The sequence below is a fragment of the Arachis ipaensis genome, chromosome B4 (genome assembly GCF_059453495.1).
Source record: "Arachis ipaensis isolate K30076 ecotype BB chromosome B4, ASM5945349v1, whole genome shotgun sequence".
Taxonomy (NCBI): Eukaryota; Viridiplantae; Streptophyta; class Magnoliopsida; order Fabales; family Fabaceae; genus Arachis; species Arachis ipaensis.
This window is the reverse complement of record NC_142439.1, coordinates 129,193,321-129,336,238: the sequence shown is the minus strand read 5'-3', so window position 1 is coordinate 129,336,238 and position 142,918 is coordinate 129,193,321. Positions and strand designations below refer to the sequence as shown.

Genomic DNA, 142,918 nt, shown 5'->3' with positions numbered 1-142,918 from the left:
CTCCTTCATCGTTCCTAGTTTATTCGCACCATCCCTTTAGCAGTAGCTCGTATAGCAGCAACCATATTCTCCAAAACAATTTTAAAATTAACCGTATAACCTTGCTCGCATCTATGAGACGTCCTTTGGGTCTTGTCCACACCGAACAATTGATATTAAAGTGATCAGTCTTAATATCTCAAGTTTAGTGTTTCGAATTTCCAAAAGTATGCTCATGAAAATTTATGTAACGTGTAAAGCATTCAATGTAATTAAATCAAATTGAATTTTCACTTTCAGTTACCAAGGTATGAATTCAATTGAGTTGCAATTTGAAATCCATTAGTCCATGGGAATAGGTAACCGAAGCATGCTTGAAGACTTGGGTCAATTGCTTCTTTCTTTAATTTATGATGGGCCTGAATAGTTTTGGACCAGTTTGGTTTTTCTTCTAGCCACTTGAATTGAACATGTAATGAGCTTATACTTGTTTGGAAACCAAAAACGGGCTTCTACTTGCTAGCTCATTAGGAAATTAATTTTATTCTTTTCTACACACTAACAAAAACATCAAACAAACCATTGGAAATAATTTAAACACTTAAACATATTTAATAATTTCCTAATTTATATTTTAATAATATTTTATCATCGTTTCAATTTGATATAAGTTTTTCAAACTCAACAATGTTTTCAAACTTACTAAAGCCTTGTATGGTTTGAGACAAGCTCCTAAAACTTGGTGTGAGAGGCTTAGTTCATTTTTGTTGAAAAATAATTTTCAAAGAGAAACCACTGACACCACTCTATTTATTAGAAATTTCAATGATCATTTCATTCTTATGCAAGTTTATGTTGATGATATCATTTTTAGTTCTGTTAATGAAGAATTGTGTACAGATTTTGTTAAGCTTATGACTAATAAATTTGATATGAGTACGATGGGAGAGCTCACTTTATTTTAGGCTTGCAAATTAAGCAAATAGTAGGTACCATCTTTGTTTATCAAGAAAAGTATGCTAAGGAATTTGTCAAAAAGTTTGGGTTGGACTATGCTAAACCAATGAGAACGCCTATGCATCTAAACATCAAGCTAGACAAAGATGAATATGCTAGAGATGTGTATGAAACAAGTTATAGAGGGATGATTGGTTTCTTAATGTATCTTATATCCTCAAGGCCTGATATCATTCAAAGTGTTGGAGTGTGCTCAAGATTCCAATCAAAATTCAAAGGAATCTCATCTCTTAGCAGAAAGAGAATCATCCGTATGTGCTTGGTACCACTATTTATAGTTTATGATATCCGAAAATTGATTCATTTCAATTAGTGGGTTACGGTGATACAGATTTTGTTGGGAATCGAGTTGATAGAAGAAGCACAGGTGACATCTGTTGTTTTTTTTTTTTTTTTTTTGGCAAATCTCTCAATATTGTGGTCAAGCAAAAAATAAACAATTGTTGCCTTGTCCACTGCTGAAATTGAGTACATTGCAACCTCTTTTTGTTACTCTCAATTATTATGGTTAAAAACATATTTTACCGGTTATAAGTTGAATACATTTAATATTTTATTATTTTGCGACAATATAAGTACTATAAACATTTTTAAAAATCTTATTTTACACTCTAAAATTAAACACATTAAAATTAAGTTTTACTCTACTAAAAAACATGTGCAAAATAAAAATTTAGATAAACATTCAATTTTTGACTTTCATATTAGGATTATGTTCAATGATATAATCTATTCCACATATATAAATACACCCACCCACCAAGTATATGAATTTTATTCTAACAAACACAATCTATCATTTATATTATATAAAAGTTGATATTAATTTTTTATATAATAAATTTAAGTCATGTATTTTTCTTTTAATGATGTCACATCAGTAATTTTAATAATTTGACAAAATTTAAAAATCAACCAATCATCTTTTTTAGCAAAATTTTTTAGAAAAATTAAAAAAAAAAATTCTTATTTATTATTATTCATTAAAACATAAAATACTAATTAAATATAATAAATATACATTAAAATATCATAATAATAATAATTATAAACATTTCAGTTACAAATATTAAAATTTTATAACTTATATATGTTAATAGTATATCTATCTTACACTTTCAAGTAAATTTAAATTTAACACATTTTCTTATTAAATATATTTAAATATATCATAATTATTAAATTAATTCATAATTTTATATTATATTTTTGGTATTTTATTCTCATTTATTTTTCTAAACTAAAATAAATTCAAATTTGATACATCTCTTTATTAAGTACATTTAAATATATCATAATTATAAAACTAATATATTATATTTTTGATATTTTTTATTTTTATTAATTTTTTAATTTATTTTTTAATTATTTACAAGGCAAAAAACACCATATAAAAAAAAAATATAACAACTAAAACAAATAGAAGCAACAAATAAATATGTCTCTCTGTTCCATGGATAGCAAGTTCGTTTCTTGTCAGGACCAGAAGAAGTCCAGCATGGTCCAGATTGGTGTATATCCCGAAGACAATCGTTCCCTTCACATGTATCTGCATCTCTTCTTTGATCGAATATATCAAACCAATAACAAGCTCCTTCCTAATCCAACGAGTACCAAAACTAAACTGATAGACTTCGTTATGATGGATAAGGTGCAATGCAAGATCATTATCTTTAGATTTGCAGTGAATATTGAAGTCCAAATATAGATTAGCTTCAATTTATATGTGTATTTTTTAGATCAGCTGGATAATGTATAAATTTAGATTATATCACTGGTTTTTTTTATTGTATTTTGGATGTTTTAATATGAAATTAGATTGGCATTGGTTGTAACGTTTTAGATTTGTTTTGCTCTTTTTCTAGATGTTGTTGTGCTAATGTGTGGGTTTTTCTGTTATTTTTTAATTTGCTGGATGTGTCTTTTTTTAGTTGTGGATTTTTTAATTTTTAAGATTTCATGTGTTATTTTACTCGCATTTTAGATGTTTTTTTATGTTGTATAATGTTTGTGTAGTCTGAATTTGAATAGCTATTGGATGTTAGATTGTAGATATTTTTTTTAAGATTCTCGCTAAGGAGCCAATGGAATATTTGTATAATGTGTACAATGAGCTATTTATTTAGCCCAATATGAGTTAAAAATAAAAATTATCCACGAAATAATAAATTTAAAAACATCAAATTTCAAATTTTTTAAAAAATTCCGTTAGTTATTTCAAAAAAATAACCATCTGAAATTCTCCAATATTCTCTTCCTTTTCAACCGGTAGTCACCCCATCTTCGTCAATAATCATCCCATTTCACCGTCGCTACTTGGCTTGCCACACGGCACTCACCCTTAATAAAAATAACCATCTACTTAAGGATAAAAATAATCATCCGCATACCTAATGAATTGAACATCTAACATATTTTAATTATATATAACTAAACTCAATCCAATCAAAATAATCATCTACATAAAAATAAAATAACCATCTGCATACCTACTAAAACGATCATCCTAAATTGACCATTAAAATAGAAGAAGATGAATAAACAGAAGAAACTATTATTGTGGTAAAACATAATTTTCAAGGACTAGTCATGACAAAAGCAGCACTGTTGTGAAGCATAGGGTTTAAATCATGAAAGAAGCTAACCATGCTTGGATTCGAAGAAGAAGAGCATGGTGGTATCATCGGTGAGAAGAGACTTGAAGGAATGGGAGAAAGCGAAAGCGCATCAGAGGAGGTGAGGATGGTGTCGGGAAGAAGGCACACACCAGCTGCGACGGAGGCGCTGGACTTCCGGGTTGCTGTGGTGCCGTTAGTTCGACCCACACAATATTGTGTGTCCTCCCTTGGCGGTGGCCTGTGCGGCAACGGCGCCAGTCAGAACAGTGTCGGTGCGATTTCTGTTGGCGGCTGGTGACCGTGGTGTTAGTGTACCCGCGAGACTTCATAAGAAAGGCATAGAACGCTGATAAACCGTATTGAAAGAGAGAAGTGAGAGAGGGGGTAGTTTATTTGTTTCCAAAACCGATGATAATCCTAATATTTGATTTAAATTTCAAATTGAAAACTATTCAAAATTAATTAGTTGTCTATAATTTAAAATTAATTAATTACCTATCAAATATTTTAAATTTTAGATTAATCTCATTATATATATTGTACAATCTCTCTATTGTCTCTTTATACTTTTCCTTTTTGCAAATCACTTTGGATGGTCTTTTTTAAATGTTTTAGTAGTTTGATTTATTTTTTTATTAAACTTATTTTATAGTCTATATACTAATTGGTTGGTTGCAGTTGGCTAATACTCTAATTAGCCTAACAAAGTTGTAATTTAAAAAGTTAGTTTCATTTTGTAAAATGCGTTCATAGCTTCAATGGGTACTAATAAGCCATGAATATAAATACAGATTATGGTTTGATTTCTAAAATTTATGACACACTTCATTAGAATTGGACAATTGAAGAAAGAATAATTTGTTTAAAATTGACAAAAAAAAAATTGGGCTAATAATTTTTAATATTTTTTATTATTATTTAATTAATATAAATATTAAATTATTTTTAATAAATAAATTTTATTAGTTTATATATATAAATTTTAAAAAAATAATGTAAATTGTATTAATTTATTTATACAAATTTTGATAATATAAGTATAAATTATATATTTTTTGTGTATAAAATTTGTATAAATATAAGTATAAATTTTTAAATTTTTACTAATTAAGTGGTGATCACAATTAATAATATTTACTAAATGTGTAGTATTATTGTGTATTGACAAATTCAGCCGTCGACACTATGGCAAAGTATTCTCTACTTAACAAATAGTCTATTATATTGAGTGGTTGGAGAAACTTTTTGTAGTTTTTAAAAAGGACTTATATAATCTTTAATATTATTAGTACTTTTTGTTTTAATGTTATTAGTCTTATGTAACCATTATTTTATAAAGCGTCTCACATGGGAAGGTTAATATTTAAAAGAAGTAGAGTCTTAAAAAGTTTTAAATTTTTTATCATATAAGTTAATATTTATCATGATGATTCTTTCAAAATTTTGTAGCTCATTATATATTTTTTTTAATGTATTCTTTAGAAAAAAAAACATTCATGTAAAATATTGTTTTTTTAACGTGATTAAACTTAAACCAAGATAGAACTCTTTCAGCAGTGAAATCATAATACTTGTAACATTAAGCAACAAAGTAGATGATAGGTATTAAAGGTTAAAAGAAGGAAAAAAATAATAATAGTGACTGATTATTAAAAATTAATTATATTCTTTTCCATTTACTAATGTAGCGGTCGAATCAGTCACCAAAAAAAAATGTAGCGGTCGAATCAAGTGACCCAAATCTTTCAATGCATCCCTTCCGTCATTTCTTCCATTCAAATATAAAAAGTACAATCCATGCATGACTTTCAGAGCATGCTATCTTGAACAAGAGACCTTATCCTCTGTCTTTCTCAAACTGAAATGGCTCATCTAACATCACAATCGATCACTACACTTTTCTTTTTGTCCTTGACGAATCTTTATGTTATTTTTTTTACCCAGTGTGATAATTAGGACCGTAAAAAGTTGACAAAGTTGAAATTGAAGGGAGTTATTTCTCCTGCATTTACTGATTTAGGGTGTGTTTGGCAAACCTATTTGAGAAGATTAAAGTGTGTTGGAGTTCTTTAAACACTATTTTAATTGATTTGAACTACTTGTATCTTGGTGACAACAATTTAAGACTCAGCTTAAGGTTCTAGATGTTTCCAATAACAATTTGTCAGGAAAGGTTCCAACATTTTCACCTGAAGTCTTGTTCGTTGGAAATGGTAATTCTTTGCTTGATGATCACCTTTCTCAAACAAATGGAACAACTTCAACTACTTCATCTTCACCACCATGGCTCGCATGGCTTGTAGGTACTCTACATTTAAATTTCTACTAAGTTCTTTATATTTATTTTTAAGGGTAAAGTATTATTTTGGTCTTTATCTTTTGGATTAAATTTTAATTTAGTTTCTAACGTTTTGAACGTCACTCCTAAAAACTTTTATACATTTTATTTTAATCACAAAAAAATTTTGAACAAATTTAATATTGTCTTACTATTAAATTTGGTACAAATAATTTATATATTAAAGAGTCATTCAATAACATTCAATTTTAGCATATAAATAAAATTGATTCGCCAATAATCACTAATATAAAAAAAAATTGCTTTTGAAGCGTTAATAATTGACGCTTCTTAATTTTAATATTGGATTTATATATAGTAGTGTTTTTAACAATGTATAAAATTTGGTGTATTTTTTTTATATGGAAATCACAAATTTGACCCTTCAATTTGTAATGTTTAATTTTTTTTAATTTTTAAAATACAAAATCGACTCTTCAGTTTGTGAACTTACACAAATCTCTCCGATTTGTGAATTTTAATTTTCTTTTATTTTTAAAACAAAACTGACCCTCTGAATTGTGAACTTACACAAAATAGACCCTTTAATTTGTGAACTTACACAAATCTAACCTTCCAATTTGGGAACTTTAATTTTTTAAAATTTTTAAAACACAAATAGGATCCTCCTATTGGTGATTACCTCCATACAAAATTAAAATATACCATTTTTTTCATAACTAAGTATAATACAACAATAATTTCTATATAAAAAAATCAGTCTAATAATTGATTGTTATGACTTGGAATTTTGTAAAAAAGAAAATTGAAGAGAAAAAATATTACAAAAAATTTTGGTTATATTTTTCTAACACATGTGATAGTAATACGGCTAGAACTTAAAAAGGGGTTGAATTCAGAAGAGAAATTCCTGTAGCAGTTTTTTGTGGAAGCAAATTATGCAGAAAATTTTTTGCATTTTGTCTCTAACACGAGAACAGAACAAAGAAGGAAAAAAGATAATCAAGCCAGCATGTATCCTGGTTCTTCTTGTGCCATGAAATCTATATCCAGTCTTCACCATAATCATGGTAAAATTTTTACTATAATCAAATTGATTACATACACCAATACCAATAAATTACAACCTAATTCATCTAGTATTAATCACTAAACTTCTATCCAAACCTAGCCATCACCAAGTGTTATCCCAACTGAGGAAGGAAAATTAATCCTAGTTCAACAAAATCAATTACATAAAAACTTTCTTTGATTTTTTTAATGCATCTCTCTTATCTCTTTTCTCTCGTAACTTTTTCATTTTTTTAACTCACTAAAATATGCAGTTTTTCGTTATAAAAAGATAAACATTAGATAGTCATAACACTGAAATTTTAAATAAAGCACAAAGTTAAAAGAAATATTTCAGCTCAAGTGTATGAGATGATGTTAAGTATTACTCTATTTTTCTTGCTTTCAATTGATGTTATGAGGTCGGCTTTATAGTGTAAAGCTTATTTTGCAAATTCCATCGCTATCTCTTTAATTTTCTTGTTAATTTTGCCCTTTGTAGTTGTCATTCTTGACATGCACTTTTTCATTTTTTTTCACTATTTTTGTTGTCCTTGGAGTTACTCCACTGTCTGTGCTGTTGTTGGAGCTGCTGCCTTTTTTGGCATGCATATCCTTTCTATTTTGCGCCATTACAACTACTACCTATAGCTTTGCAATTTTATTTTGCTCTACCCATCTTTGCTAATGATCTTTGGCATTTTGATTTTGTGTTGTTCTTATGTCTTTGTTGTCTCTTTTTTTTTTTTTTTTCTAACTTTGCCAACTATTCTATTTTCTTTTTCTTTCTTTTGCAAATGCAGAACCTTCTTTTTCTTTTATCTTGGTTCTAATTCTTGTTCTTTAAATGTAATGGAGCTGATATTCATGACTTTTGGCATTGTGTAAGTTTGCTGAAGCAACATGTATTGGGCTGAGAGATGAAGTGTTGGCCTTGCACCACTAACACTAACACACACATAAAATTAAATTTGGATTTTTAATCTAATAAATATTTGTCATCATATTTATATACCCAAAATCAATTCTGATAATCGTAAGAGGTGTTTTAGTTTACTACAGAAGATGACATGGAAGAAAACAAGCACCTTTCCTGACCACAATGTGGAACATTTCATAAAAAGTTATCGTTCCATGACTCTAAAGCGCTATAGTTATGGCGAACTAAAAGGAATAATAAATTCATTTAATGAGAAATTAAGACAAGAGAGAGAGGAATATGGTATTGTGTATAAAGCAAGATTGGTTGATGATCGTCACGTGATAGTGAAGGTACTAAAAGAATTGAAAGGAAGAGAAGTGAAGTTGTAAATGAAGTTATCACTATTGGTAGAACGACTCGTGTGAATATTGTTTTATTTTTAGAATTTTGTTATGAAACACTCAGTTACAAATTTATGTTTAATGGCTCTTTGGATAAATCCATTTATAAAAAAATATCTTCTGCTGATGTGTGTGATTTGGATTATTGGAGTACATTGTATAGAATCACAATTAGTATTGTTTAAGGATTAAAATATTTACATCGAAAATGTAATACAAGAATTTTACATCTTGATATCAAACTTCAAGATATCTTTTTAGATAAAAAATTTGTTCAAAAAATTATTGACTTTGGACTGGTCAAAATATGTAAAAAAAAAAATGAAAGTGTCATATATATCTATGTTGGGAGCAAAAGAAATTCCAGAATTTATTGCACTAGAAGTATTTAGTAGAAGATATGGTGGAGTTTTTCACAAATTAGATGTATATAATTGTGATATGTTAATTTTAGAAGTAGTTAGTAGAAGAAAAAACTATGATAGTATAAAACATTGCATACTAGTGAAATGTATTTTTCAGATTGGATCTATAAGAACATAGAGCAACGTAATATTCTTGAAAGATGTTTGTCCAGCACAGAGGAAAAAAATGACATGATAATGAAGATTACTTTGGTAAGTTTATAGTGTATTTAAATAGATCCAAAGAATCGACCATCTAAAAATAAAGTAGTAATAGAGATGTTAGAAAGACCACTTGAATAAATACCATCCATATTCTCCAAAACCTATCTTGTATTCTCCTAAAAGGCTTCCCATACGGTTTGAAGATATGTCTAGTAGTTCAGAGGAATCAAATTCACTAGCCGCAAAGAATAATGGTTCCATTAAATAAAACATACTGAGTTCACTTGAGATACAATGCAAAGTGAATGTGATTCTCATGTAAATTATATCTTCTTGTTGAGCAATGAACACTACTTAATTAGAATGTGTTATGTTTTTGTAAATTCTGAGAAAGTATATGCGATAATAGATCTTTAGTATTGTTAGTAACTTTGGATTGAAGAAATTAGCCGTTACCTTAGATATAATTTTATGATCTCTAAGCTAAAAAAAATTGTTACAAAAGAGCTTCCAATTCTGTTTTGCCATGATGCATTCCATTTCATAAAAGTAATAGACCTAAATGCTAAATAACATCTTTTGCAAAAAAATTATTGTATTTAATCCTTGGATTATATAAGAAATTATGAGGGTAAAAACTTATCTAGAATTATGTAGTGAAGAAATAATGCTAAGTTATAGATTGTGATAGTTTCAATAATTGTGATAAGCTGATCTGACAATACACAAATACTGAAATAAAGAAATGAAAATTATGTTTTTTTCTCTCATTTAGAATAATTGAAAATATAAAAAAATTTGTATCTTTGATCATATTCTATCATGAATTATATTATGTATATACAAAAAATTAGACACTAATCAATCATATTAGAATATAAAATATATATTAAAAATATATAAAATAAGACATATAAATATACACAAATACAGAATGTATTTTTTTTTTTTTAAACATATAATAGTTTTGTTCTACCATATATACCTATCTCAAAATCTAAATAAATATATTTCTGTGATTGTATTTGTGTCATATTTCAACTATCAAACACAACTTTATGGACTATAAATGACAATAGGACTTCTAACATAGTAAACTGAGTTTTTCCATATAAGGGACCCAGAGATAATTTTCATACTTGCCATAGATTTAGCTTTCACCATTAATATGAAGTTCTTCTTCTGCATGGTATGAGAAAACATGAGGCTGGTTGGTTTCACTGTAATTTCAACTCCCTTTGGTGACTTGATAGTGGCATTATAGATTGTTGGACCAAGACCTACATTTGTCACTGTTCTTTTGAAAACTCCAATTGTCGTGTCTTTATTTGATTTCAAGATGAGTTGCATGGTGGGGTAGTTGATGGCATCATGGCCAATAGCACCAGGAAGCAAATAAGAAGAGCAATTCACAGGAGAACCAAGTAACACTGATAATGTGGCACCACTGTAACCTTCATGGCACAGGAATTGGATGTAACCAAAGTGATCCATGTCATAGATTAAACCAGGTGTTAGAGCTCTTGTCGGGTTTAGTTGGCCAGAACCATAAGCAAATTCTGCTTCATTGTTCATTTTCTTGCTCATTGGTTTGGCTTTAGACAAAGATTATGAAAATGTTAGTCATGTCAAAAGATATGATGTTATGATTTATGGATTTTAATTTGTGCTAATTTTTCATGTTAAGCAAATGGTTAAAACAACTATGCTAGTGCACACAAGCTTGTTTAGTTTTCTTTTTCCTTATCTAGAAACACTGGAAATGGATACAGAAAGTAAAAATGGAGAACTAAACAAACATTAACGGGGTACGTTTGATTTGTATTTGTATTTTTAGTATTTTTTTTTAGAATTTTACAAAAAAAAATAATAAAATTCTGTTTTCTGTTTTTACATCCTATTTTTCCTTATTTCTTCACAAAATTTTAAAAACAAAGAGCACTAAAAATGAAAACAAAAAATGAAAACTCAAACTAAACTCTCAGTGAATTTTCATTTTCATGTTTCGTATTGTTAAGGATCAAGATCAAGAAGCTACAGAATTTGGTTAATTATGTGTAGCTGAGTCAATAACTAAAATTCTGTTACAAAATTCAGTTACACAATATGTCTCTATGCATCTATAAATAGCAATGTCTTGTACATAAAGAAGTTAGTTCAATACATGATAGTTAATTATGATTTCCTCTCAATTCACTTCTCCTTTCTGCATTCTACAATTTTATTTTCTGCATCATCAACCTTACTACTTATCAGAAATCTTTTCACCTATTGTAAAGATTTTTTGAAGGAAATAATAAAAACAATAGAAAGGAGTGTTCTCATTTTTTGCTTTCACTTCCTTTTTCCACAAAATTCTAAAACTATGAAGCCTAGAAATGAAAACTGAGACAAAAAACCTCACCTGTGGTAATAATGGCAGATCTAATTGCAGCAGGAGTCCAATCTGGATGAAATGACTTCACATATGCTGCTACTCCAGCAACATGAGGACAAGCCATGGAAGTTCCTGACAATAGATTAAATTTTGAAAATTGTGTGTCCCCTTTCAACCCAGTGATTGACCTCCTAAGTGTATAAGATGCCAAGATGTTAATGCCAGGTGCTGCAATATCAGGCTGCACAAATGTATTATAAAAATAAAAAACAAAACAAAAAACTCAGTTAATTAGGTACCAAAGTTAAGGTTAAATTAGATATACAACTAACTGTGTAAGGTTGAAAACTTGCATCCATTTTGTACCTTAAGAATATGTTGAGACCCTGGATTTGGACCTCTAGATGAGAATGAAGCAGCAAATGGAGCTGGCTTTCTAATTTCATGGGTCTTGTATATCACTGCTGATGGTGATCTTAGTTGAACATGAAATTCAGGTCAACTTGAATCTTTTAGATAACTTGGTTGAAAATTTTATAGTGAACTACACTTTCTTTAATATTTGGTAATATAATATACAGCGCATGCACTCTTTGATTTATCATATTTATATTAGCCTCTTCTTTGATTCAGTATTACATTTTACAAAATACGAGGGTGTGAAGAGATTATACTATCATATTTTAGAAGGAGAATTCTCTGGTGCCTAAAATAGGTAAAGAGTGGTTATTAAAAATTTAAACAGGGTTTGTTTTATACCTTGTGGAATGTATATAACTAGTGATAGTATCACCTAAGCTCATATTCACAATGGTAGCAGGAGCCATGAAAACTTGAGCAACATCAAGATATCTTTGTCTTTCAATTATGGCACCAATGCCCCCAATTTCTTTCACAATTGCTTCAGTGCCATATGTTCCTAATTTGCAATAAACAAGCTTTCCCTTCACCTTATTTGGATCTAAGGAACCTCCAAAGCAGTATCTATATCAATGCATTAATTAAAATCTTCTTTGCTATCATATCATTGAACAAACATAATTGATAAGAACAAAAGCAAAAGCTACCTAGCATATTCCTTGGCTTCAGAGTTCAGAGCAGCATCGCCGCCATTGATGAGAGGATATTGTTTCTGTTTTGGATTGAAACTGCTCACTCCTATTCCCTGCATAACCTCCATGATTGGGGTTTCACACATGATGAATTCATGACCAAATCTTCTCAAGATTCAATAACAGAATGCATGTCATATTGTTTATTATTTACCATTTGATCATACAAATTGGTTTGTAAAGTAAAATAGTAATATTCACATAACACATGATTTAGTCTTTCATTTAACTAAACCCTGATCAAATTAGAGGTGAACTTAGGTGAATCATTCTATCATGCTATAAGTTGCATACATGCCACAAGTTATGTGCAGCATCCAAGCCACATTGAAATTTTTAAAAACTAGATAAAAAATTCTAAAATACTGATCAGAAAATAATATATACAATTAATAACCAAAATACTCTTCTTTTTCTTTTTCTTTTTCTTATTTCAAGAATATTTAGAAGGCATAAGAAATAAACTTACAGAAACATTCTTTCCACTCCCCAATATCACAGTGCTCCTAAAAGCCCTGTCAATGCCACTAGCTGCAACTGTAACAATCCACGGTGCAGTATTCGTCACGGTGGCCATATCCGGGCCATCATTTCCAGCGGAGGCCACTGTGAGTATCCCTTTACTAACGGCGAAAAACGAGCCAATGGATATAACATCAACCACATAGCTAGGATCACCTCCACCAATGGAAATTGAAATGATATCCACACCATCATGTATGGCAGCATCAAATGCAGCAAGTATGTCCATGTCTGCACATCCACTGGATGTCCAGCAGACCTTGTAAATGGCCAGCCGGGCCGAGGGGACTGCGCCGCGGGCTGTCCCGTTAGCCAGGCCGAAGAGGCTTGCCTCTGGGACCAGGGTGCCTGCTGCTGTTGATGCAGTGTGAGTGCCATGGCCAAGAACATCTACGGGAGATAGTATGTCTGATGGATCAGAGGTTCCATCCGCTTTGAAGTATTTTGCTCCTATGATCTTGCTTCATGTTTTGCCAACCATGAAAGGAATACAAAAGTTAGAACTTTAACTCCATAACATGGAAAAGAAGGACTCATTTTTTTCTTGTACCAATGCTGCGTTTGTTTACAGGAAGTATAGAGACACAAAATAGTGTTTAATAGATGAGACATGGACAAAAATATTGTATTAAAAAATATTGAATTAATATATTTTGTGTTTATCCTAACAGAAAGGATAAGACATATAATTTTTTTTTTGTCGTTATTCTTGTTAATTTTTTATAATTATATTTTTTATTATTATATTTTTTTTCAAATTTTTTGATAAACAAATAAAAATAAAAATAAATTAAATTTTTATAGTTTGTTCTAATTTATTATTAAACAGAATACAAAAACATAAAATTATGTGTCTCTATCTTTTTGTATTGTGTTCTCAATTTTTTATTTTATTCTGATCTTAGAAACAAACACAACTCTCATGACTCTGACTTTGTGTCCATAAGATGAACTTTTGATTTTTTTTTTCTTTTTTGATAAAACCATAAGTATTTTATTAAAGTGATAACTCACACCAAGATGAATAGAGTTTTATTCATATAAAGATGCAGCCTTAGAGATTGACACCTCTCATGTTAAGGTTTAACTAAAAACCGGTTTATTTCTAAGGAATAATTCAGTTATATAATATATATAAAAAAAAAAACAATTGGTTTGGTTTCATTTAGATAATACATGTGAATTTGCATTTTTATGTAAAAATAATTTTTAACTATCTTCATGTGAGTTTTTACTATTTTTTATTAGATGTAATTTTATTCGAGTATTTAAAATTTTATAGGATGACTCTTAACTCTTTTTTAGTATATATATGAGGAGATGAGATGAGATGATTGCACTTTTATTTAGGCTGAGTTTGGATAACTAATTTAATTAAGTTTCTTTTTGATAAAATAATTTAAACAATAAATGATTCTATTAAAAGTAACTTATAAATAAGTTATTTTGTGTTTGAATTTTTAACTTTAAAAGTGCTTATTTTATAAAAATATGATAAAAAGTAGAAGTATTATGAGAGATGTCATTTTTTTTAACTTCTCTATAAGCTCCTAAATAGCTTCTTAGAAAGTTGCAATTTGATTTTAAAAATTACACCAGACATTAATACTATTACTTTTCATAAGTCAAAAGTTAAAAAAAATTACTTCTAGAGTTTTTCAAAGGGACCCTTAGTCTAGTTCAATGTATAACTTAGAAACTGATATTATTATGGCTTAGTTATGTGTTATAACAAAAGGGCAGGATCCGACTATGATGTATGAAGTATAATGTATACCTATACTTGACAATAGTTGTTTATCACTTGACAATCGTAATACAAATTTGTAGGATAATCCCTTTAGCCCTTTACCCCTTCTTCAAGGAAATAGTTTTCATGTCAATCATCACGTATTAATAACAGTGTCTTGTGTATAGTAGGCAACACATTTATAGTAATAATTATTTGAAACAAATGTTACCCCAATATGAAAAATGTTTTGGTGCACCACATTTATCTATGCCTTACCGTACAACTACACCGGATTACATTTTTAATTGAAAATTAAAAAAATTGTTTAAGGAAAAACAATATGATAATTAGCTGATATGACAAGCTTTAATCTTTTATGAACTTTGCATGTTGTATAACTATTGCTGCATATTATTGTTTTATTCTCTGATTGTATTAATACTCTATGAATTTTATTAGAAAATTAATTTTTTTAGATAATATCAATCAATTTTTTTTTAATTTTTTTATTTTAAATTTTAGATCATAAATTTTAAAATTTCAATACTAAATTCTAAATTTTAAATTCTAAATATTAAAATCTATAAAAAAAATTGAGTTTTTCAATTGAAAAAATTACTAATATTGACTAATTAAAAGTTTATTTTCCATAATTATTCATTTGGTTGATGAGAGTGAATAAATTCAATGTAAAAAAATACAATAACACAGAAATGAAATTTACTTATTGCATCCTGAGAAATTAGCAAAAGGGCCACAACTCCCTTTCCATTTTGCTGGTGGAGGACCTAATCCATCATCCTTGAAGCTTTGAGACTCAGGAGTGATCCCTACCTCACCAATATGCAGACACATTATAATTTCCATTTAAATTATAAAGTAGCATTTTACATCAGATAAAATCTCACATTAAGTACATAAAAGAAAAAATGTAAAGAAAATATAAATAGGAAGAGAGCTAGTAGGATGCACCTGTGTCCAAAACACCAACAACAATGTCACTCTCAAATTGCAATCTTCTCTTGGAAGCTATTGGAAAACCAATGAAGTTCCATGATCTTGTTGTGTGTAGCTTGCGGTACTGATTTCGAAATACCAACAAAACTTCATCCATTTCTACATGAAACATTTTATGAAAAAAAGGGGTTAAAATTTCGAAAATTTCGAGTTCGAGCCTCTCCTGATGTACTAAAAGAAAGTAACAGGATACATATTTAATAAACCAAAGAAATTAAAAAGGGATGAGCTAGTGTAAATTGTTCTATACCAGATAACTTCTTGGCTTCATTCTCTGATAGTTTTGCAGCAAATGCATTGAAGCTATTTGTGTAGCTATAAACCATGGATTCTTGGGCTTCAAGATAGCTAAATAAACACAAATCAAAATCACAATGACTATTTACTCAAAGTGAAATAATAAATAAAAAGAAAGAAGTTGGTTTGGGAAGATGGATGCAATAGAGAAATGATTTTTTGAACATTCATATTCTTATACTCTGTTGATATCCATTCTATTATCCTTTGCTTTTAGTATGGCTCTATTTTTGTCACTCAAATTTGGTAAAAATTTTAAAATTATTCCTAAATTTTATTTTATTTTAATTTTGTCTCAAAAGTTTTCAATTTGCATCAAATATACTCCTAGCGGCTAATTTTTCAAAAAGTTTAGGACCAATTCAACGACAATTTCATAAGAATAACCTTCGACACAAGCAAATCAAGCATAATTTTCATATATTTTTGTTGGATTAGTCTTAAGTTTTTTGAAAATTTAGCTGTCGAAAGTATATTTGATGCTAATCGAAAATTTTTGGAATGAAATTTAAACAAAATAAAACATAGGAGTATTTTTTGTGATGATGAGCTTTCAGTATTTTACCTTCCCTTCACAGAAGTTAGAACATTTAAATGTGTCTCAAGTATAATGTCACTATTCAAAGTATGATGAGCTCCCAAGAAAACAATGTAAAAGTCCTGCATACAAGTTCAATGGTGATGATCAAGATTAAACTAACATGTTGTAACCTATGCTCAAACATGAAACTAAAGAAGTATATCTTGCAAACAGTAAGTAGAAATGCAGAAGAAATCCAATGCCTTTCTCTCGACGCCATTCACCGAAGCGCTGCTAAGCAGTATCAGCACCAGTTGAAGCCTCCGGAGAAGATTAAAGGATCCAGTATGTCTCTGTAAAATCATATTTGGAAGTGAAACTAAAATGGCTTGAGAAGGTATAGAGTCTCTAAGCAGAAGCCTATATATAGCATAGAAATTTAGCAAAAGAAAGGTTTGGATCACTCAATAATTAATTAAAAGTTTTATAAGCTTAAGCTTGTGAGAAAAACTATTGCATAATTGCTTCTTCAGGCTGAATTTCTTTTAACGTTTCTCATTTTGTTTTGTGTAAGTTGCTATCCCTATTTCCCTATTTCTTTCTCAATAAAAACTCAATTGATGTTATGATATCTACAGGGGGCTCATGGTGGCTTTGTGGTACATGAAGATTAATTACCCATCATGTTATTTATTGATTTCTGCTATTTTTGCTTTGAAGTTGGAAAATGTCATTAGCTGTTATTGTTAAGAAGGAAATTCATGCAGAAATATCTTAGTTCTCTGTCTTTAGGGCTTGAGAGTTAAGACTAGTGGGAAAAATTGATATTAGTCATTTTGATGCTAATTTCTTATATATTTATTATTGAATTTATCATTTATTTTAGAATAAATGACCATTTCTATCTATAAAAGATGAAAATACTAACATATGTACTCACATTAGATCGAAACTAAACTTGTGCCCACGCAAGATGCCCTCCGTGTGACAAAAGTATCCTACCTAGCACTCCAACCCTCTAAAGATAAGGTACTTTTGAGCATCTTTCGTGGGTACAAATTTAGTTTCAATTTAATGTGAGTACCAGCGTTTTCATCTTTCATTGGTACAAATGGTCATTTATTCTTTATTTTATAAATAAAAAAAAAAACTATTTAGTAACTTTCTCTTTATTAAGATTCATTCACAAAAAAGTTTAATGGGAAAAGCAATTTTTTTTCTTTTTAATTTCAAAGAATAAAATAAATTTTTTTTATAATTCATTTATCAAACGACTAATTTAACGGAAATTAAACTAGTCTGAAAAAATTTAATAAAATTTAATATGAAAAAATCATGCGTTTATATGTCCAAAAATAATCTTTTCAATAAGGCAAAAAGCATTTTTCAGTGAGGATCGAAAAGCACGAGTTAGCAATAATAGGATTAACAAGTTTTTGTTTTTTTTTTTTTTTGGTGTAAGGATTAAAAAGTTTTCCGTTTTCATCGAAATTGATTTTCGCCCCGAACAAATTTTTGCTGCCGTTCATATCTTCGTATAACACCATTTTGATGGGCTTTTTGTAAGACACCATTTTGCATCCATTTAAAAAATTAAAGGCGATCAAATAAATCAAATTAATTAGCATGTGAAAGTTAAAATAAAATAAAAACTACGACCAAATTGATAGTTATTATCTTGAGAAAACAATATTTAAATAGGTTTAATCATTCTATTAATTCTTATAATTTTATTAAATTAAATTTATATTTTTTACTTTTAATTGAATTTTTAAATTAGAGTAAAGTATCATTTTTGTCCTCAACGTTTGGAGTAAGTCCTATTTGTGACCCTAACGTTTAAATCGTCCTATTTGTATCCTTAACGTTTATAAAAGTGATTCAATGTTATTCTACTATCAATTATACTAACAAATCATATTATATTTTTCAATTATTCTCACTTGAATGTATTTATTCACAATTAGGTCTCACTTGGATGTGGTCGATTTTAATATTATACCCACTATTTGTGTTTAGATTCAATTATGTCCCTAAAAAAGTGAATTATGTAAATGTTGTAGGAATTAGTTTCAACATTTGATGAGCTATTTTTCGGAGTAGATCATCGATTCTATCCCAAATATTTGTATTCTAACTTCAAGAATAGATTTTTAAAACTCAAACTAAAGCGCTCATGATGTATTATTGACGGCAGGATAACATTGAATCACTTTTACAAACGTTAGGGATACAAATAGGACAATTTAAATGTTAGGGACACAAATAAGATTTACCCCAAACGTTGGGGACAAAAACGATACTTTACTCTTTTAAATTATTTTAAACTTTTTAATTATGTTTTAATTATAACAAAAATATTTAAGTTAATAAAATATTTTGTTTTTAAATTGAAGATACCATCAATAATTGTTAAATTCTTAAATATGACTCTTTATTTTTTTTAGAATAATAAAATAATTTTTTTGTTTATTTTTCTCTCTCTTTCACACACATTCTACTTCTTACTACACTCTCTTTTTCGATCACCCTTTCAAGTTTCAACACTCTTACACTACTCTATCTATCTTGATTGCGTCATTCCAAAAGACATGGCATATTATGTACTTTGTAAGGAAAAATTTAAAACTATTCATCGTTTCTTTTTTTTCTTGTAAATTGGCATGGCAGATAGGGAGATCAATTTTGAAGCAGTGAAACTTGTAGTAGGTATGACTAGGTCAAGTTGATTATTTATAAATTCGACTCTCTAGATGTAGTTTTTAGCTGTTTAAAATTTTACTATTGCAAGCTCAAGTGAAGATGGTAATCTAATTTTGAATATTCAAAAAATGTTCTTTTTGGTACAAAAGAAATGGATTTTTTTACATTTCAACTGCCAATAGTTTCGATTACAAGAAGGCAATACAGGTAAGATAGTACAAGGATAGTCGAAAGACAGTTACTTCCTTTTCTTAAGCATCAAGGCTAATATTCGACCTTTAGGATGAATAGAGAACATGAGTGCTAATTTAAGGAGTAAGCTAAAGAAAACGTTGAACTTGAAAACCAAAGAAAACGTAGGTGTCAAAACTTGAGAGACATGATTCTTCATGGTTAAGGCAAGGTCATGACTGAGAAAAAGGAAGAAATAAGATTGTAACACCCTACCACATTGAGCTTTACGCTTAAGTCGTAAAACAGAGGTGGTGGTATTACGACCTCTAAAATAAAATATGTACATGTAATAGCAGAAAGATTGTAATATACTAGGAGTCTTGAAGAATATGGGAAATAAAAATCGCGAAATAAAAGCACAACGCTCAAGAAATGAGTTAACTTGCGTGCTAAGAACGCTATAATCATCAAACATAAGATTATAAAAGTACGAATAGAGTGCCAAAGATACAAAATAACAAGCTCCTAACTCAGCCCGCGAAGTCAAGACTGGCCGGAGAATATTTACACATATAATATATATATATATATCCAAAACTCAAATGTACATAAACAAAATCCTGCCTCTCCATAAACCTCTAAGAGGATCAAAAAGAATAATTTATGCGGAGAGAAAGCTAAGTACATATATATACATCACTGCACAACAAAATAACCCAATAACCACTTCGCCTCAGGGGTCCAGACACCTAATGAGATGCCTCTCGACCTGTATCTGAAAAATAACAACATAGTATGAAATGAGAACCAGAGGTTCTCAGTCCACACACATAAGATATAAGGTCCTGGGAATGCCAGAGGCAATCCTAGAACGCCGACACTCAGATTATAGAGCTTAAAGTATTAAACAGAAGCCATAACATGTGGTTTTCTAAGAGTATCTAAGTCTAAATTAACTTAACCTTAAATCTAAGTCACATACTACCATTCCTCCATACCTCCATCCCGTCAGCAGTTCACAGACAGATAAACAGATAAAGGCAAGTACAAGAAGGTTACAAATATAGCAGGTAACAATTATACATTTAGCATGGCAAATACATTTGGGGACACCCAGTTAATGCACAAGCAAGAAATTCAAGTAATATGCATATGATGCATGCCTGTCCTATGGCTAATGAGACTCATTTGTCGGTTATCCAGCCAACCCGACAAGTCCGGAAACCTTAGAGTGTCCCTCGACGTGCATCCCCAAGAGTCTATGCATAGTTTTTTTTTTCTCAAATAATCAATATTGCTCAATGGGGTTAACATTCCCGAAAATTTATAAGTTCCCGGTCACCCTTATGTCGTAGGGTCAACAGAGTATCGAGTTTTCAACCTGGTACACGTGGTGGCAAGCCACGGTACTTTACCCAGGGAATCTCGTATCTCAGATCATTTAATCATTCAAGCCAAGTATCATACATAATTATTCATTTGATTATCAAGTCAAGTATCATACATGATCATCCGTAACATCTCATAGCCATTTCATCACTTTTCAGCTTTACTTCATCTCCAAGTTAACCCAATTTCCTAACTCCATCCGAATATCAGGTTAAATACTATTATCAATGATTAAGGAATGAAAATAGAGGTTTAGAAGTTTGAAATACAGTTTAAAATGTTGAAAATCATGTTCCCTGAAATAGGGGCCACGTGTATCCGTGGCTCACGCATACGCGTGGGATTATACAAATGCAGCTCGCGCGCGTGCGTCCCCTTGTCACGCGTACGCGTAGGTGGGTACCTCATGTCACGCGTACGCGTGGACGTACGTTTTTTCAAAAACAACAGCAGTTCAACCAGAGAGTTGCAAATCACTTATATTTCATCCAAACTTCCGACGTGCATAACTCAGTCATTTTAAATCGTTTTCCTTCCGTTCTTCGAATGGCATAAACTTCATGAACCCAATATTTATTTAAAACAGGTTGAAATCAATTTGGGATTCCGGAAGCTAAGTTATAGCCGGCCTAAGTTCAGCCCAAAATCAAAATTTTGCAAACTCTTTAAACCTTACTCTCATCCAAAGTTTCCATTCCATTCACTATCAACCAGTCAGTACCAGCACAATTTCCAGCAACAACACTCAACCATGATTCTTTCCAAATTAACATAATAATAATCACCATCCACAATCAATCACTAATTATCCAACAAACACCAACCAAATATATTCATCAACAAATTGCTAAACATTAAACATACACCTGCATTTTAACTTATCATATGGTCATCTAGCCTAAGTTTTAACAGAACATTATATATTAAATGCAAGAAACCTAAACCATACCTTAGCCGATTTCCATGTAACGATCAAGGAAATTTAATTAAAATCAAACATAGCCCCAAAACCTCAACTACACAGCTTCCTCCAAGTTCCGGTATTTACAATTTCAAGCTCCAATTATTTATTCACAACCTAATACACATTCATAGCACATACATACCCAATTTAATACTCAAAGCTCAAATTCAATGAAATTAAAATAGAATTATCGTATCCTCACTTTACCCAAGCTTCACATAAGCAAGAGTGAACGTTTTCCTCAAGCTAATTGGATCCTAAAACATCAAAAAGCAAAGAAATTCAATACACGTACCATATTTTCAAGAATTGGGGGAAAGGAGTGGCTGGGAGTGATTAGTGGATTACCAATAAAATTATTCCGGTAGCAACGTAGAGCTCGACGCGATGGTCGCGTGGCCACAAACGGTGCAGCGATCAGAGCTCGAACGGAGAAGTTACGGCGGGTTGAAATTCACCGTAGGGTTCGGCGTTTCTTTCTTTCCTCTCCCCTGTTGTTCTTAAACACTGCCAAAATGGGGAGAAGAAGGACGTGGGCTTACTTAAAGGGCTGGCCTGGTTGGGACCACGGCTCGGTTTGGGCCCGGTTCAACCGGTTTGGCCTGTTCGGTCCAATCTTGGACCAATTTCTTCGAAATTAGTGTCAAAATTCTTGTTTCGATGAGCTCTATCCTAATTAAATATTATAGTCACATTTCTAATATTCCTTATTAAAAACTAATTTATTGACTAATTATTTACTAATTTAATGGGGTTTACACCCTATCACTTAGCAAAGAATTTTGCCCTCAAAATTCAAATTCAGTTACCTGAAAAAAGATGTGGGTAGTCCTTCCGCATATCTGATTCGAGTTTCCAAGTGTGTTCTTTGATACCAGATCGACTCCAAGCTACCATTACCAGTGATACTTCTTTTTTGCATAATCGTTTAGCGCTAGTGTCATCAACTCTCACCGGAATTACTGGGAGTGTTAGATCTTCTCTCACTTGGATTGGTTCCGGTTCCAGAACATGACTCGTGTCATGAGTATACTTCCAAAGTTGTGATACATGAAACACGTCGTGCAAGTTCGAAAGATACGGCGGTAAAGCAATTCTATAGGCTACCGGCCCAATTCTTTTCAAGATTTCAAACAGTCCAATATAACAGGGATTCAGTTTTTTAGTCTTAATAGCTCTTCCCACTCCAGTGGTTGGTGTAACCTTCAAAAAGACATGCTCTCCTTCTTCAAATTCTAAAGGCTTTCGCCTTTGATCAACATAGCTCTTCTGACAGCTTTAGGCTATAAGCATTCAGTTACGAATCTTCTTTATCTGCTCAGTAGTTTCAACTATCATCTCAGGTCCTAATAAACTTCTTTCTCCAGATTTATACCAACATAGCGAAGATTGATATTTCCTGCCATATAAAGCCTCATACGGAGCTATTTCGATACTTGCATGGTAGCTATTATTATAAGCAAACTCCACTAATGGCATATATCGATCCCAGCTCGCCGGCTGGTCCAAAACATAAGCCCTTAGCATATCCTCCAAGGTCTGGATGGTTCTCTCTGACTGACCATCTGTCTGAGGGTGATATGCAGTACTCAAACTCAACTGAGTCCCAAATGTGCACTGAAAGGCTCCTCAGAACCTTGATGTGAAACGAGGATATCTGTCAGATATAATAGTAGAAGGCACGCCGTGCAACCTGACAATTTCTTTGATGTACATTCGAGCCAATTCTTCCATTGTGCAACTTATTCGAATAGGAAAAAAGTGAGCTGATTTTGTCAGTCGATCCACAACTACCCAAATAGCATCACAAGCAGACCGGGTTCTAGGCAAACTTATCACAAAATACATTGCGATACTCTCCCATTTCCATTGTGGAATCTCTAAAGGCTGAAGGGTTCCTGATGGTTTTTAATGCTCAATCTTAACCTTCTGACACATTAAACATTTAGATACATGCAATGCCACATCATTCTTCATCCCTGGCCACCAGAACATCGCTTTCAGATCCTGATACATTTTGATGCTTCCTAGATGAATTGAAAACCCGCTCTTATGAGCTTCCTTCAAGATACTTTGTCGCAGGTCTCCGATATCTGGCACAACGATCCGATTCTTGAACCTCCACAAACCATCCTGACCTTCTGACACTCTCCACTATTTTTCCTGTTCAACTGCTGGTAATACCTTACGTAACGCTTCACCATCTTGATGAGCCTTCAGAAGTTCTGATTTAAAATCACTTGAGATCTACAACTGACTCAAACACAGAATTCCAGATTCTTCTCTAACTCCCAGGTTCAAACCTTGAAATGCCTTTAGTAACCCTTCTTCTCGCAACATCATCCAAGCTGCATATAAAGACTTCTGACTCAAGGCATCCGTCACAACATTTGCTTTTCCAGGATGGTAATTCAATTCGAAATCATAATCTTTTAGAAGCTCCATCCACCTCCTTTGATGCATATTCAACTCTTTCTGCTCAAAAGATACTTTAAACTCTTATGGTATGAGAAAACATGAAACTTAACGCCATAGAGATAGTGCCTCCAGATCTTTAGAGCAAACACAACAACAGCAAGTTCCAAATCATGTGTCGGATAGTTCATCTAATGCGGCCTTAATTGCCGTGAGGCGTATGCTACAACATTCCGGTGCAGCATCAGAACGTACCCTAAACCCTTTAATGATGCATCACAGTATACTTCAAACGGTTCACTTGGTTCAGGCAATACCAACACGGGCGCAGTAGTCAACCTGTGCTTCAATGCTTGAAAGCTCTCTTCGCATCCCGGAGTCCAGACAAAAGGCGTATCCTTCCTAGTCAACTTAGTTAAAGGTAAGGCGAGGTGTGAAAATCCCTTAATGAATCTGCGATAATACCCTGCCAGACCTAGAAAACTCCTGATCTCTATCACTGAAGTTGGTTGCTCCCAATTCATCATTGCTTCCACCTTAGCAGGATCCACAGCTATTCCCTGCTTACTCACCACGTGACCAAGAAACTTCACCTCACTCTTCCAAAACTCGCATTTAGATAACTTAGCATATAACTTTCTGTCCCTCAGAATTTGCAGCACAATTCGCAAGTGATAAGCATGCTCCTTTTCAGTCTTAGAGTAAACAAGAATATCATCAATGAAGACAATAACAAACTTGTCCAAGTACGGCCAGAAGATTCTGTTCATATAATCCATGAATACTGCCAGAGCATTAGTTAACCCGAAAGACATCAGCGTATACTCATAATGACCATAACGTGTCTTGAAAGTAGTTTTCGGAATATCTTCATCTCTAACCCTTATCTGATGATATCCGGATCGCAAATCAATCTTAGAAAACACACCTGCACCCTGTAACTGATCCATTAGGTCGTTGATTCTAGGAAACGGATATTTATTCTTCACAGTGATCTTATTCAATTGACGATAATTGACACACAAGCGCATACTTCCGTCCTTCTTCTTTACCAGTAACACTGGCACTCCCCACGGAGAAACACTTGGTCGAATAAAATGCTTACCTAACAGATCTTCCAGCTGAGCTTTCAGTTCAGCCATCTCTAAAGGTGACATCCTGTAAGGATTAATTGAAATCGGACGGGCTCAAGGAACCAACTCAATTGCAAATTCAATTTCTCGGTTAGGTAGAAATTCATTAATATCATCCGGAAATACATCTGGAAATTCACATACAACCAGAATTTGCTCTAAACTCTTATCATCACCTGATGCTCCCGCAGTTAATAACATAATACCCTAACATTCAGTTCCAAAACAATTTACTATCATAGAGTTCAAATAGTAATTATTCACTACAACCGGCGCTTCTGACCCTTCCGGCATAAACTGTACTAATTTCTTAGAACAATCAAGCAAAACATGATTCTTGGATAACCAATCCAATCCCAAAATGAGATCAAGACCAGTCATCAATAAACAAATCAAATCATGCACAAACTCACGCTGTTGTATTCGAAATGGAACTTGTGGACATCCTAACCTAGTCACTATAGCTTCATGAGCAGCATTATGCACTTTCAAATCATAACCTAAGACCACCATTCTCAATCCTAACTCATTAGCCTTTTCAAATGCAATAAATGAATGAGTTTCTCCTGAGTCAAATAAAGCATTTAAGATTTTACTAGCTATTTCACAATTACCTCTAATCAGTGTCTCAGATTCCTCAGCACCTAATGCAGAAGTGGTGTACACTCTCCTCGGCTACTGTACCCTACCAGTCTCATACTTCTTCTTCTCTAGACAATTATTGGCCATATGCCCGGGCTGTCCACAAAAATAGCATACGCCAAGTCCTAATCTGCACGGAACTCCAGGATGATACTTTTCGCACCTCTGACAGTTCAAATCCTGCTGTGGCTACTTTCCAAACCTTCTTCCCTGATTAACATTTGTATTCGGCCATTTGTAATTACCCTGGTGCTGAGTCTGCTGCGGAACAAAGCCTCTACGCTTGAAATTCCAACCTCTCGGAGCAAAGTTCCTCCCTGAAGGCCTCTGAAAAGGCACCCTCAAACTTCCTTTCTCTACTGCTGCCTTTCTCACACATTCCTCAACCACCCTACTCTTATTCACCAATTCAAAAAATACTCTGATCTCCATTGGGGCAACGAAGCTCAAAATATCGCTCCGAAGACCTCCCTCATATTTAATACACTTCCATTCAACAAAATCTTTAGGCGCACCTTGACAGATACGAGAAAAGCAACATAACTCCTCAAACCTGCTAGTATACGCAGTAACAGTCATCTGTCCCTGCTTTAACTGCATCAATTCAAGTTTCTTGGCATTTATGGCTAAGTTAGGAAAGTATTTCTTATAGAATTCTATCCGAAAAACCTCCCAAGGAATCGTAGTGCCATCTGGCTGCAGGATACATCGTGTTCCCTGCCACCAATACTGAGCCTCACCTTGCAATTAATAATTTTCAAATTCAACCCATTGCTCTTCAGGAACCTGTTGGGCCTGTAATGCCCGTTCCATAGCCTGAATCCAGTTATCTGCATCGATGGGATTTGAGGTTCTCCTAAAGGTCGGAGGGTGAACTTTCAGAAATGTAGCAAGTGTCATAGGACCGTCCTCATCATTATTGTTTCGGTGATTACCCTGGTTTATCTGATTACCCAGTGCCTCGGCTGTCGCCTGCATAGCTGCAGTCATATTTTCCAAGGTAGCTATAAAGTCTACTGGATCATTTCCTGTCGGGTCAGAAGTAACGGTGCCTATCCTACCTCTACCTCGCCCGCGACTGCGTCCGCGAGTCGACATCTGGTCCCTATACACACCAAACAAGTGATATTAAGTTAATCAATCTCAATATCACAGGTCTAATACTTTAAGTTCCAAATGCATGCTCACAAACGTTTATGCCATATATATCAGTCAGATATCCTAATAGCACATAAACACATATACAGAGAATGCACAGAAGCACAATCAGTCCGTCTTTCAGACACTATAGGAACGAACTGCTCTGATACCATAATGTAACACCCTACCACAATGAGCTTTACGCTTAAGTCGTAAAACAGAGGTGGTGTGGTATTAAGACCTCTAAAATAAAATGTGTACATGTAATAGCAGAAAGATTGTAATAGGAGCCTTGAAGAATAGGGAAAATAAAAATTGCGAAATAAAAGTGTAACGCTCAAGAAACGAGTTAACTTGTGTTCATACCTTGGGTCGAGCTATCCGACCTGGGATGATCAACGATAAAGCGACCGACCTCTTCAGGTCAAGCAGACCGACTTCTTCTTAAAGAACTCGGCCGAGTCAACAAGAGAGCCCAATAAAGGGCCCAGGTAGAGGAACACGACTCAAATCCTAAGGCAGCCCAAGCCTATAGAGATAAAGGCGGTTCCGTTGAAGATATGCTGACCTCAACTCAAAAGATAAAGATAAGATAAGATAACTAACTTATCTTATCCAAAAGGTCACACCTCACCATTATAAATACACTGTAGCACCCAGGTATAACTCATACTCTGATTCTACAAAAACCTGCTTAATACTCGTGCTAACTTAAGCATCGGAGTCTCTTGCAGGTACCCCCCACCCTTCGGTGATAGAGGATCAGCAGCACATTCAATCCAAACAAGTCGGACGCACCAGCTCCGGCCGCCATTCACCAGCCAGACACATCGGTTCCGACCAGCACAGAAGATCTCGTCCGAGATCGACCTACAGTTTCAGGTAACCCTCGGAACATTGGCGCCGTTGCCAGGGAACCAGGAAGTCATCCTATCACCATGGCGGACAACCATGACAACGACCATGATTCAGATCTAGAAAATAGAACGCCACACAAAAATGCGGACACCCCACCAAAAGACACCCCGGAATCCAACGGGGACAAAAATTCAGCAAATCCGGGAGCAATAGAAGCACTTCAATATCGCTTGAAGCAACTTGAAAAAGAAACCCAACAACAACGAGAGATCGGAAAGGATCTACAAAGAGAGGTACGGCGACGTCAAGAATTGGAAGAAAAATTACTGCAATTAGAAGCCGATCTCAAATTAAAAACCCCTCAAATCACTCCCGAGGAAAGCTCACGCAAAGAACAGGATCCATTCACCAGGGAGATCATGAAAACCAAGATTCCAAAGGACTTCAAACTACCGGATATGACTTTATATGACGGCACCACAGATCCTAGCCATCATCTCAGCAATTTCAGAAGCAGAATGTACCTTACCACCGCCTCAGATGCCATTCGCTGTAAAGCTTTTCCAACAACCCTCACGAAGACGGCAATCAGATGGTTCGACAACTTACCTCCAAAGTCCATCTCGAACTTCGACGACCTGGCCAAAAAGTTCCTAGCCAGATTCTCCATCCAGAAAGATAAGGCCAAGCACTCCCCCAGTCTACTAGGGATCAAGCAAGGAGATCGGGAGAGCCTCCGCAACTACATGGAAAGATTCAATAAAACATGCATAGACATACAAAGTTTACCCACAGAGGCCGCCATCGTGGGACTCATCAACGGCCTACGAGAAGGACTTTTCAGCCAATCTATATCAAAAAAGTACCCGACCTCCTTGGATGAAGTACAGGAACGAGCAGAAAAATACATCAATATAGAAAAAAACGCCCGGTTGGGAGAAACCTCAAAATCTGGAACCTTCTACCGGGATAAAGACTAAGAATCCAGAAATAAAGAAGATCGACAAGGGGAGAAAATAAAAAAATACCATAATTACACTCCTCTCAGGGTATCCTTGGTCGACGTATACAAAGAAGTCTGCCATACAGAGAAAATTCCCCCGGCGCGACCGCTCAAAGGCAAAAGGGGAGGGGGAAACCGGAAGGAATATTGTGAATACCATCGAGTCCGAGGGCACTCCACCAACGAGTGCTTTGACTTAAAGAATATCATAGAAAAATTGGTGAGAGAAGGAAAATTAGATCGATTTCTGGCCACCCGAGATGATGACCAAAGAAAGAAGCGAAGGGACGAAGATGACGGACGAACTGAACGATCACCTCGGACACCAGAAAGACACGTCCACATGATACACGGTGGGTTCGCAGGAGGTGGGATCTCCAAATCATCTCGCAAAAGATATCTCAAAGAAGTATATCATGTCGAAGAAAAGGAGGAAACACTCGACATCCCAGCGATAACATTCACTAAAGAGGATGCATCCGGCATCATCTCGGGACACGATGATCCCATGGTCATCACTGTCATACTGGCAAACGCCAATCTACATCGCACATTAGTGGACCAAGGGAGTTCTGCCGACATCTTATTCAAAACAGCCTTCGACAAACTCGGCTTAGACGAAAAGGAGCTTAGGGAATACCCGAACAGCCTGTTCGGATTAGGAGATACCCCAGTACAACCACTGGGATACGTATCGCTACACACAACCTTTGGAAAGGGGAACCAATCTCGGACCCTTAAAATAGACTACATTATGGTCGACGTAAGTTTAGCCTACAATGCACTAATAGGTCGGACAACACTCAATCAACTCGGCGCAATAGTCTCAACCCCATATCTATGCATGAAATTCCCAACCACAGAAGGGATAGCCACGATAAAAGCAGATCAAAAGATGGCACGCCGCTGTTATAACGAAAGTCTAAACCTTAGAGGAAGGGGAGAGGAGTTTCATACAATTGAACTAGGCGGAGTCCAGCAACGAGAAGAACTCCGTCCGCAGCCAGAAGGCGAGATAGAGAAGATTCAAATCGGAGACACCTCGGACAAAACAACCAATATTGGCACGACCCTAAGAGGAGACTCAAAAGAATTATTGGTACAATTCTTATGAGATAATGTCGATCTCTTCGCATTGAAAGCCGCAGACATGCCAGGCATAGACCCTAAGCTAATGTGCCACAAGTTGGCGGTCTACCCAGGATCTCGGCCAGTTCAGCAAAGACAAAGGAAACTCGGGCCAGAACGATCCAAAGCTGTGGAAGAACAAGTACAGGCACTACTAGAGGCAGGATTCATAAGAGAAGTCAAGTACCCACTATGGCTAGCCAACGTTGTCTTGGTGAAAAAATCAAATGGGAAGTGGCGAATGTGCACCGATTACACAGATCTCAACAAAGCTTGCCCAAAAGATCCATACCCACTCTCAAGCATCGACGCTCTGGTAGATGCTTCCTCCGGATACAGATACCTCTCGTTTATGGACGCATACTCGGGATACAACCAAATCCCCATGTATCCGCTAGATCAAGAAAAGACCTCGTTCTTAACACCAAAGGCAAACTACTGCTATATCGTGATGCCTTTCGGTCTCAAGAACGCAGGAGCTACTTATCAAAGGCTAATGAATAAAGTCTTCTCAGGTCACATCGGAAAAATTATGGAAGTTTATGTGGACGACATGTTGATAAAGACACAAAGCGAAGATACATTATTATCCGACCTGGCTCAAGTGTTTGACACCATAAGGAAGCACAACATGCGACTCAATCCCGCAAAATGCACCTTCGCAGTAGAAGCAGGCAAATTTTTAGGTTTCATGCTCACACAAAGGGGAATTGAAGTAAATCCAAACAAATGTCAAGCCATACTCAAAATGAAGAGCCCAACCTGCGTCAAAGAAGTACAACAACTCAACGGGAGATTGGCCGCCTTATCCCGATTCTTAGCAGGAGCTGCGATAAGATCTCTCCCCTTCTATGCTACTTTAAGAAAGGAAAAACAGTTCGAATGGATGACAGAATGCGAGCAAGCCTTCCAAGACTTCAAGGAGTTCTTAGGACGGCCACCTATCCTATCTCGACCACGAAAAGGAGAGCCGCTCATACTATATCTCGCAGTAGGGAGCCGGGCAATAGCCTCAACACTAGTCAGAGAAGACAAACATGGGCAACAACCCGTCTACTTCATTAGCAAGGCACTACAGGGATCCGAGCTGAACTACCAGAAAATAGAAAAATTTGCCTATACTCTTATCCTAACATCTCGATGACTCCGCCCGTACTTCCAGGCTCACACCATTAAGGTTCGAACTAATCAGCCCATAAAAGGAATATTGCAAAAAACAGATCTAGCAGGAAAAATTCTACAATGGGCAGTCGAGTTATCAGAGTTCGACCTCCAATATGAAGCTCGGACGGCCATCAAATCACAGTATCTGGCCGACTTTATCGCAGAATTCATAGACGCCTTAGAAACTCCCACAGAATGGAATCTTTGCGTGGACGGTTCTTCAAATAAAACTGGAAGCGGCGCAGGCGTGATAATAGAAAGCAACCAAGGAACCCAAGTTGAGCTCTCCCTCAAGTTCGGGTTCCCGGCCTCAAACAACCAGGCAGAATATGAAGCATTATTAGCTGGTTTGAAGCTGGCTAAAGAGGTCGGAGCTCAAAAACTCAACATTTACAGCGATTCACAAGTGGTCACATCACAAATAACAGGGAGCTACCAAGCCAAAGATCCCACCATGAAAAGGTATTTGGGTAAAACCAAGGAACAGCTCGGACAAATTGGGAAGTACAAGATCTGCCACATACCCCGCGAACAAAATGCCCGAGCTGATGCACTCTCAAAACTAGCCAGCACCAAACCAGGGGGCAACAATAGAAGCCTCATCCAAGAAATGTTGTAGAACCCGTCAATCTCGGAAGAGGAAAAAGTCCTGACTATAACAAGTCAGGACCAAGGATGGATAACCCCCATAATCAACTACCTCAAAACAGGAACGCTCCCCACAGAAGAAAAGGAGGCAAAGAGGTTAAAAAGGGAGGCACAGTACTACACCATCATAAACAACATCCTGTACAAAAGAGGAATCTCAACACCTTTACTAAAATGCGTACCGACCTCCAACATAAGGGAAGTGCTAGAAGAAATACACGGCGGCATTTGTGGGAATCATCTCGGAGCACGAGCTCTCGCCAAAAAGGTACTCCGGGCGGGATTTTATTGGCCAACTCTACAGAAAGAAGCTACAGAATTTGTAAAGACATGTCCACCATGTCAGAAACATGCCAACTTCCACATCGCCCCGCCAGAAGAGCTCATCAGCGTGACCTCGCCTTGGCCATTTGCAAAATGGGGACTTGATCTTCTCGGCCCCTTCCCGCAGGGATCAGGACAAGTTAAATTCCTCATAGTAGGGGTAGATTACTTTACAAAGTGGATCGAGGCAGAGCCCCTAGCCAATGCCACCGCTCAAAGAAGCCAGAAATTCTTATATAGAAACATTGTCACGAGGTTCGGGGTTCCATATTCAATAACAACAGACAATGGCACTCAATTCACAGATACAGGCTTCAGAAAACTAGTAGCCGACTTGAATATAAAGCACCAGTACACCTCCGTTGAACACCCACAAGCCAATGGACAGGCCGAAGCCGCTAACAAAGTTATACTAGCCGGATTAAAACGGAGATTACAAGATGCAAAGGGAGCCTGGGCAGAAGAGCTTCCACAGGTCCTATGGGCATATCGAACAACGCCACATTCCACCACGAAGGAATCTCCCTTCCGATTAGCATACGGAATAGAGGCGATGATCCCAGTAGAGATTGAGGAAGGGTCGCCTAGAGTAATTCACTACAATGAGGAAGCAAACTCCCAACTTCAGAGAGAAGAGCTCGACTTGTTACCCGAAATCCAGGAAAGAGCTCGGATCAGGGAAGAAGCTCTAAAGCGCCGAATGGCTTCTAGATATAATCAAAAGGTAGTGCCGAGAAGTTTTGCAGAGAATGATCTCATCCTAATCCGAAATGATATCGGAACAACTTGACCAGGAGAAGGAAAGCTGGCAGCAAACTGGAAAAGACCCTACCGAGTTGTAGAAGTACTTGGAAAGGGCTACTACAGACTGTCTGAACTCGATGGACGAGAGCTTCCCAGGTCATGGCACGCCTGCAACCTAAGAAGGTACTACAGTTAAAAGAGATAAAAGACCTCATCATTTGATGCACTCTTTTTCCTGAAAAGGTTTTTTAATGAGGCACCAAGTTGAGACTCAGACAATCCCATATGTATATATTTGCACTTTTCCTTTAAATAAAATATATTTTAGATATTCTACAAAGATCTTAAGACGCATTAATCTGAAGCATTCATCGTCTGATTATAAAGCAACAGATCGGCAGAAAGTGAAAAACAATTTCACTGCACGATCATGATAAAGACAACCGTCCGACAAAGGTGAAAACGCGATTCACCCAAAGGACGATCTAGAGATGACAACCACTTTCTACAAATCGGCAAAGATGAACACAGAATAATGTAAGAAGTTATCGAAAGTGATCTAAAAAAGAACCTGACGAGGTCTTACGGATCGCTAAAATAATAACTTAAAGACTGATCGAACATTAAGAAGTCGAACCAAGTCAAACCAAGTTATAAGTAAACCCTGGAAAGAGGTCTGGCCAACCCTATTAAAGAGGATTACTTTAACTTAGAAGGGCCCGACATAACAAAGTCAGCCCAAAACAAAAAGTTATAAAAGTAGTCCCTGAAAGAGATCTGACAAAGATCCAAGAAAGAAGACTACAAAAAATAACTTAAAGGAGACCGACATAACCAAGTCGGACTCCTACCACTAAAAAGTTATAAAAGTAGTCCCTGAAAGAGATCTGACAAAGATCCAAGAAAGAGGACTACAAAAAATAACTTAAAGGAGACCGACATAACCAAGTCGGACTCCTACCACTAAAAAGTTATCAAAGTAGTCCCTGAAAGAGATCTGACAAAGATCCAAGAAAGAGGACTACAAAAAATAACTTAAAGGAGACCGACATAACCAAGTCGGACTCCTACCACTAAAAAGTTATCAAAGTAGTCCCTGAAAGAGATCTGATAAAGATCCAAGAAAGAGGACTACAAAAAATAACTTAAAGGAGACCGACATAACCAAGTCGGACTCCTACCACTAAAAAGTTATCAAAGTAGTCCCTGAAAGAGATCTGACAAAGATCCAAGAAAGAGGACTACAAAAAATAACTTAAAGGAGACTGACATAACCAATTCGGACTCCTACCACTAAAAAGTTATCAAAGTAGTCCCTGAAAGAGATCTGACAAAGATCCAAGAAAGAGGACTACAAAAAATAACTTAAAGGAGACCGACATAACCAAGTCGGACTCCTACCACTAAAAAGTTATCAAAGTAGTCCCTGAAAGAGATCTGACAAAGATCCAAGAAAGAGGACTACAAAAAATAACTTAAAGGAGACCGACATAACCAAGTCGGACTCCTACTACTAAAAGGTTATAAAAGCAATCCCTGAAAGAGACCTGACAAAGGTCCAAGAAAGAGGATTACAAAAATAACCTAGAAAGAGATCGACCTAACGAAGTCGACCTCCTACAAACAAGTTATAAAAATAATTCCCGAAAGAGACCGGACAAAAGTCCAAAAAGGAGGATTACAGAAATAACTTAAAAGGGGACCAGCGCAAAAGAACCACCGAAAAACAAGTTGGACCCATAAGTCACAACCTCAAAGGATCCAAGCTACAAACAATAAAACAATCTGAGGAGGTCGAGATGCAAGATTTCAAACATCAGTAGAAAAAATGCCAAGTCAAAAAGCTACTTCTTTTTACTCTACAAAAAGAAGTTATAAGGCCCGGAAGGCCACCAAAACCTGCCATAAAGAGATAGCGAGCTACCTTTTGTTCGTCAAAATTAAAAGTTGCTAAACAAGCAACTTGAAAATGTCAGCACTTAAATAAAAAGTTTTAAAAGCCCACAAGCCGGGCCAACTACACATCTAGAAAGAGATCAGCAAACATCAGGAGCCTTCTTGGCAGCATCAGGACAAGGAGAAGGAGGACGAGTCTGGATCGGCACAGCGTCCACAGTTTCATCCTCCCGATTCAGAATCTGGCAATCCGAGTCAGGCGCAGTAGGAGGAACTGAAGAGGTCGACACTTTGGCAGAGGACGCAGGGGGAACAACCTCATCATCACCATCCTCATCATCAGAAACAATCTTGCCATCCCTGACAACGTTGTCCAGGCTAAAAGAGATGAGATCGGCCTCGGGAGCAATGACCTGAACTTGCTCCCTCAAGTTCTCATAAGCAGCAGTCACGCTGCCAACGAGATGACTTTGGAGTTCAGAATAATCTTCCCGGACACTGTCAAGCTCCCCCTCAGGCGTATCACCTCCCGATAAGATGCAACGTAACTCTCCTTATGCATCATGGCTGCGTCCTCAGCCAACCTCAAAGAAGCCGCCAGTGATTGAGAACTTGCCTCCTCGTTCTTCAAGTCCTTCTCCAGCTTGGCTACCTTTGTCTCAAGTTCCTCCTTCAACTCCTTCATCCGATCAAACTCTTGTTTCGCCTCCTCCATAAACGCTTTAGTGGCGTGGAGAGGGAGATTCTGAGCAGTCCGATATATGGCAGCCGCCATATACGCCATCTTCACGTGATTTCGAGCCATAAATTCCAAGTGACGGAGGATGGACACATCGTCCATAGAGAGAGCACCATAGGGACCGATTTGCTTATCCACAAATTCAATGGCATTAAAATCAGGAGCATCGAGGTCAAAGGGCTCAGCAGTCTTTTGTTTTTTATTGGGAGGAGCAACAGAGGGAGCAGCAGAAGTAGGGTGAGGATTCACCAAACGGACTCGGGGTGTAGGGATCACCTTCTTCACCCCGGGAGAACTCGGCACTGATGGCTTCTCGCGCACTTAGGAGGACCCCTCCCCAGCCGCTTTGGCCGCAACATTTCTGGCAGCAGTCGCCCTCTGCGCCCTCTTAAAAGCTTTCATGGATTCACTATTCTTCATTGCCTCTGCAAATAAAATAGAAAATTCAGCTACAAGTCGGAAAGACAGCTACAAGCAACATAAACAAGACAATAAAAGAAACACAAGATACCGAGTTCAGTTTGAAGAAGAGAAGGATTGGTTAGAAATTTCTTTGTATCAAGATGGGGAGATTGACCCCAGCGTTCTTCCAAAATAGTCACAAAGGCTCGCTCAGCCTCATCCAACATTTCCCACGAATACCTGGAGACCCTCACGTCTTTTTGCCATTCCAAGGAAAAAGCAGGTTCGTCATTCTCATCCAGAAAAATGGCCGAGCTCCTTCAACAGCTCGGACCTTGAAAAAGTAGTTTTTAAAATCACGGAATGACTCGTCAAACATGGAAAAAACCTTCTTTCCCTGGGTAGAACGAAAGGAGACCCAAGCTGACTTCTTTTTTATCACACCGGGCTTAGTCAAGACAAACAGATAGAAAAAGAGAGATTGGGAAGCAGGAATACCAAAACCATTGCACAACAATTGGAAAATTTTAATAAAACCCCAGGAATTGGGGTGAAGTTGAGAAGGGGCAACATTACAAGACCATAATAGGTCGGTTTCAAATTGGATAAAAGGAAGGGTGATACCCAGTTGACCAAAGAAAAAATCATAAGCATAAAAGAAGGGGCGACCATCAACAACCCGAGTTGAAAAGCAGACTCTCTCGTCAGAAGAGGGAGGGACAAGTTCATAGTTCTTCTCATCACCAGAATTACTACAAACACTATGAAACTGCCTAAGCTGAGCACAAAATTCAGAATCAACCAGCGAGACACACATGAGAACCATGGAGTCCACCCAATCGGCCATACCCGCGGGAACCTGGGAAGGCATCTCTACAACGTTATTTCGGGAAGACATAAGGTCAACTAAATCCTACAAAAAGAAAAGAAGAATGGATTACTTAAAAACATCTCGGACATTGGGCAAAACATCTCGACGGGCGGATAAATAAAAAAGGGAAAACCCCAAGACTCAAGACAAAAAGTCTTGGGGCATCCCTTGGAGGCAGTAAACAAGCAAGGTCTTTAAGTTATTTCTACAGCCTACATCCCGGCACTCATCAAAATAAAATCCAGAAAGAAAATAAAGGAAGCAAAAATGCAAAAGGTCCACCCCTCTACAGTTTATCAGGAAAAGCATTGCTCCTACAGTTTATCAGCGGAAAGCACTATTTCTACAGTTTATCAGAAATTCCAAAAAGGGCCAAGCGAAAAAACAGCAAAGACGCAACCTTTTTTTAGAATCAAACAAAGTCATCATTTCAAAGCTTCAAATACAAAAGCATTCACAAACATGCAAAGTTCTAAAAATATCAAGCAACAGATGGAGAAACTACAAGACACACAGTGATCAACAAAAAAGACAGAAAGATCCAAACTTTCTCAAAACAGACACAAAAATGGTGTAGAGGAAGGAAGGAAGAAGAGTCAAACCTGCGAAATGAGAGAAAACTGCGAAGAAAAGCAGGGAAGCAGAAGGTAAAAGCCAGAATCACCCCTTCTCCCACGAAAAAGCAAAGTGACAAAGCAACGTCGCTAGGCTAAAACGCGCAACTGCAAACTCCTGGTAGAAGCTTCAGAAAAATAAAAAAAGTTGAAAGCGAGAGAGTGAAAGAAGAAATATGAAGAAGTTACGAAAAGGGTGAAGGAGAGAAACCGTTTCTTGAGTACAAAATTCAAAAATAGAGAAGTTAGGGAAACGGGGCAATTAAATGTCAATTAAATGCGGATATTAAAACCGCTTGCATTCCCAAAAAAGCACTAATACAAAAGCGCGCGCTTGTAGAGGAAAACGTTCTACATTCAAAAGCTGCTACAAAAAGAAGTCGACAAGATGCTTGAGTTCGGCTTCACTACGAGAAGGACCAAGGATTCGACCTCGACAGAGAAGACCGAGCTCAAGCAGGGGCAGTATTCATACCTTGGGTCGAGCTATCCGACCTGGGATGATCAACGATAAAGCGACCGACCTCTTCAGGTCAAGCGGACCGACTTCTTCTTAAAGAACTCGACCGAGTCAACAAGAGAGCCCAATAAAGGGCCCAGGTAGAGGAACACGACTCAAATCCTAAGGCAGCCCAAGCCTATAGAGATAAAGGCGGTTTCGTTGAAGATATGCTGACCTCAACTCAAAAGATAAAGATAAGATAAGATAACTAACTTATCTTATCCAAAAGGTCACACCTCACCATTATAAATACACTGGAGCACCCAGGTATAACTCATACTCTGATTCTACAAAAACCTGCTTAATACCCGTGCTAACTTAAGCATCGGAGTCTCTTGCAGGTACCCCCCACCCTTCGGTGATAGAGGATCAGCAGCACGTTCAATCCAAACAAGTCGGACGCACCAGCTCCGGCCGCCATTCACCAGCCGGATACATCGGTTCCGAACAGCACAGAAGATCTCGTCCGAGATCGACCTACAGTTTCAGGTAACCCTCGGAACAACTTGCGTGCTAAGAATATAAAAGTAGGAATAGAGTGCCAAAGATACAAAATAATAAGCTCCTAACTCAGCACGCGAAGTCAAGACTGGCCAAAGAATATTTACACATATATATATACATATCCAAAACTCAAATGTACATAAACAAAATCCTGCCTTTCCATAAACCTCTAAGAGGATAAAAAAGAATAAGTTATCCGGAGAAAAAGCTAAGTACATATATATACATCACTGCACAACAAAATAACCCAATAACCACTTCGCCTCAGGGGTCCAAATGCCTAACGAGATGCCTCTCGACCTGCATCTGAAAAGTAACAACATAGTATGGAATGAGAACCGGAGGTTCTCAGTATGGTAAAGGTGCCACACACATAAGATATAAGGTCCTGGGAATGTCAGAGGCAATCCTAGAACGCCGACACTCAGATTATAGAGCTTAAAATATTAAACAGAAGCCATAACAGGTGGTTTTCTAAGAGTATCTAAGTCTAACTCAACTTAACCTTAAATCTAAGTCCCATACTATCATTCCTCCATACCTCCATCTCCGTCAGCAGTTCACAGACAGATAAACAGATAAAGGCAAGCACAAGAAGGTTACAAATACAGCAGATAACAATTATACATTTAGCATGGCAAATACACTTAGGCACACCCAGTTAATGCACAAGCAAGCAATTCAAGTAATATGCATATGATGCATGCCTATCCTATAGCTGATGAGACTCATATGTCGATTATCCAGCCAACCCAAAAAGTCTGAAAACCTTAGATTGTCCCTCGACGTGCATCCCCAAGAGTCTATGCATAGCTTTTTTTCTCAAATAATCAATATTGCTCAACGGGGTTAACATTTTCGGAAATTTATAAGTGCCCGGTCACCCTTACGTCGTAGGGTCAACAGAGTATCGAGTTTTCAACCTGGTACATGTGGTGGCAAGCCACGGTACTTTACCCAGGAAATCTCGTATCTCAGATCATTTAATCATTCAAGCCAAGTATCATACATAATCATTCATCTGATTATCAAGTTAAGTATCATACATGATCATCCGTAACATTTCATAGCCATTTCATCACTTTTCAGCTTTACTTCATCTCCAAGTTAACCCCATTTCCTAACTCCATCCGAATATTAGGTTAAATACTGTTATTAATGACTAAAGGAATGAAAATAGAGGTTTAAAAGTTTGAAATACAGTTTAAAACATTGAAAATTATGTTTGCTGAAATAGGGGCCACGCGTACGCGTAGGTGGGTACCTCATGTCATGCGTACGCATAGGGCTACTCGCGTCGCGCAACCAAAATTTTCGTTCCACGCGTACGCGTTTGCCATGTGTACGAGTAGAGGTACGTTTTTTCAAAAACAACAATAGTTCAACCAGAGAGCTGCAACCCATGAAAATTCAGCTGCATAATCACTTATATTTCATCCAAACTTCCAACGGGCATAACTCAGTCGTTTTAAATCGTTTTCCTTCCGTTCTTCGAATGGAATAAACTTCATGAACCGAATTTTCATTTAAAACATGTTGAAATCAATTTGGGATTCCGGAAGCCAATTTATAGCCAGCCGAATTTCAGCCCAAAACCAAAATTTTGCAAACTCTTTAAACCTTACTCTCATCCAAAGTTTCCATTTCATTCACTATCAACCTATCAGTACTAGCACAATTTCCAGCAATAACACTCAACCATGATTCTTTCCAAATTAACATAATAGCAATCACCATCCATAATCAATCACTAATTATCCAACAAACACCAACCAAATATATTCATCAACAAATTGCTAAACATTAAACATACACCTGCATTCTAACTTATCATATGGTCATCTAGCCTAAGTTTTCACAAAACATTATATATTAAATGCAAGAAACCTAAACCATACCGTAGCCGATTTTCACGTAACGATCAAGGTAATTTAATTAAAATCAAACACAGCCCTAAAACCTCAACTACACAGCTTCCTTCAAGTTCCGGTATTCACAATTTCAAGCTCTAATTATTTATTCACAACCTAATACACATTCATAGCACATACATACCCAATTTAATACTCAAAGCTCAAATTCAATGAAATTAAAATAGAATTATCGTATCCTCACCTTACCCAAGCTTCACATAAGCAAGAGTGAACGTTTTTCTTAAGCTAATTGGATCCTAAAACATCAAAAAGCAAAGAAATTCAATACCCGTACCATACTTTCAAGAATTGGGGGAAAGGAGTGGCTGGGAATGATTAGTGGCTTAACAATGAAATTGTTTTAGTAGAAACGTAGAGCTCGACGCGATGGTCGCGTGGCCACAAACGGTGTGGCGATCGGAGCTCGGACGGAGAAGTTACGGCGGGTTGAAATTCACCGTAGGGTTCGGCGTTTCTTTCTTTCCTCTCCCCTGTTGTTCTTCAACGCTGCCAAAATGGGGAGAAGAAGGATGTGGGTTTACTTAAAGGGCTGGCCCGGTTGGGCCCACGACCCGGTTTGGATCCGGTTCAACCGGTTCGGCCTGTTCGGTCTAATTTTGGAACGATTTCTTCGAAATTAGTGTCAAAATTCTCGTTTCGATGAGCTCTATCCTAATTTAATATTATATTTTCATTTCTAATCTTCCTTATTAAAAACTAATTTATTGACTAATTATTTACTAATTTAACGGGGTTTACAAAGATAGTTGACAAACATGCTCCATTTGCATCTATAGTCTATAAATAGTAGAAATTCAGAAGAAATGAGAAACTTCAATTACTAGATCACCACATAAGATCACAAAATTTACGGTAGAAAGGAGTGGCTGGGAGTGATTAGTGGTTTACCAATGAAATTGTTCCGGTAGAAACGTAGAGCTCGACGCGATGGTTGCGTGGCGGCATACGGTGTGGCGATCGGAGCTCGGACGGAGAAGTTACAGCGAGTTGAAATTCACCGTAGGGTTCAGCGTTTCTTTCTTTCCTCTCCCCTGTTGTTCTTCAACACTGCCAAAATGGGGAGAAGAAGGACGTGGGTTTACTTAAAGGGCTGGCCCGGTTTGGACCCGGTTCAACCGGTTCGGCATGTTCGGTCTAATTTTGTACCGATTTCTTCGAAATTAGTGTCAAAATTCTCGTTTCGATGAGCTCTATCCTAATTTAATATTATATTCACATTTTTAATCTTCCTTATTAAAAACTAATTTATTGACTAGTTATTTACTAATTTAACGGGGTTTACAAAGATAGTTGACAAACATGCTCCATTTGCGTCTATGGTCTATAAATAGTAGAAATTCAGAAGAAATGAGAAACTTCAATTACTAGATCACCACATAAGCTCACAAAATTTACGGCAGAAAGGAGTGGCTGGGAGTGATTAGTGGTTTACCAAAGAAATTGTTCCGGTAGAAACGTAGAACTCGACGCGATGGTCGCGTGGCCGCATACGGTGTGGCGATCGGAGCTCGGACGGAGAAGTTACAGCGAGTTGAAATTCACCGTAGGGTTCGGCGTTTCTTTCTTTCCTCTCCCCTGTTGTTCTTCAACGCTGCCAAAATGGGGAGAAGAAGGACGTGGATTTACTTAAAGGGCTAGCCCGGTTGGGCCCACGGTCCGGTTTGGACCCGGTTCAACTGGTTCGGCCCGTTCGGTCTAATTTTGGACCGATTTTTTTGAAATTAGTGCTAAAATTCTCGTTTCGATGAACTCTATCCTAATTTAATATTATATTCGCATTTCTAATTTTCCTTATTAAAAACTAATTTATTGACTAATTATTTATTAATTTAACGGGGTTTACAAAGATAGTTGACAAACATGCTCCATTTGCGTCTATGGTCTATAAATAGTAGAAATTTAGAAGAAATGAGGAACTTGAATTAACAATACTAGATCGCCACATAAGCTCACAAAATTTCTAGTCCCAACGACACAACGAAAAAATGGAGTGTAAGTGCATGTGAGTATTATAAATCAACATTTAATTTGCTTCCTTTTGTTTATTTTTTTTGGTGTCTTTCCTTTTGTTTATTTGATTCATTTTCTTGTATTTTTTTTATTTTGCTTTGATCAATATTTTTACACTTTTATTGTCGTCTTCATTTATTTTTTTCTCTAATGTTTGTTTTCATAAATTTACCACTAGTAATTTTGACGTAAATTGCTTTGACATCATAATTAAGTAATTTTTGGATCGAACTCACTCTTTTTTCAGAGGAGTCGTATTTGCTCCCTGATACTTGAGATCTTGATACAAATTCGATTCGACATACTGTCGAAATATACCAAAAATCGAGTGAAATAGTTCTTATTTGATTGGCTGGTTAAGTTTCATCTGATTTTGTGGGAAGTAAATGTAATTGTTGATAGAAAGCATTAGTGTTTTAGATAACCATGAATATGTAGAATGAGATCACAGAGGTCTTTAGATTATTAGACGATATTTGCTAGCTCTTTGAGCTGTATTTTGTTTTTGGCTTTTACTCTGCAATTATACTAAAATCAATCCAACAAAAAGATTAAAAAAATTCAGATAAAAAATATATATTTTTTTGCGTGTATTTCTTTAGTATTTATAAGACATGATTTTTCAGAGTTAATAAAAATGTTAATTTTACTGAAATCATTGCTTTTTTATATAAATGTTCACAATTTACTGAATTTAGAGGTAATGTGGATCGAAAAAAATAACTTATTATTTAGCATATTTAAATACGTATATAAAGTTATGGTTGATTTTTCTTTTTCTTATTGGACAATTTTTAGATTCTAAGCAATTAAACACCAATTGAAAAATATGGGTTTAATTATTTTTCATGAAGATGATACTTATGGTATATTTATGCATTGCATCCATGCCAAAGACATTTATTGTAGTTATATTGTTAGAATTGGCTAAAAAAAAGGTCATATAATGACTATTTGGAAGAGAAATAAGTTAGACAAAATAATTATTAGAGTATAAATGTATGATTAAGGGTCCTGATTGAAAAAGTGGAACTGCTTGGCGTTGCATATTTAAATTCATTAAAGCTCGATTCGCATCATTATGCTCGATAAAAAGAATGAACGAAGCTCTAATAGAAAAATATTGAAAGGAAAAATACTTCGGAGATGAATTTCTTCCCATGCAATAGTCAGAAATTATTGACAATATTGTGCTAGGACAATTTGTTCCTCCCAAATACTTCAATTCAGTACTAAAGAATTTTTTGTAGCTACCATATAGTATTTAAAAATTATTTTTTTTGAATTTTTGACTTGTGAAAAGTAATAATATTAATATCTGATGTAATTTTTAAAATTAAATCGTAATTTTTTAAAAAACTATTTAAGTATTTACAGAGAAATTAAAAAAAATAATTTCTCTCATAAATTATAATAAAAAAAATTTTTTCACATTTTTTAAAATTAAAAAATTAAATACAAAATAATTTATTTATAAATTATTTTTAATATAAGTATTTATTATTTAAGTTATTTTTTAAAAAAAATTAATTAAACTATTTATTCATTGAATCTAAAAATACCATCTGTTTTTTGTTATTACCGTAAAAAAAATATTAGAATGAAAAAAAAATACAGAATAAGTATAATAATAAATTTAATATTTTATAAATATTTTTTAATATTTATTAATAATAAAGCTCTATTTAAAAAATTAAAATAATTTAAAATTTAATTTAAAAAATTATAAAAATATAATTATAAATTTAATAAAATTATAGGTTAATTAAACCATCCATGAGTCACAAATGTATAATGAAGTTTCTAAAATTCCCATAAACCACACAGGACAGGAGACATCTAAATGCACCTTAAACCCTAATGTCCTTCCTTACACCCTTCCTCGCCCGCCAAAAAAATTTCCCCATTGCCACGCTCCTCACGCGCCACCTCTCTTCCGCCACCACCAGAACCACCACCTCCAAACTCCACGAGCGCTACACATTCACTCCACCACCTTCTCTCTCCCCCGAATCCCAAAACGATGATATTCCAACGAAACCAAACAAGAAAAAACCAAAACCAAGGTACCGTCCGCCTTCGTCTCTGGACCGAAACGGACGCAAACCGGTTCGTTCTGACCTGCCGTTCGATTTCCGGTTCAGCTACACGGAGAGCAGTGCGAAGGTGAGGCCTATCGGGCTTAGGGGGCCCAAGTACTCGCCATTTGGGCCTGGAAGGGTGGACCGGGCCTGGACCGGGGTTTGTGCGCCTGCGGTGGACCCGAAGGTAGAGTTGTTGGAGGCAAAAGAAGAGCCGAAGATGGAGCACCAGAGGAAGAAGAGGAGAGGTTGGGTTCAAGGGGAACCTCTCTCCACTGCTGAGAGGAAAGCGCTGGTTTTGCAGGGTGAAAGGGGAAAAACCAAGAGGCAAATCAATCTAGGTATGAAAAATTAGGGTTTTCTTAGTTGTAGAAAATTGGTTCCCTTTGCCTGTATGTTCTAAGATTATGAAATTAGGATACTTTGTTGGCTTTTTCCTTCCAAAATAAATAATGCTGAGGATGACTTATTTTGATGATATTTTCTATGAAAATTTGTCTAAGTGTTGGATACTTTGAGGACTACCTTTATGTTACATTGAAAATTTATCCTACATTTTGTATCCTCAATTTGAATTTTGAATTTTGAGGCGGTAGCTGAGTTAGTATACAGGTCATATTAACTTATGAAGGATGATGGTATTTATGTGTTGACTGCTTTTGTGGTAATGGTTTAAAACTATATAATTGGGATACTTTGAAGTCTGTCTTACAACTATTACTATATGAGGATGAATTTTTTACTGAGATTTTGGTGAAATCGTATGAGAATTGGAAAATGTAAGGGCTAACTTATGTTATATAGAATAGAGGGAAGGTTAATGTTAAATTGTTGAATGGTTTGTCTGGTGATTATAAAATTTTTAAAGTTTTGCTTAACAAAACAGGATGTCTGGTGGTCCTTCTGTTACTAGCTTCTTTGGAAGTTTTTGGTGGTATTGAGAATTTGATAATTGAATAAGCCCATGGATATAGAGAGCAATTTACTTTCCAATTATTGTGGAAATGTATTACACATATTGCCAAACTAGTAATCTGAGGAGGTAAATTTTTACATCTGCTAACATATATATTATATTGCAAATGTACTAAACTCTGTGAAATGCTTCTTTCTAACATATATTTAAATTGAAACTCTAATCCAGCTTTTGGGATATTTGACCTTGCCTGTGACCTAATGCTCTTAGAGAACTGCTACATAAATTTAGAAAACAATTTTTTTTTTAAATTTACTATATGTTCTTTAATGATTACTCTTTATATATTTATTTTTATTGACCATGAACTCTGTTTTGGTCACAGGTAGGGATGGCTTAACCCACAACATGCTGGATGTTATTCATAAGCATTGGAAATATTCTGAAGTGGTTAGGATCAAATGCATGGGCGTTCCAACTGTTGACATGAAAAATGTTTGCACCCAGCTTGAGGTTCGTACCTTTCTATACCCTTCTGTGTTCATAAAACTACCTAGCCTTCTGAAGTGAATTTTTCTATTATGGTCTGTTTAATATGTGTGGACCTATGCTGGTTGAACCATAGTTGAATACTTGGATTATGTGTCACTCTATGTTTAAAAGCTACTTGGTTATGCAAGCATAAGCAATTCTCTTGCACTTGTCACAGGACAAAACATATGGAAAGGTCATTTCCAGGCATGGGGGTACAATTATATTATACAGAGGCAGGAACTATAATCCCAATCACAGGCCAGTAATTCCTCTCATGCTGTGGAAACCCCAAGAACCTGTCTATCCTAGACTGATTAAGACAACAATTGAGGGTCTTAGTATTGAGGAAACTAAAGAAATGAGGAAGAGAGGACTAGCCGTTCCCGTGTTAACAAAACTTGGTATGCTTGCTATATTTTCTAATTCCAGTTTTATTTATGCTTTCTGCAAAGGTTATTGACTCTGAATTGAATTGCAGCCAAAAATGGTTATTATGCATATTTGGTGCCAATGGTCAGAGATGCTTTCCTCTCAAGTGAATTGGTTCGGATAGACTGCACGGGTCTTGAGAGGAGTGATTACAAGAAAATCGGCTGCAAACTCCGGGTAAAGATGATTTTGTTATTTTATTCTTTCTTTTCTAATTAGATTATTGTTGTAATTAGCTTTACAGTGCTTTATCTGTGTTCTAGTTATTATCATAGGTTGCATAGCTTAAAAGTGGACCCTAACAGATGAACTTAAATGTTCATTGCGTTTGTTTGGGTTTTGAAAAGCAGAACCAACGTTCAAATATGATTGTGTACAGGGATGAATTCGGGATTTGAGTAACACGGGTATTGTATTAATTTAGTAAGATCACACGGGTTGAACTCTTGAAATATTTTTATTTTGTTCAGTTGGTTCAATTCAAAAGGGAAACATGTTCTCTTAGGCCCATGATACTTTTAAGCATTTTTTGTGTGTGGATTAGCCCACATCTTTAAAAGCAATGTAAATATTAAAACACTTCCTCAATTAGACAATATATCTGTGACATAATTTATAACATTTTTCTAAAAATATTATACCATATACATGTATATATCAGTGCTTATAAAAATTCTAGGGGGACCTTGCCCCCCTGGGCCACCCTTTGTATTCGTCTGTGATTTTGTCCCTGTAGTAAAAATTTATTTGTTCCTTAAAATTTATTAATGCAGGACCTGGTCCCTTGTATTCTGGTGACTTTTGATAAAGAACAGATTGTAGTTTGGAGGGGGAAGGATTATAAGCCCCCAGAGGATGGATACTTCTTTAAAGATAAAGAGTCGTTCGATGATTATGATGATCATTTGGATGCTGGTGTAGGGTAACGTGTTGAGCTTCATTACAGCAGCTTAGGAGACTAAACACACCATGGTTGGCTGTGTGATAATGAGGTATAATCTTGCATGGTATAAGTTGCAGCCATGAATCAGAAGTTCCTTTAAGATTGGATTATTTCTTTTTTGTTTTATTGCAGTAAAAGAGAGAGGGACACTTTTAAGAATGATGTACTTACTGCCAAGGTTGATGCTGCTCTTTGGATATGAACAATTCATCCCCAAAAACTGTTCTTTAACCATGTCTCATTTTGTGGCCTTAAAAGTGGAGAAGAAGCATTCTGAAAGATGTAAATCTGTTAAATTATATATACAAGCTAATTCCTGAACTGGAGATGGTGTAGATAGGATTCTCACATTTTTTTTGATATTCAAACTGTACCCTCAGTATTTCTAGAAAAAACCGATTGAATTTTGATGTCTTCAGTGTATCTTTTCACAAAATCAAGTTTCTCCATTAGCATAGCCAAAGCTTGTTACGGTTTCAGAGCTGTCTTTTGTGATGTTCTAAAGAACAAGATCAGCCTCATACAGAGGTCAGGTGGAAACTGACTTTGTAGTCAGAATAGTCCAATACAAAGATTAGTCACCAAATTAGGGATTTGATAAAATATGTTAGCGGTATAGTTTAGATTAAGGTAAAAAATATTGGTGATAGTACACCATGGTTCTCTTATGGATATCTTTTCTTTGTTTATCAGAAGCTATTATGATGTGCTAACATGTGTTCAATCGGTGACCGTTGGCTTGGTGTTACGTATAAATACTATTGGATTGGATATCATGGCTTATGTCATTGAATTATTAATGTAAAGTAGGTTATGTTTATGCATTTCATCTGAAGTTTACCCCTTGAGTCTTGTGAATAGATAATTGAACAGCTATTCTTTTCTAGTTTCTAGAGTAATCTTACTTTAGACAACATGATGCTGTTAGTGACTTCACCGGCAAATGAATGAGATTTCGGGACTTCGTAGTCAAAACTCAAAACGCCCAACACAACTTGAGCCAACAGTTAAACGTGACACATGGTTAGGTTACATTACATGCGTTTTAATTTTTTTATCCTACTATGGTGGGAGATTTGTATGGAAGGCATTGGTCCACATAACCCATATCCTCTCGGAAATCAAGCAATTAAATATTCGATTGAATGTGAAATGTCCCCACTGTCATGCTCTGACTTCGACTGGTCCCAGTTTCAGATTACATTCTCTTATTTTTGTAGTTACTAGTCTATTTATTCCATTTAACTAATTTCATAAGATATATTTTATTTTGTCAAAAGATTTATTAAGAATCAAATTTATAAGTAGTAAAGGAGGATATTTAAAAGTAGTAAAGGAGGATATTTTCATGTTACTTGTAAAGATAATTATCAGCTTAATTACTATTTTGGTTTTTATAATTTGGGTCGAAAATTTTATTTATGAATAAAGCTCGCAAAATATTTTATCAAGTCTAACCAAATTGTTATAACAACTTTCAAATTATCCGCTCCTTTTTTGTTTTCTTTTCCTTCTTCTCTTCATCTTTTTTCTTCTTTTTTTTCCAAATTCGTGCAGGTTTTTCTTCTTCCCTTCTTCTCTTCCTTCTTCTCCTCTTCTTTTTTTTTCTTCTTCCAAATTCGCATACGCAGATTCTTCTTCTTTGTTATCGTCATCACCAATAATATCAATATTTTGGGAACGTCTTTATTAGTTCTGATTTTTTCTGCTGTCATCATTAAAAAATTTTGGTTCATTTCTTAATTTATTTCGGTTCATTTGTATGTTACTTGATGCTGCTAATAAGTATTGACCAAATTTTTTATTCCTTAAGTAATTTTGATGTATTTTTGTTAATGATTGAGTATATTTTTAGCAAAAAAGAATGAAATTATTTATTATCATTTTATTCAATTGTATTAGATTTCATTCTATTCCATTCAATTTGTCTTGAAAGCCATTCCAACAATTGGGACAAATTATTCATCGACAATACACCTGGACTACAAATGAACCGAAAATATTATTAAAGTGAAATCATTGAATAATACCAAATGAACCGAACATTTGTCCATTAAATAAATTCGAATTCAAAAATACCTGCGTCTAGAATGAACCGAAAATATTATCAAAGCGAAACCATTGTATAATACTACATGAACTGAATATTGCCCATTATATAAATTCAAATTCAATTCAAAATATTGGTTTTTGTTAGCAAAATGTTGATGTTATTGGTGATTACAATAACGAAAGAAAAAGAAACAAGAAGAAAAAATTTCTCAAAATTTCTTATCAAGTTCTTTTCTTGTCTTGTTCATCTAATCAAATAAAGAAGAAGAAACACATAATGCTGTAAAATCACTTGATGGATTTGGATGTGTTTTTGTCTGTGCTTGTTTTGAAACGAGTTTACATTTTGAATTTAATTTTCGGTTCATTTTTAATATAATTTCGGTTCATTCCTGTTCTACACAATTCAAAATTCTTCCTCCTCACCTTCTACTGCTTTTTCACTAGGAAGAGAAGGAGAAAAAGAAAAAAAAAATACAGCAGCAACAACAACAAAAGAATAACAATAAGGAGAAAACACGTGAAGAAGAAGGAACGCGAAAAAGAATGAGGAGGAGGAGAAGGAGGAACGCGAAGAAGAAGAAGACGCTCCGTGCATAAACGAGCGTAGAAAAGAAGCGCGTGTAATCACGCTCTTTTAATGAAAGTGGTTGGGCTTATTTGGATGAACTTGGATTAAAAAATACTTAGATGTGTAGCACTCTTGTTTATATATTTCCAACCTTTTTTTGTATTCGAACTCGTCTTTAAAATTCAACTTGATTTTAAAATCATCATTTTTACCTAAATATTAAAAATTTAAAAAAAAATAAGAGAAGCATATTCTGGAAAGAGAGAGAGAAGCACGGTAAAGAGGAAGGTGGCGACGATGCCGGCTAGGGAGATATCGCGCACTGTCATTGCCGTTTTGACTCCTGCACCAGCATATCCATGAGCTTTGTCGTGTTGCGCCTTGCGCTTCTGTTTCTGTTTCCGAGAGCCACGTCGCAGTTTCTGTTTCTCAACAAACTTTGTTGCCCTGCTCCTTGCTCGCTTGCCGTTGCTCATCTCTGCTCGCCGCTGTTCATCACTGTTCACCCCTACTCCTCGCATGTTCGCTGCTGCTATTCCATAGGGTTCCAATGATATTTTTTAAATTTTGTTGATTTTTTTATATTTGAAATACAGATTTGTTGATTCTTTGATATTGGTTTTTACTTCTATTACTTGTTTATTATATCGTGTTTTCTTGCTGCCTTGATACTATGTCTTGTTGCTACTGCTGGTGTTTCTTATTTATTCATTCTGCTTCTGTTTTAAAACTTTTATTACTACTGCTGGTATTTCTTGTTGGATGGAGAAAAAGAAAAAGAAGAAAAGAAACGGAATATTTTGGTGAAAAAAGATTGTTAGAGAATGGTATTCTAGTTCGAGAGACCATTTTAAAACCAAGTTGAATCTTATGTACAAATTTAAATGCAGAAAAAGATTAGGAACGAATAAAAGTTTTCGTCTAAACCATAAGGACCAAAATCATATTTAACCTTAATTATCATAGTATGAAAAAATTGGATAATAATAATAATAATAATAATAATAATAATAATAATAATAATAATAAATAGAAGGGACACCATTGAGAAACCAAAACAACTACTTTATTAAATAGATAAATCAACCATAATCAAAATTTTCAGAAAAATGGTAACATATTTAGCTAAATATAAAAAATAATTAAATTACTATTTTAAGTTAGTAATTAAATCTTATAACCAAAAGTGATTCTCCTTTTGGAGTCGTGTTAAAGAATTTTATGTGTTTTGTTGAATCATCGAGAACAAAAAAATAATCTTCAAGAAGTTTTTTATTTATTTGACATCATTTTTAGTTTTTTACATATTAGCATGATACACACTACGTATTTGGGAAAAAAAAAATTGTGGTTTTAGTCTTCTACATATTCTTTTGCAAAAATATTTGAAGTCCATTTGTAAAAACAAAATTATTCCACGTGTACACCAAATCTTCAAACCGGTAAGTACTAACAGCGTTACAGTACATATTTGCATATTCCATAAAAAAAAAACAGCTTCTTCTTCTTCTTCCGTCTCCTCAACACACCAAACCTTCAAAGCGTACTCTCATAATGGCGGAAAACGGCATCACCGACCCTCTACTCCCTCCATCTTCCTCCTCTGACCACATAATCCTCAACCTCTCCGAATCCCAACGGCCTAGCGATTCCCCCAACCCCTTTCAGTTCATCGGATGCTCCGAACCCCCAAGCGTTCCTCCTGCTTCAACCGTAGACCCCTTCCGAAACGGCACACAGAACGTGGAGGGAGTGTACGAGTGGGTGAAAATCGTTGCATGCTTGCCTTTGGCGCTGGTTCGAGTGGTTGTGTTCGGAGCGTGCTTGATGGTAGGGTACTTGGCAACGAAGTTTGCGCTTTGGGGGTGGAAGGACAAGGAGAACCCTATGCCCACGTGGCGCTCTAGGGTTATGTGGGTTACCAGAGTCTGCGCTCGCCTCATTCTCTTCTCTTTCGGGTAACACAAACAGTAACAACTCTCTATCTCTCTCTCTCTCTCTCTCTCTCTCTCTCTTTCTTTTCAATTTCAAGTAGTATTTATAGGACTCTTTGGCTGTACCTGTATGCGTTCTGGTTATATTTTATTTATTTTTCAAATATTATATTTATTTTATTTTTCGTGTTTTTTGTTTTGTTTTGTTTTTATTGTTTTTGGTGGAAATGTCAAACTGCGAAGCTAAGTTCAGATAGAATCCGGTGCAATAGAGATGATATGTTCGCAACTTATTTTTATTTTTGTTTTTTAGTTATCCAATATACTAATATTATATTTTAGTCCTGATATCGACTATCGAGGGTTCGAGGCTGAATTTGGATCCATCTAGATTGAGAAAGTTGGTAAAGTGATAAATCGAGAATCACTGTTGAATTTGTAACTTCCATCGTATACGAGCCCAAAATCTTAATTCAATGGTAATTAAATATTTACTTTCTCACCTTACAAATATCCTCACTTTAGAGGATGTTGAATTGTTAATCCTATTAGTCTAGTGAGCATTGTGGAATTTCGGGGCATTTCATTTCTTTTCTTTTTTTTTTTTAAATTTGTGTGATCTGGTTTTTGTCTCATTTTGTTTGTTTTTTTCTTTTTTTATTTATTTATAATTTTTTATGATTTTGTGAAGATGTTAAACTATATTTTTGCTGGTTCTGAAATCAGAATACAAAATGAGGGGGGAAAAGGAAAGAAAGAAAGAAAAAACTGATAGGCTTTAACTAATTGACCAATATAAATTAAATAATAATGTGTGTGTGTGTGTGTGTGTTTTGGGGTTTCTCTAATTTATAATATTGGATGCCTTTTAAATATGTATTGCTATTGTATCATGTGCATTTCTGGTTATATGTATCTCTTAAGTGAGAGAATTATCAACATGATAAACTTCTGCCATGCTTTTTAGTGTTTGCTTGATTAAGTTAGTTTGTGTTTGAAATAATAACCTGTAATAAAAAAAATTTAAGACATAGCTCTTGAAAATGGTTTTCCCCCCTAAAATTTAAGGTGAAAAAAAAACGTACTTAGGGTGTTCGAACTAAGCTAGTGTATATATGATTGTAGATGATCTCATAATAACTGTTGAACCAATTTGATCATAGTCTCAGTGAAACCACTACTGGAGACCTTGCTTATGCTGTGTTGACTTTTAGTTTAAAGGAGATGGTAATTTATTGGTAGGGTTTGTCCATTTTGGCCTTAAGCTTAATTTGGTGCTGAAGTGGTGGCTTTCTTTGTGTTTGTTGTCTCCTTCGGTTTATTGCAGGTATCAATGGATAAAACGAAGGGGAAAACCTGCTCCAAGGGAAATTGCTCCGATAATTGTATCTAATCATGTATCTTATATTGAACCTATTTTCTACTTCTATGAATTATTTCCCACCATTGTGGCATCTGAGTCTCATGACTCCATACCTTGTGTTGGCACCATTATTAGAGCAATGCAGGTAGTTTGGCTTCTGCTTTACATCTTAATTAGCATGCTCAGTTAAGAAAATAATAAAATACATACATACATTACCATTTTCTTTCTCTTTGACTCATTATTTGGTTAGGTCATATATGTCAACAGATTCTCACCATCATCAAGGAGGGAGGCTGTCAATGAAATTAAGGTAAAAAATGTTTCTGTTAGTTTTCCCATCATTATTTGATTATTTTGTCTTAAGCTGTCTTTGTTCTTTCATTGTTGATATGGTTGTCAAGGAGTTTTGGGTTTACCTACCATTCCATACCCTGTTCCTTCTATGTTTTAGACAATTTTTTTTGCATTATTTTTGTTCAGGTGTTTCACAACATTTGTTGTCATGTGTGTCATGCCCCTAACTTTTCACCAGACCTCTGCAAAAGTTTCTTGAAAAATGTTTGATTTAAGTTTGAGAATCATATGATTTAGCAGGAGACTGATAAGACCTACTTACAGAGATTTATGTAAACATGATCCATGACAGTATACTACAGCATTGAATCCATGTAGCTAACTCCTCCTAACGGGATAATACTTCGTTGTTGTTATTGTAGCAATAAGAGTATAAGACTTACAGATTCATTTTTCTTTTGAGTATTGGCCTCTATTAGGATTGATATAAGCAATATAGTTTAAGTTTTAACATGCAACACAAATAATGCTTGAGAATGTAAATAATATGTGAAAATTGAGCAATAATTGGCCATAACCTTGGAACCTGAGTTTCTTGGAAATCACTCATGATTAAGATTGTGCAACAGAGTAGAAAGATTAAGCTGGCATATCATATGGATGGATAAGACTGAATAGTCGTTATTTGTTGCACTTGCACACGAGTTTTGTTCATGTAATTTATGATGTTATCAATCTATAAGCTATTTGATACAGAAATCTGCTTTCGAGGATCTGAATAACAGAGAAGGGCTTCCTGCAATGGATATCCCCGAGTACTATTATTTCCTGAGGGAACCACGACAAATGGCAGGTGCCTTATTTCCTTCCAGCTTGGTGCTTTTATCCCCGGCTACCCAATTCAGCCTATAATTGTTCGATATCCCCATGTGCACTTCGATCAATCTTGGTAAGCAATTACTTTTTGAAGATGCTGGCATTTCTGTGATTTTGAAAAAATCTCTTCTTCTCTTATATATTGTGACCTGCATATTTACTTTCATAGGGGTAGTATCTCTTTGGGAAAGCTCATGTTCAGGATGTTCACTCAGTTTCACAATTTCTTTGAGGTAACAATCTCCATATGTATTATCTTGACAGGGTTAGTGCCTAGCTTCGTATGGAAACTTATTGTTCCCAGAGTAATTTACAACTTTAGCCTTGAATTGAACAGGTAGAATATCTTCCTGTCGTTTATCCCCGGGACGATAAATTGGAAAGTGCTGCACATTATGCTGAAAGGGTGAGTCTTCTAATTTTTTATTTCTGCTATCGAATATTTTCAGAAGGTTTTCACACTTTTATCATTCTATGTTTTATCTTGATCATCCTAGTAATTGTGACAATTAAGATGTGAATAAATGCAGACTGGCCATGCTATGGCAAGTGCACTGAATGTTGTCAACACCGGACATTCGTATGGAGACCTAATGCTTCATGTGAAAGCTCAAGAAGCAAAACAGGCATGCATTCTTCATTCCTGGTTAAACTTATATCTTCAACCTAAATGCTTACCTGCTTTAAGGATTTTAGAATTTGATGCAGGGATCAAGCATTTGATAGGTCTGCATTTATCTATTATTTTCACTCGGAAATAACATTAATTCTGGTTTAGCATAGCTTGTTATTTTCCCATTTATTACACTTGATTTTTTTTCTTGTCAATAATCAACTCTTCTACAAATATGACTATAGACAGCAAATGAACTAATATCTGAACAATTCGTGACTAAGGAAGAGTGTTCTGCATTCAGTCTTCAATCATACTGTACAATCAATACAACTATACATGATAAAGAAATAATGTCCAAATAAATGAAAAAAAAAAAAATTCAACACCACCACCCAATAATATCCTCATCCACAAGTGTATTTGAAAATGTAATCTCAAGCATTGTTTTTCATCCATTTATCAGAGCAAGATTTGTATAAATTTGTACAGAACTCTCGTTGGCCAACTTCTATTGCTTTTCAACTTCCAATAATATGGGTGCTTCCTACTGAGAATACTTATTTTCGTAACAACTTTAAGGAATGAGAGTTTGAGTACCTAATTATTAATATGGAATACGGTTGTCTAAGATGTCAGTAGTGTGTTAAATATTTACCTCTCATTGGTTGTGTACCTCTGCTGAAATTTTGATGTCACCTTTTAGTGCATTAATATTTTCTTATGCATTTTGCAAGCTGACATTGTGTTGAACTGATGCTTTACTTTACCTGTTATGTATTGTGTTGCGGGGATAAAAGAAGAAATTCATTAAGATGAAGAGAACGAATGACAGAGAGTAAAGAGGATAAAGAATCCTCCTAATCAATAAAGCAAGATTTAAAACAAAAAGATTTTTTTTCCCTAAAAAATAAGACATGTAAAAAAGAACTTTACTTACTGTGCAACTTTGCAGCCTATTCATTGACATTTTAGCATATATATTTTGGCAGGATAACCCCTCAAGTTATATGGTCGAAATGTCAAGAGTAGAGAAAGTAAGTTCCTACAGACAAATTTGTATGAAATATGTATGGAAATATGCACTGTTATTTCAAGGCTGTCTTCCTGTTTTCATATTTTTGGACATGGCCTGTTATTGTCTCCTTTTATTAGGCCCTTGGAAATAGCCCTTTTAGTGAAAATAAAGCTCTTATTTTAAGTATGATTTCTCTTCTAAAAGGTTTATATTACTAACAATATCAATACTGGAAGAAAGAATGAAGAGCATTGTTTTTACTTTCAGTTATTTAAGTTGAGCAGCACGGAAGCCTTGGATTTTCTGAATAGATTCCTTTCTATGAATCCTGATCCCAGGTAATAATGAATCACATTGCTGTAACTTAATGGAAAACCTTTCTTGCTCGGCTACATGGGGAAGCAAAACTATAACTTATTTGATATTTGTAATATGTTAGTAAGCAATTGATGTCTAGTTATTCCAGAATCATATTTATTTCAACTATTATTATGAAAAGAAAAAGAAAAAGAAAAGTGCTATATACCAATGATGATGATCAATGCTAAATTTTTCGTTTTTTTCTCATTTCATTTGTCTTCTCTTACATCTTGCACAAATCTCTTACCCTCTCTGCCAAGAGCATTATGAGGAGGAGGATATCAGGCTAACATTATTGAAGTTCCTATAGTGAAATGAAATAGTTCCTTACTATTTAATGAGGATACATGAGTGAAAGTTTACTTGTGATTTTTACTCATGCCTATGGTTTTTGGTAATATTTCGTTGGAACTAATGGAATTCTCCATATCCTGGTTGGCAGTGGTCGTGTTCAATATCATAACTTCTTGAGAGGTTTAAAACTTAAGGCATGCCCTGTGTCTGAGAAGGTTAGTTCCCACCTCTGTATTATATACTCTTCTTTCTGTTGCCAAAGCCTGGATTCTCAAGTGATCGTTTCCCTTTTTTATGTCACGTTGAATTGATTTAATAATTTATTACAGATATTTGCATTCCCTTTTTTATGTCACGTTGAATTGATTTAATAATTTATTACAGATATTTGCATTCCTTGATGTCGAAACGAGTGGCGCAATTACATTTAGACAGGTTACTCTTTGCATTTATCCTTGTTTCTGTGCTCTACTTAAGATTAGATGTCCAATTACAAAAGTTATGCCCTTGTCAATTCATATTAACCTAAGTTTTATGTTGTGTGCCTCAGTTCTTGTTTGGATCCGCCCATGTCATGAAGCAGCCAGGGTTCCATCATTCCTGCGAATCGGCCTTTTCTAGTTGTGGCGGTGCAGTAAAGGACTACATCATAGAAAAAGAAGTATTATGCTCTTTCATAGTCTTATTTGCTTTTACTTATGGAATTGACCAACTCTACTAACTTGCACCTTTTTCTTTTTTATAAAATCAGTTGCGAGATTTTATCCGACCTGCTATCCCCGGATGGAAAGACGATGAGGTAACTTGTGTAGCAAACCTCTTTACACTCGGTTTGTTTTCTGTCACGATGCTCTTGGTTCGTATGTCGATTAATGTTAACCGGTTTACTTGTAGGTCCATGAGCTGCTTGTGTTATTTGATCATGATAATGATGGCAGAATTGGTAAGGATGATTTTCTTTCATGTCTTAGAAGAAATCCTCTCCTCATAGCATTCTTTAATCCTCACCAACTGCACCACCACACAGACATTGGAGGTAGTGAGAACCTTCAGATATTGTAATGTGTGGTATGTCACATGAAATTAGAGGCTACAACTTATTGTATTCTTTTTTTTTTTTTTTTTGGGGGTACACAAGTTCATGTATACTTACTCTTCCTTTTTAGGTGCTGTACAAAATAAAGCCAACCTATGAGAAAATGAGGATAGAATGCAGACTCTTTAATTTCTTTTTGAGTCGTCTTTAATTTCTTATTGTCAAAACACCTTCCCATGGTTTTGATAATTGGACTGAATTGGAGCCGGTCAGAAATCGGAAAAAAAAAATCGGCTAAAAGATTAGTTAATCGGTCGAAAAAAAAAGATCGGCTAAAAAAATTAGTTAATCAGTTGAAATTGGTGCGAGCGATTTCTGATCGATTAGTCGATTTAAAATAATAAATCACAAAAGAAAGGACTTCTCTTAAAATATATATATATATATATATTTATAATATGTTGTTTTTAGTCCTATGGTTAAGTTTATCCATGGCTTTTTTTAGCACGAATGTCTCTGCAAGGTGCCATGACCAAATATTGTGTTATACATTTTTCAATGATGATCCAATCTTATCCCGGATATTAAAAAGCACATAAGAGGTGAGGAGTTTTTCATATTTATAAATACCAGTATATTCTTAAAGCTGGTTTCTTTTCCCGAGGGTCCAGAGTTACTCGATAAAGCAACCTTCAAAGGATAATTTAGTTCCACTTGATACGAGATGCTTAGGATATTCCTAGAATCGCCTAATAAAATAAGAATTTTAAATGTTTTTAGAACACCGATATTTTAATATTTTAATTATTAATTTTAATTATAAAAATTATATAATATATATTAATTGAAATCAATTGTTAAAACACTATTGTTTTAAGAATATTTAAAATTTTTCAAATAATATAAGAGTAACTAGCAAAAGTTATCATGTTTAATATTTTATACTCACAGTTTATAAACTTTAGCGGAGATCTTTTGGGGTAAGATTTTTATATATTTAGAGTCCAAAAATCATCCATCCAAAAGAGCAATTTCAACTTTAAAGGATGAATGGGTAAAGTTTTTATCTTTCAAAAATTGTTTATCAAAACTAGATTTTGAAAGACAGATTTTTAGAGGCTGTGGCACCTAAATCAAATTAAAAATAGTTTTTAATAAGTACAAATAACAATAATTATATTTGATAAAATAGTTTTAAAAATGTAAATAGATCATAATAGATATAATAATAATAATAATAATAATAATAATAATAATAATAATAATAATAATAATAATAATAATTTTGATAAGCATACTTTATTTTTAAAAATAACCTATTTAGATTCTTTAAAAAAAATTCAACTTTAAAAATTACAAGCTCAAACACATTAATTTATCAAATATAAAATGAAATATTTTTGCTTTTTTAAAAAGAACAAACTCTTCTTCGTAAAACTTTATTAAACCAAGGCTAAGCATGTAATAATATGGATAACAACAATTAAGAAAATGGGTGTTACAGTTACCTGGAAAAAAAAATGAAAATGGGAAATTCAATTAAAAGTACTTGATGATAAATTAATCAAATTGAGAAGTGAGGGTGAATTTAAATTAAGGTTCTGATAAAATTTTTTCCCACAATATCACAATATAAGTGATTTGTAAATTTAGTTTTTATCATGAGTAATATTCAGGGTCAAATTTTTTTAGCTAAGCCCAGTCAACATTTTTAAAATTATTTTGTTTATCTTAAATTTTAAATTCTAAATTATATATCCTTAACTATAAATTTTAAATTTTTCAAAAAAATTAAAAAAATTTCAATAAAAAATATTAGCTCATGTTGACTAACTAAATATTTATTCCATGTATTTTTTCTTTTATCAACATTATTCCCGCGCTTTGTGCAGAATACATATTTCAAGAAAAAGTATAGAGAATCGATTTTTAGTTAGCAAATATTAGCCAACTTTAATGTCTAGGTTATGATTTAGGTTTTAGAATTGAAAATAAACAAAATAATTTTAAAAAAGTTAGTTGATATTAGATAAAAAGAAGTCTGTTATCTAACATTACTCATATTTTAATTAATAATCTTGAATTCAAGTTCTATATATAAAGTAATCAATCCTTAAAAAAATGATTTTACTAACTTATGCCCTAAGGGTATATTTTAAAAGCTCCATAAAAGAAAAATGGTTGACGGAAAATTCATTTTTCTTATATTGTCAATGCATTGAATACAATACACTACAAAAAAAATTACAGAATATCATTTAATTTAGTGTTGGATGTTATTGGCAGATTTATTGACAGATTTAATTTTTTGACGGTAAATCCGATTGTAATATTTGGAGGGAAAAAAATTGGTGCGATCATTATATCTGAGTATCCGCCGGTAAAACTCAATGAATGGAACACTTCGTTTTTGTCACGCGCAATATCTGACGATAAATCTGGCGGTAAAGCTCAATTAATAGAACGTTGCATTTTGGACACATTCAATGTATTATCGTCGAATTTATCCACCGGTAAATTTGTCTTAAATTAGAATCGTGCGTCCTCTCTCTCTCTCTCTCTCTCTCTCTCTCTCTCTCTCTCTCTCTCTCTCTCTCTCTCTCTCTCTCTCTCTCTCTCTCTCTCTCTCTCTCTCTCTCTCTCTCTCTCTCTCTCTCTCTCTCTCTCTCTCTCTCTCTCTCTCCGGTAGCTCCCTTTGTCAGCGCCAGTGCCACCAACAGCCTCCAAAGATTTCATGAACTCCTTATTTTGTGTTGGTCTCTCTGTCGCTGCCGTTTTCATCACTCCTACCGTTGTACCGTTGCTGTCGCCCACGCTACTATCGCTACTCAATGTATCACCGGAGCTCTCTCTTTTCTCTCTCTAGGTAGATTGTCCTCTTCCCTCTCCCTGTCTGTGCTGCCACTACGCCAGAAAAGTCTTTTGTGCCATTACTATCTCCGAGTAACTCACTCACTAGTTAATTTAGAGAAGTTAAACCTTAAACCCTAATTTATGATATATGCCTATGTTTCTGTTTTATTTTGATTTTGTTTTATTTTTATTGGATTTTAAGATTTGTTCTGATGTTATTTTTTTTTTTTATTCTAATTTTGATTTTATGATTTATTATGGGTTCATTATTTTATTTTAATTTTAAAATTACTGATTTCTGAATTCATTATTTTTTTATAATTTTTTTTATTTGTTCTTACTTTTTTTTCTGATTTTATTATTTTTGTTTGTTCTTAATTTTTTATTGAAATTTTTTGTTATGTTTTCGTTTTGTAAGTTTGAGTTTAAAAAATAGTACAAAAAAGAGCATCTAAATAACAAATCTGTTGTAGTTGTAGGTGTTTATTTATATGGAATCTTGTTCAATACTTATTTTAAAAAAAAATTGAATTAGTTTTTAAATTACTTTTAACTTATTTAAATTTTAACTTCTTTTGTCATTGCAGCTTCAAAACAATTAGGTTAACAAGATTGGTGGTGACAAATAAAAATTAATTACTTGGTTTTTGCTGTTATTTTCATAATTATTTTTATTGGTCTATTGAAACTTAAAATTCAATATCACACATTTGTTATCTCCCCTTTTACTTTCTCTCTAATTTTTTGCTTATTCTTTGTTTATTTTCTTGATTGATTATGCCTATAAAGTTAATGTTCAATTATTCATATCTTATTTTTAAAAAAAATTAAAATCCCATACAAAATAAAAATTCAGAAAGTATAATGATACCAAATATGGATAGGACAAATATTCTCTGTAAATTTTATATTTTATTTTCAATTCTTTCAAAATCTTAATGCTTGAGAAAAGTAAACAAATTTATATGTTAATTTGGCTGATAATAAATGAAATTTTAATTTGGATTAAGTTTACTAAGTCAACTGCATAGACTATTAAAAGTAATAAGATATGAAATATGAATTATCTTTTATTGTACATAAAAAAATTTTTAATTGGTTTTAATTTTTTTATAAGTGTACAAATAATATTTTAAGACAAATTTTTAGTCATAATATACATATATACTTAATTTTTCTTTTTGTTTATAGAATATGAAAGTTATTATCCTATAATGTAGTTAGTTATTATATTTTTTTTTACTTTAATTTTATCTTTTTTACTTATTTAATTAGTTAGTATTAATTATATACGACACTGTGTTAACACGCTTGCGTGTTGAATTTACTCACAAATATACAAAACACTCCAATTATTAATATTAGACAAATATATCATTATCCTTTTTATATAAAAAATAAATTTCGTACTAATGATTGATTTAAGACATCCAACATATATACAGGTGTTATGCGTGTTATGCATATACGAATTTTTTTATATAATAAGTAAAGTGGTGTAATCCAAATAAATTATAATTTGAGTATATATTACCGAGATATGGGATATTATTTTAGATTTAATAAAATTGTAAGTAACATTTGAAATTAAATCACTAGTAATGATTTTATATATTGTTGCAAAGAATTATCCCATATTACTGTTGAATTCAAGATCAACGGTTAGGAGATAGCTAGCACAAGTCGTTAGTTCTGATTTATAAAAAGAAGACACATTTTTCATGAAACTTTCTCTCTTTGTACTTTTTCATCTCACTTTATGATTCATAATTTTATACTCGTTCATCCATCATCATTATTATTATTTAAAAAAAAGTATTTATGTCCATAAATTATAATTCAAATAAAATGACATATATAGTCTTTTTAGATTTATTTAGAGATTACGAATTCAAATTTTCGTATTTTTGGTATTAAAAAAATATATTTATAAAATTATTGTTGTTGTTAATGTACATTGAAAACAAAAATGCTTACAATAAAAAAGTAAAATGATAACATTAAAATATTATTATCATTATTAATATTAATGATGTTATATGATGGAAACAACCATATACTGTAGAGATATTATTATTATTATTATTATTATTATTATTATTATTATCACTACAAGGGAACCGGAAAATAGCGGCGGTTCTTGGAGTGATTTGCGGCGGTTTTAAACCGCCGCGAAACGGGATTCCAGCGGTTCGTTAAGCGTCGCTTATTAGGGGGTGGTTATATGATTTTGCGGCGGTTCTCAGGAACCGCTGGCACAACCGCCGCAAAATCCAAGATTAGCGTCGCAATGTTTAGCGGGGGTTTAAAATCGCCGCGATCTGGAAATCTGTAGTCGACACGAAATGTTCGGCGGTTTCAAACCGCCGCCGTTTAATGGCCACGGTTTAAAGACTAATGCATTTACCGGCGGTTTGAAAACGTCGCGGTTTAACGGCCAATCTTTTTTTGAAATGTAATTGGCCCGCTATCTCCTAACCCGAATTTTCAAATTCCTAACGGCTAGTTCGCAACCGCCACTATTTTTCAGTTATATGGCCGCAAAAATACTGTTCTGTACACTGGCAATCACGCTTTTTTTTTATTTCAATGTACATTTTTTTTCGGTTTTTTGTAATTATTCTTAATATTAGTAAGTTAAATTATTTAAAATCCCGAAAAATAAATTGCAGGGTAAACGACAATAGCAAAACCATTAACTTAATTAATATAATTATCCGAATATCAACAAAGTGTACTCCTTACTAAGAATTGCATAATCAACAAAATAAAAGTGTATATCTGAAAGAAGAAAAGGTTCCACAATCCTAAGAACTACTTTCTAATCTGTCCCTCCAACGCACTCATCCATGTGGCGACGTCTGATGGCAGCTCCCTACCTTGCCCTTGAAGTAGACATATCAAAGCACTCTCCATTGCCTGCATCCTGACCTTCCCAGCTGCTACTTCATCCTCCACTGCCTGTCTTTTGGTCTTTTCGGCTGCTACTTCATCCTCCACTGCCTTCCTTTTCAATTTTTCTGCTGCCAACTCTGCTTGCAGTTCAAGCAGCACCCTTTGGGTCTCCTCCCTTTCAAAACTATTGCTCGGCTGATGGGAATTCATACCAAAGACTTGACTAGAAGTCGGTCCCAACCCCATGCCACGCACCCTACCCGGGCGCTCTTTTCCGAGAGCTTGAGCAAGCGAATCATTCTGGGATAACAGTCTAGAAGATTCATCGCCTTGCTCAATAGCCTCAATTCTTTCCTACACACATAGATAAGCAATTAAGAGCATTTATTAGCTAGTCGCTAACCGCACAGACTTCCAATAAAATTTAAAAAACTAAAAACACATTACTTACTCCAATAGCGCGAGCCGCATCATGGATATAGGAGCCATCATCTCTTTTGTGCGTTAAGAGATACAACTCTCCTCTACTAACTCTCCTCCTTTGTCATTCCGACTGTACCAATAATGACGACAAAGTGAATAAGGTAGAGGAACAGATAATTCTAAAACATTCTCAAAATTAGATTACCTCTTCTTCTCCGAGCCTTGCCAAGCTTTTTGATCCGCCGATGTGGGTGTAAAGCTGCTTTGATCGATTCTCGGCATTTTTTTTACACTTCTCCTGTCATGCCATCAAATTAAGAGTTACTAGACACTAGTTCTAACGAACTAAATGTAACATAAATAGACTTTGTCTGATATGAAACTAAAACTATATTACCTGTGTCTCTTCGCTATTGCGATAATCGAGAAACTTTCTCCAATGTTCCGCAGTAATTCCATCTGGGCGGTTTTCAATATTTGCTGCAAGTGAAAGTTCTGCGTCATAGTAGTGATGGTATAATCTGCTTCTCGTTTCCTTCCAAGCCCTTCCCAGCATCTTGAATATTACAGACTTTATAATTCCTCTACTATCTTCTTCAAAATGGAACATTTCCTGAAACATTAGAATTAAGCTGTGAGTAGTGTTCAAAGTATGAGTTTGGAATGGTACGAAGAAATAAAAATAACATTTTACCTTTACTATTTCATTATAGACCTTCTCCCTGGTGCGAACCTTTCTCCAGTCCCTCTCGCCGATTGGGAATTTGGTGTAGTCAGATCCTAGCAGTCCCATAATGCCGCTCAGTAAACCTGCTTCATCCCCAACTGGTTGCAGTGCACTGTTAAACCTGAGTACAACCTTTCTTTCGTTAGGTGGCTTCATAGCTTCCTTCACACTCAGTTTGACCTGTTTGATTGTGCCATCGGATTCTGTAAAAAATATTAATTATTAGTTAGCTACCATTGGAGTCAAGCTGCGAATAAATTATAGAAAAAATGGGACAATAAAAAGTAGAATTAAATAAGTTCTCTTATACCAATTGTCTTAACATCCCAAAATTCTGTGGTCTTGCGTCCCTTGCGCTTCTGAGCATCCTGTGCAGCTAAAAGGTTATCAACATGTTGGTCAAAAGAATCTACCTCATCTGCCTCGGCGTCCGGCCCCGAGTTTTCAACATCATTCATGGAAGCCTGTGGAGCAGGCAGTGGTTCGGTTCGGGGTGGACGAAAGGGGCGTAAAGACGAGGATGTGGGGGCACTACTGCCACTGGGCGGCGGAATTGGGCAGTCCGCTCTCTGCGAAGTTGAAGCCGCATGACCTCCCACTTGAGGCTGCTGACATGCTGTGTCTACATGGGCTTTCTTCGTGAAACGACTTACCCGAGATATCTTTCCCAACTGCATTCGAATTATAACGAAGTAATAACAATTAATGTGTACATAATAATATAAATTAACATGCAAAAAGGACACCGGCATACCCCAGTTACATGAGTACATGAGTACATGAGTTGAGATTAGCATGTTAACAAAGAAATCAAATATGTGGGGCATAAAAAAATTGATATATTCACAATTTATTCAATTATTTATGTTAAATATAATTAATCATGTATCATTTTTATTAACCCGAATATAACAATTAATATGTACATCATAATATAAATTATCAGAGGTCCCAACTGCATTCGAAAAATACGAGAGTACATGAGTTTGTCAATTAAAAGAGTATATTAACAAGGAAATCAAATATGTTAGACATAAAACTAATATTGACGTACTTCCAATTTCTCTATAATGCCTAGAACCATAAGAATGTGGTGTACTATTGGAATAGAATTGCAAAAAAGTCTAACTATTAGATTAGTACACATAAAATTCGGGTTCTTCCAAACGTACTCAAAATAGTACAATAATACTACTCAATTTAAAATAGAAAATAGCACTTCAATGTGGAATTGCAGCAAATTCTTGAAGAAGCTTAATTAATTAATCATATTAAAAGAAAATAAATCTAACTAGACATTGCAACGTATGAATGTAAAAGGGACACTTATTCGCATGGTGCAGGGCGGCTCTTCATTAATGAGAGAAATTATGAAAAACTAATAACGGGGGTGAGAGGGAATCAGAAAGGATATCATTAGCCAAGACGAGAGTAAGATTATGCTGTTTCTTTAATTTTGTTTTTGGTGCCTAAACGTCTCTCATTACTTGACACTTATTAATTAATTAGTAATTAGTAATCCTAATATATAAGCAGAGTATTTGTTAATTAAATATATAATATAATAAATGTACGTCGTAGATAACTATTATTATTAGGATCAGCAATAGCATGCTTAAAACGAAGATAATGACAGATTAAAAAAAGAGAACTTTGAATTGAAGGTGAGTTAGAGCATGGAAGGATGCGGTTGGAGAATGAAATTAGTAGTATGTTAGAGCATAATAATATCCAGGATTAATCGTGCTTACCTCCAGCGGGATGACTGGTTTGAGGGTAAGAGAGGAACCACCGGGGATCGGACAGCGAGGGAAGGGCCTCCAGGACGCTGGCACACCGCAGAGACGGACGTGGAGGAGAGGTACTGGACGAAGCAAGCTCCAATAAGGATTATTGGTATTAGGAAAAAAATAAGGATTTAAGGAGCGGTGGCTTATCTAATTTAAAATTTAAGTTTGTATTTTTCGGTTTTTTGTATCTTTTTTAAAAGTATTAGTAGGTATCGAAGAAAAAATTACAATTAAAAAATAAATACTTAACGATTATATTAGTTTGTTATATATATATTTATAAACAAATATTTATGTTAATTTTATTCTCCGAGCTCGTTAGGTCTATTTTTTTAATTTTATAATAGACGCTAATAGTTTTTGTTTACTCTCTTCAATTCATACATTAATATCAAATGTTGTTTTGTTTACTCTCTTCAATTCATACATTAATATTATCATTTGCATATCGCTACTAATAAAATATTCAGTATATATGACTTATTTGTTTATATATCATACCGATAGATTAATTAATTCCATAAACTGGAATAATATATATGCTTTTTATAAATTTATATTTTATTCTTCATCGTTCCTATTATGAAATTAATTTTTTTTAAAATTTAAATTAATAAAAAAAATAATATAAATAGTTATATTTTTAACACTCATTTTCAAACAAATGCCTTTTTTAGATTTATTTAATTTTTCATAGTTTTTTCGTTTTTTATTTGTTTTATGTTATTTTTTATTTTTAAAATTTATTAAAGATCGAATTCTAAATTTTTTAGATATAAAATTCTAATATCATATCATAATATTATTTCTTTCAAAATTTAAACTAATAAAAAAAACATAAATACTTAACGAACAAATTATTGTGTTCTGTATATATTAATTTTTAAGAAGTATTCGAGACTATTTTGGTTACATATTTGAAGTAATCTATTGTGTTCTTCTTCTCTCTTTTTTTTACTTTTATATTTATTAATCATGAGTAGTGTAAACTTGAGCAGATGATGAAGTAAGTGAATTGATAAGAAAGGCCTATTAGCTATTTCAAGAAGCTATTCAAATCGAGCTTTTTACTTTTGCTGATTATAATATTCTGACTAATAAAACTAAGAAATTGATAAATGTTCCACGTATTGGAGTCAATGATTCTCCAGCTTTCAAGAAAATCATTGATGAATTATATGTGTCTTTGGAATCACCGTTCGTATATAAAAAATGTTTACTATCAAATAATTAAACATTTTTAAATAACTCTATGCTCATTTAATATTTTAATTTCCCCTGCTTCATATATTATTATTATTTCATTTATGTTTATTCAGTGAGATGAAGGAGAAAGGAGGCAGACATATACCGTTGATTATATTGATTCAATCAAAATGTTTATCAAAATTAAATAAAATATTGTTAACAATATAACTATTCTGTTGTCTTTTTCTACAAGTTAAAAATTTTGGAAAAAAAATTTTATGACATGATATCAAAACTCCATATCTAAAAGGTCTAGAATTTGATCACTGGTAAATTTCAAAGTGAAAAACATAAATTAGATAAAAAATAAAATAAGATAAACAATAAAATAAAAAAATAAATTTATGCATGCAAAACTTAAATAAATCTAATGTTAGATATATAGTAATTTAAGATTAATCTATTCCAAATTCATTATCATTTCATCGAATTCAATAGGCAAATGAATAATCACAAATAGTCACTTTGTTCAGTTCAGTCCTAATATTTTGTGAGATAAGGCAGACTAATAATAAAGAGAGCAGTCAGCAAATATCATTTTCCTCTGGAGTTTTATTGAGGTCAAAGGTTACGATGGAAGGTTGGTGTCCTTTAGAGACAACCTCATCAGAACTATCTGGCGCAACGTCATCTTCAAGCATTGAATCTTGAACCACCTCACCAGTCTCTTCCGAAACTTCTAGAGTCTTTTCCCGAGACAAACCTGACGGATACACCAAAAGCAAACAAGTTATTAGAAGTCACAAATTTTACAAAAAACAAAGCACAAAATAGCGCCATGTTATAAACTGCTGGTTTGGCTTACGTTCCCATAGTTTCGTAAGACGTCTTTCTATAAGAGTGAATTCCTCCCGAGACGCCGTTTCAAGTTCAACTTGCAGACTATTCTGATATCGTGCCTGCATAAGAACATGCCAAAATCAGCCAGACCAATCAGAAATATATATCAGTAATGGACATGCTTGACAAATTTGAATTGACATGGTCGTATATATCAGAAATATAGGTCAGAAATATATACCAAGCTGTTCCTCCATTTCTTTCTTTCTTTCTTTAAATAATATCACTGAAAGTCATACTTAGGCGCGTTCAAGGAAAAGACATGGTATAATACTAGAGTGGTGATTTCTTAGTCGTCACATCAAACCAAATGATGAACTAATTAATTAGTCCTTTGAAACTAACTAACAATTTCTAAATTATAAGAGAGGCTCAATCTATGACGTCAAAGTATTTTAACTAAAAACACTAAACAAACAAAATTTTCTTAGCGCGAATAAACAATCACAAAGTAATTGTACCTAACAAGTAACAAACATGTTTAGTAACTCAATCATGAAGTCGTCACAATCAAATGGGAAAATGATGGGAAGGAAGATGGTAAACACCTCCCCCTCAAAAGTAACAAACTGCCTCCTCCATTCTTTAATTGGAAGAAGAAACAACAAACAAAAACAGAAACCTGAATTCAAGGCACACCCATAATCACATAGACAGCATGTTCAAAAGTTTGAGAATTTTTTTCTTAGGAGGAAAATAAATATACTTATCAATATACAAAAATGCATAAAGAATTATTATTGTAATCTTACAAACTATAGGGTTTTAGGATTGAGTTAACTAGATGCACTCAATTAAGAGTTGTTGTTAATAATCAATAATATGATGATGTAACCAGCATCCCCAACAGAGCCACAAGTCTTCATCCCAATTTCATTCACAACCCCATTATTCTTCCTAACTCATCGGACAAAATTATTTTAATTCCACTCACACTCTTTGCTTCTCTTCTCATTCAATTACTCCCTTATTATTATTTTTATTTATTTTCCTTAAATCATACAATCACGTGTTAAAAAGATTAAAAACGGTACCTGCACCTCCTCTAGTATTTGTTGCGAAAGGTGCAGGTTCGTGCTAGTCACGAACCCGAAGCCGAATTTCTTGCGGTACTCTGGTAGGTATTGAAGCAATCCCTGCAATGTCCATTTTTTCAGATATGTTAGCCCCTTTCGAAGGTGCCTTTTAATTAAAGACAATAAACATCTAGATTTGCTATGGCGGGTTGAAATAAAGCCAAGCAGCCTTTAGGCTAGCAGACACATGGCAACTTACCATCCTAATATCCCCACGCGCAAAAGTAATAGCATCTGATAAGTGCCTGTGTGCTGAGAATGTGTCCAGCCATGACTGAATGGGCAACGTGTTGAACCACAGGTTTCTTGCGAATGACCTTGCGTGCTCTAGTGAAGAGAACGGGGAGGCCTCGATCATCGCATTGCAAAACAAGACGCTAGAGGCACAAAGAAAGAGGTCCCTCTCTTCCAATTTCCCTGGAAAAAAAGATCATGTCAGTCAATATATAGTGTCAATTACAATCTAGTAACATCTTACTTGGTTAAATAAATTGAGCAATACATATGTTTAAAAAATCACATTCTCCAGGTAAATTAATTATAAATAAATAGGAATATACATCAGGTGTATCCAAGTTCTAAGAACCTATTACATGCTAGATGCTAATTAATATTTATGCGATCTTATAACCCTCAACAGTGATATACACTATAAAAATAGCGCCCATGTCCAGAATTAGTCTCCGAAGACATCTATATATATGCAGCCTCGTCGCAGTTATCGATGGCATCAGTGGTTGGTTCCTCCAAATCGTCGTCCCGTCTCAATGACAAACCTTCGACGTCAAACTCAGCCAACCCAGTCAGAATCGGTTGGGGAGAAAATTCGAAGTTACACTGTCCTATATCTTCACCCATTTCAAACATGTCCCTTGGGTTTACATGGATTACCACACTCCATTCTTTATCAGCGTCATCCTCGACATAGTACACTAGGCGAGCCTCGGATGCAAGAATATACGGTTCATCATCTTCTCGATCACCGGTATGAATTGGATGAGAGAAGTTAATCAATGTGTGTCCCAAAGAGTCCTTTTTCATACCTCTGCCAGATGTGGTGTTTGCCCAGATACATCTAAACAAGACGACTGTGAATTGACCACTGTAATTTAACTCAATGATGTCCAATAGTTTTCCGTAATACGAGATGCTACCAACGGCAACATTACTATCGCGCTTGCTTGCGTAACTCCTAGTGTCAGAAGTGACATACACCCCACTATTTTGAGTTTTCAACCCTTCCTCTCTCGATAGGGTTCTGAACTTAAATCCATTTACGTTGTAGGATGTATATCGGCTAACTTGAACATTGGGCCCACATGCAAGCCACTGCAATTTGTTTGAAAGCATGCTGCTTCCCAATGTAACCTGGAAGTGAACAAATTGACTATTCATTATCTTGGGATACGAATAACATGACACCATTTATTAATATGTATGTGTATAAATGAAAAAACATTTCACCTTACGCTTGAACCAATCGGAAAATTCTCTGTGCACAACACTGTCTATGTGAGACTCTGACCTTGTCCTACTTCGTAACTTTCTCTTTGTGATCGCCCTAAACTCACTACAAACGTCACAAAAATGTCACGTCAGGTTCTCCAACTGTAGAAAATCATACGAAGTAGATACTTTCAAATGCACTTACTCAAGATATTTTTCCACGGACAGGCAATTGACCAATACGTGACGGTGAGCTTGTAATTTTTCAGCTGGTGTGAGGGTGTAAAAAGAAGCAGCCCCGACCGCCTTTCCAACCTCTGGGAACATGGTTGCACTCTCATCAGGCATGACTTCACGCGGTCGATCATCAACACGGGATGGTCGATTAATCCTACTCTCGACATTATCTAAGTACCTTGAACAGAATACGAGAATTTCCTCGGATAAGTATCCCTCTGCAATTGAGCTCTCTGGTTGTGATTTGTTACGCACGTACTGCTTGAGGCGGCATAGGTACTTTTGGGAATATAACACGTGTCATAAGCACTAATTAATGGCAAAAATTAATAATTTTGTTTGATAATTACCGTTCAATTGGGTACATCCACCGATAATGCACTGGGCCACCGAGACGCACCTCCTCGACCAGATGCACTGTCAAGTGAACCATCACTGTGAAGAAAGAAGGAGGGAAAATCGTCTCCATGCGACACAGAGTATGAACCACGTGACTCTAAAGGAGAGGAAGTTGTTAAGGGTCTATGGATTTGCTGCATAATCGACGAAAAAAGGATGACAAATCCGCCAGGACAGAAGACACCTGGAGAGGCAATACATTCCTTAACGCGATTGGAAGTAGATATTCCATTAGAATGTGACAGTCGTGGCTTTTCAGCCCCGACAACTTACGCTGTCGTAAATCCACGCAGCGGGAAATGTTGCTAGCGTATCCATCTGGAAAGACTATGTTCTTGATAGTCCGTAGAAAGAGCTCCTTCTGTGGATTGGTCATAGTAAAGATGGCAGATGGGTACTTTCCATCTTCCCGTGGCCACAAATCATGCTTGATTCCCATCGACTGGAGGTCTCTTCGAGCTTTAATGTGGTCTTTAGACTTACCTTTCTCGTTCATTATGGTGAATACTATGTTGTCACAGACATTCTTCTCTATGTGCATGACATCAAGGTTGTGACGCAATTCATTGTTCTCCCAATATGGCAGCTCAAAGAATATACTCCTCTTCTTCCAAGGAGTCTCTATTTGCATGGGAGTTTGCTGTCCGCGTGTCCTTTTCCCCGTAACCGATTGCACCTTGCCAAATTGGACATGCACACCCTCTAACTGCCCGAGAATGTCTCTACCAGAGACTCTAATAGGCGGACCTCTATCCTCTAACTTTCCATCAAAGGAGTACCGGTCTTTTCTGTATTTGTGGTCATGATTCAGAAAGCGACGATGACCCATGAAATACCATTTCTGGCTGTGTGTAAGGCGTTTACTTTCAGCATCTAAATTGCACGCAGGACAAGCTCTCCCACCGTACGTGTTCCACCCAGATAAGTTCCCCAAGCCTGGAAAATCACTGATTGTCCACATCAACGCAGCTTGCATCTTGAAGGTGTTTTTCTCGACTGCATCATAAGTTTCAACACCCCTCCATAATTGCTTTAACTCATTGATTAACGGCTCTAGGTACACGTCTATGTCATTTCCAGGCATTTTAGGACCAGCAATAATCATAGAGAGTATGAACGAAGTGGGTTTCATGCAAATCCAAGACGGCATGTTATACGGGATAAGAACCACTGGCCAAATTGAGTACTTCGAGCTCATGTTCCCAAAAGGGTTAAAGCCATCGCTGGCTAATGCTAGGCGAACACTATGCGGATCACGAGAGAAGTCGGGATATCGTACGTCAAATGACTTCCATGCCTCGGCGTCCCTTGGATGCTTATACATACCATCAGAGTTAGGACCTCTCTTATGCCACAGCATGTCAACGGCTGTCTTACTAGACATATATAACCTCTGCAGTCGTGGAATAAGGGGAAAGTAACGAAAAATCTTCGCCGCTTGTGGTTTGCCATTCTTCTTGACAACCATCTTGATCCTCACCCTAGAGTTCTTCTTAGTCTTATGCTTCCATCTCGATGTCCCACACTGCTTGCATTTGGTCAGCTCTTGGTCATTGCCCTGGTATAGCATGCAGTCATTTGGACATGCATCTATCTTCTTGTACTCGAGACCGAGTCTTCTTATGACTTTTTTGGCATCGTGCACAGTGGATGGAATCCGGGCATGCTCAAACGCGTCCGCGAGCAACTCCAATATCATTCCGAAGGCCTTATCGCTCACTCCGCACATGGACTTAATGTGATAGAGCCTCACCAAGAAAGATAACTTAGAGAACTTTGAACATCCTGGGTATAACTCCTGCTCCCCGTCTTCGAGTAGGCACTGAAAGTTGCGGGACTCTCGACTAGGTTCATTGTATAAGTTAGGCAACTCATCCATAGCGCCGCCGCCCGGTTCATTCTCCGAGTCTTCTTCGGGACCGGAAAGTCCTGAGAAGTTGAATGCATCGTGGACCATATCAAGCATCGGGGCATTGAAATGTTGTTCAGATTGATCTTCTTGTCCGTCGGAAGAGGGCTCGACCCCGCGTCTCTCACCGTGATGGATCCAAAATGTATAAGTAGACGGGAAAGGGTTGATCACCAAGTGATCGAACGCATCCTCTCTATTTTGTAAGAGGCGGAAACCACACTTCGGACATGGACAACGTATCATCCCATCAAATGATGCATTGGCAAATGCAAAATCTAGGAATCCGGTCAAACCGTCCCTATATTCTGCACCAACTCGTGACTTTGAAATCCAGCTCTTATCTATATCTAGTTTGATGAAAAAATTGGAACGACGACAAATCGTAAAATAAAGGTAGACCACGAGAAAAAAGTAAGTAATTAACACTTGATATAGAATGGGTGATTGACTGTTAAACCGAATAATAAAACACGCATTTAATAGCATATAGGATAATACACAGGCACGAGAAATGTAGGAGAAATTTGCTTACTCATTGAAAAATGCTGCACTTTCAAAAAAAATTACTGGAAGAAAGAAACTCTGGGTCCGATGGCAAATATTTGAAATGGAAAATAAAATTCCTTCCTTAAAAACAAAAAAAGAAAAAGAGGAATATTATATTAATCTGAGAAATGAAAAATATATACGTATATATAACTTGTAATAAATTAATCTTTGACCTACTGGAGGAGATTAAAAAAAAAAGGGGCTAGTTATTTTTCGTACCCACTATATATCTATGTGTCAATAAGCTAAGATGGGCAGGAAAACTTTTTTTTTTACGTGTAATTTCATCAATCAAGCACCAAAGTACACACCAAAATGCATAGTTTTAGTATCAAATATACTGCTACACTACTATTGTATATATCTACTAGTATACTTGCATTTTTAACCTATTTCTGACACAAATGGATAATGATATTTGGACAAGCTTTTAGGTTTTTCAACTAAACATACCTACTTCCCATGATATTATACTGATGGAGTCTACTTTGCAACATTTGAATAATAATGCAGAAATGAAAATTACAATTTTTCCCTAACTGATGACGCTTATTATGTTAGCTTAGACTATTAATTGTTTAACAGTTCACCCACAGATATACGTTATATATTTTTCACTACAAGTTATAAAAGAATGAGATATTATTATACTATTAAAATATAATGTATGAGTTGGAGAAGTCACTAATATAGAAATGGAAAGGGGTAAATCAAAACGGTAAAAGTGATGACATGGAGGATAGTTTTATGCTTGAAAACACTCAAAATGAAAGTATCAAACTGCTCCATTAATTGTATCACATAAGAACACTATATATAGAATAAAAGAAATGAATAGTATTCAAAAAACTGAATCTACTTGATTTTGGCATTCAATTAACAAAAGAAACAACTCACTCGGATTGCTAGCAGCCAAAAAATATAAAATACATTTCACGTTCAAATCTGATGCAAAATAAAAAAATAAAAGGTGCATTTTTTTTGGGTGGTAGCTACCACATTGATAAAAAATAAGTAAATCAAGGATCAAAGGGTTTACTTTAAGTCTTCTTTAATCACGCGGAAACCAGAGATCAAAAGTAAATTTTTAGTTTGCAATGTCATGCCTACATTTACAAGACCATTTTAATTTGGAAAACACAATCGGTGATTGAGCAAGCAAGAATTCAATTTTTCTTCTTCTTAATAGACTATTTCTGAATCAAGCTCTTCTAAAAAAACCAAGGTTGATAAAATAAAAAAAAATAAGACTCCAATTACAAATTAAATAATGTGTAAGCTTTTACTTTTCACTTTATCTATCTTCTCAATTTATAAATCTTTCTCCTGCAAATATAAAATGCAAATTCTGCCAATTGCAGTGAAGTAGTTGCGCAATGACTTAAAAATCTAAGGACACATCAACCAGCCAAAATTATAAGATGGAACTGCAAACCATAAGTATCAGATTACAAGAAACAACTACAAATATCTGAAGGAATGGATAGAAACAAAGGAACATCTTACTTTTGAGATACTTTGTGGTATTTGGAAATGTCTTCAATAGCTGAAACATTTTCAGGAAAAAGATAGATAGATAAGAGTCAATGTATTGTACACAGTAGCTAATCTTTCAAAAGTAGTAAACCAATATAAAAAAAGAAGGTATTTTAATAGGCGAACATCCGGTATTTTCTTTTCTTCTACAAAGGATACAGATACCTCTGCATGGCATATAATAAACTCTACAGCCCCAGCACCTAAGTCATATCCGTGTGTCAAAAACAATGGTCATTATAATTAGAGAAAGTATTAGGATGCCACATATATCCATCCTTGAACCTTAAGCCTGATATAGAACCTAAACAACTTGTAACTGATTATCAATATCTGTACAATTGGATGTTCTTTAATGCAGAGTTTCAATTTTTCTGCATGATGTTAAATTTCAAATGTCTTCATTGTTTTGAAAGATAAGTTACCACATTTTATGTGACAGGTTTCGGTGCATGCTTAATAATTACAAAATTTTCAAACACAATGTAGCTTTATTCATAATCAGCAAATTCGCAAAAGAATCTGAGGAGTACAAAATGCGAATACATAATTAAAGGATGAATAGAAACGAGAAATACAACAGGCCTTTCACATTCAACTTGTAACAACTAACAGTAATGGAAGTATGGAACCAAATCTACTATTCACTATAACACTCTCCGAGACAAAATATAGTGTCATTTTACAGATACTAATCACCCATTCAACAAAATCCCGATGCCTAGCCTAAGGGGAAAAAATGCAAAAAAAAAAAACAAAAATAATACAACATGATCCTCCAATTCAACTAAAAACAAAATATATCAAATAAAAATATAAAGATGAATACTTAATACATTCCCCAAAAGACTTTGTGCAAGACAAATTGATTCTACTCTATTGATAATACCTGTCACAGCTGCAGGTACAGGAATACACCCCAAGTAAATTATTCCAGAGCTCCGATATACCCGCTCGTCAGAGAACCTGATTCAATGCAAACAAATTAAGTTCAGAGAAAGTCAGAATTTAACTCCGAGAATTAGAGGAAACATTGAACAATGGTAACCAAGATATTTATAGGCTGATGAGAGATCGTGAGATTAAAACCATGGAAAATAAACATTCATAACAGATTCTGGAAAAGATGTTACTAAGCTGGTAAATGATCTAGTAAAGAAACAGATTCTTGAAAAAATGTCCCCTGGTTTTTCAGTTTATCATCCAATAAAGCTTGTTAGAGAGCCAGCAAGGCCACTGCCTTGTGGTGGAGAGCTTTCACTTGGAGAGTTGTTGCAGTACAAATCACAAATGGTCTTAGAGTTGTTATGCTCATTTGGGATGACAGAACTTCACATGACAAGTTCCTTATCAAAACTGTAATTGCTCATTCATTCATTAATTCATTTCTGTTCAAGTGCAAGATGGGTTCTAAAGCTGATCTTGTTCATTGCAGGATGGAGTGATGCAAACTCATGATGAGTCTCTTGGTTCAGGTTGTGTGAACCCTCTTTACTCATCATCAGAAGTGTGTGCTTGTTGACTCACAAGGTGCAGGGAATAATAGGAAAATATCTTTGGAACCATGGTTGTTATTCAATCAAACTATTTCATAATCCTACATTTCAAGTTAGTGCTCACTTTGAATCTTTGGAACCCTGGTTTTTATTCAATCAAACTATTTCATAAAACATTTCAACTCTCGAAAATGGTTTTATCTTTAATGTATTAATAAGGTTCTTAAATGTGAAAAAGACTCAGAAATTATTTTAAAAGAATTCATAACCTCTCCAATTTGTTCAAATTTTACAAATATATATACAAATCCATGAAAAATTCTGCCTCGCTTTTTCTTATCCTTATACCAAAGACAGCCTTGACTTTCAGTTTGAGAAGATAACAATGCAATCATGAAGTGACAAAACAATAAATAAAATTAAAATACTTAGTACATACATATATAAACCTGCTCCAAACCAAATATAAAAGTTTGATTATGCAGAAAGAGCAATGAACTCACCAGAAGCCCTCGCCACACAAATTCAACTTTGACCCAGAAAAGCTTGAGTAATATAAATGGAAAAAATTAAAGGATTGTAAAATAAATTCAGATAGACAGTGCATGGGTCTTGATATGAAAGAAAGCAATCACAGGTTCCACGCAAAGCAAGCAGGTTTTTCAGCATTTAACAAGTAAATCAACTAACTCCTAAAAACACATCAAGACTCAGGGGTTCAGATATTGGGGAAAAATTCAATCTGAGTGTTAAATTGAAGAAAAATTTGGCCAAAATTAATCAAAATACGTTGTTCAGACCAAAATTAATAAAGCATAAAGATTAATTTGATGCTCGAATAGTTTTCTCAAGAGCCCCGAAACGTAAATTGGGACGAGGGAGAGGAACTTACCACTGAGAGGGGAGTCTATTGCAATCGGCAACGCGAAGCACCGCCAAAGGGGAGAAGGCTGCCAAGGATGACACAGGGACGGATGGATTGGGATGACGCCGACGACTTCACACGCATGCACAGCAGAAGGAGAAGACTCCGACGACCCCTTCTACTTCACCTTCATGCACGGGAGCTACACGGATGAGGGAGGAGCCTGGTGACCAGAACAACGATGGAGCGGACTCGGTTGGATCTGACAGAGGGAAGGGTAAGGACGGCAGGGAAGGAGCCTTGTTGATTGCTATACCTTGGCTCTGACGAAGGGTTCTCGCGCCAAATACTTGAAGGTTATGGCGAGAAATCAATTTGCTCTGGTTATTTTAGCGAGGCAAAATCCCCTTCCCCCCAATGTCATCTGCAGCGGTGAGGGCCCAATACCGCCTCGGTTCAGTTTATTTGGAGCGGGGGAGTATTCACGCAGCAGGAATCGCAACAAAATAGAGCAATCTGGAGCGGTTGGGGAGAACGGCCGGCAATTTGGGCCGGCAATAAGGTTATTGGATGCGGACCTTCAAACCGCATGACGAACGGCAGCAGCTCCCTCGAACAGCAGCGCTCTGGAAAAGGGGCTGGTGTTTTAGCGCAGGTAACACCCGGTTCTCTTGTAGTGTATTATTATTATTATTATTATAGAATAAGTTATTAGAACTAATTATTAAACTTTTTAGGATCGGATAATCTTTATATTAGTTGTTTTATTATATGTTACTAACATATGGATTAGTTGTTTAATTTTTTTTAAATATTGTAACAATAAAATCCATAGTATTGATTTATTTTTGGCAAAAATTCTCTCATAAAATCGACAGCGTGAATCTCTAACTAAAACATTTGTCTTTGTTGTTAGGTACTAGATAAATGACACAGCAAAATATAAAGATAAAAAATTAGAAATTTGTATAAAATATAAAAATAATTGAATAACTTTCTTTGAGAATTATAACTTCTATCTATCACAAGGAGACTACAATAACACTCTCTCTTGACAAAAAGAGAACACACTTCTCTCTATATATAGAAGAAAACTACTCAAAGAAATATTATGTTATTCTATCTGGATGACTTGATTGAAATGAATTAAAAAAAAATTCAATTTATAAGTGAGTCTCTTCAATATGAACCATCCGTTAATTAGAGGTATATAATTCTTCTCTTTTTCAACCATTAAAATTCTAAGATTATAAACTAAGATTATTTATTACCTTTCATTTTATTTAGTTATTATTTATTTATATATTTTCTAAAATTAGCTTTACTATTTTTTCACATTTGTTTGAATTGTTAGTTCTAATTTTAGATATTTTGTTCATACTTAAAATCGTTAGTGATGATTTTTTATAACAGTAATTTTCATCATATCTAGATATTACTCTAAATTACATAATAAAAAATATTGAGAATTAATATTAATGGTATACAATATATACAATAAATTAAAAAAAAGAGATAAAATTATAATTAAAAATTAGATTATTAATTAATTATTTAATTTTAAATTTTAAAATTTAAAAAATTAGGATTAGTATTTAAACACATTCACACTACGTATAGTTATTTCTAATCATACCGTAACCTTTAATACACGTTCAAAACTCACCGTCATCTTCTCCGATCCTCGCCGGCCATACCGATGCCGCCGCATCCTCCTATCGACACCGTCCTCACCTCTGCCAGTCAGCCCGACGCGCCTCGCCCTCTGACGCTCCACCTAATGTTGCTGCCGCTTTTTCGCGCGCCTCTCTTCCGAACCGGCTTCACTTTCTCCCATTCCTTAAAGCCTCTTCTCACCGATAATACCATTATGTTCTTTTTCTTCTTAGGATCCAAGCATGGTTAGCTTCTTTCAAATTTGAGTCCTATGCTTCACAACAGTGCCGCTTTCGTCATGCCTAGTCCTTCTAAACTATGTTTCACCACAATAGTTGTTTCTTCTGTTTATTCATCTTCTTCTTCTATTTTAATGGTCAATTTAGGATGATCATTTCAGTAGGTATGCAGATGGTTATTTTAATTTTTATATAGATGATTATTTTGATTGGATTGGGTTTAGTTATATATAATTAAAATATGTTAGATGTTCAATTTATTAGATATGCGAATAATTATTTTTATCCTTAAGTAGATGGTTATTTTTACTAAGGGTGAGTGACGTGTGGCAAGTTAAGTAACAACGATTAGTAAAAATTTGAAATAACTAACTCAATTTTTAAAAAATTTAAAATTTAAAATTTGATATGAAATAATTGAATGATAATTTTTAAATTTATTATTTATTTTTATTAGACTAAATAACTAATATATTGTACACATTGTCAAAATTTTTCATTAGCTCCCAACGAAATTCTTACCTAATATACGCTTAATACACAATAATATAATATAAAAAAAATAGCCATACATGTGCTTCTGCAAATGCATGTGGTGTATTTTTGCATTGGTTTTTAACAGTATCAAACACACAATAAATGAAAAATAAAGCAGCAACATATATGATTGAATTGAGCATACGACAACAAAATACATTTATTATAGGTTAGCATTATTATTGTGGTTGAAGGTTGCTCTAATAAAACACAAACGACAATACTACTAGAGTGTTGTGAGTACCAAAAATTGAAAATACATACATAATAAACAAGAAATATAATGAGAACTTGAAGCACATGCTGACAAATCTGTTTTAACTAAAGAAATGTGGGGTTAAAAATTTATTTTTAGACATAAAAAGTATTTTGTAATTATTATTTTTATTTGAGTAAATTACTAAAATTGCAAATAAAAAATAAAAATACTAAAAAATTTAAAAATGACAAAATAATCAATCTTTTAAAATTTCATATTTATTTATGGTTAGAAATATAATTATTTATATATTTTTTATTTATATAATTTTTTTTAAAAAGTGATTACATAATATAATATATCAAAATTTTTATGATCTAAAAATTTATTATGTAAAATAATTTCATTAAAAATGAAAAAGAGACGCGCTTGCGTACATCTGACCTGGATTTATTACTAGATGTTTAATTTTCTGTTTGATTAGATGTTTTTTTCCCCTTATAGGCCACCCGGCCCATTTTTCTTGTTATTATTATTTGATAATTCTAGAAGAATTATAAAATTAGGAGCTAACTCAAATTTCGAATGTATAATTTTTAAACTTTTAAACATGTAAAATTTTTGTTAATCGATTATTCATTGAATTTTATTGTTTTCTTAAGAAAATCGATATTTATTAACAACCGAAGTAAATGTACCTAACCGAAAGAATGTTGTTATTAGTTATCACACCAAAATACTTGGACATTTTTAAATGAAAAATATTAGAAAATTATTAGAATTTATTAAATTAAAATAAATTATTAATATTATAAAAATTATTAGTTTTTGTTATTAATTAATTATTAATATTAATATTTAAAAATATGAAATAAAATATATAATTAAATTATTAAACTAAAAATATTAAATTAAAAAATTAAATTAATAATTAAATAATAATAAATTTTAATGACTCATAATATTTATATTTTCAAATTTCAACCACATAGTGTCGTATTCTCTTGTTTCCATTTTCGATGGTTAAGATGTTTTCATATTTTTAGCCATTTAGGAATCAACAAGTACAGGTTTTTAGGTAAGCTTATCAATAATAAGCAATAACTATAATTAATACTTCATAGTGATAATTAATAATTAATAATAATAATAATAATAACAAGGAGAGGAGTAGGGTACCATTGAAAAAAGAATTTATACAAAATTTATTGAAATATAAAAGGTTATTATGACATGTAGCTGCGTTTTCGAGTTCTTATTGGCTAGTGAGGTACGTGATTGTACGGACGAGGTTGATGTGTTTCTAAAATTGTACTATTCCCTCAATTTTTAACTTAAGTTGCTGTGTCCCACACTTCAACTGCAATCCCACTTTCTCTCTCATCCAATGCTTTCAATTCAATTTTCTTTCTTTTCCTAAAGTAGTGTCCATGATAATCGTATGCATATAATAATAATAATAATAATATTTTATTCAAGTTTCTGTGTCCATTCATTTTTTCCACACCAGTCTTTTCAAAGGCTAGATAAATAAATAAAACAGATATCTTTGTTATGTTCAATTTAAGACTTGAGAGTGTGTACATATATTCATTTTGTCAACTTTATAATTTATAGTTAATATTTAAAAAAATTATTAGAGATATAATTATTTATATTATTTTTTATTAATTTAAATTTTTAAATAAATAATTTTATGAAATGATATCAAAATTTTATATTAAAAAATTTAGAGTTTAATTTTTACAACTTTAAAATAAAAAAAAACATAAGATAAATAAAAAATTATACAAAAGAATAAACAATTTCAAAAGAAATTTTTATTTAAAAAATATTAAAAATATAATTATTTATATTACCTCTTTTTATCGACTTAAATTTTTAAGAGGAGTGATTTTGTAAATTGTAACACTTTTTAATCTTAAATTCAATTGTGACTAATTTTTTTAATAATATAATTTTAATATGCAATATATACTTATTATCATAATAAAAATAAAATATATAATCAAAATTTTCTTGAAACTAATAATAAAATATAAATTAGTACACTATATTTCTTTAGAAGATTAATTGTCACAAAGAAAAATAAAATCCTCTAAAAGTTGAAAGATGAAATACTTTTTTGAAAATGATGATTTTACTAGTATCATTTTGTTTTATCTGTAATTTAAAATAATATTTTCATATATTTCTCATTCATTGAATTCAATATCATTGTATATATACCCAATTTAACAAAGAAAGATTTCTTTATTCGGGTAAGCAATAGACTTGGTTTTTACCAAAACAAGAAAAAGATGAGGTTTCAATTTCTCTATTATCCCAAAAGAAAATCATTTGTTTCTTAAAATGGTGGGGCTGTTGGAACCTTACATGGGAACAGTTGGATCAATAAGGAAACTTTGGTCCCTCTCTCTCTCTCTCTCTCTTCAGTTTTTGCTCTCTTTTGGGTGCTTCCCTTTCTTCTCTTTTTTCCTTTCTTTTATTTATTCTCCAATCTCTTTTCTTTCATCATAACAAGGCTTTATTCTTTTTATCTTCATTAGTAGTGGTCAAAAGGATTTCTGGGATTTTGCCAATTTGGTGTAACAAAATATCACTCCCACCCTCCCCTTTTCTTTTACACAAACACAGAAGCAAAAAAAGAAAAAAAAAAAAAACTTCATCACTTCTTGGCTTATTTGAGCAACTACTCTGCTTATTGGATTATTTCCTGAGGTTGTTTTTTCTACCTGGTAAGAATCAATCTATCATTAGGATAAGGAAGGAAAGAAAAAAAATACTTATCTTTTGGGTGTTTGTGTTTCTTGGTGTTTAGATCCTTCTTTGTGGAACACTATTTTTACTACTGTGCTAAGAATTGTGTTCCTCTCCGTACAAATCTACATATCTGAGGTCTGAACTCTTTCAAGTTTTTATTTTTTATTTTTAAATAATTTTCTTTTCTTCTTCTTCTTCTTTAGAGTTTAGATATTCTTTCATTTCTAACATTTTGTATTATTATTATTATTTTTTTTTGGGTATTAGTTAATGCTAGTAATATATACCCTTTGATAAAACTGTTGAGTGATATATTGATTTTAATGAATCTGTTGGTGATAATTTTTCATGTGAAACAGGCTTTAGATCTTCTTCAACTCCTGCTGCTAGCTACTTTATTTTAAAAATTTCAAGTTTTAATATTTGCTGGGAAAGAGAAAAGAGGGCTGATTTCTATTTTCTACTTGGTGAGTAATTAACTCCTACTACTCTTTCTCTGATGATCCATGTTCTAATTCAACAGAACTTAATTAGCATTTGTGAATTTTATATATTATTAAAATCAATACACATTAAAATCAGTTATTAAAATTAATATTAAAATAAAATACATGTTAAAATGTAAAAATAATACATATATTTATATATAAATATATTTATGGTTAATTTTGGTGTACAAATAGTATTACTGTGAGAGAAGGATTGAATTGCATTGAAGTGGTGAGAAGAAGGAAGATGGTGAGAGGAAAGACTCAGATGAGGCGCATAGAGAACGCAACAAGCAGGCAAGTAACATTCTCAAAGAGGCGTAACGGTCTGCTTAAGAAGGCCTTTGAGCTTTCTGTTCTTTGTGATGCCGAGGTTGCTCTCATCATCTTCTCTCCAAGAGGCAAGCTTTATGAATTTTCTAGCTCCAGGTATATACTTATTTCTTGCCTTCATTTTATTTCATTTTCTCTGTGTTCTTGTTATTGCATATGTTACTCTTCATAGTATGTATTTATGTAATTAATTAAGTATATGTGCTTGTTGTGTGTTGTGTATATAGTAGGTTTTCATCACTATGTATAACATGCTCAATAATGTTGGCTATAGGAGAATTGGTTTTATGAGAAATGGATGGATCACTCATATTCATCATGATTTCATATTCTTGTAAAAAAGATAAAAACGATGTAGTAGGTTGTACTTATATATTAGATTAGAAATTGACATATATCTTTTCACTTTATAAGTGTAGGTTGTACTTATATACATTCTATCTTAAGTTAGTAAGGTGATAAGACAAAGAATAAATAATAGTATATATGTTATCCTATCAATAGTACTACGGATATTGAAGTATTGAACAAGTTATGAGTTCTATTTGATGTTGTGTTTTTTCTTTCATTACTTTTGGAGGCTACAACAGCGGGAGTTGTTGAGTTTAGATTGAAAATTTCTCTATTGTTTGTTTACATTTATGGTTCTATTATGAGTTTAACAACTGACTCAAGGAAACCTTTGAATGATTGTTGACTACTATTACATTATGTTTGAGAACATGTGCAGTAGTGAAATGAAATGACTATGTCACTGTGAAATAAGGAAAATTACTTAAAATCTAATACATGATTATATATCATATTTATTAGGCACATGCATATATATGCCCTTGGCTTTTAATTTGGATTTCAGTAGTATCATTTTGTTTAAAACTTATTATGAACTGTTGCATTTTATTGGTTGACTATGCAAGTGCCTGTAAAGTGAGTGTTTTAGATTTAAGTAATGTTAGAAAATCAATGTTTTTCAGTTAGCATCAGCTCATTTTTTAAAAATTATTTTATTTATTTTAATCTTAAATTCTAAAGTATAAATCTAAACCCTAAAATTTGACTAACTAAAGTTAGTTCCTTATACTTTCTTTCTAGATTTTAGTGGCAGCTCTTTAAATCATAATATAGACAGTATAATAATAAGCTAAGTTATTAAACCCTTTAAGAGGCTGTGCAATAAGCTAAGTAATTAATTAATTTGTCTTGTTTTAATAACTAAACCATAAACATAATAGTATAGAAAAATTTCTAAGTGTACTGCTATACTAATAGTTCAGTAATTTTTAAAAATTATATATAATACATATAATTAAAATCAACAATCAAAATTTACTGAAACACCAATATACCAATATACTTTCAAGCTTTCCAATAGTATAATACCGCCACTTTCTCTACCTAACATTAGAAAAGGGGAAAAATTCTCTGAAAGGAATTGTACTTGTTTCCATAAGTAAATGGCAAAGCTAAGAGAAAGCAATGAGGTATTGGTCAATGTTGTTGTATCATATCATATCATATGTACTAATCATACTGACATCTATAGTTCATGAGAGAGACACAATATATCATAAACCCATCCATGACATAATTAATAACCATGTTATTTCTAAATTGTCATTATTAATAATAATAAACATCTCATCACAAGAATGTTAGACATATTTAAAACAGGAAATTAAAGATACTTAATTGGATGATTTATTTTTTGTGTATTTATTTTGAATGTACTAGTTCTCTTATTATCAAAGGTTATTATGTTTATCTTATAGTGGTAATTAAGTAATGAATTTAAAGTGCATATATAGAAGAGAAGAGTTTTTATTTTATTTTATTTTTGTGCTAAATATCTATTAAATGAGGCATTTCTTGTTATCAAAATGCCTTGTTATTCCTACCTACCATATGTTTTGACCAATAAATATATTATTATTTCTCGGTTCAAGAAATATGTACAAGATTCTATTTATGTCTAAAGTCTAAACAAAGTGAGTAAACTTGTTCAAGTGATACAATTTGCCAAAAGAAAATTAAAAATATGGATATCATGTTCTTTCTGTAGGGAGCTTGTGATGTTCCATGAAATAGTGTGCAATTTTTCAGTGATGTGCTACATTTTTCAATACAACTAATTAAGATGCACACAAACCTTGTCCCAAGATGTTAGTACAATGCCATTAATATTTATTATTATTAATACTATTATTAGTACTTTTGTATCATATATAATGGATGTCCTTACATTAAAAAATTTTCCAATCAACTTGTGTAGTACAGTACATGGGTGTGATTAATATAACCAAGAACATAATTTGAAAACCTTATCTGTCTAAAAGAGATGCATGTGCTTTCTTTTTATTCCTTTCTTTTTTGAGAAATGTTGTGGATCAAGTTGGTACAGATTAAAGGTTATGTTCTCTAGAATTGATGCATATGACAGTATTTGGAGAAAAAAAAAATGGTAAAGTACGATGTATACAGTGAAGACCATGACTTGTTTTTTTTTTTTTCTTAAAGTTTGCTACCTTTTATGAATCAAAATATCAAATATATGTGCTTATTGTTTAGTGCTATTATGAAACTACTTCTTTTAAAAGTCTAAGTTGATAGAAAAAAATAATATGAATATTTATATCTCTATACTCTTTCAAATAAGAGCTTTTTCTGGATTTACTTAAATTCTACATTTTTTTTTATTTTTTTGTTATTCTTTTTCTTTTAGAATTTATCAAGGATGATGAAACTTTAGATTTTTTAACATAAAACTCTAATACCATGCATTACATATATCATTTCTTTCAAAAGTTTAAGCTAATGAGAGAAGACAATGTGAATAGTTATATCTCTAACAAGAGTCTCTTTAAGATTTGCTTATTTTTGCATAGGCTTTCTTTTTCTTTTTTTATTTATCTTATATTATTTTTTTATTTTTGAGAATATAACTATTCATATTGCCCTTTTTCTATCAGTTTAAACGTTTGAAAAAAGTGGTATAATGATAAAACTTTCTTCAAAATTTTGTCATGTATCAGAGATTAATAAACGTTTTCAAATTTTGCAATATATATACACATATTACTTTAATACTTTTAGGAGATTTGTTTTTATTATTATGATTATTACTATTAAGAAAATGAGATATTCTGTTGATATAACTAAAAAGTTTATTATGTCTACATTGCTATGCAGATTTGGTGACAATATACATAGTTTAGGCTTGAGTTTAATTATTCTAGAATATAGAGTAAATGATTCACAACTTTAGTTCAAATTTAGCTAATTAGTTCATATGGAATCAAATAAGTTTACTCAAGTGACAAGAACTTGGTAGTTAACTTAAATTCTGTTATTCAAGAAGTGAAATACTTTGACAAGTATCTTGGGTCTGTTATTTGAGTCATGCATCCGTAGATGTCGATTCTTGCAAATTTTACACTTACATGTGTTTAGTAGTTGAGATCATAAAACTCATGCAGTCACAATCTGACTCTTTTACATACAAGGAAGCATGGTAAACAAAGAAAGAAGAATAAACTACTATTTCTTCTATCAAAGTTAAAATGCTGACGTATCTAATCATAAATGAATGAAATTAGTTTTCTATTCACAAAAAAATAGACTCTATATGACAAATTTACTTAAACATTAATTTTATTCATGGATAAATTTATCAATGTTATAAAAATTTATGGATATAAATAGTAATTTACATATCTTTCATAAATATAAAACTAACTTTGTTCATTCATAAATATATTTATCAGCATTCTAAACTTATGTGAATAAAAATAATAGTTTAGTAGAAAGAATTTAGTTAATAAAATCTCACCTTTCTAACATGATTAAGAGAAAACCAAACTAAAATTATTAGAAGTGAATTGGTTTTTTGGTTTTTGTTGAAAAACAAGAAATGTCATATAGTAAACCTTATATATATAAATAAATAAATAAACAATGTTCAAGAAAAAAATACAGTGGCAAAATAGACATGATTCAACCTCATTTGTATATATGCAATTGCTTTAGTCTCATCTTAATTAGAAGCAAGAGTATGTAAACTATCTTTTAGGACTGAATAGAATATTAAAGAGACTGTCAAAATTATACTCAATATATGAGTAATTATATTATACTGGAAAAAATACAAAAAGATTTTGAACAATAGATTAATAATAATAGCTGCCTACAATCTTATCAGCTAATCTGTTAATCTTATCATTGGTGCATTTAAAAGAGCTAATATCTAGAATAACATTGAGTACTTTTTGAAAGTAATACGTCCAAATATCCTTCTTTATGATTGTTTATTTACTTATTATTGTTTAACAATACAGCATGCAAGAGACAATTGAACGCTATCGCAGACATACACGGAATGCTCAAACAACACCTAGATCAAATGAACAAAATACGCAGGTTTATTATTATTATTATTCTTATTCTTATAGTTAGTTATACAAGGAAGACAATTATTTTTTTTATTAAATAAGAAAGACAATTATGATACTAGTCAAAAGTACTCTTCATTATTTCCTTGCATCCTATTATATAAATCACGGTTATATATAGAACCCTAATTTTGTATTTACCCCTTTTTTCATTCATTAACAAGAAAAATTTTGGTTTGCATGATTTGCATTTGTCTTATTTTTATCTTTATTTGTATTTCTTAATACCGGTAAACAACCTTAAATTGTTGATAATATATTTTTGAGACAGAAATCAGAACTACAAACTATCTGCAAATAATATGAATAGCTGAGCACTGACCATAGTGAGACAGTGGTAAATAATAAACAATTTGATAATAAATACAATGCTATAGATATTTACTTAAATACACAAATTATTTATTACTCTACTAATTATATGTCTGACCTTGTAATCAATATTTTACTTAGTAGAAATAAATATTTATTAAATCTTCTTAAAAATTATTTAATCTATAATTAAATTGTATTTATTAATTCATATCATTGAACTAATACTCTTGTATTATTATTTCAGCTCATTCTATCACTCACTATTTTCCAAAAAAATCATCTTTATTTATAATGTATGGAAATTAATTAGTGTCACATAGTCCACTGGATATATTTTTTTGTTTCTGTTTATAATTATAATGAATAACTAACTATCTCATGATATAAATATTAGTGATAATTGGTTAATTTGAGTTCCATATTATTAAATGGAATTACTGTTTATTTTATGGGTGTACAACAGCATTTGAAGCAAGAAACGGCAAGTTTGATGAAGAAGATTGAGATTCTTGAAGCTTCAAAACGGTTTAAGATCTTGAATTATCTTTATTCAATCTTTTTAACTTCGGACATTTGCATTTCATACTGAATTATGTTCATCATAGCTAAAGAATACAATGTTTTTATATTTTTCTTTCTCTTTCAGAAAATTGGTGGGAGAAGGTTTGGGATCGTGTACCTTAGAAGAGTTGCAGCAAATAGAACAACAATTGGAAAAGAGTGTAATCAGTGTTAGAGCTAGAAAGGTGCTCAAAATACATAAAAAATATTATTGATGATTAAGTTTTTTAATTTAATTTAATTTAATTTCTATATACAGTTAGCTTAAAATTCTTGTTACCTTGATATATCCAATTAAATGTTGCAATGTAGATAAATAACATCATTTGTATTACATAACAATACTGACTGGTTCATCTATCTATACATGAGACTTTTGCATTAGAAATTGAAAGTCCTTTTTAGATTACTCAAATACTAACCAAAATTTTTTATAATTTTTCAGACTCAGGTTTACAAGGAACAAATTGACCAACTAAAGGAAAAGGTAATAAATTTATATGTATTTGCAAGGTTATTGAACTTAAATCCATGCATATATAGTCGGATTTTGTAATACATTAATGTGATAAAAAACTGAACTTCCAAACTAAATTGGTAGCACTTAATTTCTATTTTCCAAACTTTACATACTTTTCTTCAAGAGATTTAAGACCCAAATTAAAATGGTATACATGTATCTCATCATAAAAAATGGTTTAGTTTATTCTCATTCCTTTCTTTAATTTTATTTTATTTTTTATAATTATTTTAAGAAATTACATTGTCTTCCATTATAGTTGTTACATACAAAATTTTTGAAAATTTAAGTTAGGTGTAATATAGGTATGAAAAAGATAATTACATAATATCACTTAATCTCAAAACAAAGTCCATTTATTCATCAAGTTCACATAATTTTCTAGTGTGTAATAAGAATTATTCTATTCTTTAAGATTGTATATGGTATTTACTTCTACGCATTATTACGAGTACATGATACATGTTAAAACAAAAAATGCTACAAGGTTTTAGTTATGATTTCTAAACTTAGATATACAAAAGAAAAGATTTGAATTTTGTCACAGTTTTCTTCGTACCTTTTTAATCTTTATGGATATTTGCTGGATCTTTATTGGATTGACGTATGTTTGTCTTACATAACAAAGAGTGATCTAATGTGTTTGCAATGATAACTCAGGAAAAAGCTCTAATTGCTGAAAATATCAAGCTTTCAGAACAGGTGAAATTACCTATAGTTACTTCTATATCAAGTCATTGTTTATTTTGCATATATTTGCTATAGAATTTTGTTTTAAATTAAAAAAATTAGAAAAGTTAAAAAAAATTACAATTGAATTTATAACTTATATTGTGTATAAGTTTCAATATTAAAAAAAAAATTGAACTTTTTCTGTCTGAAATTGATATGCATGTGCAGTATGGCATTCAAGCACCACAGGCAATTCTAAAGGATCAAAAAGAAAATGAACAATCCTACCCAGAAAGTAGTAGTCCAAGTTCAGATGTGGAGACTGAATTATTCATTGGACTACATAGGTCTAGTTGAGATAAACAAAAATTAACCTTCCATCATCAGTATGACCTATGCAAATGTATAAATAAGAGGAAGTCCTATTATCTTATTTTATGCACGAGTAATCTCATATCAGATATGTTATCAGTATTCCTATAGAGATCAATAATAATACTGGCATCCGAATAGGTTAATTCAGTCAGTAGTAAAACTTAAAATTATGTTTAGGTACTACTAATAGTAGTTTTATGCTTAGAGTTTAATAAAGGCTTTTTCCTGATTCTTTAGCCTTTATTTTATTATTACCAGAAATTTCATATGATGTGTCTGTTCACTTGTAATTAATTTCATATGATGGTTTGGTAAAACTTTTTGAAGAGGTGTTTGTGTTTTTTAAAAGTAGAAGCTCTTCATTTTGTGTTTGGATAAATCAAAAAGATCATGTGCCTGTACTTGTAATTTTTAAAAGATTGCAGTACTTTTAAAAACAATTAAGGTGGAGCATTTTAAAATTAGCTTGTGTTTTTCAAATTTTAAAAGTCTAATATAACTTCATATATTGACTAATTTTCAAATTTAACTTTTAAATTTATGTCTTTTATAATATTTTTAAATTTTAGAAGTTATTTTACCAAACGTAATTGTTGTTGCTTGAATTTATTAAAAGTTATTTTTAATTTAATTTACCAAATATAAATGCTACATTTTTAAAAAACGAGTAATGCTAGGTAGATAAAAAAAACAGTCAGAAGTTGCCTTATTTAGCATTAATTAATTATCGTAACAATTAATGAATACTAAATAAGGTAAGTTATAGCCTTTTTGGCTGATTTTATTTGGTTACCAAATATTTCTGTTAAAAATTTATCTTTTAAAAACTAGTTTTTATAAACTACTTTTAAAAAGTAAAAGTTTTTTCAAATTAAACCTAAGTCTACATTACATTTAAGTATTTAACTCACTTAGTGTCTCCCTTGTTATGGTTATTATTTTATATTGGATAACTATAGTTATACAATAGTATTAAATATATAATCATTATGTTTTTATCTATTAGTTTAAATTTTTGAAATAGATAACTTTATGATATGTTAAAAAAAATAGAAAAAAATAAAAATGTGAGAGTATATAACTATATATATTCTAATTAATGATAATAGATCTAGTGATAAAAAGTAAAATATCTATTTACTGAGTAAAATATATTTATTTTAATAATTAATACTAAACTTAGATTAACAATTCCATTTATGCCGTGACATGTATCTGTTCTTAAATGGGGGATAGCCGGTAGCCACCCTCTTGAAAACAATAATAATAGAAGAAAAAATTGTTTTCTTAAATATCTCCAAAAATATAAATAGGCAAACCCACAAGTTCAAATCAAGATGTGGCTGAGTAGTGAAAAAGGAAGAGAAAAATTTATTGCTATCCTCTAAACTACTAAAAATTTAATACTCATGTTCTTACTTTGCTGGAAAAAGTTTAGAAGAACATGCATGTTATATCCATATTTTTTTCAGAACAAGTCTTAGTTTGGTGGCAAGAATTGAATCTTTGATGATTTTGGGCTGCACATAGTATAGTTTGATAAAAATGATAATAATTAATACAAGTTCTTCTTTAATTTCTATGCTCATTAATTAAAATGGGAGCAGAAGTCTAATGACAGCATCTTTTGTTGGGAGTGAAGGTATGGCCTCTCTCCTTGTCATTGTGACAGCAGCACTTGCATTTGCAAATGCAAGAGCTTCCCTCAACTTTCTCTCATCCTGTAACAAATAATCTTGTTTAGCAGAGGATTAATTCAACATTATTATTCAACTCACATTATATGCCTTCAAATTTTTTTTTTTTTGGTGACTATATGCCTTCAATTTGATAATGAATAAGTTCTATAATTGGAATGACCGAATGAGTATTGTTATGTCAATATGGTATAAACTCTAATAAATAGGTAATCTATCAACTCAAAATACATTATTAATTATATTTAAAAAATATTTCTCAACTATATATAATTTAAATGTTTAATTATTCTGTTGGTCCTTTAAATTTTATCAAATTTTTAATTAAATTTTTATATTTTTTCCTTTTAATTGGGTCTCTATACAGCTTTTAATTTTATAATTAGATCTTTAATAGTGTAAAAAATCTTAGAGTTAACTGAATATTTCTTTGTAAATTGAAGGTATTCATAATTAAAAATCTAATTAGATCTTTGACCGTATATATTTTGGGAGAAATATTCTGTTAATTTTAACGTTTTTGATATGAAAAAGGACTTAATTACAAAATTAAAAGTAGTGTAAGAACTCAGTTGAAAAGAGAAAAAAAAATATAAAGATCTAATTGAAAATTTGGTGAAACTATAGAGACTAACAGAATTATTAAACCTAATTTAAATAGAAAAAAAAAACTTACATATTTGAAAATATTTCAAACATACAAATTTTAAAAGCTTATAAGTCCTAAAATATGAGAAGACTATGTCATTTGAGTTATAGTTTATTGGCGAATAATTCACATATTAAAATAGACATAACATTGTTTGAAATTTAAGGTTAAATAGATGTGGAAAAGTAAATGTTGACCTTATAAATATATTTGCGTGCAGAAAGAATGCTCAATAATCCAGCCAGAAAAGCATCATCTGCGCCATCTGTGTCAACTACTTCCACTTCAAACCCACGAACCCAACCTTTATAGTCCTGCATGTTCATGCACACTTACATTTAATTTGAACATCAATAATTTGACCCTTAATTTTGAAATGCCTTTGAAGGACTAATTCAAAAGTATTTCCGACTATTTTTCAAGAATCAAGAATGGCAATGTTCATTTGCATAAATATATGTAATGAATTGAAGGATCAAAAGTAGAATAATCAAATTTATCTACAATAGTATAATAAAAATCTTTTAAGATGTCAAATTGGTAGCAAATTTTGTGTGTATGCATAATATAATTGATGTAGAATATATGCTAACATATAAAATACATATTAAAAATATACAAAAAAATTTAATATATATATATATATATATTATTTTATACACTTTAAATATATATTTATATTTTAATATATATTTTTTTTATAGTAACTAATGTTTATAATTAATTTTTAATATACAACATAATTGTGTTACACACACTTATATATAATAATAATAATAATTGAATTGATAACTAATTTTTTATATATACATAATAACTTTAAAAAATATTAGAGGATAATAATTTTTATTAGTATTAGTTAACATCTTATTTATATACTATTAAGATGAGGATTTAGATTTTAAAATATTAAAATTTAGTATTTAAAATTTAAAATATTAATTAAAAAATAAAAATAATAAATTTTATTAATTATGTAACATTGTTTATATTTTTTTTTTTACTAAAGATAGGAGATTCGAACCCATAACCTCTTAATTGAATATAAGGAGACTATGTCATTTGAACTATAACTCATTAGCTAACATTGTTTGTATCTTGAAAAACCTAAATTGATTGGATTCATCAGGAAGACTTAATTAGACAAAAATTTAACTAGTTATTTGGTTATTTCTTTCGGTAAAAATGAATTTCTGGTTGATAATACTTTTTGAAAAAACATATGGATTTCTGATTTTTCAGAAATAATAATTTTGTTAGCCACATGCATAAATTTTGATTCTCTATTTATTGGTGTAATTAATTACCCGAGTGTAGTATCTACAGCCACGTGGTCCTTCAGTGACAAGCAGAAGCTTGAGATGAGGGTGGAAGAGTTTGTTCATAATAACTTGGTCATCGTAAGGGTCATCACCTTCACTCAAGAACCGAACTTCTTCCGAATTTAGCTGTCCTCGCCAAAAATAAAAAACCACGTTAATCTTATGAAAAATATTATTTATATAAAAATATCATTGTTATCAACTAATTGTATATTTAAATTATTTTTTAAATAACAAAATAAAAATTAATGCATGGTTAATTATTAAAAAATACTAATATTAAAGTAATATTTATTATAGTTGCAAGATTGTAATCTTATTAGAAAGATATGCTCTTTCGTTGTTATTGTCTAGAAAAACATGCTCTTCTTTTTATTTCATCATTTTTTTTAATTCGTATAAAATGTAAAGTATTTTATTTTGATTATTGTCCTGGTGATGTAGCTAGCTGAATGGCACAATAAAATGTATCAATATTTAATATAAAGGTAAAATTTAACAGAAAAACTTATTGGAGGAACTATGATCAAATATTTAAATGTTTAAAGTATAATAATAAATTTTTTAATTTTTGACAAAATACATTAAAATAATATTTAATCAAATATCTTTTAGAATATTCTTAAAATATCCTTTAAAATACATATGAAAAAAAAAAACCCTTGTAATAATCCATCAATTATAAGCATTCCAAAGAAAATGATGTAGAGAAAATTGGGATTTTTTTTAATTTAAATTAAATAAATATATAAATTACGAAAATATATATTTTTATGAAATAATTATATAAATACATAACCATACACATTTCAAATGCTGAGAGATAAGATAAAAAATAGCATATCTCAACATCTGAAATTTTATTCTGTGACCAGACGATGCGCGTAACATAAGTGCACTCGAAATATGTTTTACTTAGGAGATTGGGTACTAAATATTCGAAATACATTTTAATTTAGAAGAAAATCTTAATATTCCAAATACGTTAAATTCAGAAACGAGTTACCCAAGATACGTGAACATGTTTAATCTGAACCTTAGCGTTTGAGATATATATGATTAAATATTTACATAATTACTTCATATTTTATGTATTTTTGTAATTTATATATTTATTTAATTTAAATAAAAAATTCAGATTTGTGCATCTTAGCCCGACATAGAGAAAATTCTGTGGGTCCCACCTTAACACTCCGCCAACTTTAATTTATCCAAACTAAAAGAATTATAGTCTTTTTGTGCTTTTGTCTTTGTTTCCGAGTGGGATGACTTTGTGTGTTTTATTGTGCTGAAATTATTCTCTTTTTTATGAGAGTTGCATAAGTTAGAACAGTGGAAAGTTAAATCCCAAATAAATTAAATAAAGTAAAATTATACTTGAATATCATTTTTGACATTAAATTTCTCATCCAGAAGAAAAAAACAATGTGAGGTACGTCAAGAATTAACATTGGAAAGAATATTTTTATATTTTTTCCACGGAGCCAGATGTGTATTATCTGTGTATATATATATGTGTTACATCTTAAGAAGATTACAAGACAAAAGTAAAATCAACATAAAATTAAATTTTAAATTTAAATAGAGAAATAATAAGTTATCAACTAACATTTCCAATTAGTAATATTGCTATGTCATTTTTCTTTGATTATAAGCATAGAATTATAGTTAAAAAATTATCACATAAGTAAAAAATATCAAGAAATAACATAATATTTACCACACTAATACCTGAAAAATATACTATTAGAAATACAATAATTATTATCGAATTTTACCTTTGGATTTGGTTGCAAAATTCGACAGTAACAAATGTATTTCTAGTGGTGTGATCGATGTCTATATAAAAATTATGTTGGAAGATATAAGTTTATCTTAATTAATTTACTTGTTAGTTATAATTAAGCACATAAACATATTATTTACCTTAATAATGTCAGCGAAGTTCCAAATATTGAAGATGCCTTCTCTAGCTGCCTGTGAAGATGGCCATATTGGCAATGTCAAATTTGGGGCATAAGAAAGGAGACAGCCACACATTTTGGCCAAATTCATTGCTGCAAGGTGTGATGACTTTGAAGGCTCCATCACTAAGCTAAATGAACTGTAATGAAATATTGTTGCCTGCATCATTATGCAATAAATATTTCATAAATTCATAAGTTTGGTTCATCTCATATATGATGAAATTTGCTGTCTATACTATTTGATGTAAACACTCATCATAATAAAGTTCATCAAATAGCATTGTACACGTATGTTGATCAAAATAAACAAAGTGAGTTCATTAAGAATTGGCATGATTATTAACTAGTTTATTAATTAATTACCTTCTTAATAAGCCTGACATCAAGTTCTTCAGGTCGAATAAGCATATCAGCACTTGGGTGTCTATAAAACAAGAACTGAGGCTCACCATCACTCTTGAGTGCATAAAATGCCAGCATTGTCCTTGCATATTCATCAAACAGAAGCCCAGAATTGTCAACACCATTTTGCATCAGAATATCACTTAGCATATACCCAAATTCGTCATTTCCGACCTTACATTGCAAATATTATTATTTATTAGACAGATGATATGGACTCAGGTAGAAATTCTCAAGTTTTGTTGGTTGCAACCAATTATCAAAATTAGAAAGAAAGCAATGTCATTATGTGAATTTGAGTGCGTAATGAATTTGTGAAGTCACCTTGCCAATGAAAGCAGAAGAAGCACCGAGTCTGGAAATTGCAATAGCAACATTGGCAGTAGAACCAGCAGGGGATTTCTTATATTCAACAGCATCAGCAAGGGACACTCCACTCTCTGTTGGCACCAAATTTACCATCATCTCTCCAAAGCACACAACCATTGCTGCTTTTTGATGCTGCTGCTGATGCCGGCTACTATCTCTTCTCCCACGTGACCATGATGATGACCTCTCTCTCCCACTACTTCTACTTGATGACGACTCTGCTCAATAATAATCTTTAACATTTTAGATTACTCATCTTCACAGATAACCTTTTTTCATTGTTAATTTCTAACCAAAACTAAAAGACGCACTAGTGAGTTAACCACTTGACCAACTCAAATTCATGGTATCGGTTAGCAGAATTTAATTAAAATAATTTCTAATGCTAACAACTTAAATAACATAAAAGCTGATCGGAACCAATAATAGATGAATAACATAAACCCCATCACTAATTTCATGTATTTCTTAATTTAATAATCAAAACAAGATTCTTTTAATGTCCAAAAAAGAAATTGCTCATAATCAACATTCCAGTTGTATATCTTAACATTTCTTGAGGCATAATTAAATTAATATCTGAACTATTATTTTCGCATAAAAATATTTTCACGCGAATCAAGAGGCATACCAAGAGAGGGATTAGAAACAAGACGGAAGCTTCCGGAGCGACTGCGGGACTTGCCAAAGATAGGAGGGAAGCAGCAGCCTGTCCCTGGAGCAGGAGGCTTCATCTTCTTGTTGAAATCAGCAACCCTCCTCTTTGGAGAGTTACTACCAATTCACCATAGAAATCATGCATAGCATTGTTTTTTGTTTCCTTTTACTATTTTTTTAACCTTTCCTCCGATTTCAATGGAATTTTATCACTTACTTTTCCTATTAATACCCCAATGTTGTTCCTTTTTGCCCAGAATCCAACACATTACACATGCAATCCTAACTAATCATTCCGAAACATTTCATTTTCACTTTATACGGTTGACAATTATTGTAACAAAAATGCCGGTACCCGGTAACGGGAATCATATTTCATTTCTTTTACAATAAGTATTTTTTATATTATTATATATAAATTATTATTTTTAATTATAATAATTCATAATGCACTTTATACTTATTATTATATTATATACATCAAGTATTTATTAAAAATATTCTATAATCATAGAAAGAAAAAAAATACATTATAATTAATAATGAATATTTTTATTTTTTAATTTGTAAATATTTAAATTATTTAAAATTCATTTTAACAATTATATATAATTTTAAAAATATAATTAATTTAAAAAAGAATAAATATGAAAGTAAGATTAAATTAAATAAATATAAAATAATTTAATTGAAGATAGTATAGGCTATGGAATATGTATATTAACCAATGGATTATAGTTCAAATGACATAATCTCTATATTTATCTAAAAAGTTGTGAGTTCGAGTCTTCCTATCTATGGTTAAAAAAAAATAGAATATGTATATTAACTGACATAAAAAGTGATTTAAAAAAAAAAGTAACTTAGTCTAATTACCATTATACCATTCCTCATGCCTAGATACACTCATATTTAAATTCTCTCATTGTAATAATGAGGAGTGCTAGGAAGCAGCAATTTTTGTGTTTTGTAACCATTAATTGGCCATCAATAATATTTTTAATGGTGTGAGATTTCATCCAATAGTAAAAAATCACTCATTTTTCTTTTAATGATTAAGTACTAATCACAAAATATAAAAATTGCTGACCCTTAGATTTTTTCTGTAATAATTCCAAAATCTCCTTGTTTCTTTAGACTCACATATAGCTCATTCGATGAGCCTTTATAAGGCCAATGTGGAAAAAGAATGATAACTTGCGAAAATAGTATAGAGTGGACCACACCAATCTACTGTAGATGCATAAATTTTTTGTACCGGTTTGGGTTTAGTTTTGTTTGTGTCGAGCCGTAATGTTCTTGAACCTAAATTAGACCGGTTTAGAATCAAATTCATTTTTTTCACCATTTTTTTTTGTCGAATTGACCGGTTCGATTCGGGTTTTATAACCCTACCCCTCTCCTCCCCTTTCCTTACTTATTTTCTTAATTAACTTTTTCCATCAAAGTATTATTTTTTTCTATCTAAAATTAAAGTTCACCCCTCCCCCAATAAAATCAAATAAAAATACAATGCGAATTGAAGTACTTAGCTAGGTACAGTATATTGTGCAGCGTGAAGAATGCAACTTGACGGTTAAGAAGAGAGTTAGTTAGTTAGTTCTCAACTAACTGAGATAAGTTTTGACAACGTGCAGAGTTTTATTGTCTAAGATTTTGCTTTTCCAAATTTCTCTTTAAAAAAAAACCAGCTTGTCATATTGTTACGTAGCAGAGCATAGTGTTAATTGCATGGCTTCTTCAAGAATCGTACTTGATTGATTTGCGTGAAGTGCAAGAAACAGTGTACCAAAGAGTTAGTGATCAAGAAAAAGAGAAATGGAGGAAGAAGCAAGGTCTCGGTCGCAACCACCGGCACACCCGTCACGACCACCAACACCACCTTCTTCTGACCACCAAATTCTCCCTGTCTGTCTCTCTCTCTCTCTCTCCCTCTCCCTCTCTCTCTCCCTCTCCACGTTCCGTTACTTTGTTTTAATCATAGAAGATCATAAATTGAAATCATCTCTGGTATACTGAAAAAATGAATATCATATATGTCACATTTCTGATATAGATAGTTAGATATATAAATTGAAATAAAAATTCTGAGTAAAATGATTGTTTCTTTAAATTTTTATTTTTTATTTTTCTTACAGCATGTTTCTTTTTCTGTTTTGTTTCATGCTTGTTCTGATTTCTTTTTAATTTTGTTTCCAAAAATTGCTTGCAGATTCCTCCCCCTTCCCCATATGCGGTTATTGTAACTTTCGTTAAGGTATTTCTTTTCATTTCTTGGATGCTCTTTAATTTGTGTGTGATAGAACATACAAATTTTCTCTGAATTATTGCTTTATGATGTGGCATAGATTGGAAACAATCATAGCCTGGATGACTTTGCAGGAACAGAAATCAATATCCCATGGTATCTTACGTTTATATGGAGGAAGGATGCTAATCTTCGACAGCTAACTGAAGTAGTATGCACAAAACTCTCTTCCTTATTATTTTTTTATTATTCTGATTTATTTTTTGAATAAACACCCAAATTGATCTCCAAAATATCATAAGTTCCAATAAAGTTTTATTAATTCATAGAGAATTATTCTCATTAGATAAATTAGTCCTTCGATCATTTTTGGTAGACGAATAAATCCTAATAAATTTTATTATAAGACAATTAAGTATAAAAAATATCATCAGTATAAATTATGCACACCACAATAACAATATTGCGGCCACAGCTACGGTTGTTAACCATAAATTGTGAAATCATGGATGGTTATGGAAAAGTTGTTTTAATTTTGTGTCAAGATATATAGTCGGATGATGTCAAAATGTGATGAACTTAATTGTCCATTATGTAGTGTTTCAGGTTATAAAAATGGCAACTTCTCATAAAACAAAAGATTCATTATTTACCATTATCTGTTTGTGTTCTCTGTTATCTGTAATTTCCTTGAGGAGCATATATGATTTTTTCCCCTTTCTTTTCATTAATTGCCCTGTTTTGTAGACGATTTTATCTAGTGGAGTTAACTATTAATTGTTGTTATTATTGCCTTATTGGTTAATTGCATATATTTTAAAGATAAAGGAAGCTTTTCCGTATTTAAGAGAAAATGGTCAAAATACAAGGCTCTACTTTGCTCGAGTGTTTACCAATGAACGTGGAATTCGCGAAATTCGTACGGTAAATTTTCTCTATTCAAATGTTTTTTGTTTCTATTTTATTTTATTTCAACTTTTTTAGGGACTTAGTATATTGCCCGGTTTTCATACTAATTTGCCAATTATTTTATAAATTTATGATCAAATTATCAATTTTTTCAAATTGTTTATCTATATATATTATTTGGGTAAACTATTATTTTGGTCCCCTACGTTTGGGGTGAATTCTATTTTAGTCCCCAACGTTTAAACTGTTCTATTTAAATCCTAAAAAGATTTGATTTGCATCAATCAAGTCCTTCCGTTAAATGGGTGTCAAATTATTGACGCCGTGTCCGACGTGGCAAAGTTGGCAGTTTGCCTGTAGTTAACAGTTGGAATTGAAAGCAGGGAAAAAAAAAAGGAAAATAAAATGCTGCCCAGTCCAATAAGTAAACCCTAATCCCCAAAGTTGAATCAAAATCGTCTGCTGAGAATGAGAATGGCTACCCAGTCGTCCTCCCAAGGTTCGCGTAGCAGCACCAAGAGTCGTGGGAGAAGGAGGACTTGCTTCTGTGGAGAGAGACCGGTATTGCGCACGTCATCTACAGCGGAGAACCCAGGAAGAAGATTCTGGGGCTGCGTCAACTTTCAGGTGAGTCTCATCTTTTCTGTCTCCTGTTTGAAAATAGCATTGGGTGTTAGTGTTTGAAGGATCTGAAGTGTTTGGTGTGTTCGTGCTGGTGTGTTCGTGTTGGTTTGGTTGAGAACAGATAGGAGATGGATGCGATTATTTTGCTTGGGCAGAGCCTGAAGGACAAGATCCACAAATTCAAAGACCGAAGAACAAAGCAAGCTCGTTGAAAGAAGAACTGCAGAAAGCTGAAAGGAAGTTTGCATTGGCACTTGGTGTTGGAATTGTTGGATGGACACTGGCTGGGCTGCTGCTATGTGATCGACTCAATTGAGGTTTAGGGGGTTAGCATTTTGTTTATTTTTGCCATTCTGTTGTTGTCCCCTGGTTTGTAGGGAATGTCAATTGTTTAGGGATTGAAAAAATTGACATACAGTTGGGTGATAACAGTAATGTAAAGAGAATGAAATTTTTTTGTGGCTGTGTCTGTAAAGCCATTTGCTGTAAACATTGTAAGGTTTTTGATTGAAATGAATAGCAATGAGTTCCTGTATTGTGACATACATTATTTGGCTCTGTACAAGTTTATTTCAGTTTTATCTACTAATAAAAACAAGGCTTAATTTGTCAATTCACATAACTTTGCTGCTGAAAATTCATGTAATTCATTAGATAATGGAGAAGTCTTAAAGTAGCTTCTCTTAACCATAACAATATCCAAACAAGCCTTAAATATAACCATGAAAAGGTAACAACACAAAAGAGATCAACATGACAGTAGTAGTCTTAAAGTAGGGTGTCTAAAGTATCATAGGGACATTAGTCCTTGGTCATTGACAGATTCATTACAAAACAGATGGAATCACTAAAATCTACTATGTTCTTCATCCCAATGCCTTCCAGGCCCTAGGTGGTGTTTTTGCCATGAACCTCAGGGACCTCCTTGATGGGCTAGTGACTGTTGCTATTGATGGTTGTGGTTGACTGGCACTGCTGCTGCATCTAGCTCTCTTGGATGATGTCTGTGACTCCTGGCTTCCTCCAACTTGTGTACTGCTCTTCCTCTTTGGCTGAAGTCTTGTTGCTGGCTGTGTTGTTGTCTTGGCAGGGATCTTGTTGGGTTTTGGAGTCCTAGTTGTGCCAGCCCCTTTCTTGGCCCCTTTCTTGGCTTGTGCAGTTGCATTCTGCTATAAACAGTAACAACAAATTGGGTTAATGGGATAGTATAAACATTCACATGTAAGGAATTGAAATCAAATTGACAATAACAACTTTACCTTTTTTGCTGCAGCCTCCATCTTACGTTTTCTAGGGCAAGTTCTTTTGTTGTGACCAAGTGCAAAACAATATGAACATTTTTGTTGTTGTCCAGTCCTTGCTAACTTAGACAGTGGTCCATTGTTGCGTGGCTCATCACCAGTCTTGTTCCTCCTCAGTTTTGGGCGCCCTATTGGTTTCCTAAACACTGGTGGCAGCACATCATCATTCTCAGTCCGGGACCAGAGATTTGGTCCATTCAGTGGGTAGATTACATGTTGGTAGCAGTCCACGTAGGTCTGTTTCCTATAACACTTGTTGACATAGTTCTTAACATCTAGACACATTTTCCTAATGCAGCTCATGGCATGCTCACAAGGGTAACCTGTTAGTTGAAATTTTCTACAGGAGCACTCATGTAAGTTTAAGTCCACAACAAACTTGGCTCTATTACCCTGACTGCTAGACACTTCATATTTGTCCCTACCAGCATATATGGCCAGCCACTCCCCACCCTTATCAAACTTCCTTTCAATTTTCTTGTTTATTTTTGGCAATATTTCTCCGGCATATGTTACTATACTTTGCCTGTTATCAGACCACCTATTCATAAGATAAACCCTAATGTCTTCTAGCATGGAAACAATCGGTTTCTCTCTAGCCTCTACAATAACAGAGTTAAAACACTCACACATGTTGTTAACAAGTGTATCCACTCTAGGAAAATAATTAAACCTGGACTTGCTCCAATACTTGGCAGGGATCTCCATGAGATGATTTTAAGCTCCTTGATCAACCTGCTGAATCTCCTTCATCCTCCTCTCCCATTCCTGGACATATGTTGCCTTTGCAGCCTTCCACATCATAATCTTTAGCTGAACACCTGGGAACCTTTTTCTGAAGTTGCTATATAAGTGCCTGACACAAAAATGGTGGTCTATGCCAGGCAGCAACTCATCAAAAGTTGGGATCAATCCCTTTAAAGCAGAATTTAAAAACATCACCAGTCAATAACAGCAAGACATGAATTAAAGAAAGAATTAATTACACAAGTTTAGGTTGAGAGTTACCTTTTGTTGGTCGCTCATGAATGTACACCATCTGATCTTATCAACTCCCAAATCATCACACAGATTCAACAAAAACCATCTCCACGAATCTTTCGTCTCTGCTTCAACAACAGCATAGGCAATTGGCAGAATCTGATCATTGGGGTCCCATCCAATTGCTGTTAGCAGTTTACCCCCATATGGAGTCTTGATGAAGCATCCATCAAGGCCAATCATGGGTCTGCACACCATGAAACTCCGTTTACAAGCTTCCAAGCAGATATAGATCCTCTGAAATCGTGGTCTCAGGTCCGTACCAGGAGGTGGTGTCTCTAGCTCAAATTCAGGAGGTCTCTCCACTTGTATCTGAACAGTGGACCCTGGATTAGACCTCAGTAACTCTGCAGCATAGTCATGAATCCTCCTATATTGCTCTCCATAGGTACCATTTATTTCATCCAGGGCTTGCTGCTTCACTCTGGCAGCTTTGGTCATTGTGAGATCCACATTCCACTTGCTATGAGCCTTCTTTATCAAACTTCTCAACTTGATTTTCGGGTTTTCACAGATCTTCTTCATAAAAGCCTTACTTAGCCACTGAGAACTCATTATACCAATCTTGGTGGCCTTAGAGCATGTGTGTTTCTTGTAACAGCTTGTCAGTTGCCATGAATCCTCTCGCTTCATCTTATGGCAGTAAGCAAACCACTTGCAACCTTCTTTACAAACAGCTTTGCACCGGTGGCTATCACACTTCGAGAACCATATTCCTCTACCACTGTGCACGGCATAGCTCGTTACACATTCTTTAAAAGCATTCCTATCTACGTACATTGTCCCAACCTCCCATTTATACTCCTTCATATTCTTCAATCCCTTATACACCGGGTACCTCCTGAACAAGGGATCCCCTTCATCATCACTTACAGGGACATCCCACAACCCCTCACTGTCATACCCATCATCCTCATCCCTTAATCCAGCAGCCACCACTTGCTCTTTACCCTTATTAACACTGCCACTTTGCTCTCCTTGTTCTCTCTCAGTTGGAACACTCTGTTTCGGCCTTTGAGGATCTTTTGTAGTTGTGACTTCAACATCATACAAACCCCCATCAGCATTCCAATCATCATCGCTGTCATCAAATGCAACATGCATATCAGTATCTCCAGAGCTATTTTCACTCCATTGTTCATCACTGTCCCCCTCATCATCAATTCCTGGCTGGTAGTCATCATCCTCAGATTCTTCATCACCTGAGAAATCTGACCCCTCTGACCTCTCTTCATCACCATCCTCCAGCACATCATTCTGGGCTTTTGTCACCACATTGGGCTTCTCACCCACCTTGGCCTGAGCAACAGATTGGGCCTTGTGCAACTGGGCCTTGTGCAACACAATTGGACCAGGCCCAATAGTGTCTGCAGTGGGTGCAGCAGCCTCATCACCATCTATCTCTTCAATTTCCTCAATAGTGCAGCCTTTCCTAGTAGTAGCAACAGCATCTTTGTGAACAACAAAAAGCTCCACCATGTTGTCCCTCATTCCAATTCTAGCCATGTCCATGGCATCCTTGTCTGTGTGAAGCATCCTCAACCCTACATCTGTTTCATCGTTCAGAGACTTATACCACATTGCAGCGATATTCTCTACCACATATCCCTGTTCGAGCACTATCTCCATAGCCTCGAACCTGCTCCACCTATCTTTATCACAGTAGTCCACTATCGAAGTCTCACCCCCCACATAGTGTAAAGGTTCACCATCAAACCCGAACTTCCCCCCATGGTGTATCTTGACACTAAAATTGCTCATCTCTCGACCAAACTGTTACACAAACACAATACACTTCATAAAATTCTCACATTGACCAACAACAACAGAAATGCATAAATAAAATCACTAGGGCAAAACAAAGACTTCCAAAACAGAACAAGAAACGAATATGAAACTACAAAACAAAACAATCACACATCAACATACATCATTACATATAAACCCGCATTAAGATGAAAACCAAATGGGTTCATAAGATTTGACAATGGAATACCTGACACAATCTTCTCCCGGAAAGCAAGGGTTTCAAACTCACTGCTGCTGTGGAGCTTAAACGTAACTGAACGACAATGTCACTTCTCTGGCTGCGAATCGCAATCTTTCAGTGACTAGTGGTAGGGTTTCTGGCTTTTCCTTTGCGTTTCGTGCTTCACAAGAAGAAGAAGAAGAGTCAGGGTAAGCAGCATGCGTTATGTCCAAGGGCGGGAAGGCTTACACGTTTACTAACCACTATCAACTCTTCCTTGCCACGTCGGACACGGCGTCAATAATTTGACACCCATTTAACGGAAGGACTTGATTGATGCAAATCAAATCTTTTTAGGATTTAAATAGAACAGTTTAAACGTTGGGGACTAAATTAGAATTCACCCCAAACGTAGGGGACCAAAATAATAGTTTACCCATATTATTTTTACTATGGTGGATTGGTGGCATTTTTTTTTGCTCTGCACAAAATTTGTTAAACTAGAAACGTATTTGACTCAGAATGAAGACGCTAAAACATGCAAGATGCGCTAAATGGTTTTTTTCTTTTAGCAATTTTGTATTTTGCAAGAAAGAAAATTAAAACGCTGTCGTAGGAAAAACAATAACAGGCAAATAGATAATTTGAAAAGTGTGACAGATTAGCAGTTTGTAAAAATTAACATGTTAATATAAAAGCCTTTCAAAGCCAATCAGCCATTTTTTCTTCATTTTTCATTTTTTTGAAATAATACATGCTATATATGGCTTCCCCATAATTTAGTCGCATGTAGATTATGTAATATTTTCGTCACTTTGTATATTTTTTAATGTAGCTTCAATTCTTTCTAATAAATTGTGTGCATATTTGATTGGTTGATGAAGCTGGGAAGGACAATGTGTTTTGCTGAAGAAAGAAGACTAGATGACTTTAAGCTGTTACTATCTGAATTCCAAGCAAGTGACCCCATTTCTCTCTACTTTATTTAACTATATATATGTGCAATTTATTTATTAACATTATTGGTGACTCTGTTGTTATTATTTTTGGCAGATTGGTGATTACTTGGATGTGTCAATTCACTATCCCACCGGCTTAAAGATTCAAGAAAGAAGAGCATTGACTTCGAGCCTATTTCCTCACTACTAAAACATTTCATTGTTATGTTGCACATGCACATGCTTAAGAAGGTTTCAGTTTAGTTTAGTGTTACAACTACAATCAGGGGAAAAAAACATCTTTTTTTTTTAAAAAATTCAACAGTGATAGCTAGTTTGATCTTCTGGCCAATGGGAAAGCAAAAACTAAAGAAAGAAAGTGACTATTAGAGTATGGTGAGTTTTAGCCTGGGCCTCCCTGATTCAGGTGCCATATGCGCCTCGTACGGAGTCAGGTGGTGTCACAAGTTGTTGGTGACGCGTGTTACAATTTCTTTAAAACCTGACAAATAGTACATATTCCCTTAACCAGCTAATTGCTGAAGAAGTTTTTGGTGAAATAGTGATTCATTCCCTACATTTGGGTTCGTATGTAATTATTAAAAATGTGGATATGTGAAGTTAAATATAGAAATAAGTTTTTGTGGATGGACTTTTTAAAACAATTTGATTTGGGCTGGGGCTTAGTCTTATTTGTAGGCTAGTAGTGTTAGCCCATTAGTAGTTGGATAATAATTTTTATTCACCTTTATTCAACTTCTGACCCATTAACACTCTAACCCATGTAGAATTTCAAAAGGAATCCATTTACAAGTGGAAAAAAATGAAGCCTGGAAGAGTGCATGAAGCGTTTTCTCTTCTTTGCCGTTACAAAGGGCCATGTCCCTGGTGTGTACACTAGCTGGGAGGAGGCCAATGAACAAGTTTTAAATTTCATCCATCCAGAATTTCATTGTTTCAATAGCTATGAACAAGCCACATTATGCTTTAAAGCTAGAATATATATGATTTCCTTAGAGAAAGCTGCGACATCTGAACTGAGTGGAAACTCACGCGAAGCATCTAGTCAAAAGCTTCCATTGTTATGTGGTGGAGCACGTAGGCGTCCTGTTGTGACATGTAAGGACTATAATTAAATTTTTTACTAAGGTCCCCGTCCTTCCTCCTTTACTTTAGATGTACAGTTAATTTTTTTTGTTTCACTGGCAGGGCTTCCAGTAATTCCCGGGGAGGAGTTGAACGGTGACTTTGCCATTGTCAGTGACATGGAAGAGTGGCTGTTGAAGGCCTGCTACGAGGCTAAAATTCCTGGTCCCTGTTTCTTCAAACAAGAACGTTTCTTGAGAGATGACGGTCCGTACTTCGGGTTCACTGTGGTTGTTCCCGGCGACCCATTTGAGATTCCACTTTCTGTTAAGAGGCGGTTTTCTTTAAATGAGAAGGCTGCACGAGAGGATGCTGCACTGGAGATGCTAGACCGCGTGGTTGAGTTATCTGGAAAGGAGATCCGCGACTTTAATTACTCAAAGGTGAAACTTCTTCGTGACTCAAACTCTGCACTTCGTGCTAAGGTTGGTCAGTTAGAGGATGCATACGAGAAACTCATGGCTAGCTATGAATCTCTTCTAAACGCCCACATTGAAGGACAATCACCTTGAGACCGTTTCGAAATTTAGTTAGTATTGATAATGTTTTTTGTGTTGTTTAAGAATGATTTGTTATTTCGTAATCTATTGTTGTTTTAGTATGTTAATTTAAGTGGTGTATGTTTAAATTAAATATCCCTGTGTTTTTGGCCTGCCGCGAATTTCATTGGAACTTTAAGTAATGTCTTGTTCCAGTTTACAAGCTTTTAATGCAAATGAACCATTATTATTTTGTCAACTATAAATCTGACTCTTATGTAAAGGTTGTTCTGTAACACTGTGGGGGAAGAGGATTTGTCATTTTGTGTTAGGTGATTTTGCCAGTCATACAGGATAGATTCATTTAATGCCGTTTGAAAGTATGAGAGAAAGTTTAGGTACTTGATAGACATAATAATTGCATTCTTGTTGTTTGTATAGCAGTGGATAACTATAATTTTTTGGTTTTGTCGTTTTCGTCACGTAATAGAAGTTTAATGTAGTGAAGTTAGAATACTTTCTTTTTTGGAGTTTTAGTTAATGCTGGTGCAATTAGTGTTGTTTATTGTTAGTCGCGCTAGACAATAATCCAATGCTAAAAATGAATACGTGTTGAAGAAGATGTAGCAACTAGTAAGTCGAACATTGGAAACAAGAAATTAAAAGTTTAGCCCCTTATCAGAGCCATATAAAGTACCAAAATGCTAATGACCATGATAACAATAGCAGGACGCGGGTTGCATCTCTCTGACTTTGGTGTGCAGTGGTTCACGTCCCGAAGTCCGGCTACTTCCAGCGTGTGTTGGTGATGCTGAGCTTGTTTTTGCATAGACATGGGTACGTCGTGGACCAGTGGTGGGGGTATCAAGGCAGTAGGTACATGATTAGGAGACAGCACCTGTTCGGAGTCATGCTGTAGTACGGCCTCTCCGTGAATGGAGAGGTTGTCAGTGAATATCTGCCATGCCATGAGTGCATCTTGAAAGTTGCTATAGGATTGGTGGAGGTTGCTGAAAATCCATCAACTTGCAATTGGCAAGCAGGCCAGTTGTCGTAAATTCCAGGCACTCTCCCTTTGAAAACAACATAGAATTTCTTTCTTAGAGTCACCATGTCGCAATAGTAAGATCTTGTAGGAGTTTTGAGGTTGATATGAGTTGTGAGACAGCTTCCTGGAGGGGTTTATATAGCTCAATTTGAGGCAATTGTTTGTTAGGTTATTCAATGGAGCAATCAATATTGGTATTTATTTTCCTAACGGTTACTGAGATTTGGAATAAATAAAACTAACGTAGTACTATGGCCCAAGTAAGTAAAGGACAATGGACCCATATTGGCCAAGAGAAAATCATTGCCAAATGGTTAATTTTTTTGAAACTAAATAAAGATAAGTAATCATATGAGTACAATGATACGACTACGTTTATTGGAAATAGATACAATTTAAATTTAAATTTAAATTTAAACTGTATCAATTTAAATTTTAACTTAAAAAAAATATATTTTTTTATATTTTCAATTATTGATTGCATTAGAAAGAACAAATTAAGTAAAAAAGGAGTACTGACAAGTTATAATAAAAATTTTCTAAATTTTACGACATACATTTAAGTTTTTCTTTTATAAATAATGAGTAAGAAGGGTGTTAAAAATATAATTTTGCATAAAAAATGTAAATTAGATAAAAAAAATGGGATGTATAATATACTTTAATATTATAATTTTCGGTATTTTTTAAAACTATGAGAAGTACGTAAATTGGAGGATTCGATTTGTGTTTAAAAAAAATATTGGGTATACAAATCGGACCCTCCCATTTATGTTTAAAAAATAAAAAAAATTGAGGTACATAAATTAGAGGATCCAATTTCAAATTTCTAAATTAAAATCCAGATTTTATTAAATTGTTAGTATTCATTGGTCATATAATTTTTTTAATCAACTTTATGGATGCATATTTTTTATATTTGCCTTTCTATAATTTTTAATTATTATGTAATTTTAGTTATTTATTCCATTAAAAATATCGAATTAAATAAAGAAAAAGAGCATCGATTTGTATGGTATAAATTTTAAAAAAATCAAATAATTTTAGATTGTATTTATTTTATTTAAGTAAAAAATAAAAACCTTTTTATTATTATTTTTACGCGGGAAGCTGTTAAAAAGAAAGACTATAAATGTATCGTTACTCAGTTTTCATTTGCTCATACTCGTTCACATAATATCCATTTCCTTGAGCCTCCCATAATGCACTCATCAAAGCCTTGCTTTGCTGTTGAGACCCATGCTATGAAGGAAGTTGTCACGAATACTAATGGTCTGATACAACAACCGGGTTGGTCTGCTGAGATTTTCTCGCATGACCGTGATGAGCCTGCTAGTCCAAATGTGGTCTGGCCCCGTGACGTCCCTCATGAGGAGCAGTTGAGGGAAGAAGTGGTTGGTCATGAAAGTCCTATATTGGTAGCTCAGGACTCTGACAATGGTGACAATCCCCCAAGGCATGGAAGTGCACCTATTGTGAATCGGAGGAGGCTATTCAACTCACCTGCCTTGCGAGCCTGTTAGAAACAAGAGACTGAGATAATAATCTGAAGAGTGTATTATTCAATCTAATCAAAGGTACAATATACAAGAGGTATTTATAGGTGCTAAATGAATCAGAGTAATAAAGGCATAGAATCCTATAATTAATATACAGATATACTATATAAATATAGACGATACTAATTGATCCTAATTGATACTAATGATTCTCTAACATCCCCCCTCCAACTCAAGTGGGAGCTAAGGATACCAACTTGAGTTTGGATAACAAAGTCCGGAAACAAGTCGGGTGATGAGCTTTCGTGAAGATATCAGCAGTCTGATCTAGTGTTCCAACAGCAATGAGACGAATAGCATCAATAAGGATACGTTGCCGAACAAAGTGACAATCAAGCTCAGTGTGTTTGGTGCGTTCATGAAAGACATCATTATGAGCGATCTGAATAGCACTGCGGTTATCACAAAAAACATCAGTAGAGGACGACTGAGGAGCACCCAAATCTTCGAGAAGCCAACGAACCGAGACAACTTTAGCAGTGGTGTCAGCGAGGGCACGATACTCAGCTTCTGTGCTTGAGCGAGCAGTGAACGTTTGCTTCTTAGCACGCCAAGAAATGAGAGCGTCGCCAAGAAACAAACAGTAACCAGTAGTAGAACGACGATCAGTGGGATCACCAGCCCAATCAGCATCGGAGTAAGCCTGAAGAGACAAAGAGGAATGGGCAGAAAAATAAAGACCATGAAAGAGAGTGCCTTTGATGTAGCGAAGAATGCATAGAACTGCCGCATAGTGAGTAGTACGAGGAGCTGACAAGAACTGGCTAAGTACATGAACCGGATAGGCGATGTCTGGTCGGGTGACAGTCAAGTAGACGAGACCGCTAACTAACTGTCGATAGAGAGTCGGATTATCCAAAACAGTGCCATCCATAGGGGTAAATCGAACATTAGGCTCAAGAGGAGTAGACTCAGTGCGACTATCTGTAATCCCAGCACGAGCAAGAAGATCTGAAGCATACTTAGCCTGAGAGAGATAGATGCCATCATCGATGGAGATGACCTCGAGACCAAAAAAAATAGCTGAGGGAACCAAGATCTTTCATCTCAAAGGTACGGTGAAGTGAGGCCTTGAGATCAGAAATACCATCAACATCATCCCCAGTAATTATCATGTCATCAACATACAAAAGTAGAAGAACAACTCCACGTTTGCTTTTACGAATAAAGAGCGCATTCTCATGAGGGCTAGAAGTAAAACCAAGACTGCATATGGTAGTGCTGAACTTGTCAAACCATTCACGAGGAGCTTGCTTAAGTCCATAAAGTGCCTTGCGAAGGAGACAAACCTTATTAGAAGGACAAGGATATCCCGGAGGTGGTTTCATATAGACTGTCTTTTTCAAATCTCCATTAAGAAATGCATTCTTCACATCCATCTGACTGAGAGACCATTTTTTAACCGCGGCAATGGCAAGAAGAGCTCTAACAGACGTAAGACGAGCGACAAGGGCAAAAGTCTTTTCATAATCAATACCATACTCTTGCGTACAACCTTGAGCAACCAAGCGGGCCTTATAACGGTCAATAGAGCCATCAGAGCGAGTCTTGATCTTGTATACCCATCTACTGCCCACAACTTCCTGATCAGAAGGAGGATCAACCAGATCCCAAGTTTGTGCTTTTTCAAGTGCCTGTAATTCTTCTTGCATTGCTTGTTGCCAATTTGGGTTTGATGAGGCTTCTCTGAATGTCTTAGGTTCATGTTGATGAAGAATAGTAGAAAAGCAATGGTAATCAAGAAGATGAGGAGGTGGATTCCTTACCCTAGAAGAACGAGCGGGAGAAGGAGGCATGACGGTAGGAGCAGGATCATCGTCCGGTCTGGAATCATCGGGAGATGGAGAAGGCGGAGGAATAGGAGGCTGTGGAGGGTCACTCGAGATAGGACCTGTAGAATCATCACTAGGAAAAAAATCAACATTGGGGTTAGTAAACAGAGGTGACTGAGTAGTAGGAATCGACTCAAAGGATGAGAACCGAGAAAACATGTGATGCTCCCAGAAGACAACATGACGAGATATACGAATACGTTTAGAGAGAAGATCCCAACAACGATAACCCTTGTGTTCAGTGCCATAACCAAGAAAACAACACATACGAGCCCGAGGTTCAAGTTTACTATGTTCATGAGGCTGAAGAAGAACAAAACATACACAACCGAAAACTCGAAGAGAACTGTAATCTGGGGGGGTATGATAAAGATGCTCAAAGGGAGTAACATTACCAAGAACAGAAGAAGGGAGTTTATTGATAACATGAACAGCAGTAAGAACAGCTTCACCCCAAGTACGCTCAGGACACGAAGAAGAAAGGAGCATTGCACGGACGGAGTCAAGAATATGACGGTGTTTGCGTTCAGCTCTACCATTTTGTTGAGACGTACCAGGACAAGAAAACTCAAACAGAGTACCCTGTTCTACAAGAAAGGCTAAGAGTTTGGAATCACGGTATTCCATAGCATTATCACGTCAGAAAACCTTAATGACCTTGGAAAACTGAGTTTTAATCATAGTAGCAAAGTTGATATAGATCTGAGGTAACTCATGGCGATTAGTCATCAAATAAACCCAAGTAAAACGGGAATAATCATCAATGAAAACGACAAAGTATCGAGCTCCGCCCATAGAGGCAGTGGGAGCGGGACCCCAAACATCAGAGTGAATGATATCAAAAGGAGAGCAAGCAAAAGATGAATTATTGTGAAAAGATAAAGCAGGTTGTTTGGCAGTTTGGCAAGAAATGCAATCAAAAGATTCATTCGGAACCTGACCTAAAACACCCTGAGACACAAGAGGACACAGTTTTCCTAAGGAGGTGTGGGCAAGACGTTGATGCCATAAGTGAAGGGTAGAGGGAGAAGAAGCAGCACAGAGATTTGGTACAGGAGGAATATGAAGACTTTCGAGTTCAAACAATCTTCCGACCTTACGTCCAGTCCCGATGATTTGTCCCGTTCGAGGATCCTGTACACGACAACCAAAAATAGAAAAGGTGACGTCAAAACCCAAATCAACAAGTTGACCAACAGAAATAAGATTGAAGTTTAATTTGGGAATATAGTAAGTATCAAGAAGATTAAGAGATGACTGGGATATAGAACCCTTGTGTGTTGCATGCAAGAGGGAGCCATTTGCAGTATTGACAGAAGGTCCATTTGTAGTTGTAGACATGGACGAGAAAATATTACGCAACGGAGACATGTGATTAAAGCAACCCGAGTCAAAGTACCATTTAGAATTACTTGGAGGGGTCGATAAAGCAGCAGGGGTATTACCAGAAACAGAGAGAAGACGCTGTAGAAGAGATGCAATATCAGATAGAAAGACAGGAGACGGGTTGAAAAGTGCAGAGGTGGTAGGTTAAGTAGTAGCAGCAACAGCTGAAGCAGGCGCAGGATGTGGTGGACGAGTAGGACAGGTAGTAATCAAATGTCCTGAGAGCTTGTAATAACGGCAGAACAACTGTGAACAATGGTAGCTAACATGCCCTTTCTGGTGGCATGTGCGACATTCAACAGTGGGGCAGACAGAGAAAAGGTGCCCAAAACGGTTGCAGTTTCGACAGAATGTATCCTTTCTTTCTGTGGCAACAGAAACATCCGACTTTTCCATAACAGTAGTCACACAAATCAAAGAGAGGAGAGAAAAGTGCAATTTCGAAGCAGAAAATGAGAAATCGGAATGCAAAATCAGAAAGAGCTCACCAAAAAATCTTAGGGAGGGTCCCACAGGTCAGCCACGTCAGCGCCACGTCAGCGGTGACGTCAGCGCCACGTCAGGGCAACGGAGACAGGTGGCAGCCCGTGAGAGGATGAGAAGGACGAGCTGGCATCGAGGTGGCGGTCCGATCAACGCGCGGGCCGGGTCGGGTCAAGAGCGGTGCGTGGGTCGCAGGGAAGGCTGGTGGCGTGACACGTGGCAGCTTCAGGATTGTTGGATCAACAGCAAGATCCAATGGCTACTGAAGCATCTCGGGGGAGGATCAATGGAGGTGGACAGCGAGCTTCCAGCAACGCGTGGCGGCGCGTCCCGGGGCGTCTAGCGGCGATCTCGGCGGCGGTGGAAAGCTGACGACGAGAGGATCACAATGGTGCCAGAGGTGACGAACCAAAGCGTTGGAAACAGGTCAAAAAAGGCGAGCAAAGAGGCACAGGTGGAAGCTGGAAGGAAGAGCAACCTGGTCGTGGCAGCGTCTTTCGGCGGCGCGTGGAGGCGTGTCTTGCGGCGTATGGTGGCGATTCTGGTTGCGTTGGAATCACGGCGACAAGACGAACAAGATGGTTATGAAGGTGACGAACCAAAGCGTCGAAAAGAGAACGAAAAAAGAGGCCAAAGAACACTGCCGGAAAGGAAAAAATAATGGGGCTATGAACTAATATTCATTGAAAAAAAAAAGACATATGCTCTTGATACCATGTTAGAAACAAGAGACTGAGATAATAATCTGAAGAGTGTATTATTCAATCTAATCAAAGGTACAATATACAAGAGGTATTTATAGGTGCTAAATGAATCAGAGTAATAAAGGCATAGAATCCTATAATTAATATACAGATATACTATATAAATATAGACGATACTAATTGATCCTAATTGATGCTAATGATTCTCTAACAGAGCCAATGAATCTGCTCCAGCTAAGCGGTCTAGAGTGAACTCAACTTCGAAGACAACACGCGTAAGCAATTTTCTTTCTGCCACTAGCGCAGTAGAGTTTAGCAAACTGACGTCTATGTATATTTATGTCACAGAGGTCATCAAAAATCAGATTCAAGCCTACATATGATATGGACTTAAACCGGGCAGACACCCTTCTATTTAATTTCTTATTTTCCGATGGACACCTGCCAAAGTATGCGTCCATGAATTTATCTAATCATTATTTGTTTTTTTCGATTAATTTTCTAACAAGTAGGGCAATGGATCTTAGCTTGTTTGTAAAATAATAGGATGTCATTTTATTTAGTGAAACCATGGTAAGGATGCATCAGTACGGGCTCACATTGCGTGATATCCAATCACTCATACCTGGACGACCTATTGACGGCAAAGTGGTCGAAATGGTGGCTGTTAGAAATGCTTGTTCCATACAGCACCTTAAGCACCCACTTTTCTGGTGCCTTCCACCATCATTTGCAGTAAGTGTCTATGTTTACAAATATTTCGTCCTCAAGTAGTTCACATTGCTTCATGTGATTTTTTTTTTTGGTGACTTATTGCTTCATGTGATTGATTTGTGTATGGTGCACTTATAGGATGATATAATGAAGGATGTTGGCACTCAGGAATTAGCAGACTGTTACGTGCCCTTTTGGATAAAACCAAGTAGATTTATTTCGCATGTGAGTTATTAGGGTTAATATTAGTTGCATTGTTTATATGGTGCTATCATTGGCAGAAGGTACCATTCTTCTTACGGTATTTAGTTTGCAATAGATATTCATTCCCATCGAAGACATATTCATGCATTGGTATTGCATGGTGGTAGACTTTGGGGACATGACTGTCTACCATCTGGACTCTTATCCAGATCCTAATATGGTTCACGATAGGGAGCAACTTATCCGAAAGATTGTAAGTAAACCCAAATAGTTCACGACTTCCATTTTTTTTTTGAAAATGCATGCTCATTTGAAATGATGGTGACCTTTTTTAGATGGGTAAACTACACGAAATCATGACTTCTGAGACGTATGGACATCTTCGGAGGTATATTCCAGGAGATCTTGCAGATTGGCCTGTTAGAAGAGGCCAGGGAGTTCCAAACTGCAACACTAGGTAGTATATACGGTAATCATGCAATGTTATGGCTTGCAATGTGATACTAACATGCATCAAAAAGTTTATTCATTTCAGTGATAGCCCAAGTTCGTGGGTTATCTCCTGGCTCAACTCGAATGGAAAGTTTAATGCTTCAAACATCAGCGGGGTGGTGAGTGTATACCAATTAAATATAATGTGTTTAACTATTATAACACTGTTGGTTTATATGTAAAATTATCCATTTGATATCAACTTTAACAGCTTGAAGATTCTAACATAAGAGGGTTGACTGCAATCTCTCTTGTTGGAGGCCCTTTCAACACCATGGCCAGCACCGTTAGGATCAGGGCTAGACAATGGCAAAGGCGTTCCGTTGTCTGAAACTGCAACACAGAAAGAGTTCATTGGAGACACATCAGTAGGGATCATGGTGAAGTAGGTCTTAGGTCTCATGATAGCCTATAAGCTCATGAGAGAAATAAGGTTGTCAGGGTCTATACATGTCCTTGTCAGCAGTTATTTTGTTTTGTTCTTGAACATTAAATTCCCTTTGTCTAGATAGTTTATGCCTCTACATGAATTGTCACCTGGTTATGAATTTAATATCTATGTTATCTTATATGTGATTCACTTTATATGTGGGTCATTGTCTGAATTAATACTAATTTTATGGTTTAAATGGCATGTTGACTTAGTAAATTTAACTTGAGAAGTATAAACAAATGCAAATATGACCATTACATTATCTATTAACATTAAGTCAATTTCCTAGCATCTATAAAATATACAAATATAAAATATATAAATGATTTTATCTAAACAAATGCAAACATGACTATTAATTTAATTTTGTATATTTAAATAATAAATATAAGATATATTAATATATAAATTATTTGATCTATTAAGATCAATTATCATGCTTTAAAATTTTTATAATACAAAAAATAAATATATTACGTTATTATAATATAAAAATTTCCTATTCCATAATTTCACAAAAACAAAAAAATAAATATAAAAAATAAAAATAAAAAATTAATACTTTTTATATAATAATATAAAATATTCGTTTTTAATTTTTTTTAGCTATTCACTATTTTATTGATTAGTTATTGATTAGGAATAAAATTATTTTGCTAACAAAAAGGAATAAAGTACTCCACGACTATCTCATAAATTAATTTCAATTAATTCTGTTGTAGCATTAGTTAGTCAGTTTGGTGCAAAGCATATGATTTCTAATAAATTTAAATTGGATTAGTTTTCGGTTTAACATACCAGTAACCCATCAAACATATTATCATGTTAATCTAAAAAATTCAAAAGTCAAACACGCAACCTTTGTACTTCACATGATCGCTGCCAATAGATGCGACAACATTATCGTACCATCTTGTCGACAAGGAGCCAGATTCGAAATGTTGTTGCTGTCATATTTGATATTCCAAGGTGCTCCTCGATATGTGATAAGGTTCAAGTTTAATCTGCCCAGGTTAGTAACGTTGACTGTGTTGGTGTTCTATTTAAAAAGTTACTGGACACCTGCATTTTGCATAATAACGGAATTACGTCAACGATATTTTTTTCCACCTTTGATGGATTCTAATCGTGGTAATGGCAATGGGCATCTGTGTGATGAGACAAGTGATTTTTGGTGAGGCGAGCTCTTGCTTTCCTGGGAACACTTTAAAAGCGCTATTGGAGTCATAGACGATGCACGAAAGCTAAGCCATTCTCCAATTTATAATGTCGTCCTGCCAAGAAAGCGATGATGTAAACATGAAGGACCAAACTCCACAAACCGATGGAGACATGGCCAACGAGGGTTCACTTCCTCCGGAGAAAGAGTTCGGCCCTACGCACCTGATGACAGAAAGTCCCGGTGGAACTACCTTAACAGAACCATCTCAGGTTGTAAGTATGAGTTTGTCTCTTTATGAAAAACTTGGCATGTAACGTTTAAGCATTGCATCCTCGTGTAACCTGTATGGTAATGTATTCTTTGTAGAGCCAAGTAACTTGTATTAGCTCGTCATCCGTCAATGCTTTGACCACTGCAGTAGACCTCCTAGCGTCGAAGGTAGAAGCATGTGAAAGGCGGCAACTTGAGCGCGACTCAGCTATCGACGTTATGTGTTCTATTCTTTTCAGTATCCAAGCTAGCGTCACAAATAAGATTGCAATAGAGAAGGAGTATTCATATGTTACCGAGAATTTGTGTGCAACAACAACACCTAAGAGGAAGGCAGACAGTAAGAGCTACAATAATGTGGAGGACTTCAACAGAACCATTCGAGAACCAATATCCATCCTTGATGATGACGAATCAGCGGCAAAGCCACCGAAGAGGCCAACCAGCAGCCACAATAGAAACCAGAAGAGTGCCGGCCAACAAGGTTCATTCAAGGTACGGTTATGTCTAGGCTATAGTTACGTAATATTTTGGTTTTTGTCTTTTCTGGCCTTTCTTAGTAACGAAAAATTTAATTAATTATATTTTTTCAGATGTTAAGGGATTATTTTTTTCTTTTTATTTTTAATTTTTTTCCAATATTATTAAATACATCATTTGTGCTTGATCTAGATTCAGATCACTTTTACATCTTAGATTCAAAGCCAACTGAATAATAACCTTTTTTGATAATTTTTTGGGTATGGGAAAAGGCAATGATACGTGGTTTTTTTGAAGACCCATTAAGGGTTTGGCTGGGCCACTATCCAAATTAGAATCCAAATTGTAATGCTATTTTGTCTAATAAAAAGTTGTGAGAGAAAATAAATTGCGAACAAAAATAATATTTTATTGAACAACCATGCTCTACATCGGAAACCTAATCCATAATAACTCTGTTACAGACCGCAACAGAGGTTGTGGCACACAAAGAGACGAAACTGATATCCACCCAAGGGAAGCATTTCACCCACTCAGTTGGAGCCTCACAAAACACTCGTGGAAGTTTGTATGGATGCCCAACAATGATACCCAAGAATAACTACGGGCGCACTTCTGCAAATTTGCTAAGAACGGGTTCCATTGGTGGGACCACAAAATTCCCTGGACTAGGACCTGGTGATCCAATACAGGGGTTTCCAGTGAACCCACCTCTAGTAGGTCATCTAAACGGACCACGGCCGCCGCCGTCCACCTCTGTTAGATTGTTTGGCGGTCTGATGAACACAATGTGCTTGGACGCTTTCTTAGGGGTTCCGGCAGACCAGCGATTCCTGAAGCCAACGGACAACAGTCACTGACTTGCAGAAAGCAGTTGCTGCTTATGCATTTAACCCAATGGGAGACCCCATGTAAGTTTCGATCGCGAAACTCTTTGATTATGATTCTTGTTTGTGACCTGTATTTATATGGCCTCTAATTTGTTAAGTTGAGATTCACACACTACCTTGCAGGGAAGAGCTGGTTAGGTTTGGACATTGTGTCTTGCAGCGCCACAACATACTCACCCTCCAGCCCCCTCATATGCCAGACGATAACATTTTTGAAATGTTTGCCTTACGGGTAAGTTTAGCCACTCGCGGAAATGATGGGGTAGAATTCTGGACCTTGCCTCCTGGATTCGCGGTAAGTCGGCCAATGACACAGTAAAATACGTGATATAATTTTCTTTATCGATGATTAGCTCCAAAATGTACAGATTGATTTTCGAGAGGGAAGGTCTGTTGAAGAACTGGCCAGTCGTTACAAGGAGAGATGGATGAGGCCCTCTAATAGCCTCAATTATGTAAGTTGTTGCCGCAGTTATCGTTATTGGCAAATACTTGAATCAATTCATGCCTCACAATTGTTGGTATTCTTTTAGATTTATATTCCCGTAAAGGATGCATGTGGACACTGGTATCTGGCGGTTGTGGCATTCCGAGAGCGGACCTTGTATCATTTGGATGCTAGTATGGATGAAGAGGGAAGCGTTAGTAGGAAACTATTCGTCAGAAACCTAGGGGAGGCCCTTTCCCGATTGGTTGCTATTGGGGAGTATTCATCCCCATTAGCTAAGAAGGCCGCAGAGATTACCTGCTTCAGCATTGCTAGCGCAGATGGCCTACCTATGGGACAGCCCAAGGTAAACTATTTATGTTTATGCAAAATGTTTCCATCCTATTTGCTAGTTATTGATTGGCTTAGTTACTTAACCTTTTATGTCCATTAGGGAAGCATGTGCAATTTGGGTACTCAATTGGATGGCTATGGCTGGTGCTTTCCAACATAATATGCTACCTTGTATGGACGATAAAGTGGTGAGACTGCACACAGCATTAGGCCTGTTGATGTCACCTGCCAACGAGGCCGCTGAATGGATCACTACTTGTGTCCCTGGACCTTGAGTACCATGTACATGGCCGACCACTTACCTTTTGAACTTTAGTTCTGAACTCAGATGTTGGTTATTTTGTTGTTCACGTAATAGCTTGGGACACTTTTTGGGAACTATGTAGTGTGTTATGTTAAGGTATTCTATGGTTATGCTTCTATTGAGAATATTTACCTTGTATTAAGACTTTTAAGGTCGGTTATTAAGATTCTATAATGTTTTATTTAATTTCTAAAATTTAGATAGAATTTGATATTTTATTATCTGAGGATGATTCAATTATTTAGTAGTAATTTTTCATATAACTTTCCAAATTAATGTTAAATGAATTAGATATTCCAAATTCTATATAATATACAACAGTAATTATGTAACTTTTATATTAATAATTGCCTAATTTTTTTAAAGGACAAATTTAGTGAGTTTTGTTGACATCTATTTATATTAAGTGTATAATGTATACTTAAATATTTTATTGGCAAGCTAATAACATAATTACCGTTATTGATTATTCTTATTAATACAAGTACATTCATTTAAAATTACTACAAGTATATTAATTTTTTTAATTTAAATTTATTGATTTTAAATGGTAATTTTTTTTAAAACTAAATAAACATAACTAATCATATGAGTACAATAATACGACTACGTGTATATTTTAGAAAGACCAACTTAAGTTAAAAAAGAGTACTCACAGATTATAATAAAAAAAAGTTCTAAATTTTCACACATAAATTTAAAATTTTCTAAATACAAATGCTATGGCATTCCCCTCTTCCATCAAATACTCCGTAGTCCCTAATTTGCCGTAATGGGAAGCAAAACCCAATGCCAAGTGAACATCAACATCCAGGTTATTCCTTTATGGAATCTTCACAATTTATCAGACTTATTATACAGAAACTTTAAATAAGTAAATCATCTATAGGAAACCAAATTTAAGCAATTCACTTTCTCACTAATCATGGTAAGAAAAGTTGGCTGCTTTCAACACTGAAAAATCATTAATCGACGGATTTAGGATAAAAAAAGTGAGTAAAATAAATATTAGAGTCACCTGCAACAATATTCTTGCACCAGTTATATACTAAAATGGACATACACATGAACTAAAGTAACAACATAATTATAAGTGAAAGCTCACAGCAACAACCATAACGTTAAAAACACCAACACTAAAGTGAAATGGGAATCATCGGCAGGCTGCTTTAGGGTTGCGAACTGTAATATGGGTCTGAGACAGGGATCTCCATGTCAAAGTTGTCACTGCCACCATCACCATCCCAAAAGAAACTAGTGTATTCCACATCCGTCCAATCCGGCCTATAACAATCGTCTTGGGGGCTCTGAAAAACCATAATTAATCAATGTTTTATAGCAAAAAATATTTAGATATATAAGAGTAAAGTAACTGTACTTTTGTCTAATTATTTTTATTAGTAATATATGCTTAATGAAGTACAATCTAAACAAATGCTATAAGTCGAATTGCTTAACAAACCTCAACATGATGAATGTTCTCCTCCAACGCATTACTATAACGACGATGCCCATGTCTGCATCTCTGGCTGTTTAAAGCACATGACACCCGGTTATGCCCGACGCGGCGACAAACACCACACCGCTTAACACCTCGCAGCGATGAGTGACTCATCGAACCCCTTCTTTGGCGCTTGCTGTGACGCACCATCAGGGGGTTCCTAATGCAGCCCTCAAGGGTGGTTGACTCTGCATGTGGCTCGGTCCTTTCCCTGTCAGCTTGCATACATTTTTTTTGTTCCTTAAGAAGTACTATCTCATTCTGAAATTTATCCCTTAGTTCGGAGAATTCAGCATCGCCAGCAGAACCAAGAAGGCATAACTCCCTGCAAAGATCGCTTAGCATCCAGTTACAGCAAGTGACCATTGAATCCCAGCAAAAGGGGCCATTATCCATGAATGCATGAACCCTTGAACGTGCATTTTTGGACCACCTATCAAGAATGAGACTCTTGGGTAACTTAGTAGCATCAAGATGAACAAGGACGGCAACAACATGATCACATGGTATTCCAAGCGATTCCATCCTCATGCAACTACACTTGTATATTTCTTCATTCGGATAGTGAGATAGCGCCACTCTTTATGCAAACTTCCAGAACGTGAAAGCATATAAATCTCAAAAGTTGGTGTGTACGTGCACGAACGAATCTTCAAAGTGCAAGCTCTCGAAAGCATTGGACGAAATAACAAAAATATCTATCTGGTGAGCATGTTTGCTGCCGACCTCTCCAAATCATGCAAGGGACTTTGTAGTACTAGGTCTCCAACAATTGACTGTAAATCAGACTGTGCTTCTCTGGATCTCATTTGGAAAATACACCGGAAGAACTGTTCAACAAAATCTCTCAGGTTATGCCTCGAATGAACAAATTTCCCAAGCATAGAATGCAATCCCTCGCATTTAGAGGTTGTGCGAAAGCCTCCAAAAAAATGTCCTCTCATGTGAGCGGTTGCCCACATCTTGCGCCTAGCATAAAGATCACAAACCCATTCATTGTCATGAAGACCCAAGCTAGACACCAAGTTCTCCCATTTCTCTTCAAACTTTGACACCTCATAATCAAAAAGCATACATTTCTTAAACTCGGACGTAAATGTTGGGTTGCTGAGATTTGATGTTGCATTCCTTATCAGGTGCCAAGCACATAGGCGGTGATAAGCATCGGCAAACACAGTCTCAATGGCCTTTTTCATTGCTCCATGTCCATCGGTAATCACACACCGAGGCTTCTTTCCCTTCATGGCATCTAGAAGCTGTTCAAGTAACCACGTATACGTTGCCTCGTTCTCATTTGCAACAAGTGCAGATGCAAACACAATGGTTTGGTTATGATGATTGACACCGGAAAACATAACTAAAGGGCACATATACTTATTCTTTCGATAAGTCGCATCAAATGCTACCACATCCCCAAACAAATGGTAGTCCAATTGGCTACAATTGTCTGACCAGAAAAGGTGGACCAACCGATCCTCATCATCCGCCAGATATCGCACGAACATTCCTGGGCTCTCTGCTGCCGTTGATTCTAAATACTTAAGGCAAGCCTTGGCATCACCGCCTATGAGCCTCTGTTGCTTGTCTATCTGATTATACATATCTCTTTTCAAAAAGGGCACATTATGAAATCCGCCTACAGTGTGTACAAATGATGAATAAATTTGAGGAGTTTTAATACCAACTTTCAGCATCATGTTCATCTGATCAATTGCAGCAGAATTCATTTTCCTATGCCCAGGAAGCATAAAAGTTAACATATCATCAAGCATCTCATGGTTGTGTTTTTCTTGAAAGTATCTTACAATCCATCTGCCTGTCTCCTCATGTATATGCACACGCATCTCTGCCCCACATCCACATCTAGTTGTAGGCTTTGGTTCCCGTTTGCATCGAGCGGCGTCATTATCAGAGCACAAATCTCTAAAACCTTGTCTAAAGCACACAAATGCTTGTTGTGTCACATCATTGTTCACATTGCGTCGTATCCGACTCTTCCTTGCAGAAAAACCATTCATTTTGGCATACAAGTTGTAGAATGAAAAGGCAACCGATCGATCTGGAAAATGAAGCCTTCGAATCTGATCTGCAGTTAGCTCTTTAAACTTCACGGTTTGGAGGTCCGCAATCCCGTTAATTGCTCTGTTGTCCCAATCATCATAGAAATTGTCACCAAAATATTCATCGGAATCGGAAACACAATCAGACACATCTTCGAGTGTCCTTTCCTGGGGATCTAAATCATGCAACACGTTCATTCCTTCACTGTACAGCGGTGCTTCTTGCTCTGCACAAAAATCTTCTAACCCGGCCTGAAACCATATCGGCAAAGACACAAATCAAACTTTAACAAAATTTCATCAACAACATTGAGCTGCAAAAATATTATTTCGAGAAAGGAATATAGTATCCTTACCATGAAAACTGATAGGACACGACAATGAAATCACAGGGGGGCTACAGTCCACAACAAAAATAGAGCATTGATACCGTAATTAACACACTCCAACTAAGAAGCCACTCTAGGGTTTCGATGAGGAAATTCAGGGGATCACCAGCCCATTCCCCAAACCCGACCCGGCATTCAAACTTGCGTATCCCTCTCCTCTTGCGTGGAGTTGTGATCAACAATGGCTTCACTTACAGTCGCCCCTCAACGGTCTGCGATCGTCTTTCTTTTATCACGTTTGCAACACCCGTTCGTCCTCATCCTCCTCCGCAGCACTCCAATGAAGACGAACATAACTGGTTTCAACGACGGCGATGCAACCCCATGACAAGGACGTCCAGTGAAGACGAATGACTTGTTGGGGGACGACAGTGGCTCTTCCGGAAAAAGGAATTAGCCTCGCAGCGCGGAATCAACAGGACACGATGAATTAGTCTCGACAGTGGCCTACTTCTTTTCTTACTTTATTTTTTCTTTGGCCCTATCTTCTTTTTTTTTTATTTTATCCTATCACAATGTGATCACTTTTTTTACCTAACGGTCCACACCCATTAAGTGATTTGAGGCCCATATTGCTTCTGTGGTTATGTTTATTGAATTGTCTTTAAATTTGAGGTAACCTTGTAATATAAATAACTCTAATGGTCAAAACAAAAATACTAGTGAAACAGGACACGAATGCAGAAACTTGTATCAGACTGTACGAAGCACATACGGCACCTGAATCAGGGAGGCCCAGGCTAAAACTCACCTTAGAGTATTAGTTGTATCTTTGTTCGGATGGGGACAAAAGAGCAAAGTTGTATCTTTCTTATGGACAAGTATGCTATTATGATTGATATTGTTGATGTATGTCATTTAATTCTGTGTCCAATCTTGGTTTATTTATTTTTCAAATGTCAAGTAGCTAAACCACCTTCCAAAAAGTAAAAACAAAAAATTGACCTAGCTAAACCCAAAAAACATGTTATTGATAAAGTAAATTATTATTTTATATTTGTTAATAGTTGTTAATTCACTTATGAATAAATAAAATTTAAAAGCAGCTATAAACCAAATCTTCAAGCAAATCTAATAAGAAATCCCTAAAATCGACTAACGAGTAATGAGTACTTTAAAACTTTTATTGAGATTATAAAATCTTTTAAAAATTATTTCGTTCTATAAATGTAATGTTGCTACTTGCTACAAATATTCTTAAGTATTTTTAAGAAACAAGTTTGTATAATTTTATTTGTATTGATTTTTTTTTCAGTTAGGTATCTAATGATATCTTTTAAAAATTTTGTTTTGGCTTTTTGCACCTTTTTTTTAGACATGAATTCTCTATGTATACAAACAATTCTAACCCTTTTTTATTATTTTTTATGTAAAATATTCTTTTACTTTTTATTATGGTGAAATTCTTCAAAGTATGCTTAAACTGTTCAAGTGATTCAAACCCCATGTTTAGCTAAAATTAGACCTTCCCAAATTCTGCATTTAAATTAAACTGAGGCCAATCAAACCTATTTCTTCTATCATCACTGAATCTTTCAGAATAAAAAATTGTTCAAACTCATACTCAAACTCAATATCTGATTCAGGTAATAACTCCACACCAAATTCTTCATCAAGTGTAACAGGTTTTCTGGACTTTGATACAGTCTCATTGGCACTAGCAGGTGTAGCATTATTTTTGTTATCATTAGAAGGCCATTAACAACCTTTTCTATTCCAACAGATTCATAATCACGTTTATTGGGCTTGGTAGGCCCACTATAAATTTTTTTTTAAACAGATGGTCCAGTTACTTCCTCTCTTCCAATGCCTATTGTTTTGACTTGCCATTGTCCTTGCCAACTAGCCCATTAATAGATTTACTAACTTTTGATTTTTTATGTAAAATCTTGATTGGAGATTTCTTCTTTCCATTATTCTTTCCTTTTTTACCACCTCCGACTTTCTCTTCATCTTTACTTGAATCCGAAAAATCATATCCAGAAGGTAGGAGATTGTACAATGCATCTTCTGTAGACTCATACCCTTCATCATTATCAGAACTTTCAATATCTGCATCATTGTCAACACCATCATCCTCAGCATTATACCCTATTGCACATCCACCTCCTCAACACTAGCATCATTGTCATCATCAATGAACTCCATATCTTTCATGATTGGATGGTCAAAATAGATGTAGAATTCGTCAGTATCCTCATTTAGCATCTTGTTCTTTTGCATATCTCTGATCTCTTTGTCTCTGTAAATTGAGTGAAGAACAGATTTCAAGTTAACTGAAGTAGAATCATACCAATACATTGCCTTGTAGTCATGGTAATCCAAATCCAAAAAAAAATTCTTCAGGTCAAAGAAACATATCAAGTCAATATCCATTGAAAAAAATTTGTTGACTTCTCCATTGATGTACACAAATACCCACTGTTGTCTCTAACAAAACTTCCACCATGGTGAAATACAAGTACCACATCTTCAATTATCTAAATATCAGAAAATAAAAATCTATCACAATTTAAACAAGTAACAAATAAATTACAACAACATTAAAATAGAATTCAATTTTTTAACACTGACATTGTTAACGTTATTATGAAACGGCACAACCTAAATCATTTTACAACTCTGACTTAACCTACACTAACAACATACTATCTTTGATCTACTCTACACATTACATGCATGTTAGTCATACTTCAATCTTCACCTCCAGTTTAATTAGGAAAAAAAAAATAGTAAACTTACCTCCAACAATGGCGATATGCATACACACTACCGCCACCAACCAGTCTTCAGTCAACGTTAATAGGATTGAAGAAGATGAATGGTTACCTTATAAAATTTGGGTGAAAGTTTGGGGCTTCAGATAATTTTACAGAGACAAAGGGAGAGGATCTATGTTTTTATAGTAAGTCCTCATTCAGAACGTTGTTGTTTTATAATACTTCTAAGAAAAAGATTGGGGACTAATCTGTCCCGGTCAAAACGGCGTCGTTTGAAGAAGTACTTAAACGACATCGTTTTAGCCACGTATGCAGAGACCATGTGTCTTGAAAGTGACACATAACGTTAAACCTGACATGTTACACTGATAACTTTCACGTAGGAGAGAGAGTATTCAGTTTTACCGACTAAACTTAGACTAAGAACGTATATGATATATATCTAACATTTTTGAGGACTGAAAATTTAGTTAATTTTTTTTGGAAGACAAATATGTCAGACGCTAAATTCTTACTGACCTATTTGAGATATTACTCTTTTTTTTTTTTTTGTCGAATTGAGCAGTTCGATTTGGGTTTTATAACCCTGCCCCTCTCCTCCCCTTTCCTTACTTATTTTCTTAATTAACTTTTTCCATCAAATTATTATTTTTTCTATCTAAAATTAAAGTTCCTCTCTCCCCCAATAAAATAAAATAAAAATACGATGAGAATTGAAGTAATTCGCTAGATAGAGTATAGTGTGTGCAGCGAGAATTTTTTTTATAACAAAAGAATGCAAGCTGACGGTTAAGAAGAGAGTTAGTTAGTTATTAGTTAGTTCGTCAACTAACTGATATAAGTTTTGACAAGGTGCAAAGTTTTATTGTCTAAGATTTTGCTTTTCCAAATTTCTCTTTAAAAGAAAAACCAGCTTCTCATAGTGTTAAGTAGTTGCATGGTTTCTTCAAGAATCGTACTTGATTGATTTGCGTGAAGTGCAAGAAACTGTGTACCAAAGAGTTAGTGATCAAGAAAAAGAAAAGAAATGGGGGAAGAAGCAAGGTATCCGTGGCAACCACCGGCACTCCCGTCGCCGCCACCCACACCACCTTCTTCTGACGACTCTGACGCTGAACCTCCTCCTCTACTTTTCTATGTCTGTCTGTCTCTCTCTCTCTCCACATGCCGTTACTTTGTTTTAATCATAGAAGATCATAAATTGAAATCATCTCTGGTATACTGAAATAATGAATATCATATATGTCACATTTCTGATAGATAGTTAGATATATAAATTGAAACAAAAATTCAGAGTAAAATGATTGTTTCTATAACTTTTTATTTTTTTTTACAGCATGTTTCTTTTTCTGTTTCGTTTCACGCTTGTTCTGATTTCTTTGTAATTTTGTTTCCAAAAATTGCTTGCAGTTTATGCCCCCACCAGAATTAGCGATTAGAACTTTCTTTAAGGTATTTCTTTTCATTTCTTGGATGCTCTTAAATTTGTGTGTGACAGAACATACAAATTCTCTTTGAATATACTTCATTTAATTAAAGATAATTAATATACGGAGATATCGTAATAATGAATTATTGCTTTATATTGTGGCATAGTTTGGAAGACATCATAGCCATGCAGAGTTTGCAGGAACAGTGATCTATCTCCCATGGTATTTTACGCATATACGGATGGATGATGCCACTCTTCGAGACCTAACTGAAATAGTATGCACAAAACTCTTTTCTTTATTATTTTTTTATTATTCTGATTTATTTTTTTATTAAACACCCAAATTGATCTCTAAAAAATTTAAGTTACCAATAAAATTTTATTATAAGACAATTAAACATAAAAAATATCATCCGTATAAATAAATTAGTCATTTTTAAATTGACAAATAGATCATTATTCTGTGCAACAGAAATAATTATTAAGAATTTTTAGATAATAAAAATATACAATTTAAAATTGGTTGAAAATCAATTTGGATATTTTTTTAAATGTTGTCCATGGTTTTAAATTGCTAATATAGAGAAAAAAATATGTGCACACCACAATAACAATATTGCGGCCACAGCGTTAACCATAAATTGTGAAATCATGGATAGTTATGGAAAAGTTGTTTTAATTTTGTTTCAAGATATATAGTCGGATGATGTCAAAATGTGATGAACTTAATTGTCCATTATGTAGTGTTCAGGTTATAAAAATGGCAACTTCTCATAAAACAAAAGATTCATTATTTACCATTATGTGTTTGTGTTCTCTGTTATCTATAATTTCCTTGAGGAGCATATATGATTTTTTCCCCTTTCTTTTCATTAATTGCCCTGTTTTGTAGACGATTTTATCTAGTGGAGCTAACTATTAATTATTGTTATTATTGTTTAATTACATATATTTTAAAGACAAAAGAAGCTTTTCCGAATTTAAGAGAAAATACAAAGTTCTCCTTTGCTCGAGTGTTCACCGATGAACGTGGAATTCGCGGAATTCGTAGGGTAAATTTTCTCTATTCAAATGTTTTTTCTTTTTATTTTATTTTATTCTAATCTTTTTAGGGACTTGGTATATTGCTATATATTCAAAGCGCGGTTTTCATACTAATTTGCCAATTATTTTATAAATTTATTTTCAAATTATCAATTTTTTTTAAATTATTTATCTATATATTATTAATTTTACTATTGTGGCATTTTTTTTTTTGCTCTGCACAAAATTTGCTAAACTAAAAAACATATTTGACTCAGAAGACCCTAAAACAAGATGCGCTAAATGGTTCAATATTTTCTAAGTCGAATGTGTTTTTTATCTTTTAGCAATTTTGTATTTTGCAAGAAAAAACAATTAAAACGCTGTCGTAGGAAGAACAATAATAGATAAGTATATGTAAAAATAAACATATTAATATAAAAGCCTTTCAAAGTCAATCAGCCATTTTTTCTTCCTTTTTCATTTTTTTTAAAAATAATACATGCTATGGCTTCCCCATAATTTAGTCGCATGTAGATTATGTAATATTTTCGTCACTTTGTATATTTTTTAATGTAGCTTCAATTCTTTCTAATAAATTGTGTGCATATTTGATTGGTTGATGAAGCTGGGAAGGACAATGTGTTATGCTGAAGAAAGAATACTAGATGACCATAAGAGCTTAGAACAAAGTGGATTCCAAGCAAGTGACACCATTTCACTCTACTTTATTTAACTATATATATGTTCAATTTATTTATTTATTTATTAACATTATTGGTGACTCTGTTGTTATTATTTTTGGCAGATTGGTGATTACTTGGATGTGTCAATTCGTTATCCCCGCCGCTTAATGATTGAAGAAACAGGAGCATTCACTAAAAGTTTTTTTTAAATTGGATGTGTCTATTTCCTCACTAAAAGATTTCATAGTTACGTTGCACAATGCACATGCACATGCTTAAGAAGGTTTTACTTTAGTTTGTGTTACAACTACAATCAGGGGGAAAAAACAACATTTTAAAAAAAAAAAAAAAAAATCTAAAGTGATTATTAGTTGTATCTTTGTTCGGATGGAGACAAAAGAGCAAAGTGAAAAATGTTCAGTGCAGTGCATGCACACCCCTAATGATTGATATTGTTGATGTATGTCATTTAATTTTGTGTCCAATCTTGGTTGATTTATTTTTCAAATGTCAAGTAACAGGCCTAGCTACTGTTAGCTAAACCACCTTCCAAAAAAAAAATTGACCAAGCTAAACCCAAAAAACATGTTGTTGATAAAGTCAAATTATTATTTTATATTTGTTAATATTTGTTAATTCACTTATCAATAAATAAAATTTAAAAGCACCTATAAATCAAATCTTCAAGCAAATCTAATAAAAAATTACTAAAATCGACTAATGAGTAATGAGTACTTTAAAACTTTTATTGAGATTATAAATTTTTATTAAAAATATTATATAATCATAGAAAGAAAAAAAAAACATTACGATTAATAATGAACATTTTTATTTTTTAATTTGTAAATATTTAAATTATTTAAAATTCATTTTAACAATTATATATAATTTTAAAAATATGATTAATTTAAAAAAGAATAAATACTAAAGTAAAATTAAATTAAATAAATATAAAATAATTTAATTAAAGATGGTATAGAATATGTATATTAATTAACGTAAAAAGTGATTAAAAAAAGGAAAAATATAGATAGATAATAAAAATATTAAATAATATGAATAATGGATATATCGATCGGATGTTCAATTCACGAAGTGTACGAATGACTATTCTAATATTAAGATTTAGGTGAATAATATGTTTTACTTTTGATCAAAATCAAATTTGCAAAATCAATTTTATGCAAACTCTCATTTGCAAACTGTAATCCAAACACACACTTTGTAAGGCCGATGTGGAAAAAGAATGATAACTTGCGAAAATAATGTAGAGTGGATCACATTCATCGCCAATCTACCGTGGATGCATAAAGTTTTTTGTACCGGTTTGGGTTCGGTTTTGTTTGTGTCGAGCCGTAATGTTCTTAAACCTAAATTAGAGTCAAATTCATTTTCTCACAATTAGAGTCAAATTTATTTTCTCACCATTTATTTTGTCGAATTGACCGGTTCGATTCCGGTTTTATAACCCTGCCGCTCTCCTCCGCTTTCCTTACTTATTTTCTTAATTAACTTTTTCCATCAAATTATTATTTTTTCTATCTAAAATTAAAGTTCCCCCCTCCCCCAGTAAAATAAAATAAAAATACAATGCGAATTGAATTGTACTTAGCTAGATACAGTATAGTGTGCAGCGTGAAGAATGCAACCTGACGGTTAAGAAGAGAGTTAGTTAGTTAGTTCCTCAACTAACTGGAATAAGTTTTGACAACGTGCAGAGTTTTATTGTCTAAGATTTTGCTTTTCCAAATTTCTCTTTAAAACAAAAACCAGCTTGTCATATTGTTGCGTAGCAGAGCATAGTGTTAATTAGTTGCATGGTTTCTTCAAGAATCGTACTTGATTGATTTGCGTGAACTGCAAGAAATGGTGTATCAAAGAGTTAGTGATCAAGAAGAAGAAGAGAAATGGGGGAAGAAGCAAAGGTCTCCGTGGCAACCACCGGCACACCCGCGCCGCCACCGACACCATCTTATTCTCACGACTCTGACTCTGAACCTTCTTCTAACGACTCTGACTATAAACCTCCTCCTGTACTTCTCTCTCTCTCTCTCCACGTTCCGTTACTTTGTTTTCATCATAGAAGATCATAAATTGAAATCATCTCCGATATACTGAAATAATGAAGATCATATATGTCACGTTTCTGATAGATAGATATATAAATTGAAACGAAAATTCAGAGTAAAATGATTGTTTCTTTAACTTTATTTTTAATTTTTTTACGACATGTTTCTTTTTCGGTTTTGTTTTATGCTTATTCTGATTTCTTTTTAATTTTGTTTCCAAAAATTGCTTGCAGATTCCCGTAGCGATTATAATTTTCTTTAAGATATTTCTTTTCATTTCTTGGATGCTCTTTAATTTGTGTGTGACAGAACATACAAATTCTCTTTGAATATACTTTATTTAATTAAAGATTATTAATATACGGAGATAGTAATAATGAGTTGCTTTGTACTGTGGCATAGTTTGGAAGACATCATAGCCAGCCAGACTTTGCAGGAACAGGAATCAATCCCCCACGCTTTCGTCTCTCGACATCTATGGATGCTGATCTTCCAGAGCTAACTGAAGCAGTACGCACAAAACTCTTCCTTGTTATTTTATTATTATTATTCTGATTTATTTTTTGAGTAAACACCCAAATTAATCTCCAAAAAATTATAAGTTCCCAATAAAGTTTTATTAATTCGTGAAAAAATTTTCACATTGAATAGATTAGTGTTCTATTGTTTTTGGTGGTCAAATAAATTCTAATAAATTATTACAAGACAAATAAATAGAAGTGATAAAATAGTTTTTGAAAATAGGAGAAGTCACATTTTTTAACTTTTTTAAAAATTCTTAAATAATTTTATTGAAAAATAAAAAATTTATCTAAAAAATTGTACCAAACACTATTAATATAACTTTTTATAAATCAAAAGTAAAAAAAATAGCTTTTGAACTTTTCCAAACAGACCTTAAATGTCAAAAATATTATTAGTATAAAATAAATTAGTTATTTTTAAACTAATAGTGGATAGAAGCAATTGTTAAGAATTTTTAGATAATAAAAATTTATTATGATCAAAATATACAATTTAAAATGATAAATTCTATCCAATCCTCTTTATTTTAAAGAGTAACTTACCCTTTTAAATAAAAAAATTAGATAAAATTCACCGTTTAAAATTGATTGAAAATCAATTTGAATATATTTTTTTTAATGTTGTCCATCGGTTTAAATTGCTAATATAGAAAAGGGGAATATATGCACACCACAATAACAATATTGCGGCCACAGCTACGGTTGTTAACCATAAATTGTGAAATTATGGATGGTTGCGGAAAAGTTGTTTTAATTTTGTTTAAAGATATATACTTATTTGGCACTAGATCCCAAAATGTTAATAAAATATTTTTTTTAAGTTTTTCAATAATTGTTAAATAGTTTATTTTTAATTTTAATTACAAATTAACTCCATATATTTTATTTAATTATAAATTTTTTTATTTAATAAATTATTATTTTATCATTTATCTATTATATTTACTAAAAATAAAAAACAAAAACAATAACAAATTAGATCTTCCATTGATCGTAATAACTTTTTGGTAATTTCAATCGATTAAAAGTTTATCTTTGATCCATTACATGCGTCGAGAATTTTAAAATCGTATTTTTTAGAAAATCAATCGATTGGATTATGAAAATCAATCGATTGGATTAACAAAACAATCGATTGAATTTCAAATTTTCCATAACTTAAAATCGTATTTTTTAGAAATTCAATCGATTGTTTTGTTAATCCAATCAATTAATTTTCTAAAAAATACGATTTTAAAATTCCCGAAAGATGTAATGGATCAAAGATAAACTTTTAATCGATTGGGATTGACAAAAAGTTATTACAATCAATGGAAGATCTAATTCGTTATTATTTTTGTTTTTGATTATTAATAAACATAATAGATGAATGATAAATAATAATTTATAAAATAAAAAATAGTTTTTATGATTAAATAAAATATATAGGGTTAATTTATAATTAAAATTAGAAACGAACTATTTAACAGTTATTAAAAAACTTAAAAAATATATTTTATTATGAGACTATTTAATGATCCAAACGTGATGTGACTATAGAATTCTGTGTACTTACTGCATCAAAATGTGACTAACTTAATTTCCTTGAGGAGCATCTATGACTCTTTTTTTTTCTCCTTTCTTTTCATTAATTACCCTATTTTGTAAACGATTCTATTTAGTGGAGTTAACTATTAATTATTGTTATTATTGTTTAATTGCATATATTTTAAAGATAAACGAATTTATTCCGTATTTAAGAGAAAATACAATGCTCTCCTTTGCTCTTTGCTCGAGTGTTCATTGATGAACGTAAAATTCGCAGAATTCGTAGGGTAAATTTTCTCTATTCAAATATTTTTTGTTTTTATTTTATTTTATTTTAACTTTTTTAAGAACTTGGTATATTGTTATATATTCAAAGTCCGGTTTTCATTCATACCAATTTGCCAATTATTGTATAAATTTATTATCAAATTATCAATTTTTTCAAATTATTTATCTATCTATATATTAATATTTTTACTGTGGTGGCATTTTTTTTGCTCCGCACAAAATTTGTTAAACTAAAAAACGTATTTGATTCAGAAGCCGCTAAAAAATTGTGTGCTTCAATTCTTTCTAATAAATTGTGTGCATATTTGATTGGTTGATGAAGCTGGGAAGGACAATGTGTTTTGAAGAAAGAAGAATAGATGACCTTATGCAGTTACAGCCTTCTGAATTCCAAGCAAGTGAAACCATTTCACTCTACTTTATTTAAGTATATATATGTTCAATTTATTTATTTATTTATTAACATTATTGGTGACTCTGTTGTTATTATTTTTGATAAATTGGTGTCTATTCCAGTCGCTTAGTGTGTGTTTGGATTTACATTGGTTTGAAATTTGAATGAGAGTGATTTTATAGAATTGATTTTAGATAAAAATGAGTTTGTGCCAACATAATTTATGTTTGACAATTTTTACTAAAATTAATTTTGATAAAATAAATATTATTTGTATAATATTAGTTAAAATCATTTTTAGATAAATAATTAATTAATTACTAAAAAAATATAATATTAAATTATAATATTATTTTTTTAAATATATTTCATCTTTTTTTATATTTTTTTAGTATTTTTACATAGTATTTGTTTATAGTACTCTATTTTAATATATTATAATTTTTTATTATTATATTAAAAATTAATATTTATTTATGAAATTAAAAATAACATATAAAAGTTAACAACTTTTTAAGTATTTTTTATAGTAAAAATTAATATTTATTTATTAAATTAAAAATAATATATAAAATAACATATTTTAGTACTCTTTTTAAGTACTCTTAATAATCTTATTTTTATTATTATTTTAGGTTCTAATTTTTTACTAGTTATATTTTTATTATTATTTATAATTAATTTTTTATTTAATTTATCATTTTTAATAGGAACAATAATACACATTATAAGCCAATGAGTAATAGCTTAAATTGTAACACCCTCACTATCAGAAGTCACGCTTCCGGCTGCACTACTCTGATGGCAAGAAGTATTACGACTACTTTACATATTAAATATTAAAATAGGAGCCTGTGACTCGACACTCTATCGCTGATTTCTTTGAAAACCGGAAATAAATACTTTGTCTTAAGAAAAATACAAGCAGGCATAGATTCATATACAAGACTCCTTACATAATAACTCATAATATATACATATAAAACATACAACTCTTATCCCTCTTACAAACTTGTAATAACAAAGACGAAGGAAGAAAATAATCTAATTAATACAACAACATATATAAATCAAACGCAGTATAACTTTCCATAATGCTTCCTCATCTGGTTCCTGAAAAGGTAAAGCTGTAGAGGGGGGAGAACCTAACCACATGGTCTCACCACGGAGTTTTAAAGTTGTCATAAGAAGATATTTAACGAGAAAATTATTTTCAAGCTCAGTGATTATCAATGCCTTATGAATTCTTTAAAAACCAGTAAGTAATCGATCAAAACCTTTTAAAAGAAACAATATTTAATCTTTCCGAAATCCGAAAGCCTTCCTTTCTTATAAGAAAATCTCAATCAGAAACCAACCACGCAATCAAACAACACAATCATTAATTCAGCACCAAAGTTCATTCTCAAATGTAACATGCCAGGACAAACACAGGCAAGACAGACAAGGAAAGCACAAGTAGGTAGCAGTTACAGCACATAGTTCAAGTAGCAGTTAAGAACAGTTTAGCAATTAGGCAAACCAAAACAAGTTCAAACCCAAGCAAAGCATACAAATGCATATGATGCATGCCTGTCCTATGGCTGATGAGGCTTATCTGTCGGTTATCCAGCCAACCCGACAAGTCTAAATTGTCCTTAGACTGTCCCCCGACGTGCATCCCCAAGAGTCTATGCATAGTTTTTTTCTCAAATAATCAATATTGCTCAATGGGGGTAACATTCCCAAAAATTTATATAGTGCCCGGTCACACTTACGTCGTAGGGTCAACAAAGTATCGAGTTTTCAACCTGGTACACGTGGTGGCAAGCCACGACACTTAATCCAGGGAATCTCGTATCTCAGATATTTCAAATTCATAAGCCATATGAATAATTCAAAGATCATATCTCAACATTCTCAACATCATAATCATTCATCAATCCAAATCTCATTTTCAAATTCATTCAAAAACCATATTTCAAAGAAAATTCTCAATCACCCTTCTTTCCATTCCGTTCACTAACAATTCCCAATATCCAAAACATAACTCTTCCTTTGATAATTGAGGTAGTTTTAAATCATATAATACTAACCTTTTTTTAAAATAACTACTTTCAATGAAGCTTCTAATTTTAAAAATTTCGGCAGCATCTCCTCTAAAACTCGGATACTGCCACCCTTTTCGGGTCCCATCCAAACATTTCTCAAACCATTTCTAAATCTCAATCACTTCCCAAGATTCAACCAATTCCAGTATCAAATTATTTTCAAACCAGACCAATTCCAATAATAAAACTCTTTTTAAAGTCAAACCAGCTCAAGCATTAAATCATTTATAAAATCAGACCGACTCAAAATCAAACCGCTTTAACTTCAAACCAAGAAAAACCACTTTTCCTAATAATCAAGCAAATAACTTTTCAAATCCACTTCTTATCAACGATCGTACTTCACTCAAGCAATCAAGTACCCAATAATCCAGTCCAACAAACCATCACAACCACAAGACAAATATAATCACAGAAATATATCTTTTTGCTCAATATCTATTTATCACAACACTGTAATGTAAAATAGATTTTAAGAAAAACCCCTACCTCAATTATTCGCAATCCGCATAATTAAATGCATTGAATCCCTTTTTTCCTCATTCCGAAATTGAATGGCATTGACTCCGATTATTTCTCGCAGCCGTATAGCCCAAAAAGCACTATTTACAATAGAACTTGACCCTGAGACATTAAAGTTACGTAAAACTCAAAAATATATAATTGAATACTAACGCAAGGGTTTCGGAACAGAACACTTACTGTACTAAGAGAATGAAACAACAGCAGTGGCATTAGCTACACTAAAAACTCTCTGCAACAATACCATCAAACATGGCTCTATAGTTACAATGGTTCAACCCTGAAACGTGAATACCTAAAACCCTCAACAAGCATATAACAACGATAACAATAAGGATTTTAGTTAGGAATTCACTACAGTTATAGAAAAACAGAATGATGGAGCGACAAAGGAGAATCAGGGACTTGTGCATCCGTTCTAGTGGCAATAACACCATTCTGATCGGTAAGACAGCAAAGATACCAGCAAAATCAGAATAGCGGAGCAAAATAAAAATGGAACAAATTCAAAAAAGGAGGGAGTGGTTACCAATAAATCTGGCCCGATTCATATAACGGCGTACAGTCGAGTAACTAGCAACAATCAAAACCCAAGAAGACAGAGGCCTCATCTGCATTCTCCAGCGGCCAGTACAGCGACGTGAAGCTCCGGCGACGCAGCAGCAACATGGGTGCATCGACGGCGAGCCCAGTAGCTTCGGTGACGGCGGAGGAAAGGCGGCGACGACGCTGGGCGTGACCCTCCTCTCACCGCGTCTCTCTCTCTCTCTCTCTCTCTCTCTCTCTCTCTCTTTGGCTTCAATGGTGATGACGGCGGCTCCAAGGCGGACCAGCAGCGATGGCGACGGCTCGGGCTGGACGGACGAACGGCAGTGGCGACGTGCTTCCTAACGAGGACGACGGCTGCGATAGGGACCCGCGAAGACGACGACGAACGCGAGGCAGTGGTGGCTTCTCCTCTGCATGCGTCTCTACTCCGACGACGCCAAGGCGACCCGACGGCGTGGCCTAGCCGCCTCGGCGCCCTTCCACCGGCGCTCTCTCACCCTCGGATCTCCCTCTCTTCCTCCCCCTTTTCTTCTTTCTCAGATCTCCCTTTCCTTTTTTTTTCTTCTTTCCTTCCTTCCTATTCCTGTTTCCCTATTTTTTTTTTCTTTCTCTACTTTTGTTTCCCTTGCAATTAGGTTTAGGTTTGGGAAAGGGGTGGGTGACGGTGGGGTAGAGAGTTAGGATTAGGGTAGTTTAGGTAATTTTAATAAAATTAGCAGTATAGAGTATTAATTAAAAATCTAATTTAAATATAGAAAATTATTTAATAATTATAATATTAAGTAAAATTTTTAATTTAATTGTCAAAATTTGATTTAATTATTTTTAATAAAATAATTTCTAAAAATAAAGTCTTTAATGAATAAACAAATTGAAATTAACTCATGATAATATTTTTTTGAAAATTATGGGTCTTACATCCTACCAACCTTATAAAAATTTTCGTCCTTGAAAATTGATATAAATTAAAAGAGATTTCATATAATTTCACTCTTGAACTCATTTAAAGAAAAGGCAAAAAGTCCTCAGTATATATTTATATATATATATATATAGTTTCAAATACCACGATTTTTATATGGCATAAAAATATAAAGGGTATAAGTGTGATGTGAAACAGGAATTACAAGATAGGCTTAATGTACAAGATGATATGTTTCAAACATGTGATGGTAAAGTAAGGTGGCAAAATGTTATGAAACAAGCTGCGGTTAAAACAATGTGCTTAACGTCCGTATACTGATGTTATACCAACTTCAGAGATTCAACTATTCGAAACTACAAGTAAACAAGGATATATATAAGCAATGAAGAGTGTTAGGAAAGAAATCATTTTGGTAACCTTAAGAATAATATCCGAATAAAAGAAGTCTGATAGGAACGATAAAAGAAAATGTAGTGCGGTAGCTTGAACAAAATTAGGTTGAGTCAAAGAAGTATAATATTTACAAAAGGAGAATGCCTAAAACCGAAAACGAAACTTACAAGACTCAAGAGTAGGATTAAAATATTTTCGAATGCATTGCTCATGAAGAGTATAAAACTTTTCAAGAACTATTTTATGTTCTTAAAGAAAAGGTGCGCAACAAACACGTTGTAAAAGAATAACAAAAGTATAAATATGGCATTACTTTAATACAATTTCATGTTGAAACAGGTTATTTAGAATTTTTAAAACAAAGTAAACACCAGTTGGACTAAGAGCAAAAATATTTTCTCAATTATTTTAGGAAGATAGTTAGGTACACAACTTAACCAAAGGTAATCATAAAACTTGGGAGAAAGTCAAATGCTTGTTCAAAAATTTTCGAAGTTCATATTCAAACAAACGTGTATAAAAGTTATACCACAGATAAAAGTCAAACTCTATTTTAGAACAGAGAAATCTGAGGTAAAAATTTTCGTAAACACACTTTATCTTATATGAAAACTTCTCAACTTTCGTTCCTTTTGAATTCTCATCTTTATCCACGTTCAATTATTATCTTAGACTTCCAACAAACTCAATCAATATTTTAAACTCATTCATTATTAAGCGGCAATGTAAATAATCGATCTTAGTTCGAAAACTTAGCAACCTGACACGTGCTCAAACACATCAGTGCAAAATCAAACGCCATAACCCGTAACATTTTCAAACTCACCAAATTCATCTCCTGCGTTAACAAGCTGTGTACTAACAAACTAACATATTGTTACCCATGTCTAGGAGTCATTGGAAAACTCGAGTTTACTTAGAGGAATACAAAATCTAGGAAGAGCAAATCAAATGACAAGGACAACGTTTGCATGAAGTCAAAAGGATAATTAGAATCGTAATTTAACAAAAATACGCAATAACAATGAAATGTTCTAGAAGGAGAGTCAATTTATATTTTTCCTAGGAGGTCTGAATCAAAGAACTTCAATGGAGACAATGAGAGAAAAATTTTACATCTATCAGAATTAAAGTCAAGCTGAATCAAAGTATAAGATTTACAAGAGAAAAATGATCAAAGTTAATGGCTTCGTTTACCAAATTCAAGAGTGTAAACCCCGGTTAAATTAGTAGATAATTAGTTAATAAATTAATTTTTAATAAGGAGGATTAGAAATGTGAATATTATATTAAATTAGGATAGAGCTCATCGAAACGAGAATTTTGACACCAATTTCGAAGAAATCGGTCCAAGATTGGACCGAACGGGCCGAACTGGTTGAACCGGGTCCAAACCGGGCCCATGGGCCCAACCGAACCAGCAACTAAAAAGAGAGCCACGAGCTCTTCCTTCTCCCCACTTTCATAACGACGCAGGAAGCTTTCCAGGGGAGGAAAGGAGAGAAACCATATGTTGACGGTAAAATCAATTTGTCGTAACTTCTCCGTCCGAGCTCCAATCGCCGCACCGTTTGCGGCCACGCGTTCACCGCGTTGAGCTATACATTTCTACCGGAACAATTTCATAGGTAACTTGCTATTTCACTTCAGCCTTTCATTTTTCCCAATTTTCGAGTTTGTTGAATTTCTTTTATTTTTGATGTTTTAGGATCCAATTAGCTTGAGAGAAACGTTCACTCTTGCTTATGTGAAGCTTGGGTAAGGTGAGGATACGATAATTCTATTTTATTTTCATTGAATTTGAGCTTTGAGTATTAAATTGGATGTATATGTGTTATGAATGTGTATTAGGTTGTGAATAAATAATTGGAGCTTGAAATTGTGAATACTGGAACTTGGAGGAAGCGGATTAGTTGAGGTTTTGAGGGCTATGTTCTTTTAGGAAAATTTTCTTGGAATAATACTTGGGAATCGGCTAAGGTATGGTTTAGGTTTCTTGCATTTAATATATAATGTTCTGTGAAAACTTAGGCTAGATGACCATAGGATAAGTTGGAATGCAGGTGTATATTTAATATTTAGTAATTTGTCGATGAATATAATTGGTTGAAGTTTATTGGATAATTAGTTATTAATTTTGGATGTTGAATGTTATTGTTGATGAACATGGTTGGTCTGGTGCTTGTTGATTAATTAATGATTCGATGAATTATTGATTTGACGTATTTTGTGTTAAAAGCCTAGGATTTTTGAACTATGACTCTTAGTTGAATTTTGGTTGTTGGATTTGAATATTGTATGAGTTTAATTGTTGATCTGAG

The 142,918-nt window shown here is 33.8% G+C and overlaps 14 protein-coding genes, 1 long non-coding RNA gene and 1 pseudogene across 22 annotated transcripts; 9 read left to right on the top strand and 7 right to left on the bottom strand.

The window, feature by feature from the left end:
- Window positions 1-9,723: 9,723 nt before the first annotated feature.
- On the bottom strand, window positions 9,724-16,872 carry LOC107639805 (subtilisin-like protease SBT4.14). Of its 3 annotated transcripts, none has more exons than XM_088483250.1 (11): window positions 16,696-16,872; window positions 16,478-16,572; window positions 15,866-15,963; window positions 15,571-15,714; window positions 15,323-15,428; window positions 12,814-13,327; window positions 12,300-12,406; window positions 11,992-12,216; window positions 11,599-11,707; window positions 11,260-11,473; window positions 9,724-10,309 (listed from the first exon to the last, which is right to left on the bottom strand). In XM_088483250.1, the coding sequence occupies exons 1-11, from the start codon at window positions 16,795-16,797 to the stop codon at window positions 9,912-9,914; spliced, it is 2,112 nt and encodes a 703-aa protein (XP_088339376.1). In that variant the 5' UTR covers window positions 16,798-16,872; the 3' UTR covers window positions 9,724-9,911. The 3 variants fall into 3 exon arrangements, with proteins under 3 accessions (XP_088339376.1, XP_016198891.1, XP_016198893.1); XM_016343405.3 differs by having other exon boundaries at window positions 9,724-10,450; window positions 16,696-16,868; XM_016343407.3 differs by having other exon boundaries at window positions 9,724-10,450; window positions 12,300-12,397; window positions 16,696-16,866.
- Window positions 16,873-44,124: 27,252 nt separating this feature from the next.
- On the top strand, window positions 44,125-47,648 carry LOC107639804 (RNA-binding CRS1 / YhbY (CRM) domain-containing protein). 2 transcript variants are annotated; one of them, XR_002361694.2, is made up of 6 exons: window positions 44,127-44,755; window positions 45,716-45,843; window positions 46,040-46,265; window positions 46,343-46,470; window positions 47,067-47,285; window positions 47,369-47,648. XR_002361694.2 is itself a non-coding variant. In XM_021121679.2 (5 exons), exons 1-5 carry the CDS (start codon window positions 44,194-44,196, stop codon window positions 47,217-47,219), a joined length of 1,197 nt encoding a protein of 398 aa, XP_020977338.1. In that variant the 5' UTR covers window positions 44,125-44,193; the 3' UTR covers window positions 47,220-47,648. The 2 variants fall into 2 exon arrangements, 1 of the variants encoding a protein (XP_020977338.1); XM_021121679.2 differs by having other exon boundaries at window positions 44,125-44,755; window positions 47,067-47,648.
- A 3,615-nt stretch (window positions 47,649-51,263) lies between these two features.
- Window positions 51,264-57,814, top strand: LOC107637025 (lysophospholipid acyltransferase LPEAT2). The gene is made up of 14 exons (XM_016340481.3): window positions 51,264-51,817; window positions 53,121-53,301; window positions 53,410-53,469; window positions 54,239-54,402; window positions 54,499-54,562; window positions 54,667-54,735; window positions 54,860-54,955; window positions 55,935-55,979; window positions 56,228-56,298; window positions 56,763-56,829; window positions 56,999-57,049; window positions 57,165-57,275; window positions 57,366-57,413; window positions 57,509-57,814. Exons 1-14 carry the CDS (start codon window positions 51,414-51,416, stop codon window positions 57,674-57,676), a joined length of 1,599 nt encoding a protein of 532 aa, XP_016195967.2. The 5' UTR covers window positions 51,264-51,413; the 3' UTR covers window positions 57,677-57,814.
- A 6,203-nt stretch (window positions 57,815-64,017) lies between these two features.
- On the bottom strand, window positions 64,018-65,225 carry LOC110266835 (uncharacterized). The gene is made up of 4 exons (XM_021111869.2): window positions 64,859-65,225; window positions 64,516-64,751; window positions 64,219-64,434; window positions 64,018-64,119 (listed from the first exon to the last, which is right to left on the bottom strand). Exons 1-4 carry the CDS (start codon window positions 65,223-65,225, stop codon window positions 64,018-64,020), a joined length of 921 nt encoding a protein of 306 aa, XP_020967528.2.
- Window positions 65,226-68,110: 2,885 nt separating this feature from the next.
- LOC148569186 (uric acid degradation bifunctional protein TTL-like) lies at window positions 68,111-70,170 on the bottom strand. The gene is made up of 5 exons (XM_088484926.1): window positions 70,134-70,170; window positions 69,702-69,919; window positions 69,461-69,562; window positions 68,392-68,485; window positions 68,111-68,289 (listed from the first exon to the last, which is right to left on the bottom strand). Exons 1-5 carry the CDS (start codon window positions 70,168-70,170, stop codon window positions 68,111-68,113), a joined length of 630 nt encoding a protein of 209 aa, XP_088341052.1.
- Window positions 70,171-71,699: 1,529 nt separating this feature from the next.
- Window positions 71,700-73,982, bottom strand: LOC148569185 (uncharacterized). The gene has a single exon (XM_088483522.1). It carries the CDS (start codon window positions 73,980-73,982, stop codon window positions 71,700-71,702), a length of 2,283 nt encoding a protein of 760 aa, XP_088339648.1.
- Window positions 73,983-82,922: 8,940 nt separating this feature from the next.
- Window positions 82,923-91,274, top strand: LOC107639802 (MADS-box protein SOC1). Of its 4 annotated transcripts, none has more exons than XM_016343399.3 (9): window positions 82,923-83,311; window positions 83,696-83,803; window positions 84,020-84,253; window positions 88,489-88,570; window positions 89,381-89,442; window positions 89,564-89,663; window positions 89,924-89,965; window positions 90,659-90,700; window positions 90,899-91,274. In XM_016343399.3, the coding sequence occupies exons 3-9, from the start codon at window positions 84,072-84,074 to the stop codon at window positions 91,025-91,027; spliced, it is 639 nt and encodes a 212-aa protein (XP_016198885.1). In that variant the 5' UTR covers window positions 82,923-83,311; window positions 83,696-83,803; window positions 84,020-84,071; the 3' UTR covers window positions 91,028-91,274. The 4 variants fall into 4 exon arrangements, with proteins under 4 accessions (XP_016198885.1, XP_016198887.1, XP_088340185.1 ...); XM_016343401.3 differs by having other exon boundaries at window positions 82,950-83,311; window positions 84,055-84,253; XM_088484059.1 differs by having other exon boundaries at window positions 82,950-83,471; window positions 84,055-84,253.
- Window positions 91,275-92,396: 1,122 nt separating this feature from the next.
- LOC107637022 (putative fructokinase-7) lies at window positions 92,397-98,260 on the bottom strand. Its single transcript, XM_021121673.2, has 7 exons — window positions 98,083-98,260; window positions 97,407-97,669; window positions 97,044-97,256; window positions 96,640-96,837; window positions 94,699-94,839; window positions 93,589-93,705; window positions 92,397-92,766 (listed from the first exon to the last, which is right to left on the bottom strand). The coding sequence occupies exons 1-7, from the start codon at window positions 98,183-98,185 to the stop codon at window positions 92,638-92,640; spliced, it is 1,164 nt and encodes a 387-aa protein (XP_020977332.1). The 5' UTR covers window positions 98,186-98,260; the 3' UTR covers window positions 92,397-92,637.
- A 3,211-nt stretch (window positions 98,261-101,471) lies between these two features.
- On the top strand, window positions 101,472-102,432 carry LOC110263956 (uncharacterized). Its single transcript, XR_015881342.1, has 2 exons — window positions 101,472-101,892; window positions 102,011-102,432. It is a non-coding gene; the product is annotated as an uncharacterized LOC110263956 (long non-coding RNA).
- Window positions 102,433-102,692: 260 nt separating this feature from the next.
- Window positions 102,693-103,582, bottom strand: LOC148569184 (uncharacterized). 2 transcript variants are annotated; one of them, XM_088485696.1, is made up of 2 exons: window positions 103,149-103,582; window positions 102,693-103,058 (listed from the first exon to the last, which is right to left on the bottom strand). In XM_088485696.1, the coding sequence occupies exons 1-2, from the start codon at window positions 103,491-103,493 to the stop codon at window positions 102,756-102,758; spliced, it is 648 nt and encodes a 215-aa protein (XP_088341822.1). In that variant the 5' UTR covers window positions 103,494-103,582; the 3' UTR covers window positions 102,693-102,755. The 2 variants fall into 2 exon arrangements, 1 of the variants encoding a protein (XP_088341822.1); XR_015881294.1 differs by having other exon boundaries at window positions 102,918-103,055; window positions 103,149-103,191.
- A 4,392-nt stretch (window positions 103,583-107,974) lies between these two features.
- On the top strand, window positions 107,975-108,796 carry LOC107638014 (uncharacterized). Its single transcript, XM_016341218.3, has 2 exons — window positions 107,975-108,257; window positions 108,348-108,796. Exons 1-2 carry the CDS (start codon window positions 107,981-107,983, stop codon window positions 108,794-108,796), a joined length of 726 nt encoding a protein of 241 aa, XP_016196704.1. The 5' UTR covers window positions 107,975-107,980.
- A 7,318-nt stretch (window positions 108,797-116,114) lies between these two features.
- LOC148569183 (uncharacterized) lies at window positions 116,115-117,516 on the top strand. Its single transcript, XM_088484924.1, has 7 exons — window positions 116,115-116,224; window positions 116,339-116,510; window positions 116,628-116,714; window positions 116,809-116,946; window positions 117,029-117,150; window positions 117,229-117,304; window positions 117,397-117,516. Exons 1-7 carry the CDS (start codon window positions 116,115-116,117, stop codon window positions 117,514-117,516), a joined length of 825 nt encoding a protein of 274 aa, XP_088341050.1.
- Window positions 117,517-120,427: 2,911 nt separating this feature from the next.
- LOC107638013 (uncharacterized) lies at window positions 120,428-121,361 on the top strand. The gene is made up of 5 exons (XM_016341216.3): window positions 120,428-120,441; window positions 120,544-120,715; window positions 120,789-120,875; window positions 120,954-121,214; window positions 121,302-121,361. The coding sequence occupies exons 1-5, from the start codon at window positions 120,428-120,430 to the stop codon at window positions 121,359-121,361; spliced, it is 594 nt and encodes a 197-aa protein (XP_016196702.1).
- Window positions 121,362-122,674: 1,313 nt separating this feature from the next.
- On the bottom strand, window positions 122,675-127,756 carry LOC107639801 (protein FAR1-RELATED SEQUENCE 5-like; annotated as a pseudogene).
- A 1,314-nt stretch (window positions 127,757-129,070) lies between these two features.
- LOC148569182 (histone deacetylase complex subunit SAP18-like) lies at window positions 129,071-131,775 on the top strand. The gene is made up of 6 exons (XM_088483020.1): window positions 129,071-129,313; window positions 129,586-129,627; window positions 129,772-129,882; window positions 130,567-130,659; window positions 131,259-131,333; window positions 131,439-131,775. The coding sequence occupies exons 1-6, from the start codon at window positions 129,203-129,205 to the stop codon at window positions 131,523-131,525; spliced, it is 519 nt and encodes a 172-aa protein (XP_088339146.1). The 5' UTR covers window positions 129,071-129,202; the 3' UTR covers window positions 131,526-131,775.
- Window positions 131,776-133,057: 1,282 nt separating this feature from the next.
- Window positions 133,058-136,247, top strand: LOC148569181 (uncharacterized). The gene is made up of 3 exons (XM_088483372.1): window positions 133,058-133,349; window positions 133,788-133,895; window positions 136,047-136,247. The coding sequence occupies exons 1-3, from the start codon at window positions 133,224-133,226 to the stop codon at window positions 136,149-136,151; spliced, it is 339 nt and encodes a 112-aa protein (XP_088339498.1). The 5' UTR covers window positions 133,058-133,223; the 3' UTR covers window positions 136,152-136,247.
- Window positions 136,248-142,918: the final 6,671 nt, after the last annotated feature.

Bases quoted from the DNA above. Each gene is read 5' to 3' on its own strand.
- LOC107639805 (XM_016343405.3), bottom strand. From the start codon at position 16,797: ATGATTTTACAGAGACATACTGGATCCTTTAATCTTCTCCGGAGGCTT. The intron at 12,407-12,813 runs GTAAGTTTATTT...CCAATCATGGAG, and splicing joins GGAGTGGAAAGAATGTTTCT to GTTATGCAGGGAATAGGAGT. The intron at 10,451-11,259 runs GTGAGGTTTTTT...CTTTGTCTAAAG, and splicing joins ATCTGCCATTATTACCACAG to CCAAACCAATGAGCAAGAAA.
- LOC107639804 (XM_021121679.2), top strand. From the start codon at position 44,194: ATGTCCTTCCTTACACCCTTCCTCGCCCGCCAAAAAAATTTCCCCATT. The intron at 44,756-45,715 runs GTATGAAAAATT...TTTTGGTCACAG, and splicing joins CAAGAGGCAAATCAATCTAG to GTAGGGATGGCTTAACCCAC. The intron at 46,471-47,066 runs GTAAAGATGATT...TTATTAATGCAG, and splicing joins AAATCGGCTGCAAACTCCGG to GACCTGGTCCCTTGTATTCT.
- LOC107637025 (XM_016340481.3), top strand. From the start codon at position 51,414: ATGGCGGAAAACGGCATCACCGACCCTCTACTCCCTCCATCTTCCTCC. The intron at 56,830-56,998 runs GTTAGTTCCCAC...AATTTATTACAG, and splicing joins CATGCCCTGTGTCTGAGAAG to ATATTTGCATTCCTTGATGT. The intron at 57,414-57,508 runs GTAACTTGTGTA...GTTTACTTGTAG, and splicing joins CCGGATGGAAAGACGATGAG to GTCCATGAGCTGCTTGTGTT.
- LOC110266835 (XM_021111869.2), bottom strand. From the start codon at position 65,225: ATGCAGTTGGGAAAGATATCTCGGGTAAGTCGTTTCACGAAGAAAGCC. The intron at 64,752-64,858 runs GTATAAGAGAAC...TATTTTTTACAG, and splicing joins TTGGGATGTTAAGACAATTG to AATCCGATGGCACAATCAAA. The intron at 64,435-64,515 runs GTAAAATGTTAT...CTAATGTTTCAG, and splicing joins TCTATAATGAAATAGTAAAG to GAAATGTTCCATTTTGAAGA.
- LOC148569186 (XM_088484926.1), bottom strand. From the start codon at position 70,170: ATGGGCGCTATTTTTATAGTGTATATCACTGTTGAGG. The intron at 69,920-70,133 runs GTTATAAGATCG...CTTTTTTTCCAG, and splicing joins AGTGTATATCACTGTTGAGG to GGAAATTGGAAGAGAGGGAC. The intron at 68,486-69,460 runs GTACCGTTTTTA...GTTCTTATGCAG, and splicing joins AAATACTAGAGGAGGTGCAG to GCACGATATCAGAATAGTCT.
- LOC148569185 (XM_088483522.1), bottom strand. From the start codon at position 73,982: ATGCTATTAAATGCGTGTTTTATTATTCGGTTTAACAGTCAATCACCC.
- LOC107639802 (XM_016343399.3), top strand. From the start codon at position 84,072: ATGGTGAGAGGAAAGACTCAGATGAGGCGCATAGAGAACGCAACAAGC. The intron at 84,254-88,488 runs GTATATACTTAT...TTAACAATACAG, and splicing joins TATGAATTTTCTAGCTCCAG to CATGCAAGAGACAATTGAAC. The intron at 89,966-90,658 runs GTAATAAATTTA...ATGATAACTCAG, and splicing joins TTGACCAACTAAAGGAAAAG to GAAAAAGCTCTAATTGCTGA.
- LOC107637022 (XM_021121673.2), bottom strand. From the start codon at position 98,185: ATGAAGCCTCCTGCTCCAGGGACAGGCTGCTGCTTCCCTCCTATCTTT. The intron at 97,257-97,406 runs GTGACTTCACAA...TTGCAATGTAAG, and splicing joins CTTCTGCTTTCATTGGCAAG to GTCGGAAATGACGAATTTGG. The intron at 94,840-96,639 runs GTAAATAATATG...TGGCGAGGACAG, and splicing joins ACTTCGCTGACATTATTAAG to CTAAATTCGGAAGAAGTTCG.
- LOC148569184 (XM_088485696.1), bottom strand. From the start codon at position 103,493: ATGAGCTGCATTAGGAAAATGTGTCTAGATGTTAAGAACTATGTCAAC. The intron at 103,059-103,148 runs GTAAAGTTGTTA...TACTGTTTATAG, and splicing joins TGGAGGCTGCAGCAAAAAAG to CAGAATGCAACTGCACAAGC.
- LOC107638014 (XM_016341218.3), top strand. From the start codon at position 107,981: ATGAAGCGTTTTCTCTTCTTTGCCGTTACAAAGGGCCATGTCCCTGGT. The intron at 108,258-108,347 runs GTAAGGACTATA...TTTCACTGGCAG, and splicing joins TAGGCGTCCTGTTGTGACAT to GGCTTCCAGTAATTCCCGGG.
- LOC148569183 (XM_088484924.1), top strand. From the start codon at position 116,115: ATGTCACAGAGGTCATCAAAAATCAGATTCAAGCCTACATATGATATG. The intron at 116,225-116,338 runs GTATGCGTCCAT...CATTTTATTTAG, and splicing joins TCCGATGGACACCTGCCAAA to TGAAACCATGGTAAGGATGC. The intron at 116,947-117,028 runs GTAAGTAAACCC...GACCTTTTTTAG, and splicing joins AGCAACTTATCCGAAAGATT to ATGGGTAAACTACACGAAAT.
- LOC107638013 (XM_016341216.3), top strand. The intron at 120,716-120,788 runs GTAAGTCGGCCA...CAAAATGTACAG, and splicing joins CCTTGCCTCCTGGATTCGCG to ATTGATTTTCGAGAGGGAAG. The intron at 121,215-121,301 runs GTAAACTATTTA...TATGTCCATTAG, and splicing joins TACCTATGGGACAGCCCAAG to GGAAGCATGTGCAATTTGGG.
- LOC148569182 (XM_088483020.1), top strand. From the start codon at position 129,203: ATGGGGGAAGAAGCAAGGTATCCGTGGCAACCACCGGCACTCCCGTCG. The intron at 129,628-129,771 runs GTATTTCTTTTC...ATTGTGGCATAG, and splicing joins CGATTAGAACTTTCTTTAAG to TTTGGAAGACATCATAGCCA. The intron at 131,334-131,438 runs GCAAGTGACACC...TATTTTTGGCAG, and splicing joins TAGAACAAAGTGGATTCCAA to ATTGGTGATTACTTGGATGT.
- LOC148569181 (XM_088483372.1), top strand. From the start codon at position 133,224: ATGGGGGAAGAAGCAAAGGTCTCCGTGGCAACCACCGGCACACCCGCG. The intron at 133,350-133,787 runs GTACTTCTCTCT...ACTGTGGCATAG, and splicing joins CTGACTATAAACCTCCTCCT to TTTGGAAGACATCATAGCCA. The intron at 133,896-136,046 runs GTACGCACAAAA...TGGTTGATGAAG, and splicing joins TTCCAGAGCTAACTGAAGCA to CTGGGAAGGACAATGTGTTT.